General features: G+C 45.0%; 2 protein-coding genes, 1 long non-coding RNA gene and 1 pseudogene across 4 annotated transcripts; 2 read left to right on the top strand and 2 right to left on the bottom strand.

Annotated features, from left to right (window-relative positions):
* Positions 1-29,835: 29,835 nt before the first annotated feature.
* LOC311108376 lies at positions 29,836-30,172 on the bottom strand. The gene is made up of 2 exons (XR_014610508.1): positions 30,090-30,172; positions 29,836-29,984 (listed from the first exon to the last, which is right to left on the bottom strand). It is a non-coding gene; the product is annotated as an uncharacterized lncRNA (long non-coding RNA).
* Positions 30,173-36,914: 6,742 nt separating this feature from the next.
* On the top strand, positions 36,915-65,326 carry LOC311108422 (nesprin-1-like; the record flags this gene model as incomplete). Its single annotated transcript, XM_084151045.1, has 17 exons — positions 36,915-36,980; positions 37,182-37,348; positions 41,139-41,301; positions 42,123-42,142; positions 42,923-43,073; positions 43,531-43,713; positions 43,864-44,001; positions 44,245-44,263; positions 50,032-50,165; positions 50,408-50,729; positions 59,366-59,502; positions 59,680-59,724; positions 59,997-60,257; positions 60,494-60,586; positions 62,861-62,919; positions 63,886-63,951; positions 64,984-65,326. The coding sequence occupies 17 exons, from the start codon at positions 36,915-36,917 to the stop codon at positions 65,324-65,326; spliced, it is 2,367 nt and encodes a 788-aa protein (XP_084007171.1).
* Positions 65,327-70,228: 4,902 nt separating this feature from the next.
* Positions 70,229-100,352, bottom strand: LOC311108362 (estrogen receptor-like; annotated as a pseudogene). The gene is made up of 10 exons (XR_014615900.1): positions 100,020-100,352; positions 97,682-98,441; positions 88,103-88,341; positions 85,126-85,242; positions 83,582-83,772; positions 83,204-83,357; positions 82,054-82,192; positions 77,021-77,154; positions 72,248-72,431; positions 70,229-71,922 (listed from the first exon to the last, which is right to left on the bottom strand). The product of XR_014615900.1 is annotated as an estrogen receptor-like (transcript).
* A 16,712-nt stretch (positions 100,353-117,064) lies between these two features.
* On the top strand, positions 117,065-137,507 carry LOC311108774 (zinc finger and BTB domain-containing protein 2-like). Its single transcript, XM_084151518.1, has 3 exons — positions 117,065-117,775; positions 132,963-133,143; positions 133,469-137,507. The coding sequence occupies exons 2-3, from the start codon at positions 132,971-132,973 to the stop codon at positions 134,880-134,882; spliced, it is 1,587 nt and encodes a 528-aa protein (XP_084007644.1). The 5' UTR covers positions 117,065-117,775; positions 132,963-132,970; the 3' UTR covers positions 134,883-137,507.
* Positions 137,508-144,179: the final 6,672 nt, after the last annotated feature.

Below are 144,179 nucleotides of genomic sequence, written 5' to 3'. Positions count from 1 at the left end.
CTAGGTGGAGCTATCAGCATATTGATTTGACGATCCAATCTATTCAGATACGCTAAGGTGGTCAGACGAAAAGGAGCAAGCTTTCTAATTGGAATGCAGCCCTTAGTATAGCAAGGAGCCTCGTGGCCCGTCCTGGCCCTGTGGGTCTTTCTCCCTGCCCTCCCTCGGCCTCCACTGACAGAGAGAGGGCTGGGTCTCGGCAGGGACTTCCTCTCATTGTTACCCTGTGTCTCAAACGTGTCCAAAATAACAAGCAAACACCCATTACACTCTGTCAGATGGTATGCAGAGGCATTGTGTCCTGTATAGGGAGTGACGTGCCTCTACACTCTCCTTCCCTCTAATGACCAATGGCCCCCGTAACTTGGTGGCCTTCTCTCCTAGGCCACAATCTCGCCCTGTAGCTGCCTCCAGCAGCCCCCTCGTCCATGCCGTGTGCCCCCCCCCCAAAAAAAATGTATTGGGGTTGCCTCTCGCCTGTCCGACGACGGCCCGGTTGGCGCCGCTTCTCCTCTCCTGCCTGGGTCTCCCCCTTCATCGCCCTCCGGTAACGGACGGCCTCCTCCTCCGTTATCCTCCCACAACCGGGGAGGACATCTACCAACGTTACCTCCGGCGTTTGCTCCTGGAAACGCTGCTTGGTCCTGTTTTGGTGGGATCTTCTGTCACGATCGTCGTAATGAGTGGACCAAGGCGCAGCGTGAAATGCGTACATCTTTTATTGAGTACTATTAACAATAACAAAACAACAAAACGAAACGTGAAGTCCTCGGTCATAAACACAAACCTACACGGAACAAGATCCCACAAAAGACAAGTGCACAACAGGCTGCCTAAGTATGGTTCCCAATCAGAGACAACGAGCCACAGCTGTCTCTAATTGGGAACCACCCCGGCCAACATAGAAACACATAAACTAGAACAAGAACATAGAAAACGAAACATAGAACCTAACACCCAGAAATTAACACATAGAAACTAACACCCTGGCTCAACATGTAAAAGTCCCCAGAGCCAGGGCGTGACAATTTCTCAAAAGTTGTGCTCTTCTGTATTGCTCTTAGCAGAACTTCTAGAGAGTATCGGTCTAAGATTTGATCGTTATTGAACCCTTTGTTACCCTTGTGCTCTGACACTTTTTGTGGGTTGGGTGCAGGAACGTAGCGATTGGGTTGATTGTAGCGGTAGTCGTTTCGCTGGCAACGTACTTTACAGTTATTTATACCACGGTGGATATTGGTATTGTGGTTTCATGGTAGAAACCATTGTTTTGCGTCATCTCTCAACGCTCCAATACTTGATAACGCACCCCCTAACTGGAGTGAGTGCTCCTGTTCAATCTTCAAACCCGAGATTACAGGGCTCTTAGCGTCACGCACTTTTGATGCCTCAAAAGCTGTGCTCGCTAGCTCTCTGAGGTCTGAGATTGGCAAACCAATGTGGGCTGTAGGACCCAAGTAGGTAGTGAAGGTGGGATACGTTTGACAGAAACATTTGTTTGAATGGTAATAGTTCTTCCATTCCTGTTTCAGTGAGTAAGCCTAAGTAAGCAGAATGAAGCCTATGATAGTAAGTAAGCTTGTGGGTGTTCATTCCGAGCTTGTTTGACAGTGTTAGCCAGCGAGCTGTCGTGTTTACGAGTCGCAGAACCACTGAATTCTATTTTGAAAGCCGTGGCAAGTTTAGCGTAATCGTTTTGCCCGTGTTGCTGACGAATGAACGTTGTCACTTGTCTATTCAACGTTCGCTTCAACAGGTAAAGCCTGTCAGTATCCGTAGCGTTCGGGTAGACATCCAAGGCGTCCTCTATGTCTGCTAAGAACGTCTCAGTGTCGTTTGGCTTCCCTGGAACGGGGTCAAAGGTGCGGACGTTTTTGACGATTTTGTCAAGACGTTCCATGCCAAGTGCACGGAGAGGTTTTGCTTCATCCTGTGGGGAAAATTTGGTTCAATTTCAAAATCATGTTATCAAGTTGTGCACCCCTGTTTGTAGATAACTTGTCAGATTTATCAAGATTTGCGTGGACTTCATCGTATTTAGTTTTTGTAAATTGAGTTGTTCCTGTAGAAGACGATTTTGTTGAAGAGATTGTGCTCATTTTTGTCATTACTTTTAATTGTTCCATTTTCAAACGCAGGTCCACGGCTAGCAGTATTTTCCACCTGTCCCTTCATGTCAACCGTTTCTTACTCATGCTTCAGCTGAGCACTGCGGTACTGGAGAGATGCCAATCTCTGCTGGCGACCATACATCAGGGCTAAACTGGAGAGAACCTTTACAAGGCCTGCGACTGACGGTTTATTTTGGAGGGCGTTTGTCGCAATTTCTGCTGTTTTTCCGCTAATGGCATAGTTAGGGTTTATATTGCTGCTGAGGTCAGAGATTAATCATTTTATGGGTGAGGGTTCACTAATTAGCGGGGGAGTGGGGACCACCCCCTCTGATAGCTTGCACATAATTAAACATTTTATTTACAAAAACGACCATCAATAATGGATAAGTAATGTGGGAGTTGGACTTTAATGAATTTGCAAAACCACATTTAATTGATTAATCAATGTTAAAGATTAATCATACCTGTATAGGCTATCTGGGAATTAAACTTTAATTAACCTGAAAGCGTCACTGTATCTAGGTTAATGTGGAAAAGTTTAAAATGTCTCATTGGTTGGAACAATTTAATGATCCTTATCCAAATGATCAACCTGAAAAAGGTTTGTTTGGCAATTTAACTTCCTTGTTAAATCGAATGAAACAATGATATCCAAATCAGTTGAGGTTGGTCAGCTATCATACAGTGTAACCCGTTGTTACAAAATATAAGAACATGTTTTGCCCTCACATAGATTTTTTTTTCTCCCCCCAAAAATATACTTTCACTGATCGCAGAAAGCTGAAATCAAACAGGAGTCTAGAGGAGGCGGAACTTTCGTAGCCCAAAACGCAGGATTTCGCCGTGAACAAAGCAAAATGACTGCTCTCCCTTTGTTAGCTTAGCATCTAATGCAAGCTAGCCTGTCACTTCCAAGCACTCAGGGTCCCCTTCTGATAGGGAACAGGTTTACTAATGACGTCTCATGTTCAAACCCTGTCACGTTTGTTGTGTAAAGGATCGGACCAAGGTGCAGCGTGGTATGCGTACATAGTCGTTTATTTTAATAAACACCAACAAAATAACAAAATCCAACAGAACGTGAAGTTCAAGAGGCTAAACATCAAACAAGCCAAACAGAAACAAGATCCCACAACTAAGGTAGGCAACATGGCTGCCGAAGTATGATCCCCAATCAGAGACAACGACTGACAGCTGCCTCTGATTGGGAACCACACCCGGCCAACCTAGAAATATATAAACTAGATTTCACACCCTGACCGTGACAGTACCCCCCCCCCCCAAAGGTGTGGACTCCGGCCGCAAAAACCTGACTCATTAGGGGAGGGTCCGGGTGGGCATCTAGCCTCGGTGGTGGCTCCGGCTCCGGCTCCGGCTGTGACGTAGGCAGTAAACTCTTCTCCCATCCTGCCTCCCCTTTGCACGCCCGGTCCGGACTGGACCCCGGCACGATGCTCCCCCTCTCAGTCCTCCCACAATGCACCTAGCCCTGTCTGGACCCTGGTGTGGGAGACCCCGACCCTGGAGAGGGGTTGACGTCTGGCTCCGGCTTGGACCCCGGTGGAGCGGATGGCTCCGGCATGGGGGAAGAGTAGACGACCGGACCTGGACTAGGCACCGGTGAAGCGGACTGCCCCGGCTCTGGTAGGGAGCAGATAACCGGAGCTGGACTAGGCACCGGTGGAGCGGACTGCTCTGGCATGGTCCCAAATGACCATTCTGAACATTCGGATGATAGAAATAAATGTTCCAATGTTCACCTTTTAGACAAAAAGGTTTTGGTGTCAAAACTCTCTCTCTAGACAAAGACATTCCGATCTCAATACTAGAGAGCCAGAGAGAGAGTTCTCTCCTGCTTAAATTTACAACCCAGCCCAGACCCCCCTCCCCTCTTCTGTGAGTGAGATCTGTTTGTTGTCAGCCATTTGCCTATCTGATCTGAGTCCTTTGATCCACTGTCAGGAGAGTCATGACAGGTCATAGTACACGCATACACACACAATAACATACGCACTATATACACGCATACACATATATTTTTTGTTGTAGATATGGGGTAGTAGAGTAGTGTCCTGAGGGCAGGCACACACTTAATGTGTTGTGAAATCTGTTGTGAAATGTATTGTAATGTTTTTACAATTGTATATAACTGCCTTAATTTTGATGGACCTCAGGAAGAGTAGATGCTGCCTTGGCAGCAGCTAATGGAGATATATAATAATTACAAATATTAGTGTGCAGCCCAAACTGTTCGGACGCTACAAACAGAAGTTGGCAGATCGGCTGTACTGACTTCAGATAACTCCCGTGACGCTTGTGGGCGTCGTAGACCAAAATGGAGAACACCATCTTGTTTTTGAGATTATTTTCTTTCAATAAAGGGGTAATAATAGTTTGGAGGCCGATTTTTGGTCTGACAAACACTGCTGTATCTCTGCCACCTTCCACCGCAGATGCGGAAGGCCGACATCGGCGGATGTGATGGATTGAGACGCAGCCCATGCAAAGAAGCATATCTTTAGCTCAAAGGTGCTATATGGTTGCCAAAATTCGAATAGTTCACCTAATTTCAGTTTATATGACAAAACAAGCAATATATAGTGTAGAGAATCATTGTACCATCCTAACTGCTGTAAAATATATTTTTAATAACCAAAACTATTGTATTTTCAGCTGTTTGAAGTTGGTGTACAACACCGAAAGTAAAAGACGCAAAAACGAAACTTAAGAACGTTCGTTGTCCCCGGAGTACTAGCTACTACCGCTTGATGTTTTCGATGTTTGTTTGGTTATGTCTAGTTGGTGCACCTGTCTCGTATTCTGTCTTGATTATGTCTCCTATAAGTTCCCCTGTATTAGGTTTGCATTTTGTGTGTTATTGTCCGCCTGTCTTGTATGATTAGGTTCTGTGTCTTTGGCATTTGTGGGATTTACGCACTCATGTATTTGTTACACCTCTTGTGTTTTGGAGGCTGTTATTTTGTGTGTACCTTAAGAGGTATTGAGTAAAGTCGTCTTGACTATTCCTCTGTGTCCTGCGCTTGACTCCACCACCGCATCCACATCAGAACCTTGACAGAATAACACACCACCTATGGAGTCAGCAGGAGCAGCAGCGGCGGTGACCGAGTCACTGGAGGAGCGGGTCAGCAGCCAGGACGCCATGATCCAGCAACTCGGCGCCGCCATGCAAGAAGTCATGAACACCCTGCGCCAATTGGAGAGAGGAGGCTTGCCCACACCTCCTCCTACCGTACCACCACCATCGGCCAGCCCCATCATACCAGCTCCGGAGTCCAGTGGGATTCGGCTCTCGCTCCCGAGGGCATATGATGGCACCGCAGCCGGGTGTCAGGGGTTCCTCCCTCAGGTGGAGCTCTACCTGGCAACCATACACCCGGCGCCCTCGGGATACGAGAGCGTTTCCGCCCTCATCTCCTGTGTCTCCGGCAAGGCTTTGGAGTGGGCCAATGCCGAATGGAGGGGAATAGACGCCGCCACAATCAGCTACGCAGAGTTCTCCCGCCGCTTCAGGGCTGTTTTCGATCATCCCTCAGAGGGTAAAGCGGTGGGGGAGCGTCTGTTCCACCTCCGACAGGGGAAGAGGAGCGCACAGGAGTTCGCCCTGGACTTCCGGACTCTAGCGGCGGATGCGGGGTGGAATGAGAGGGCCCTCATCGACCACTATCGGTGCAGCCTGCGAGAGTACGTTCGACGAGAGTTGGCCTGCATGGACACCAATTTAACCTTCGACCAGTTGGTGGACATGTCAATCCGTCTGGATACCCTGCTGGCCACCCACGGACGTTCGGAGTTGGGGCCGTCCATTCCATCCCCCAGCACCTCCGAGCCGAGCCCTATGGAGCTCGGGGGTGCTGGCGCTAGAGAGAGGAGGAGAGAGATCTGGAGGGAGGCCGTCCCCTGCACCAACTGTGGCCGTAGAGGACACACTGCGGTTCGGTGCTGGGGAGGGTCTCCAGGGGATCGAGGCAACAGGTCACGCACTGGGGAGTCATTTCAGGTGAGTAGGCGCCCAACTCACCCAGAGCTCTCTGTTGGTCACATGTGTATACCTGTAGTATTCCCCCAGGTTGCATCTCATTCCCAGCATAAGGTGCTAGTCGATTCAGGCGCAGCTGGGAATTTTATTGATCGTAATTTTTGTGTTAAGTTAGGGATTCCCCTCCGACCAGTAGATGTGCCTTTCCAGATTCATGCCTTAGATAGCCGTCTGTTGGGATCTGGGTTGATTAGGGAGGTCACAGCGCCACTAAAGATGAAGGCGCAGGGGGGTCATGAGGAGTTCATTCAGTTATATCTGATCGACTCTCCTGCGTATCCCGTGGTGCTGAGGCTTCCTTGGTTAATCGCCCATGACCCCACCATTTCGTGGCAACAGAGGGCTCTCAAGGAGTGGTCTGCCCAGTGTGTTGGGCGATGTCTAGGTGTTTCCGTAGGGGTGACCACGGTGGAGAGTCCGAACCAATTGCCCGCACTGCACATTCCTCCTGAGTATGATGATTTGGCACTAGTGTTCAGCAAGACTAGGGCGACGCGATTGCCACCTCATAGACAGGGGGATTGTGCGATAGACCTCCAGGCAGGTGCTGCACTTCCACGTAGTCATGTGTATCCTCTGTCTCAACAGGAGAAGGTGGCTATGGAGACATACATAGCCGAGTCACTGAGACAGGGATACATACGGCCCTCCACTTCCGCTGCGTCCTCAAGTTTCTTTTTTGTGAAGAAGAAGGATGGAGGGTTGCGCCCATGTATTGATTACCGTAGTCTCAATCAGATCACTGTGAAATACAGTTATCCACTCCCTCTGATTGCGAGTATGACGGAATCATTACACGGAGGAAGTTTCTTCACAAAACTGGATCTCAGGAGCGCATACAGCTTGGTGCGTATTAGGGAGGGAGATGAATGGAAGACAGCATTTAGTACCAGCTCCGGTCACTACGAGTATCTCGTCATGCCATACGGGTTAATGAATGCTCCTTCAGTCTTCCAATCCTTTGTGGACGAGATCTTCCGGGATTTGCATGGGCAGGGTGTAGTAGTGTATATTGACGACATACTAGTTTACTCTTCTACACGAGCCGAGCATGTAGCCCTGGTGCATCGAGTGTTGGGTAGGCTGTTGGAGCATGACTTGTATGTCAAGGCAGAGAAATGTCTGTTTTTCCAGGAGTCCATCTCCTTCCTGGGCCATCGATTGTCCGCATGGAGATTGACCGCATTTCAGCCGTGCGTAATTGGCAGACTCCAACCACGGTTAAGGAAGTGCAGCGGTTTTTGGGTTTTGCCAATTACTACCGGAGTTTTATCCGGGGTTTTGGACAGGTGGCAGCTCCCATGACCTCGCTGCTGAAGGGGGGCCCGGTGCGTTTGCAGTGGTCAGTTGAGGCGGACAGGGCGTTTAGTAAACTGAAGGACCTGTTCACCTCTGCTCCGGTGCTGGCGCATCCGGATCCCGCTTTAGCGTTCCAGGTGGAGGTGGACGTGTCAGAGGCCGGTATTGGGGCTGTACTGTCTCAATGCTCAGGCACCCCCCCTAAACTCTGGCCCTGCGCTTTTTACTCTAAGAAGCTCAGCCCGGCGGAACGTAATTATGACGTGGGGGACAGGGAGCTGCTCGCCGTGGTTCAAGCCCTAAAGGTGTGGAGGCATTGGCTTGAGGGGGCTCAACACCCTTTTCTCATTCTGACTGACCATCGTAACCTGGAGTACATCCGGGCAGCTAGGAGACTGAACCCTCGTCAGGCTAGGTGGACCATGTTTCTGGCCCGGTTTGTGTTTAAGCTCACGTACATCCCAGGGTCCCAGAACGGTAAGGCAGACGCCCTGTCCCGGCGATATGATGCAGAGGAGAGGTCCATTGAGCCCACGCCCATACTGCCGGAGTCTTGTCTGGTGGCACCGGTGGTGTGGGAGGTCGATGCGGAGATCGAGCGGGCGTTACGCACCGACCCTACTCCTCCAGAGTGTCCGGTGGGGTGGACGTACGTTCCGTTCGAGATTTGTGATCGCCTCATATATTGGGCTCATACGTCACCCTCCTCTGGACATCCTGGTATCGGCCGGACAGTGCACTGCCTTAGTGACAAGTACTGGTGTCATACATTGGCTAGGGACGTGAGGGTTTATGTCTCCTCCTGCTCAGTGTGCGCTCAGTGTAAGGCGCCTAGACACCTGCCCAGGGGGAAGTTACAACCCGTACCCGTTCCACAACGGCCGTGGTCTCACCTCTCGGTAGACTTTGTCACGGACCTTCCCCCCTCCCAGGGGAATACCACCATTCTGGTCGTTGTGGATGGGTTCTCTAAAGCCTGTCGTCTCATCCCAATGCCGGGTCTCCCTACTGCCCTACAGACTGCTGAGGCTTTGTTTACCCACGTCTTCCAGCACTACGGGGTACCCGAGGATATAGTGTCTGATCGGGGTCCCCAATTCACCTCTAGAGTCTGGAGGGCGTTCATGGAACGCTTGGGGGTCTCAGTTAGCCTTACCTCGGGTTTCCACCCTGAGAGTAATGGGCAGGTGGAGAGAGTGAACCAGGATGTGGGTAGGTTTCTGAGATCATATTGCCAGGACCGGCAGGGGGAGTGGTCGGGATATATTCCCTGGGCAGAGATAGCCCAGAAATCCCTCCGTCATTCATCTACTAACCTGACACCTTTCCAGTGTGTGTTAGGTTACCAGCCGGTTCTGGCACCTTGGCATCAGAGCCAGATCGAGGCCCCTGCGGTGGACGAGTGGTTTCGGCGCTCGGAGGAGACGTGGAATGCTGCGCACGTTCATTTGCAGCGTGCCATCAGGCGGCAAAAGGCGAGCACCGATCGCCACCGCAGTGAGGCTCCGGTGTATGCACCAGGAGACCGGGTCTGGCTCTCGACTCGAAACCTGCCCCTTCGCCTGCCCTGCCGGAAGCTGGGTCGGCGGTTTGTGGGGCCATTTAAAGTCCTGAGGAGATTGAACGAGGTTTGTTACAGGTTACAACTGCCTAATGATTATCGCATTAACCCCTCGTTCCATGTGTCTCTCCTCAGGCCGGTGGTAGCTGGTCCACTCCAGGACAGTGAGATACGGGAGACTCCTCCGCCCCCACTGGACATCGAGGGGGCTCCGGCGTACTCAGTCCGGTCCATCGTAGATTCGAGACGTCGGATCGGGGGTCTGCAGTATCTCGTGGAGTGGGAGGGGTACGGACCGGAGGAACGGTGCTGGGTGCCTAGGAGGGACATTTTAGATCCCTCCCTCCTGACGGAGTTCCACCGGAGTCATCCTACGCGCCCTGCTCCGCGTCCTCCTGGCCGTCCCCGAGGCCGGGGTCGGCGCACGGCTGGAGCCGCACGTCAAGGGGGGGGTACTGTCACGGAGACCGCCGAGGCTGCTCCTCCTCCTTGCTCGGGCAGGCTTCGGCGTTCGTCGTCCCCGGAGTACTAGCTACTACCGCTTAATGTTTTCGATGTTTGTTTGGTTATGTCTAGTTGGTGCACCTGTCTCGTATTCTGTCTTGATTATGTCTCCTATAAGTTCCCCTGTATTAGGTTTGCATTTTGTGTGTTATTGTCCGCTTGTCTTGTATGTTTAGGTTCTGTGTCTTTGGCATTTGTGGGATTTACGCACTCGTGTATTTGTTACACCTCTTGTGTTTTGGAGGCTGTTATTTTTTGTGTACCTTAAGAGGTATTGAGTAAAGTCGTCTTGACTATTCCTCTGTGTCCTGCGCTTGACTCCACCACCACATCCACATCAGAACCTTGACAAATAGTGCACATAGAACAGATCTACCGCTTCTTAGACTTGCTTTCAATTACAAAATCTATAACGCTCTATAACTCATTTTTCTATGTCAATTTGGTCGGGTCACCCAAAAAGTGACATATTGCCGATTTAAACAGACTGATGTGAAAAATTTTTTCTAGCTAGCTATGTAACATAATTGACAAGGGTTGACATTGGTTATGATTATGACAGTGGATGCATTTAAATCTCACAAAATTAAAGGCATGACACAAGATAGGATTCCAAACAGATGTAAATAACATGTATTTGCTATCCAGCAAGCTAGCTAGCCAAGTTTACTAACAGCGAGGAGAAACAATAATGCAATAATTTACTGTTCTAAATCTCTAAAACTAATAAAGTGGTTTTACAATAAAACAATAGTCACTGTGCAAAAGTTGTATTATGCCATATTTCTTTATATTAGACTAGATATTGTTCTAAATGTAATCTCTGTGCCTGTGCTTGTGCCTGTGCCTGTGCCTGTGCACAAAAATAATTACTCTGCCTGCGTCTCATTAGAGCGGAACTGTATCCCTTGAACTGTATCCCTCAACGATGGATTGGACATTATGCTGATTTCAAGCAGTAGATGACTCAAGTGGAGCTGGATGGCAGTTTGATCATGACATCACTCCTCTCATCATTTACTGATCAACAGATGTCTGCACTTTACACCTCAGACACTCACACACAATGCAGCAGCTGCTGCTAAGTCACACAGCTGTACAAGTATTCCCTGAACTTTACTACACTGACCATACTGTATTTTTTTTACTGTATTTTCTTACTGCTCCACTGCTCCCTGCAGCCTTCGTCTGAATTGCCAAGCAACGATTATCCGCTCTGGCTTGCTCGCAGCTCACTCTGACTAGAGAGAGCCATTAGTTGAGGTAAGAAAGCTACATTCTAACTCTATAAACTCACTGTACATTACTATTTTCTGCAAAATAATAATTCCGGTCGACCAAGACACTGTTCCTGTTTTATGACTGACGAGATTTGTAAAATTCTGACACCAATTTAATTCCACAAAATAACCTATAAGCATGACCAGTCAAATGTATTTTCAGCGGCTAACCGACAAACGGTTAACATCCCTACCTGAGACATACTGAATTGTACTATATGGTTTATACAATTATTTTGTATGTTAATTTTACCATATAACATTCTTGTTGAATACCCAGTTCTCTTTTTGAGTTAGCATTAAATAGTGTACACTCCACTGTATTTTGGGATATACTGTATATAAATGTCAACATCTATTTGATGCTACAGCTCCCTGTGCAGCTTACACTAAGTGTACAAAATATTAAGGACACCTGCTCTTTCCATTACATAGTAAACAGGTGAATCCAGGTGAAAGCTATAATCTCTTATTGATGTCATTTGTTAAATCCACTTCAATCAGTGTAGATGAAGGGGAGGAGAGGTTAAATAAGGATTTTTAAGCAATTGAGACATGGATTGTGTATGTGTGCAAAAATATTTAAGTGCCTTTGAATGGGGTATGGTAGTAGGTGCCAGGCTCTCTGATTTGTGTGAAGAACTGCAACACTGCTGGGTTTTTCAAGTCTTAACAGTTTCCCATGTGTATCAAGAATGTCCTTTGGGAGGTGGACCATCCAGCCAACTTGACACAACTGTGGGAACCATTGGAGTTAATATGGGCCAGCATCCCTGTGGAATGCTTTCAACACCTTGTAGAGTCCAATATCTCTCCGGGAAGCAGAAGGGCAGAGGTGTGTGTTTCATGATGTCATGCTCTGGCTCGGGGACTCTGTATATTGAGCCAGGGTGTGTTCATTATTTGGGTGTATTTCTATGTTTGTATTTCTGTTGGGTTCATTTCTATGTTTGGTCAATGACTCCCAATCGGAGGTAACGAGTGTCAGCTGTCGGCTCGTTATCTCTGATTGGGAGCCATATTTAATCTGTATGTTTTCCTGTGGGTGTTGTGGGTTTTTGTTCGTGTTTGGTTGTGTATTGACCGTCGACTCTCACGTCGTTGTTTTGTTGTTTTGATCGGGTGATCATTCAAATAAATAATATGTTCACATTCAACGCTGCGCCTTGGTCCTCCTCCTCTATGTATGACGATCGTGACAGAAAAACCCACCAAGATGGGACCAAGCAGCGTGTCCAGGAGCCATCGCCGGGGAGATCCCTCACAGATCTCCTTCGCCTCCTGGACTGGGTCAAGCCGAGTGAGGAAGAGAGGGGCTTGAATTTATGGCAGAAGGGCGAGAAGCTGGCGAGGGACATGGAGACCTGGGCCACGGGTAGGAGAGACGCCCCGAAAATTTTTAGGGGGGGGGCTCACGACGGCGGACCAGCAGGAGGCTGCGATAGAGCGGCCCAGTGGGTTGCCGGAGAAGGCCGCCGGGTTACGGGGGCCACTGGTCGAAGAGGGGATGGAAGAAGTAGAGGCACGGCGAGAGGTACTGGCGTGTGTTGCCAGTCCGGTCCGGCCCGTTCCAGATCCCGGTGTAGGGCCAGTGGTGTGTGTCCCCAGTACAGTCCGGCCCATCCAAGCTTCCCGCACCAAGCCAGTGGTGTGCGTCGTCAGTCCAGTCCGGCCCATTCCTGCTCCCCGCATCAAGTCTGTGGTACGTCTCGTCAGCCCGGCTCTGCCCGTTCCTGCTCTCCGCACCAGGTCTGTGGTGCGCGTCGCCAGCCCAGTCCGGCCCATTCCTGCTCCCCGCATCAAGTCTGTGGTGCGTCTCGTCAGCCCGGCTCTGCCCGTTCCTGCTCTCCGCACCAGGTCTGTGGTGCGCGTCGCCAGTCCGGCACGGCCCGTGCCTGTTCTCCGCACCAAGTCTGAGGTGCGTTTCGTCAGCCCTGTCCGGCCCGTTCCTGCTCTCCGCACCAAGTCTGTGGTGCGCGTCGCCAGCCCAGTTCGGCCCATCCAAGCTCCCCGCACCAGGTCAGTGGTGCGCGTCGTCAGCCCGGTCCGGCCCGTTCCTCCTCCACGCATCAGGCCAGGGGCGCGTGTCGTCAGTCCGGCTCCGGCCAACGGGGCTAGACAGGACCAGGGGTACTTTGGGGGGTTGGAGAGGAGGTGGGGATCAAGGACGGAGCCAGAGCTACCGCCGAGGAGGTATGCCCACCCAGCCCTCCCTTGTTTAGCCCGTATTGAGGCGCGGTCGCAGTCCGCGCCTTTAGGGGGGGGTACTGTCACGCTCTGGCTCCGGGACTCTGTATATTGAGCCAGGGTGTGTTCATTATTTGGGTGTATTTCTATGTTTGTATTTCTGTTGGGTTCATTTCTATGTTTGGTCAATGACTCCCAATCGGAGGTAACGAGTGTCAGCTGTCGGCTCGTTATCTCTGATTGGGAGCCATATTTAATCTGTATGTTTTCCTGTGGGTGTTGTGGGTTTTTGTTCGTGTTTGGTTGTGTATTGACCGTCGACTCTCACGTCGTTGTTTTGTTGTTTTGATCGGGTGATCATTCAAATAAATAATATGTTCACATTCCACGCTGCGCCTTGGTCCTCCTCCTCTATGTATGACGATCGTGACACATGATTAACAACTTTTGTTCACCCGACCTAGAATACCTCACAATCAAATGCCGGCCGTATTATCTCCCAAGACAATTTTCTTCGGTTATAGTCACGGCCGTGTATAACCCCCCTCAAGCCGATACCACAACGGCCCTCAAAGAACTTCACTGGACTTTATGCAAACTGGAAACCACATATCCTGAGGCTGCATTTATTGTAGCCGGGGATTTTAACAAAGCAAATTTGAGGACTAGGCTGCCGAAGTTCTATCAACGTATCGACTGTTGTACTCGCGCAGCTAAAATCCTCGACCAATGCTATTCGAACTTCCGGAATGGTTATTTCCCCCTCCCTCCTTTCGGCAAATCTGACCACGACTCCATTTTGCTCCTCCCTTCCTATAGGCAGAAACTCAAACAGGAAGTATCCGTGCTAAGGACTATTCAACGCTGTTCTGACCAATTGGAATCCACGCTTCAAGATTGTTTTGATCACGCTGACTGGGATATGTTCCGGGTAGCTTGCGAAAATAATTTAGACAAATACACTGAAACAGTGACTGAGTTTATCAGGAAGTGTATAGGTGATGTTGTGCCCCATTGTGACTATTAAAACCTACCCTAACCAGAAACCGTGGATAGATGGCAGCATTCGTGCAAAACTGAAAGCGTGAACCACCACATTTAACCATGGCAAGGTGACTGGGAATATGGCAGAATACAAACAGTGTAGCTACTCACTCCGCAATGCAATTAAACTGGCAAAACATCAGTATAGAAACAAAGTGGAGTTGCAATTAAACGGCTCAGACACGAGACGTACAGTCGAAGTCGGAAGTTTACATACACTTATGTTGGAGTCATTAAAACTTGTTTTTCAACCACTCCACAAATTTATTTTTAACAAACTATAGTTTTGGCTACTTTGTGCATGACACAAGTAATTTTTCCAACAATTGTTTACAGACAGATTATTTCACTTATAATTCACTATATCACAATTCCAGTGGGTCAGATGTTTACATACACTAAGTTGACTGTGCCTTTAAACAGCTTGGAAGATTCCAGAAAATTATGTCATGGCTTTAGAAGCTTCTGATAGGCTAATTGACATAATTTGAGTCAATTGGAGGTGTACCTGTGGATGTATTTCAAGGCTTACCTTCAAACTCAGTGCCTCTTTGCTTGACATCATGGGAAAATCAAAAGAAATTAGCCCAGACCTCAGGAAAAAACTTGTAGACCTCCACAAGTCTGATTCATCCTTGGGAGCAATTTCCAAATGCCTGAAGGTACCACGTTCATCTGTACAAATAATAGTACGCAAGTATAAACACCATGGGACCACGCAGCTGTCATACCACTCAGGAAGGAGACGCGTTCTGTCTCCTAGAGATGAACGTACTTTGGTGCGAAAAGTGCAAATCAATCCCAGAACAACAGCCAAGGACCTTGTGAAGATGCTGGAGGAAACAGGTACAAAAGTATCTATATCCACAGTAAAACGAGTCCTAAATCGACATAACCTGAAAGGGCACTCAGCAAGGAAGAAGCCACTGCTCCAAAACCGCCATAAAAAAAGTCAGACTACGGTTTGCAACTGCACATGGGGACAAAGATTGTACCTTTTGGAGAAATGTCCTCTGGTCTGATGAAACAAAAATATAACTGTTTGGCCATAATGACCATTGTTATGTTTTGAGGAAAAAGGGGGTTACTTGCAAGCCGAAGAAACCCATCCCAACTGTGAAGGATGGGGGTGGCAGCAACATGCTGTGGGGGTGCTTTGCTACAGGAGGGACTGGTGCACATCACAAAATAGATGGTATCATGAGGAAGGAAAATTATGTGGATATATTGAAGCAACATCTCAAGACATCAGTCAGGAAGTTAAAGCTTGGTAGCAAATTTGTCATCCAAATGGACAATAACCCCACGCATACTTCCAAAGTTGTGGCAAAATGGCTTAAGGACAACAAAGTCAATGTATTGATGCCTACCACTTTGAAGATGCAAAATATGTTTTATTGTGAAACAAACAAGAAATAAGACAGAAAAACATAACTTGAGCGTGCATAACTATTCACCCCCCCCCCAAAGTAAATAGTTTTTAGAGCCACCTTTTGCAGCAATTACAGCTGCAAGTCTCTTGGGGTATGTCTCTATAAGCTTGGCACATCTAGCCACTGGGATTTTTGCCCATTCTTCAAGGCAAAACTGCTCCAGCTCCTTCAAGTTGGATGGGTTCCGCTGGTGTACAGCAATCTTTAAGTCATACCACAGATTCTCAATTGATTGAGGTCTGGGCTTTGATTAGGCCATTCCAATACATTTAAATGTTTCCCCTTAAACCACTCGAGTGTTGCTTTAGCAGTATGCTTAGGGTCATTGTCGTGCTGGAAGGTGAACCTCCATCCCAGTCTCAAATCTCTGGAAGACAGAAACAGGTTTCCCTCAAGAATTTCCCTGTATTTAGCGCCATCCATCATTCCTTCAATTCTGACTAGTTTCCCAGTCCCTGCCAATGGAAAAACATCACCAGAGCATGATGCTGCCACCACCATTCTTCATTGTGGGGATGGTGTTCTCGGGTGATGAGAGGTGTTGGTTTTGCTCCAAACATAGCGTTTTCCTTGATGGCCAAAAAGCCAGAGTACCTTCTTCCATATGTTTGGGGAGTCTCCCACATGCCTTTTGGCGAGCACCAAATGTGTTTTCTTATTTTTTCTTTAAGCAATGGCTTTCTTCTGGCCACTCTTCCGTAAAGCCCAGCACAGTGGACTGTACGGCTTAAAGTGGTCCTATGGACAGATACTCTGTGATTAATGCCCTCCTTGCCTGGTCCATTAGTTTTGGTGGGTGGCCCTCTCTTGACACGTTTGTTGTGGTGCCATATTCTTTCAGTTTTTTAATAATGGATTTAATGGTGCTCCGTCGGATGTTCAAAGTTTCAGATATTTATTTTAACCCAACCCTGATCTGTACTTCTCCACAACTTTGTCCCTGACCTGTTTGGAGAGCTCCTTGGTCTTCATGGTGCCGCTTGCTTGGTGATGACCCTTGCTTAGTGGTGTTGCGGACTCTGGGGCCTTCAGAACAGGTGTATATATACTGAGATTATGTGACAGATCATGTGACACTTAAATAAAGTCCATCTGTGTGCAATCTAACTAATAATATGACTTCTGAAGGTAATTGGTTGCAGCAGATCTTATTTAGGGGCTTCATATCAAAGGGGGTGAATACATATGCACGCACCACTTTTCCGTAATTTATTTTTTTGAAATATTTGAAACAAGTGATTTTTTTCATTCCACTTCACCAATTTTGACTATTTTGTGTATGTCCATTACATGAAATCCAAATAAAAATCCATTTAAATTACAGGTTGTAATGCAACAAAATAGGAAAAAACGCCAAGGGGGCTGAATACTTTTGCAAGTCACTGTAGATGCCTCTGGAGAGCCCTGCGGTTGCGGACGGTGCAATTGCCATACCAGGCGGTGATACAGCCCGACAAGATGCTCTCAATGGTTCATGTAGAGGTGCTTGAGGGTCTTAAGGGCCATGCTGAATTTCTTCAGCCTCCTGAGGTTGAAGAGATGCTGTTGCGCCTTATTCATCACACTGTCTGTGTGGACGGACAATTTCATGTTGTTAGTGATGTGTATGCCGGGGAACTTTTCACTTTCACTGCGGCCCCGTCGATGTGCGTGCGCTCTGCTGTCTATTTAGGTCCACAAACAGCTCCTTTGTTTTGTTGATGTTGAGGGAGAAGTTATTTTCATGGCACCACTTCGCCAGGGCCCTCACCTCCTCTCTGTAGGCTGTCTCGTCATTGTTGGTAATCAGGCCTACCACTCTTGTGTCATCAGTAAACTTGTATGACTGAGTTGGAGACGTGCATGGCCACGCAGTCATGGGTGAAGAGTGAGTACAGGAGGGGGCTGAACACGCACCCTTGTGGGGACCCTGTGTTGAGGATCAGCGTGGCAGAGGTGTTGTTGCTTACCTTCACCACCTGGGGTCGGCCCGTCAGGAAGTCCAGGACCCAGTTGCACAGAGCGGGGTTCAGACCCAGGGCTCCGAACTTAGTGATGAGCTTGGAGGGGCACTATGGGGTTGAAGGCTGAGCTGTAGTCGTTGAACAGCATTCTTGCATAGCTATTCCTCTTGTCCTGATGGGATAGGGCAGTGTGCAGTGCGATGGCGATTGCGTCATCTGTGGATCTGTTCTGGCCATATGCAAATTGTAGTAGGTCTAGGGCGTTGGGTAAGTTGGAGGTGATATGTTCCTTAAGTAGCCTCTCAAAGCATTTCATGATGACAGAAGTGAGTGCTATGGGGTGATAGTCATTTAGTTCAGTTACCTTTGCTTTCTTGGGTACAGGAACAATGGTGAACATCTTGAAGCAACTGGGGACAACAGATTGGGATAGGGAGAGATTGAATATGTGCATAAACACTCCAGCCAGCTGGTCTGCACATGCTCGGAGGACACATCTTGGGATGCCGTCTGGGCCGGCAGCCTTGAGAGAGTGAAAGTCCCCAGCTACAATAAATGCAGCCTCAGGATATGCTGTTTCCAGTTTGCACAAAGTCCAGTGTAGTTTCTTGAGAACTGAAGAAACTGCTGTGGAATATATTTTCCGTAACCAAGAATATTGTGTTTTCAACTGTTTGAAGCTGGTGTACAAAACCAAAAGCAAAGATGCAAAAAACTAAACGTAAGAACGGGAAGCATATAACACACATAGAACAGATCTACTGCTTTGCTTTCAATGAGAATGACAGATCTATAACACATTTCTATGTGATTTGGTCGGGTCGCCCCAAAAATGACATATTTCATCTGTAAGTGCGAGGTGGACTCACTGCATGTTAACCGGCGCGAAATAACAGACTCTGCACCTGCATTCTTTGTCAATGTCCTAATGACTGAAACATGAGCTGCTGCTGTCCTAAATGGTCTATGAGAAGTGTGACAGCGGCTGGTAATTTGAATATGGGGGCAGCAGATATTGGGGCAGCTGAGCTCTCCACAGTCGCCTGAAAATCCAACACCACTATCAGTGTCAGTAACGTCACCAGTACCTAATGGTCAGCCTCAAAGCAGAGCTGTGGGCACGGTGCTCCAGTGTCTTGACACTCTTTTTCTAGCACTTTACATTGCTACTTTGTCTGGCAGCGAAACAGTTCATTCAGCCTCATTTACTACCTTTTTAAAAACCATAGCTGATATGGCTGACTTGCTTGTGGATTTGTGTAAGTTGATAAGAACGACATTCACCTTCTATAATAACGAACACCGACATGAGTTTTGCCTTTTGAACCATACACAAACATTATTATACTGACATCATGTAAAGTGTTGGTCCAATGTTTCTTGAGCCGAAATAAAAGATCCCAGAAATGTTCCATATGCACAAAAAGCTTATTTCTCTCAAATTGTGTGCACAAATTTGTTTAAATCCTTGTTTGTGAGCATTTCTCCTTTGCCAAAATAATCCATCCACCTGACAGGTGTGGGACATCAAGAAGCTGATTTAAACAGCATGATCATTACACAGGTAGACCTTTTGCTGGGGGTAATAAAAGGCCACTCTAAAATGTGCAGTTTTGTCACACAATGCCACAGATCTCTCAAGTTTTGAGGGAGCGTGCAATTGGCATGCTGACTGCAGGAATGTCCACCAGAGTTGTTGCCAGAGAAATGAATGTTAATTTCACTCCAACGTCCAGCCCAGGACCTCCACATCGGGCTTCTTCACCTGCGGGATCATCTGAGACCAGCCACCCGGACAGCTGATGAAACAGAGTATTTATGTCTGTAATAAAGTCCTTTTTTGTGGAAAACTTCATTCTGATTGGCTGGGCCTGGCTCCCCAGTGGGTGGACCTATGCCCTCCCAGGCACACCCATGCCCAGTCATGTGAAATCCATTAATTAGGGCCTAATTGACTGATTTCCTTGTATGAACTGTAGCTCAGTAAAATCGTTGAAATTGTTGCATGTTGCGTTTATTTTTTGGCTCAGTATACATTTATGTTGAGTAAATTCATAATGTTTGTTCTTACATCATTAATACTTAGCTCTAAGTATAAATAAGTGCAAGCAAACGAACTGCGACGAGGTAGGCCTATTTGTTCAGCACTTTCAAAATGGACACGATAGAATTCAGATCAATTGTAAAAAGGAAAGAAAATACAATCACGAGGATCCACTTTTATAGACAATATACTGACGCACAGATAGCACATTGCGCAAACAAAACAACCCTTGTAATGTCAACCTGTCACGATCGTTGAGAGACGGGTCAGACCAAGGTGCAGCGTGGTATGCGTACATGTTTATTAAGACGAATAAAAACTTGACAAGATAACAAAACAACGAAAACGTGACGTCCTATGGGCTATACACACAACAAGCCTAACAGGAACACAAACAAGATCCCACAACTAAGGTAGGCAACCAGGCTGCCTAAGTATGATCCCCAGTCAGATACAACGAGCGACAGCTTCCTCTGATTGGGAATCACACCCGGCCAAACCTAGACATACACATACTAGATCTCCAACATAGAAATACAATGACATAGATCTCAACTGAAACTCACACCCTGACCCAACCAACAAGAGTTATCTAGATCAGGGCGTGACACAACCGGAATTACATGGGTCTGTTACTGAACTTTTTGTCCCCCACATTTTTTTTGAATGGGAAGAGACTGTCACTGGCAAACATGGTTACAGACCCAACAACATTATACAGTATCCCCTCCTCGTCAAGAAAAGCAAATGAGCTAATAATAATAATACACAGAGTAAGCAAAACAATAAAATCAAACTATGATGCAATTAAATACACATGTAAGCCCCTGCAAACAAAATCCTATCCAAAAACATCCACTCTAAAGGCTGGTCAACCCATTGGACCCAAAAGTGGAACTCTCCCTGCCTAAATTCCCTGTCCCTAAACATTCACCGAAATAAACAAAAACATCTAAGATCCTCACATGTATTCAATAACATCAAACATCATTCTACAAAAATTAATACCTAAAAATATGACACAATTATGTATTACACATGTCTATATTTCATTGCAGACACTGGAATGTAGTCCACTACACTTCATCTCCCCGTAGTCTCCTCTTCCAATGGATTGTTGATGATGGAATCAGAATCTTTCCACACCCTCTCCTTCTTTCATCTCCTCCAGTCATATTGTCCCTTCATATTGTCCTTGTTTGAGTATTTCAATCTCCACATGTTCTCCCAAATGCTTCTGGAAGAAAAGAAAAGAAACGACCAAACAGTATCTTTTGCAAAACAACATTTTCAAATTAAACCTCAATTTCACCTAAGAATTTAAAAATGATATATAAATGATGTATGAATCACATAAACCTATTCCCCCCTTTGATTCATAAATCATACCAACATCACCCCAATATTGAAAAAAATAAATAATAATAATCAAAATGATATTTATCCATCAGTTCCACTTGTCCATCCTTATCCAGATCAGGAACAGTCAACACCGGCATCTGAGTGTTGTCTCCAGGCATCACTCCAACCTATCTTAATATCATAGCTTTCTCAAAGATCAGTAACAAATTACAAACATCACACAGTGTTATCAAAGCTGCCATTAAAATGTAACCCATCACTGCCCCTACTGGCCTAACTGATCTTGCAACCAAGTCTTCCAAATGCATCCCTTATTTCCTTCAATGCATCTATAACCCCAGTGATATTATCTGAACTATCTGGACTCAAAGTATAACTAATATTTATCAATATGATCTTCCCAAATGTTACACCATACCATGAATAAAGTCCCCCCTTCTCCCTTAGACTTATCCTTCAATGATAGGCTTGAAGCCTATGACATGTCCCTTTTCATCCTATTTTGAACTCTAGTTTCAGATTGATCTGTGTTCGGTGCTACTCCTCTTTTAATAGTAAAAACCTCATATGGAAGCTTCAACGTTGACATTAACAACATCCTATCCATCCATAGGGTAAGAATATATACGTTTTATCATCACAAACCCACCAAATATCTCTAAAATTCCCAATAGTCACATTGTCAGTCAAAAGCTAATCTTTTAACCATCAAAGTCCTGCTGTTCCTACTAACTGGTACATAAAAAGTAACATATTTCTAATTACCCTTAAGGTCATGCTTATCCAAAGTCATCATATAATCATCACAATCTGATATTCCCATAAACATACCCTTTACCTCATATGTTTTATTAGAACAAAAACAACTTTTAGCCCTCAATGATTCACCTGAATACTTCAGGGTTCCGTTGTTACCTGATTTTCCTTTCCCATTTAACAATTCCCATAGGGTAATTCATTTAACCAAGAACACTTAAACCTAGGCTTAAACCACTGTTCTGACAACGACATTATTTTATCTGTCAATGACTGTTGCTGATACCACAGTCATGACAAAGCATAAGACTGACCCATACCTGATAGAGGCCGCGCGACCGTCTAACATGTTTGGTGCTGGAATTCTCAACAGACATGGACCCTCAAGATTCCTCACTGATCTTACAGAATGAGTTAATCTATCTCTAATTTCCACAACAGAAGAACGAGCGGTACTGATCAGATACCTCTCCTCGTCTGTCATTAAAATCAAAGACCTCATCCTGTCCTCCATGATGAATCTATATTCTCTCTACTACTATCTGCTCTCCTATTTTAACCCTATTCGTACTATAATTGACAGCACCCTCCATCCGTAACATAACCCCTTAATTTCAGAAAAGTTGTTGTCGATGTCATACTCCCTACATTTGCTATTGCCAACGTATCATTAATCCCTTCCAAAGTTACCATTAAAGTAGTTGACTTAATTGCTGTATCAACCCTAATTACTTCTAGTGCAAAAGTTCCCATTATCCTCTGTGTATTATTCACTGTTGGAGTGACTACTGTAACATATTCTTCCTGAACTCCCTTGGTGACTGTGAAACTTCAACAGATTTGAAATCTTCCATCATAAGCGTCACTTTACGAATTACATAGCCTTTTAACCAATAATTCTTAACCGGAACAACTTCTAATGCTTGCCCTAGATAAGTATACATATATTCTCCCTGACCTTTCTTCTGTAACATTACGCAACATAAGTGAACAGTCACTCCTAACCTCTTCCACTTCATATCGTTGTACAAACTATCCCTCCTTTGACTAGGTGCAACAGCTTCTACTCCTGGTCCTGATAACAATACTTATTCTCCATAATTATCTCTCCATATGGGAGGAACGTCCCCATCCTAAACCTAATAAGTATTCTTTCCCCTAAAATTGGTGCTGTATTGGTTCCCTTATAATCAAATGCGATATATGTATGGCTTTAATAACTATCAATGTTGAAAGAGTTAAATTGCTTCTCACTGTTGTTATAATAGACTGAAGTGTTAATGTCCTTATTTACTCCTAATTTTTCCCCAAAGAAAAAAGTTGTCTTTGCTTGTACTTCCATCTATCACCACTAGTGTCACTTTTTCCTACTCTCAGTCCTATCTCTAATTCCTGACTTTCAAACTTCTGATTACACAAAATACACCTATAATTACCTTGATCTCCCTGCTGGGAACTGTAACTATAGATACTCAATCACCCTCAATCTTCTCTTATCAATGCATCGGCTCCTAACAGATCTAAACTCCTACCATATCTTCCCACTAAACTTTAAAATGTCCTTCACTACTGTTCTCTCTCTCTCTCTCACTACTAACTTTGAAACTTAGCTTACTGTCTTAGAGTTCCTTCAACCTAGTCCTCCTAACTTATTTTAATCTAATGTTTTCTCTCATAACATTTAAAACTTTTTCCCCTGATTTATTCACAAAATCCCTTACCACCACATTTTTTGAATATGTGATTGGGCAAGTTCCCCACCTGCTTCTGACTCATTACACACAGACTTGGCAAACGACTAAAGACCTTTTAGCCTAGCCTGAAATCTCTTAGTGTAAGAATGTAACCCAGAATAAACAGTCCCCCCTTTTAACTTTTCAGACAGATTGTCTAATAGACAGTCGTCTAGTGTACATCTTATTGTACAATTCAATTTAAACAATGCATCTCTTCCCAACACTGCAATAACAGTATTTTCTAATATTAGTACCTTAAGAGTAATTAACTGTTTTACTACCTCAAATCCCTATCCTAATTAGTTATCAATTAGTGAGATGTTTAACCTCTTTAGGCTGAACCCAGATAAGTTTTTCCACTATTCACCATCACTTCTAATGGTCGGTTGTTTTTACTTCAATTGTTAGCTATTTTCTCTTCTTCTCTAATCGATGCTCTCAGCTGATACCCCCCTTCCGGATCTTCTAGGCACTAACAGGTGATCTTCACTTGCTCCTTTATCTTCCTCTGTTGTTTCCTCCTGACGCATTTTCATCACAGGTAAAGTACCCAATCTGTCCACAATTATAACAGTCTTCTGAAAGTTGCTGGAAGTGTAGCTGAAATCTTCCTCCTTCTTCTAAGTCTTCTCGTCCTCTTCAATTCTGTGTCTGTCCAAAAACTGGCTTTGGATATGGAACATTTGGTACCCCCCTTGGCTACAATTGCATTTGATATTGTTCAGTTGAAGCTGTAACAGTGATTGTTGATTTGGTTCACTCTGATTCTTCATAACCAAAACTTATCTTCTCCTTCTTCTTCTCCAATTCTTGGGATCCTCTCAGCAGTTTCTCCTCTTCTGTATCTTCAGCTGTGTTACTTCTAAACTATTTGCTTTATCCAGGCATGATAAACATCGGTCTATATCTCTATTTCTTCTTTGCTAGTCATTGTAGGATAAAATCCTCTTGAACATAAAGCACCTTTAATCTCCAAATCTTCATCGCTTTCTTCATCTTTGCTTTCATCAGAGATCAAATCTCGTGTATCCTTCTTCCTTCAACTTCCTTCTGATCACAGAGTCATATCCACCCATGCATGACCTCTTCATCATCACTCTCATCTTCATCATCCCCGTCTTCTTTAACCTCACTCTTCTCTTCCAGACATCTCATTTTCTTCCTTCTGGAGTTTTGGATTCATCTTCATCGTCGTTTCTGCTTGCCCTCTATCTATTATTCATCTTCATCTCTGATGTAACAATCACCCTGCTGGATGATCACTGAAAGCTGAGGATAAACATCCCTAAGCTGTACTTTTTGCTGAATCCGTATGTGAGAAAGGTGTACTAACTTCTGCCATTAGTTTTTCTAACACTACTTTCTAACACTACTTTAGTTAAAGGATTACTATTTTTCCCCTATATCAATCGGTGTAATCACCTTCCTCTAGCCTTGCTGTCCTTTCTCCCCATTGTAACTACTCTTTTATATTCCTTTATTATGAATTATCTTATTTTAGACTGTATAGCCTATGGCTTCCCCCCCTCTAATTATTAATATAAAACTAACAACTCCAAAAAAAATCTATTAAAAATCCTGAATAATTAAAACTAATTTTTATTCCTATATCCTATGCCACCAATTTATCCATTAGTGGTGGCTATATTACCACAACCCATCAAATGCAAGTAAATGAAGTTAGTCATCTTCAAAGCAATCCCCCAAAAACAAAGCCTTCTAACCTTACAACCCTTTGATTTTTATAAATTCCATTGTTTAATATGCACCCAAGTAACTTAATTGCCGAATAATGTCAGTACCTGATTCCCAACCCAATTCCAATCAAACCCCAGTGATACACAGAGCCTGCAAAATGCAATTTTTAATGAATCATTTGCCAAGCCTATGTGAAATTGTCATCAAATATTTTGTAAGGGATGATTTTTGTGAACTAGCCTGATATCTGATCCTCTGCCTCGTCACACCTTGTCACGTGACGCACGTCAGTCACACGTTAGCCCCTCCTCTCTCCTGTCTCTCATGACAATGGAACAAAGACACAGAAAAAGCTTTTAGTAGTTAATGCAATCACTGAGTATTTCCAACCATTCAATATTCGTTCGTTCTACATTATTCACTCTAAGACTAACCTCAGAACTAAATAGATCGCTCAAAAACATTTTTATTTAATTTTAATCGTCTTTTAATTATTTAATTCAATTCATTATACTTCGCCAACATATATTTAATGTATAAATTCAATAGGTCACAAAACAAGTTTCATCTTTAAGCAGCCGCCGTTGAAACTAGAATACTCGTGTTAAAATCTCTCCTCTTTGTCTGTGTCCATTTCCCCCTTGCAGGGTAACGCCAAATGGGACCTATGACCTTAACCCACCATTTTGTTTTGTAGTTTTACAATACCCTTGTGTTGTAGTTTAGTGCCGTAAACCAAAACGTGTCCTAATCTCGTGCCATAAACTCCCCCTTTCTGTAGTGTAGTGTCGCAAAATTAAACGCATGCGCACAGCCATTCAAAAATACCTTTTCACCGTGGAAGAAAGATGTTCTACTCCCTCCCCAAACAGACAGAATCACAGTCCAGCTGTAACTCCCGTTTCCCCCTTATAGTCAAACAACATTTAACAGCGCTCACAAAACATATAACCTGACTTAAACACAGAGACAAATTTAAGAGACTTTAATCCATCGCAATGGAGTCTCTAAGGATACATTAGCATGTAGCACACAACACAATTAGCATTAGCCTTAGCCACGATGTACCATGTAGCATGAAACACACTCCCATTTAGCATTAACATTAGCTTTAGCCTCTAGCTAACTGCGGCCTACCCAGCCCTAAGTAACCTGCACCGTGGCCAAATCATTGTCCATCATTATCCATATCTCCGCCTAACTTTATGCTGCCGTAAGTTCTGGATAATCATAGAGAGGTTATCCCACACATATACTTCGTCAACTATACGATGAGCATAACATGCATATAATCCGTCCAGCTTATAATTCCCAGAATCAACCTTACCACACCGAACGCGTTGCAAGGATTTCATGGCCCATTCCTAAAGAATCGCCTCGCTTCGAGGTCTTTACCAGATTCACGGTGCCCTAAAGAATGCGCATATCTGCCTTAATCGTACACTTCAATACTTAAATCCTACCGTTTAATGCTCTAAAAACTTCCAATTATCTGCCGTTTCCAATGGAATAAATTTTAGCAGACTCTAGTCGACCGCAATAACGCCACCCGAGGCAAGGTCGTATGGTACATCTCTCCAGTGTACACAAGTCGTATCCAATCTAACAAACTCCGAAGCGGTAAGAAAAACTCACCCTCTTTTGGCCATGCTTCAAAGCGAGTTAGCCTGGCGGTTGACTGAAACAAAGAGGAGACGCAAACCCAGCCCCACGTTGGGCGCCATTATGTCGTATCGGGTGAATGGTGGCCATTATTGCTGTCAACAAAGAGTCCGTCTATGCTGCATCGTGTTAGAGGCTTTTATTAAAATCACGAGGTTACAGCATAAATGACAGGTGACATGACACCCGGAGAGCGACGCCTCCGAATGGCTGCTCGTTCTCCCTTTCTTCTTCGTTTAACCCCCCTATTTATAAACAATGAAGCTCCCTCTTCTGGCCAATCCCCAGTCTCCCCTGTCTACAACACACTTCCGGTCTGTTGTATTTGACGTCACACCCAAAACATTCCCTCTTGATACTAACACAAACAACATTCCATTTCTTCATGAAAAACATTTAACAAAGGCATAATCTTCAGATACGATATTAGCTACAGTATACTGTACATATCTCCATGGCATATTACATCCTTTATGCAGCAGCATACAAGACATATTTTTGGACTCACTGTTGTTGTGCTAACTTCAACAGGAAGGTGACGCGGCGGTCCTTCTTGTGGGCACATTTTGTCATCAAAGTCTGGCATTCTCTGGATTTATGGTGCTTTCAAGACAACTGGGAACTCGGAAATAACAAGGTTGAATCATGACACCAGTGATCTTCAGGACGGAGCTCTAGAAAGAGGCCAGAGTTCCCGACTTTGAATTCCGAGTTGGATGACCGTTCAAAACTTATTTTCCCAGTTGTCTTGAACGCGGCAGAAGTCATGCTGGATTGACAGCATGGCCAATGTGTTCAACCTTTACTAGCCCATGGTGTTGCATGTAAATGTTTATCCTTTTAAGCTTGGAATTGAGACCCTTTCAGACAGATGTTTAGACTTAGACAACACACCCTCTCCACAGAATAGCAGGCAGGGGAAGCAAAATAGCGATGCTGGCAGTTAGCCAGTGATTCCTTCCAAACCACTCATTGTTGAGTTAGCAATTTCCGACTTGTTGTGTGATGTACATATCTAATGGCTAATGAGCACCGATACGTTTTATCTATAATTCCTCTTCATATGACAAGTGTTAAAAAGGATTTGCCAGTAGATTGTCGACGTGATTAATGACGATGACTGCTTGTCTAGCTTGCTAGCTAACATTTTGAAAGTATGATGTTGACATTTTCAGTTCAAACAAAGCTACTGTAGAGATAACGTGATTTGACGTCATTTTATCTGTGGCCAATGACCTTGAGCCTTCTTGGACAGGCGCTTCTAATGTAAATCTATGGCAGCACCCAAATGGGCTTGAACTGCCCATCTCTCCCTGTAGATTCTGCGGAGACGTAGTGTCCCCATGAGTGACAGAATACTGAGCCAATCACAGTGCAACTATAGAAGATTGCCAACGCCTACGCTCTATATTTTCGCTGGTTGCCCATCCACCAAAGAAAGCACTGAGCTAGGCTGAAACACCTGCATTTTGGAGCTGCCTTACTCAAAAAAAGAGACCATGTTTGTATGCAGCTTTATAAACTAAAGGATTGTATTAATTTTTTTACATTGTTTGCAAACTGATATGTGACTTGAATTAATACAAAAATATAATGCAAAACAGGCAACAAAATGCTAAACAGGTGGTGCTCAAAACAGGTGGGGCTCTGCCCTGAATGAACAAATGAATCAATGAATCAATCAAATATTTAATCACTTGTCTAATTAATATTAAGCCCATTCTTATCTTTCTTCATCAGCTTTTGAGCCAAATCATGAATATGAGATGATTCCCATAACTGAAAAATATTGGTTGTTTGTATTTTCGCGTCATGTAGGCTACTGTGACGAGGTGTGAAAGAAGTAGTCAGGCGCAGGAGGTAAAATACCAAAGTCCAGAGTTTAATCCGTTTGCATAAATCAAACGCCCCAAGCGTCAAACGAAACTGTACAAGGGAAAACATCCACCTTGGCAATAACACAGTGAAATGTAGCTCAACCGAGCTACACGCTCTCACAAAAAACAATCACTCACAAAGACAAGGGGATCAGAGGGAACACTTATACTAATTAGGGGAATGAGCACCAGGTGTGTGTGATTGACAAGACATGACAAGTGGAGTGATGAGAATGGGATCGGCAGTAGCTAGTACTCCGGTGACGACGAACGCCGAAGCCTGCCTGAACCAGGAGGAGGGGCAGCCTCGGCGGAAGTTGTGACAGTAGCCCCCCCTGACGCGCGGCTCCAGCAGTGCGTCGACCCCGGCCTCAGGGACGGCCAGGAGGACGCGGAGCAGGGGCCCCCTCAATGTCCAGAGGAGGTGGAGGAACCTCCCGTACCTCAGACTCCTGGAGCGGACCAGCTACCACCGGCCTGAGGAGAGACACATGAAACGAGGGGTTAATACGATAATCAGGGTGGCGTAACAACCTGTATGTCACCTCGTTTATTCTCCTCAGGACTTTAAACGGCCCCACAAACCGCAGGGTCAGCTTCCGGCAGGGCAGGCAGAGGGGCAGATTCCGGGTCGAGAGCCAGACCCGATCCCCCGGTATGAACACCAGGGCCTCCCTGCGGTGGCGGTCAGCGTTGAACTTCTGATGACGCACGGCGCGCTGGAGGCGAACATGGGCAGCGTCCCAAGTCTCCTCCGCGCGCCGAAACCAGTCATCTACCGCGGGAGCCTCGGTCTGGCCCTGGTGCCACGACCGGTTGGTAACCCAAAACACATAGGAAGGGTGTTAGGTTAGTGGAGGAGTGGCGGAGAGAGTTCTGAGCATATTCTGCCCATGGCAGGAACACCGACCACTCCCCCGGCCGGTCCTGACAGTAGGTCCGCAGGAACCTACCCACATCTTGATTCACCCTTTCCACCTGCCCATTGCTCTCGGGGTGAAAACCAGAGGTCAGCCCGGCCCGAGACCCCCAGACGTTCCATGAACACCTTCCAGACTCTAGACGAGAACTGGGGACCTCGGTCGGACACTATATACTATAAGTAATCCTTGTTTTTGGACACAGGTCAAGGAATGGCTAAAGGATTGCAATATTTACCTGGAGCTAACCCTGCAGATAGCATTACTGGGTGATCTGAAAAGTCATAGTCAATCGATCAATAATATGTCACGGTTCTCTAAGACCGAACCCAGAAGCAGACCAGGACAAGGTGAGTTGAACGAAGGTGAGTGTTTATTTACAGATTCAAAAGGATGCAGAATAATCCAGGAGACGGAGCGGGTGGCGGAGATGAGTAGGTGGAGGTGAAGTGGCAGATTAAATGATGTCATGGCAGGGGTTGGGTGAAGGTTCCGGGAGAATGACTGTAGACAGAAAAAAACGGAGGTAAGTACAAGGCAGGTCAACAAGGTGCAAAAACAACAAAACTAACGCTAGTACTCAGAGGCTGATACGCTGGCAAAACATACTGTTAATGGCTAACGATCCGGCAGGGAATAGATGTCAGGTCAGAGTTTAAGAAGGGGTGATGATCAGGACCAGGTGTGCCGAGGCTGATGAGAAGCAGGTGCGGGTAATCAAGAGATCACCCGCCTAGCAACGTTGCCCGGCTACCGGACAGTGTGCGTTCAGGAACCTTTGGGAAAACAGGAGGTACCGAGCAGAAAAATGGCAACCCAGGCAGGAACAGACTCAGGACGCAGGGTTCATGACATAATATAATAATAGTTTTAGCCAAATTGTTTATTTTTAATGTACAATCTGTAGAAACAATGAGAATAGAAAGGTTCAGAACTTTTGCAAAACATCACAGTACAGTTGAAAAATATATGGCAAATAGAAATCCAATATGGATGGTGTTAAGAGATAGATGGGAGGTGTTGAATGGAGTTGAAGGATGGGACTAATAACAACTAACAACAACTAATAACAACAAGATAACTAATAATGTAAGCATACTGTTTCCATAATAAGTATACAGGTTATAGGTTGAGAGCTTTTGTGAAAGAGCACAGTTAGAAAGATATGGCATATAGAAGCAAACCGGATGGACATCATGAAAATGATCGGAGAGGTTGAGGGTAGAGGAAATTCAGGAGTAAAAACAAACAAAATAGAATTATTGTAAAATTGACTGTGTCCATAAAATGTATATAGTATGTATAAGCTGGAAGTAGAGGCCTAAGCATTGTTGTTCACTAATGTACTCCAATTAGGGAAGGGGTGGTGGGATTGGAAAGTAATAAAGGGAAAAAATATATTATTTATTTTTTAAAGGAAAACAAATGAAAATCCTCCTGCAAAACAAGCCTTTTAGAAAATACAGTAGCTTACACACTGACAAGGTGAGGTTAGTTGCTAATATTTGTATTGTGTAATGTTTTGGTTTTGGCTTTAGATTGCAGACAGTTCCTGTTGATTGTGATGTTGCAATGCATTTTGGTCTAGATGTTTTGTGTTCAACCTTAGCAATTAAGGTTTGATACGATGTTAGATTTCCATGTTTTAAGCATAAGATTTAGCATTGTAAGATAATGTTGTTGGTTATGTTTCCTTCTAAGAGCAAATGCTAGCCCTTAAGCTGGTGTGTTTCCTATATGTCACGTCTACTCCCACTCCCCCGTTCCGGCGCTCAACATTGCCGGTTTACTAACCACCGGTCATGGCAACCCCATCATTACGCACACCTGGCAACCCTCATTACGCACATCTGCGCCCCATCATAAGGCACACCTGGACTCCATCACTACCCTGATTACTCCCCCTTTATCTAGCACTCCCTAGCATCACTCTACAGGCAGTATTGGTTCTGTTTTCATGTCCAGACGCTTCTCTTGTTTTTGTATCGCTCTATGTTCTTTATTAGTATTAATCTCACCGCCTGCTTCCTGACTCCCAGCGTCATCGTTACAGTATAATACATCATTTTTGGGGATTTATTTTGCCTTTGTCATGTTTTAAGACACGTCCTCCTAGTGTTTTCTGTAGCTTGTATGACTTATCACCTCCAGCACCATCTGGAGATGCAGTGATGCTGGAACAACAGATTACAGTGCCATCAGAAAGTATTCACACCCCTTGACTTTTTCCAAATTTTGTTGTGTTACAACCTGAAATTAAAATGGATTAAATTGACATTTTGTGTCACTGTCCTACACACAATGCCCCATAATGTCAAAGTGGAATTATATTTATAGACATTTTTACAAATTCATAAAAACGTAGTCAATAAGTATTTAATCTCTTTGTTATGGCAAGCCTAAATACGTTCAGGAGTAAACATTTGCTTAATAAGTTGCATGGATTCACTCTGTGTGTAATAATAGTGTTTAACATGATTTTTGAATGACTACCTCATCTCTGTAATGTCTCTCAGTCGAACAGTGAATTTCAACCACAAAGTCCAGGGAGGTTTTCCAATGCCTCTGTCACGACTTCCGTCAAACCTGCCTCCCCTCCTTGTTCGGGCAGGTTTCGGCGTTCGGCGTCACCGGCTTACTACCTACTGCCGATCCATTTATCATCACTCCATTTGTCTTGTCTTCAATCACACACACCTGGTCTTTATTCCCTCATTAGTCATGGTATAAGTGTTCCCTCTGCTTTCTTGTCTGTGTGGGTGATTGTTTATTGTGGAGGTTAATGAAGCTCGGTGGAGCTCGTGTATTGTGTATCAACGGGAGTATTTCCCGTGTGTGCCTTGTATTTTCCAGTGCACCTGTTTGGTGCCCTGGAGTGTGTTTGACGCATTTCTGCGTAAACCTTTATTTTGCGGATTAAAGCCTGTTATTCTGTGATTTACCCTCCTGCGCCTGACTCCTTCAATACCACCTCATCGGGCGGGGGATTGCGTGATAGACCTCCGGGTAGACGCTGTACCTCCCAGGAGTCATATATACCCCCTGTCACAGGCTGAAACGGTGCCTATGGAAACATATGTCACCGAGTCCCTGCACTAGGGGTATATACGTCCCTCCACTTCACCCGCCTCCTCGAGTTTCTTCTTTGTGAAGGACGGAGGTCTGCGCCCGTGCATTGATTATCGACCACTGAACAGGGAGACGATAAGATTTTGTTATCTTCTCCCCCTCATTCCTTCAGTGATTGAATCAATGCATGGGGCGCGTTTCTTCACCAAATTAGATCTCAGGAGTGCGTACAACCTGGTACGTATCCGAGAGGGAGATGAGTGGAAGACAGCATTGAGCACAACCACAGGGCATTATGAATACCTGGTGATGCCCTATGGTTTGATGAATGCACCCTCAGTTTTCCAGTGCTTTGTGAACGAGGTGTTTCGGGACAAGCTTGGTCGCGGTGTAGTGGTCTACATCGATGACATCCTGGTGTATTCCGCTACGCACACCGAGCATGTGTCCCTGGTTCGCAAGGTGCTGGCCCGACTGTTGGAAAATGACCTTTATGCTAAGGCAGAGAAGTGTATGTTTTTCCAGCAGTCCGTCTCCTTCTTTGGATACCACATTTCCACCTCAGGTGTGGAGATGAAGGGAGATCGCATTTCAGCCGTGTGTAATTGGCTGACTCCAACCACGGTTATGGAGATGCAGCGCTTCCTTGGCTTTGCCAACTGCTATCGGAGGTTTATCTGGGGATTTGGCAAGGTCGCAGCTCCCATTACCTCCCTGTTGAAGGGTGGGTCGTCCCGGCTCCGCTGGTCTGCTGAGGCTGACCTGGCCTTCAGCAAACTGCGGGGTCTGTTCACCTCAGCCCCAGTACTGGCCCACCCCGATGCATCACTACTGTTCGTAGTGGAGGTGGATGCGTCCGAGGTAGGGATAGGAGCTGTCCTGTCTCAACGCTCGGGTATGCCACCCAAGCTCCGCCCCTGTGTGTTTTTCTCGAAGAAGCTCAGCCCGGCGGAGCAGAACTACGGCGTTGGTGATCGGGAGCTGTTGGCTGTTGTCCGAGCCTTGACCGTGAGGAGGCATTTGCTCGAGTGGGCAAAACACCCTTTCCTCGTCTGGACGGACCACCATAACCTGGAGTACATCTGGGCAGTGAGGAGGCTGAATCCTCGCCAGGTCAGGTGGGCCCTACTCTTCACCCGGTTTGATTTCACTCTATCATACATCCCGGGTACGAAGAACGTGAAGGCAGACGCGCTGTCCCAGCTGTATGACACAGAGGAGAGGCCCAGCGACAACACTCCCATTCTGCCGGCCTCCTGCATTGTGGCGCCGGTAGTATGGGCGATGGACGCGGATATAGAGCAGGCATTACGCACGGATCCCTCTCCACCTCAGTGTCCAGATAGCCTACAGTACGTGCCTGCTCTTATCCGTGATCGTCTGATCTACTGGGCATACACGTCACCCTCCTCTGGTCACCCAGGTATCGGCCGTACAGTGCGCTGCCTGACCGGAAAATACTGGTGGCCTACCTTGGCTAAGGACATGAGGGTGTATATCTCCTCCTGCTCAGTGTGCGCCCAGAGTAAGGCACCTAGGCACCTCCCAGCTGGTAAGTTACAACCTTTACCAGTTTCATAATGACCATGGTCTCACCTAAGTGTTGATTTTCTAGCTGATCTTCCCCTCTCCCAAGGTAACACCACCATCCTGTTCGTTGTGGACCGCATTTCTAAAGCCTGCCGCCTCCTTCCTCTGCCCGGTCTCCCCACAGCTCTACAAACTGCGGAGGCCCTGTTTACACACGTCTTACGGCACTATGAGGTACCAGAGGATATAGTGTCTGACCGAGGTCCCCAGTTCACGTCCAAGGTCTGGAAGGCATTCATGGAACATCTGAGGGTCTCGGTCAGCCTGACCTCTGGGTTCCACCCCGAGAGTAATGGGCAGGTGGAACGGGTAAATCAGGACATGGGTAGGTTCCTGCGGTCCTACTGCCAGGACCGGCCGGGGGAGTGGTCGGTGTTCTTGTCATGGGCAGAATATGCCCAGAACTCTCTCTACCACTCCTCCACTAAACTAACCCCTTTCCAGTGTATTCTAGGTTACCAACCAGTTCTGGCACCGTGGCACCAGAGCCAGACCGAGGCTCCTGCGGTGGATGACTGGTTTCGGCACACGGAGGAGACGTGGGATGCTGCCCACATTCACCTCCAATGCGCCATGCGTCATCAGAAGGGCAACGCTGACTGCCACCGCAGTGAGGCCCCCGTCTTTGTACCGGGGGATCGGGTCTGGCTCTCGACACGGAATCTGCCCCTCCGCCTGCCCTGCCGGAAGCTGAGCCCGCGGTTTGTGGGGCCGTTCAAAGTCCTGAGGAGAGTCAACGAGGTCACTTATAGGTTATTACTTCCCCCTGATTATGGTATTAAGACGTCGTTTCATGTGTCTCTCCTCAGGCCGGTGGTAGCTGGTCCGCTCCAGGAGGCTGAGGTGCGGGAGTTCCCTCCACCTCCTCTGGACATCAAGGGGGCCCCGGCGTACTCTTTCCGTTCCATCCTGGATTCGAGGCGTCGGGTGGGGTCCTTCAGTACCTCGTGGAGTGGGAGGGGTACAGTACGGAGGAACAGTGCTGGGTCCCGGTGAGGGATATCCTCGATCCCTCCATGTTACGGGATTTCCACCGTCGCCATCCGGCTCGCCCTGCTCCGCGTCCTCCTGGCCGTCCCCGAGGCCGGGGTCGGCGCGCTGCTGGAGCCGCGCGTCAAGGGGGGGTACTGTCACGACTTCCGCCGAGGCTGCCTCCCCTCCTTGTTCGGGCAGGTTTCTGCATTCGGCGTCACCGGCTTACTAGCTACTGCCGATCCATTTATCATCACTCCATTTGTCTTGTCTTCAATCACACACACCTGGTCCTTATTCCCTCATTAGTCATGGTATAAGTGTTCCCTCTGCTTTCTTGTCTGTGCGGGTGATTGTTTATTGTGGAGGTTAATGAAGCTCGGTGGAGCTCGTGTATTGTGTATCAACGGGAGTATTTCCCGTGTGTGCCTTGTATTTTCCAGTGCGCCTGTTTGGTGCCCTGGAGTGTGTTTGACGCATTTCTGCGTAAACCTGTATTTTGCGGATTAAAGCCTGTTATTCTGTGATTTACCCTCCTGCGCCTGACTCCTTCAACACCACCTCATCACAGCCTCGCAAAGGGCAACTATTGGTAGATGGGTAAAACATTTTAAAAAGCAGACATTGAATATCCCTTTGAGTATGGTGAAGTTATTAATTACACTTTGGATGGTGTATCAATACTCCCAGTCACTACAAAGATTCCTAACTCAGTTTCCGGAGAGGAAGGAAACCGCTCAGGGATTTCACCATGAGGCCAATGGTGACTTTAAAACAGTTAGAATTTAATGGCTGTGAAAGGAGAAAACTGAGGATGGATCAACAACATTGTAGTTATGTGCTGAATACAAAGTGTTATGTTTGGGGCTAATCCAACGCAACCCATCACTGAGCAGCACTCTTCAAGGATGGTGGTGGCTGCATCATATTATGGGTATGCTTGTCATCAGCAAGGAAAATTACTGCAACAACAAGATGATCAAATTAAGATACGGCATCCGACTGTCTCTCTCCCTCTCTAGGAGCAGTGTGGAGGGCTGGACTGAGGACCTCACCTCTCTGTTCCTGCTGAGGGATTCTCTGGAGGGTGTGGTCAGTGTTGATGACCTCACAGTCCTGCAGGACCGCCTCCAGCTGCTGCAGCGCCAGTGGGAGGAGATTTGTCACCAGGTAGACACAGTTGATGTTTTACCACCCACTCTAGATTTGTATCTCAGATACAAAGTACCTCTAATAAACATGTCTTTGTCCAGATCATTACACACTGTTCTGAGCAGTGGCCTATTATATCTATGTTACACACTGTTAGCTTAGCCTTAGTGTGCATGGCCCACAGAGCAGTGCTGTCTTAACTGTGATGAAGTCCATACGCTGTGTGTTTAGTAAGCATACCTATCGCTAACGTTTCGGATGTCCCTCACATATAGTGTCATTATGCCTTAGAGTGAATTTAAGGTAGGGGTTAGTTTGGTTCAGGGAGAGAGGATATGTAGTTAACTGCACATGGCTGGGACACATTGTAGTTGCTGTTTCAGTGAGTATTTATTGACTTCAGATATTTTCTGTTTTTCTTCTGTGCCCTCCTCCTCTGACCCACTCTCTCTGTCAACCCCATCACTCCTCCCTCTCTCTTTCTCTGACCCTTTCTCCTCCCATCCCCTTTCCTCCCTCTCCCCTTCTCACTCTACCTCCTTCTTCCCCCCTCCATAGCTGTCCCTGCGCAGGCAGCAGGTGAGTGAGAAGCTGAATGAGTGGGCAGTGTTTAGCGAGAAGAACAAGGAGTTGTGTGAATGGCTCACCCAGATGGAGAGCAAGGTCTCTCAAAATGGAGACATCAGCATCGAGGAGATGATCAACAAGCTGTGCAAGGTGATTACACACATTAAACACACACTCACAAAGACATCAACCCGACGAATAAACACACTCTCATTCATGCATCAGCAGATCAAGATGATGATCAAGACATGCAATGATACACACACACATACACACACACACACACACTATCTCTCTCAATCTTGATCTCAGACCTTCTCACAAAATGCCTTCACAATCCCCTTTTCCCAGGACTACCAGGAGGAGATAGTTGTGGTCCAGGAGAACAAGCAGCAGTTGCAGGTGATCGGGGAGCGATTGGCCAGGGCCAGCCACGAGAGCAAGGCTGCAGAGATACAACACAAACTCAGCAAGGTCAGTGAGCGCTGGCAACACCTGTTGGACCTCATCACTGCCAGGTGAGCATGGAGGGTGGTCTGCATGCAGTGTAGGTAGGGTTAAAGTGAAAGGATCATTTACTAAAACATGTATTATTTATTTAGTCCACTGTTGATATCGTCCCAAATAATAGTGCATGTCAGCAGTAAAGATAGAGCACTTTCAGTGAATATCAAAAAGTGTGATAATGATGCAGTTTGCATCTATGGTTCATGTGGATGTATTGTGCCTGTGCAGGTTGGGTGGGAAGTGAAATGATCTTCTTTAAATTCTAGGCACTTCTGTACCTCCTAGTGGAGAAGCCTTGAGTGAGAGGAAGCCTGTGAGTTACACATCTAGACTTGGTGTTAGTAGGACAGGGAAATAAAAAGATTGCATGCCTTCCTCTTCTCTCCCATCTGCCTTTCCCCTTTCCCCTTTCTCTTGCCGAGCCAACTGTCCCTTTCTCTCTCTCCCTCCCTCTATCCAACTCCAGCTGCTGCCCTCTGAGAATGGAATGGAGAGAGGAGGGAGAGAAGAGGAGGGGGAGGAGAGGAGGGGGGACAGTGAGTGACCTCAGAGACAGCTGCCGACTCTTGTTCTCTTCTGTCTGTCCCCTTTTCCACAATGAAAACTGAAAGCAGGGTCAGTTTCTCACAAGTAGTTTCTCAGAAGTATAGGAAAAAACCTCAAAACCGACTTTTATTTTGTCTCATCTTGTGGAGTCGTTCACCAGTTGGAGAATATTTTTAGTAGTTCTTGGAGTGTTTGAAAAGGGAAGGAACTCTTTCCAATTACAGGGGGTGTCACAGAAACACTTGTATTGGAAATATTTGTCCTTGTAGTGCCCTCTTCCTTTGTGCACACTCACACTGGAACTTTTAGCTCCATACACACTCGCTCTGTGCACGCTCGCTGTGTGACATTCCATTCGTGGGCCAGCTCTGCCTCTGACTGTACATCCTCTTTTAGCAGCAGCAGCACTTGTCACTCTCAGGTGCCACACATACAGTGCTATGAAAAAGTATTTGCCCCCTTTCTAATTTTCTCTACTTTTGCATATTTGTGATACTGAATGTTATCAGATCTTCAACCAAAACATAATATTAGATAAAGGGAACATAAGTGAACAAATAACACAACAATTACATATTTATTTCATAAACAAAGTTACGCAACACCCAATTCCCCTGTGTGAAAAAGTAATTGCCCCCTTACACTCAATAACTGGTTGTGCAACCTTTAGCTGCAATGACTCCAAACAAATGCTTCCTGTAGTTGATCAGTCTCTCACGTCGCTGTGGAGGAATTTAGGCCCACTCTTCCATGCAGAACTGCTTTAACTCAGTGACATGTGGGTTTTCAAGCATGAACTGCTCGTTTCAAGTCCTGCCACAACATCTCAATTGGGATTAGGTCTGGACTTTGACTAGGCCATTCCAAAACTTCCAATTTGTTGCTTTTTAGCAATTTTCATGTAGACTTGATTGTGCGTTTTGGATCATTGTCTTGCTGCATGACCCAGCTGCGCTTCAGCTTTAGCTCACAGACGGATGGTCTGACATTCTCCTGTAGAATTCTCTGATACAGAGCAGAATTCATGGTTCCTTCTATTAAGGCAAGTCGTCCAGGTCCTGAGGCAGCAAAGCATCCCCAAACCATCACACCACCACCATCATGCTTGACCTTTGGTATGATGTTCTTACTGTGGAATGCACAGTTTGGTTTGGCTAACTGTTGTTGACCATTATAGACTTTGAGACATTTCTGTTGCACAGTGGCTATGAATGGACTGTGTTGTCTTCCTGCTCTCTACAAGGTCACAGAGGGGACCACTATCTCTTTCATCAATGGGTAACAGCAAGAGAGAAGCATGAGATAGTTTACTGACTTTTACTCAGTTCAAAACCTGGCTGCTTAGGGTGTTAAGCATAAACAGTACATCAGTGCTATATTATTTTCAGCATGTGCAAATAGTTGGTGAGTTAGAATATTAGTGATATTGATTGTCATTTTTGAAATATACAGACCATGTATCAATGTTGGAAGCCACTAAACAGCACTAAACTATGTCAGTAAGTGAGTACCCCTAGCCATGGCATGATGGCATTCTGATGAGGCAGTCCATTTATTGATCAGAGTACTTATGGGCTATACACAGCTACAGTAACGACACCACTGGGGTTGTGCAATGTCTTCCCCTATAGACTGCACTATAATACAGCCTCCTGTACAGTTACAGTCAAAGTGGTATAGGGTGTCTAAACTGGCACAGACCTGATAAATGCGTCCCACGGGTAACAACTAATATACTTTAATTAATGCATCCAGTACAGAATTGCTTCTCCCTGCATTCTTTACAAGTCTTTCTGGTGTGATAGGCAGAGACAGTGTGAGAGAGCTGCATTGCTTTGAAGGGTGTAGTGGGTGATTCCACACCAGCGGAAACAGAAAATATTTTTGGTATCTCAGATATGTAATTCTTATATAGGAACTTCATTTGGAGGAAGGATGTTTAACATGCGTTTTACATTTGTATCACAAACCATTTCTTTGAAAATCATGATGAAATTGGCAATTTTAGGCCCTTTTTAAACCTGTACATGTCTCCTGTAAGACCTTATGGTCCGTGAACCGTACATGATACAGACAACATCTTGGTGTCATTATACTCCTTATAGTGTGCTCTAACATATGGAGTAAGTCTAGATTCCAAAATACAAATTTTCACATGAATCTATTCAACATAAAAAAATATTAATATGAATATCTCAAAACAACCCTTTTTGATTTTGTTAATTGTTTGGACATTGTTTGGAACAATACACTTTGCACGTACATCACATTTCCAGAGTGGGCTCTCTGCTAATTCTGAAGTTATGATACATTTTATGAGCACCACTAACACAGTGAATGGGAAAATGGATTCAAAGGGAACTCCCTCAGCTGGTGATTTTCTGAATGTGAAATCCTAAAGGAGGGCTGTGATTCGTTAATGACCTATAATGTCAATTTATATGTATAAAATGGCTTACATCATTAAAAGTACCAGAGAACTCACTCTGGAAATTTGACATGTTTGAAGAATATATTGTTCCAATTTGTCAAAAAATAAGATAAATCAAAAAGGGTAGTTTTGAGATATTCATATTATTATTTGTAATGTTGAAAAAATGAAAGTGAAACATTTTATTTCAGAATCTAGAAATACTCCATATTTGAGAGGACACTCTAAGGAGTATAATGACAGCAAGATGTCTTTATCTGAGATACCAAAAATATTTTCAGCTGGAGTGGAATCGCCTTAGTGTGAATGTGAATACATGACTCTGCTCCATTAGACATCTATAATGGGTGTAGTTCAAATCAGAGGACATTCATTCCATTTCTCACAACCTTGATAAACATTTAACATATTTAGATTGTATTGACAGATCTTAACATCAAGGCATGTCCAAAATGGATCCCAGACATGTGTGGTTCAGACAGGAGTTTAATATTCTCACAAATCTGCCCTATAACCAAATCCCTAAACTCTTATCGAAAAATCCAGCATCTTAAATTACCCTCCTGCAGCCCTCTCTACCTCGCCTTCATACTGTGTGACTAGTGATGATGGGGGAGCTCAGCTGAGTGATATTGTGTTGTTGCGTTTTGGTTGTTGAGATGTTGTTGTGGTTTGTCAGTGGTTATGGTCGATATCTTTAGTGATTTTATGGCTAAATAGTAGAGTTTATGAGAATGATGTAGCTGAATGAATTTTTTTTTTTTGTAAGGAGGGTATAACAGTTAGACTGACTCTCTCTCTCTCTCTCTCTCTCTCTCGCTCAGGGTAAAGAAGTTGAGTGAGACACTGGTTGTGGTGCAGCAGCTGGATAAGAACATGAGCAGTCTGCGCTCCTGGCTCGCCCACATCGAGACAGAGCTGTCCAGACCCATCGTCTACGATACCTGTGACACACAGGAGATACAGAGGAAACTCAACCAGCAGCAGGTAGGAGGAACACACACACCTTGGCTAGTAAAAGTGTTGATAATATGAGCTGAATAAAATATCCCCAGTCCTCTCTGCTGCTAAGCCAGGGGTCTAAATCAGGAGCGATGTGGGACTCAGACCCCTCTGACCTACTTAATGTTACCCTCCAGTCCACAACCATTATAACTATGTAGTTCAGTTGGTAGAGCATGGCGCTTGCAATGCCAGAGTTGTGGGTTTGTTTCCCACGGGGGGCCAGTATGTAAATGTATGCACTCACTAACTGTAAGTCACTCTGGATAAGAGCGTCTACTAAATGACTAAAATGTAAATGTAAACTACAGCCTCATTCTGATGGCCAGGACACAATATCCACTGAGCTGCACTAACACACACTCTGTTTGTCTGGGAAAGAGACAGACAGCCAGGCTAGCCAACACAATCATATTATGTGGGTTTATTTATTTCCCCAAGGACGTGGTAAACAACTGAACAACTGATGATGCAACAGGGTAGAAAGACGTCGCCCAAGTGATGTCTATTTGGTGTTTCAACCACTCTTTCTGTTTGCTCTGTCCCTGTCCTCTCCCCTACAATTCTACCCACTATTATTATTATTATTATTATTATTATTATTATATACACTCAGTGGCCAGTTTATTAGGTACACCACCCCGTACACGAAAATGGTTAGCTCCTACAGACAGTGAGTCACGTGGCCGTGGCTTGCTATATAAAGCAGGGAGACATGCATCGAGGCATTCAGTTACTGTTCGATTGAACGTTAGAATGGGCAAAATGAGTGACCTAAGCGACTTTGAGCGTGGTATTATCGTCAGTGCCAGGCGCGCTGGTTCCAGTATCTCTGAAAATGCCGGCCTCCTGGGCTTTTCACGCACGACATTGTCTAGGGTTTGTCGAGAAAGGTGCAACAAACAAAAAACATCCAGTCAGCGGCAGTCCTGTGGCCGAAAACAGCTCGTTGATTAGAGAGGTCGAAGGAGAATGGCAAGAACCGTGCAAGTTAACAGGCGGGTCACAAACAGGCTAATAACGGAGCAGTACAACAGTGATGTGCGGACGGCATCTCGGAATGCACAACTCGTCGTTCCTTGTCACGGATGGGCTATTGCAGCAGACGACTACAACGGGTTCCACTGCTATCAGCTAAGATCAAGAAGAAGCGGCTCCAGTGGGCAACACTGGACAATTGAGGGGTGGAAAAACATTGCCTGTTGCATCATGCTGATGGCAGAGTTGAGTAACGTTTGAACGCCACACTTTGTAGAATCCATGCCCTGAAGAATTCTGGTTATTCTGGAGGCAAAGGGGGGTCCGACCCGGTGGTAGATGGGTGTACCTCATAAACTGGCCACTGAGGGTACATACTGTAAAGTACTCGCACACACGCACACACACACTTACACACACACACACACACACACACACAATCCTATCTATGCATTGTACATGAGTTGGCATGCACTTACTCACGCACACGCACACACACACACACACACACACACTCACAAACACACACCGTGCATATGTGTCATGTAGAATCTCTATTTTCTACTCTTGCATAACCTCCACTGTGTTCCATACCTCATTCTCTCCTCTTATCTTCGGGTTTGTGCAGGATTGAGGAGATGTGGAGGCTGTGGCAGAAGTTTCTGGATGACTTCTCTCGGTTCGAGGAGTGGCTGAAGAACTCAGAGAGGACAGCTGCTCTTCCCAACTCTTCTGGAGTTCTATACACCATTGCCAAGGAGGAGCTCAAGAAGTTTGAGGTACAGATTAGAGAGCAGTTGTGGTCAGAGAAATAGGGAGGGATATTTTAAAGAGTCACAAAGACAGAGGGTAGGAAGAGATGAACTAAAGAGTGCGAGAAACTGAGTGTGTATAGTGCAAATTGAGAGGGGGGGCATATGGGGTAGATGGAGAAAGAGAGGGATAGAGAAAGAGTGTGTATACTGAACACTGTAGAATAAGAGAGAGGGGGAAATCAGATTACTGGAACCTTCTTTGCTGGTCATATCCACTTGCTGTAGTCCACGTAGTGCATATTCCTCCTACACTAGCTGGCCAGGGCCAATGGGGTCAGCCCTGCATGTGCCTGGGTCGTCCCAGGATATCACAGGATTGCTAACAGATAACTTGAAACAGTTGTTGGGTCAAAATAATCAAGGAAATATATCAATCAAGTATCTGTATATAATTCTCATTCTGATTGTGTGTGTGTCGCAGTTATTCCAGAGCCAGGTGCAGGAGTGTCTGACCCAGCTGGAGCTGATAAATAAGCAGTATCGTCGTCTGGCCAGAGAGAACCGCACAGATTCCACCTGTCGCCTCCGAGAAATGGTGCATGATGGGAACCGTCGCTGGGACAACCTACAAAAGAGGGTGGCCTCCATCCTGCGCAGGCTCAAGGTATGCTGGGACTATCATGAACAACAGTTTCACAGACTTTACTGTGTGAACACAATGACTTATGCAGTTTATTTGTCAACACATAACAGTAGAAATTCTAGTTATTGAACAAACCTATAACACTGTTGCCCTCTCTCTGGGTTCTCTCAGCACTTTATTGGTCAGAGGGAGGAGTTTGAGACAGCTAGAGACAGCATCTTGGTGTGGCTCACTGAGATGGACCTGCAGCTCACCAACATAGAACACTTCTCAGAGTGTGACGTCCAGGCCAAGATCAAACAGCTAAGGGTGTGTTTGTGTGACTTTGAATACTAGCTATCTATTAAATGGTTTTAGGATTTGAATGCATGAACTTTGTATGACGGCTCATTCCGTGCTATATGTATTAGTATCCTCCCTTGACCGATTTAACTGCCATCACAAATGAGGCTAACAGCATTTCCCCTGACATTACTTGATTGCGGTGCCCACCTTAGAAACACATACTGAAATATCTAACCCCTGACCTTTACCCTATGTGTGTGTGTTCAGGCATTCCAGCAGGAGATCTGTGACACTCTGGCTCTAGGACTTGGTATTGTGAGCTAGAGTGTATGTTGTTTTGTTGGGGATTTGGGTGTTTTTCTATGTTGGTAGTCTGTTGGGTGTATTTCTATGTCTGCAGGTCTGGTGGTTGTATTTCTATGTTGTATGTTGTCGTCGATGACTCCCAATCGGAGGTAACGAGTGTCAGCTGTCGGCTCGTTATCTCTGATTGGGAGCCATATTTAAACTGTCAGTTTTCACCTTGTGGTTTGTGGGTTTTTGTTTCCTGTTTCCAGTGTTTTCGTGTCAGTCATTGTTTGTTTGGACTTCACGATTCGTCTTTTGTTTTGTAGTTACGTGCTTCTTTATTAAAATCATGTTCACTCGCAACGCTGCGCATTGGTCCGCTCCTTTAGACGATCGTGACAGAAAAACCCACCATCAAAGGACCAAGCAGCGCGTCCAGGAGCAAAGGGTCTGGACATGGGAGGAACTGTTGGACGGTAAAGGGTCCTGGACTTGGGAGGAGATCCTAGATGGTATGGATCGCCGACCATGGAACGAGACGGTGGAGAGGCGACGGCGAGAGTAGCAACGGCATCAGCAGGGCCATCATCGTCGGAAGGACGAGAGGCAACCCCAAGAAATTTTTTGGGGGGGGCACATGGCTTGGGCGACGGAGCAGCAGGAGGCTGCCACAAGGCAGAGTCAGAGGGCTGCCAGGTTAAGGGGGCTGACGGAGGCAGAGAAGGGACGGATTCAGTGGGCTACCAGGTCAAGGGGGCTACTGGGTAAAGCAGGGAAGGAAAGTGTTGAGGCACGGCGTGAGGTACTGGGGTGTGTAACCAGTTCGGTCCGGCCCGTTCCTAGTCCCGAGGTGCAGCCAGTAGTGTGTGTTCCCCGTACGGTACGGCCTGTTCCGGTCCCTCGCACTAAGTGTACGGTGCGCGTCGCCAGCCCGGTTCGACCTGATCCTGCCACCCGCACCAAGTGTACGGTGCGCGTCGCCAGCCCAGCCCGGCCTGTTCCGGCCCCTCGCACTAAGTGTACGGTGCGCGTCGCCAGCCCGGTTCGGCCTGTCCCTGCCATACGCACCAAGTGTACGGTGCGCGTCGCCAGCCCAGCCCGGCCTGTCCCTGCGCCACGTAGGATGCCTACGGTGTGCGTCGTCAGCCCAGCCCGGCCTGTCCCTGCGCCACGTAGGATGCCTACGGTGTGCGTCGCCAGCCCAGCCCGGCCTGTTCCTGTGCCACGTAGGAAGCCTACGGTGTGCGTCGTCAGCCCAGCCCGGCCTGTCCCTGCGCCACGTACTAAGCCTCCTGTGTGTCCCCAGAGTCCTGTGCGTCCTGTTGTTTCTCCCCGCACTAGCCCTGAGATGCGTGTCCTCAGCCCGGTACCTCCAGTTCCGGTACCACGCATCAGGCCTATGGTGCGCCTCAGATGGCCAGAGTCTGCCATCTGCCCAACGGCGCCTGAACTGGCCGTCTGCCCAACGGCGCCTGAACTGCCCGTCTGCCCAACGGCGCCTGAACTTCCTGTCTGCCCAACGCCGTCTGAACTGTCCGTCTGCCAAGCGCTGCATAAGCCGCCCGTCTGCCATGAGCCTTCAGAGCCGTCCGCCAGACCGGAGCCGCTAGAGCCTTCCGCCAGACAGGATCAGCCAGAGCCTTCCGCCAGACAGGATCAGCCAGAGCCTTCCGCCAGACAGGATCAGCCAGAGCCTTCTGCCAGACAGGATCAGCCAGAGCCTTCTGCCAGACAGGATCAGCCAGAGCCTTCCGCCAGACAGGATCAGCCAGAGCCTTCAGCCAGCCATGAGCAGCCAGATCCGTCAGCCAGCCATGAGCAGCCAGATCCGTCAGCCAGCCATGAGCAGCCAGATCCGTCAGCCAGCCATGAGCAGCCAGATCCGTCAGCCAGCCATGAGCAGCCAGATCCGTCAGCCAGCCATGAGCAGCCAGATCCGTCAGCCAGCCATGAGCAGCCAGATCCGTCAGCCAGCCATGAGCAGCCAGATCCGTCAGCCAGCCATGAGCCGTCCAGCCAGGATCCGCCAGAGCCGTCCATCCGGGATCCGCCAGAGCCGTCCAGCCGGGATCCGCCAGAGCCGTCCAGCCGGGATCCGCCAGAGCCGTCCAGCCGGGATCCGCCAGAGCCGTCCAGCCGGGATCCGCCAGAGCCGTCCAGCCGGGATCCGCCAGAGCCGTCCAGCCGGGATCCGCCAGAGCCGTCCAGCCGGGATCCGCCAGAGCCGTCCAGCCGGGATCCGCCAGCCAGCCAGGATCCGCCAGAGCCAGCCAGCCAGGATCCGCCATTTAGTCCGGTGCTGCCCCTTAGCTCGGTGTTGCTCCGTATCCTGGTGCTGTCCCTTATCCTGGTGCTGTCCCTTATCCTGGTGCTGCCCCTTAGTCCGGTGCTGCCCCTTAGTCCGGTGCTGCCCCTTAGCCTGGTACTGCCCCTTAGTCCGGTACTGCCCCTTAGTCCGGTACTGCCCCTTAGTCCGGTGCTGCCCCTTAGTCCGGTGCCGCCCCTTAACCCAGTGGGGTTTAGTTGGGGGGGGGTAATGTGGAGGAGGCTAGGGAAGCTGGTGACTAAGGTGGGGTGGGAACCACGACCAGGGGCAGAACCGCCACCGTGGACAGACGCCCACCCAGACCCTCCCCTAGACTGTGGGTTGGTGCGCCCCGGAGTTCGCACCTTTAGGTGGGGGTACTGTGACACTCTGGCTCTAGGACTTGGTATTGTGAGCTAGAGTGTATGTTGTTTTGTTGGGGATTTGGGTGTTTTTCTATGTTGGTAGTCTGTTGGGTGTATTTCTATGTCTGCAGGTCTGGTGGTTGTATTTCTATGTTGTATGTTGTCGTCGATGACTCCCAATCGGAGGTAACGAGTGTCAGCTGTCGGCTCGTTATCTCTGATTGGGAGCCATATTTAAACTGTCAGTTTTCACCTTGTGGTTTGTGGGTTTTTGTTTCCTGTTTCCAGTGTTTTCGTGTCAGTCATTGTTTGTTTGGACTTCACGATTCGTCTTTTGTTTTGTAGTTACGTGCTTCTTTATTAAAATCATGTTCACTCGCAACGCTGCGCATTGGTCCGCTCCTTTAGACGATCGTGACAGAAAAACCCACCATCAAAGGACCAAGCAGCGCGTCCAGGAGCAAAGGGTCTGGACATGGGAGGAACTGTTGGACGGTAAAGGGTCCTGGACTTGGGAGGAGATCCTAGATGGTATGGATCGCCGACCATGGAACGAGACGGTGGAGAGGCGACGGCGAGAGTAGCAACGGCATCAGCAGGGCCATCATCGTCGGAAGGACGAGAGGCAACCCCAAGAAATTTTTTGGGGGGGGCACATGGCTTGGGCGACGGAGCAGCAGGAGGCTGCCACAAGGCAGAGTCAGAGGGCTGCCAGGTTAAGGGGGCTGACGGAGGCAGAGAAGGGACGGATTCAGTGGGCTACCAGGTCAAGGGGGCTACTGGGTAAAGCAGGGAAGGAAAGTGTTGAGGCACGGCGTGAGGTACTGGGGTGTGTAACCAGTTCGGTCCGGCCCGTTCCTAGTCCCGAGGTGCAGCCAGTAGTGTGTGTTCCCCGTACGGTACGGCCTGTTCCGGTCCCTCGCACTAAGTGTACGGTGCGCGTCGCCAGCCCGGTTCGACCTGATCCTGCCACCCGCACCAAGTGTACGGTGCGCGTCGCCAGCCCAGCCCGGCCTGTTCCGGCCCCTCGCACTAAGTGTACGGTGCGCGTCGCCAGCCCGGTTCGGCCTGTCCCTGCCATACGCACCAAGTGTACGGTGCGCGTCGCCAGCCCAGCCCGGCCTGTCCCTGCGCCACGTAGGATGCCTACGGTGTGCGTCGTCAGCCCAGCCCGGCCTGTCCCTGCGCCACGTAGGATGCCTACGGTGTGCGTCGCCAGCCCAGCCCGGCCTGTTCCTGTGCCACGTAGGAAGCCTACGGTGTGCGTCGTCAGCCCAGCCCGGCCTGTCCCTGCGCCACGTACTAAGCCTCCTGTGTGTCCCCAGAGTCCTGTGCGTCCTGTTGTTTCTCCCCGCACTAGCCCTGAGATGCGTGTCCTCAGCCCGGTACCTCCAGTTCCGGTACCACGCATCAGGCCTATGGTGCGCCTCAGATGGCCAGAGTCTGCCATCTGCCCAACGGCGCCTGAACTGGCCGTCTGCCCAACGGCGCCTGAACTGCCCGTCTGCCCAACGGCGCCTGAACTTCCTGTCTGCCCAACGCCGTCTGAACTGTCCGTCTGCCAAGCGCTGCATAAGCCGCCCGTCTGCCATGAGCCTTCAGAGCCGTCCGCCAGACCGGAGCCGCTAGAGCCTTCCGCCAGACAGGATCAGCCAGAGCCTTCCGCCAGACAGGATCAGCCAGAGCCTTCCGCCAGACAGGATCAGCCAGAGCCTTCTGCCAGACAGGATCAGCCAGAGCCTTCTGCCAGACAGGATCAGCCAGAGCCTTCCGCCAGACAGGATCAGCCAGAGCCTTCAGCCAGCCATGAGCAGCCAGATCCGTCAGCCAGCCATGAGCAGCCAGATCCGTCAGCCAGCCATGAGCAGCCAGATCCGTCAGCCAGCCATGAGCAGCCAGATCCGTCAGCCAGCCATGAGCAGCCAGATCCGTCAGCCAGCCATGAGCAGCCAGATCCGTCAGCCAGCCATGAGCAGCCAGATCCGTCAGCCAGCCATGAGCAGCCAGATCCGTCAGCCAGCCATGAGCCGTCCAGCCAGGATCCGCCAGAGCCGTCCATCCGGGATCCGCCAGAGCCGTCCAGCCGGGATCCGCCAGAGCCGTCCAGCCGGGATCCGCCAGAGCCGTCCAGCCGGGATCCGCCAGAGCCGTCCAGCCGGGATCCGCCAGAGCCGTCCAGCCGGGATCCGCCAGAGCCGTCCAGCCGGGATCCGCCAGAGCCGTCCAGCCGGGATCCGCCAGAGCCGTCCAGCCGGGATCCGCCAGCCAGCCAGGATCCGCCAGAGCCAGCCAGCCAGGATCCGCCATTTAGTCCGGTGCTGCCCCTTAGCTCGGTGTTGCTCCGTATCCTGGTGCTGTCCCTTATCCTGGTGCTGTCCCTTATCCTGGTGCTGCCCCTTAGTCCGGTGCTGCCCCTTAGTCCGGTGCTGCCCCTTAGCCTGGTACTGCCCCTTAGTCCGGTACTGCCCCTTAGTCCGGTACTGCCCCTTAGTCCGGTGCTGCCCCTTAGTCCGGTGCCGCCCCTTAACCCAGTGGGGTTTAGTTGGGGGGGGTAATGTGGAGGAGGCTAGGGAAGCTGGTGACTAAGGTGGGGTGGGAACCACGACCAGGGGCAGAACCGCCACCGTGGACAGACGCCCACCCAGACCCTCCCCTAGACTGTGGGTTGGTGCGCCCCGGAGTTCGCACCTTTAGGTGGGGGTACTGTGACACTCTGGCTCTAGGACTTGGTATTGTGAGCTAGAGTGTATGTTGTTTTGTTGGGGATTTGGGTGTTTTTCTATGTTGGTAGTCTGTTGGGTGTATTTCTATGTCTGCAGGTCTGGTGGTTGTATTTCTATGTTGTATGTTGTCGTCGATGACTCCCAATCGGAGGTAACGAGTGTCAGCTGTCGGCTCGTTATCTCTGATTGGGAGCCATATTTAAACTGTCAGTTTTCACCTTGTGGTTTGTGGGTTTTTGTTTCCTGTTTCCAGTGTTTTCGTGTCAGTCATTGTTTGTTTGGACTTCACGATTCGTCTTTTGTTTTGTAGTTACGTGCTTCTTTATTAAAATCATGTTCACTCGCAACGCTGCGCATTGGTCCGCTCCTTTAGACGATCGTGACAAGATCTTTCTGAACACAGGGAAGATTGAGCTGGTGTTCAGGCAGGGGGAGGCACTGATAGAGAAGGGTGAGCCGCTGGATGCTGCTGTCGACAGATACTACAAGAAGCTCACACGCCTGCCTGTGAGTAATGCCTTTTGTGTACAGAATACACACACACACACCAACTGCCAGTTGGTGTGTGTCCGACAGGGTAGAACCAGGTGTCAGGTGGTATTGGGTTGCATGGAGTACCGCATCTGTCTGTGACTTAAACGATATGGGCCATTTGCCAATATGACATAACTGGCATAACCTTGTACACACACCTAGCACATACCATACAAACACACACACTCACTCCCCCTCCCTCTCCCTCCCTTCAGCTTGCCGAAGACGAGCTAGACTACTCTGACCGAGAACTGGACATGGATGAGTCGTCTGACCTCTCTGACTTGCAGTGGGGTGACTCCTCTCTTCCACACCCCTTCAGCTGCCCCACCTTGGGCTCTGTACTCCCCCTACGGGTGGACCGTTCGGGCCGGGACACCCCAGCCAGCATGGACTCTATCCCCCTGGAGTGGGACCACGACTACGACCTGAGCCGAGGGCTGGAGAGTGCTGGGGGGCGAAGTCTGGGGCCAGAGAGGGGTCGAGGACAGAAGCTGGAGGAGGAGTACCTCAGGACGGCTGCTGCTGTGTTGTCAGGTTAGTAAACTACTACTACAGACTGCTGCTGGAGATGGAGAGATTAATACTTTATGGATTAGTATTTTTTTATCCCCAAGGGGAATTCACTGTCATACAAACTCACAGACAAGACAAAAATAATACAAGGATACACTGCAAGAAGTTCTCCCCCCCAAGTGTTTTGTTTACTTAGGGTTTTTATAGCATTTAAATCAAATCAAATTGTATTTGTCACATGCACCGAATACAACAGGTGTAGACTTTACTGTGAAATGCAGAGTTAAAAGTAATACAAAAAATAGTAATAACACAAGAGGCCTAAAATACACAAGAATGAGGCTATATACAGGAATTACCAGTACCATATCAATGTGCAGGGGTACAAGGTATTTGAGGTAGATATGTACACATGAGTAGGGATAAAGTGACTAGGGTGAGTAAGTGCATGCCAACTCATGAACAATGCGTAGATAGGACTATGTGTGTGTGTGGCGTTGGTATGCATGTGTGTGTGTTATGTGTGCGTGTCTGTGTGTATGTGTGAGTGATTGGGTATAGTCTTGTGAGTGGGCATAGGGTCAGTGCAAGATAGGGTCAATGCAGCTAGTCCGGGTAATCATTTGATTAACTTTTTAGCATGGCTTGGGGGTAGATGCTGTCTCGGAGCCTTTTGGTCCGAGAGCCGATGCTCCTGTACCATTTGCCGGACAGTAGCAAAGTGAACAGTTTGGGGCTGAAGTCTTTGACAATTTTTCGGGCCTTCCTCTGACACCGCCTCATATAGAGGTCCTGGATGGCAGGGAGCTCGGCCCCAGTGATGTACTGGGCCGTCCGTCCGCACCACCCTCTGTAACGCTATGCGGTCGAGGGCCGTGCAGTTACCATACCAAGCGGTGATGCAGCCAATCAGGATGCCCTCGATGGTGTAGCTGTAGAACATTTTGAGGATCTGAGGGCCCATGCCAAATCTTTTCAGCCTCCTGAGGGGGAAGAGGTGCAGTCGTGCCATCTTCACGACTGTGCGGATATGTGTGGACCATTTTAAGTCCTTAGTGATGTGGACAACAAGGAACTTGAAGCTCTCGACCCGCTCCACTACATCCCCCCCATTTCCTGTAGTCCACTATAAGCTCCTTGGTCTGACTGACGTTGAGGGAAAGGTTGTTGTCCTGGCACCACACTGCCCTCCTGTAGGCTGTCTCATCGCTGTCGGTGATCAGGCCTGTCATCGTCGTGTCATCAGCAAACTTGATGATGGTGTTGGAGTCCTGCGTGTCCACGCAGTCATGGCTGAACAGGAAGTACAGAAGGGGACTAACCACATACCCCTGAGGCGCCCCCGTGTTGAGGGTCAGCGTGGCGGAGGTGTTGTTGCCTACACTCACGACCTGGGGCCGGCCCATCAGGAAGTCCAGGATCCAGATGCAGAGGGAGGTGTTTAGTCCCATGGTCCCGAGCTTGGTGACGAGCTTGGAGGGGACTATGGTGTTGGCTGTAGTCTATGAACAGCATTCTCACATAGTGATTTCCCCTCTTGTCCAGGTGGAAGAGAGCAGTGTGAAATGCATTTAAGATTGTGTCATCTATTGGTTCTGTTGGGGTGGTATGTAAATTGGAGTGGGTCCAGGGTGTCTAGGATGATGGTGTTGATGTGTATGATTACAGATGTGAGTGCTACGGGACGATAGTCATTTAGGCAGTTTACCTTCTTACAGGGACAATAGTGGTCATCTTGAAACATGTTGGGATTACAGACTGGGACGATTGAAAATTGCCACATCCAACGAGCGTCGGAACAATAGGATTACACCTTCGTCCTATAGTGTCCTTTTTCATGTTTGATGGCTCCTTGGAGGTCGTAGCAGGATTTCTTGTCGGTGTCCCGTTTCTTGTAAGCGTTAGCTATAGCCTTTAGCCCAGTGCCGATACTGCCTGTCATCCATGATTTTTGGTTTGGATGGTTTTTGGTGTGAGCAGGATACGTTTGTATGGTCACTGTGAGGACGACGAAGGCGATGCACTTATTGATGAAGCCCGTGACTGACGTGGTAAACTCCTCAATGTTATTGGATGAATCACAGAAAAACATAAAAATATAAAATTATAAAAATATATCAAAAATATCCCAGTCTGTACCAGCAAAACAGTCTTGTAGCCTTGCGTCTGCTTCATCGGACCACTTCCATTATGAGTGTGTCACTGGTACTTTCTGTTTGAGGTTTTGTTTGTAAACAGGAAGCAGTAGGATAGAGTCGTAATCTGATTTGCCTAAAGGAGGGCTAGGGAGGGCCTTGTATGCATTTCTTTTATTTTTATCTATATATACAGTACCATTCAAAAGTTTGGACACACCAACTCATTCAAGGGTTTTTCTTTATTTTTACTATTTTCTACATTGTAGAATAATAGTGAAGACATCAAAACTATGAAATAACACATATGGAATCATGTAGTAACCCAAAAGGTTATATAAAAATATATTTGATATTAGAGAATCTTCAAAGTAGCCACCCTTTGCCTTGATGACAGCTTCGCACATTCTTGGCATTCTCTCAACCAGCTTCACCTGGAATGCTTTTCCAACGCTCTTAAAGGAGTTCCCACATATGCTGAGCACTTGTTGGCTGTTTTTTCTTCACTCTGCTGTCCGACTCATCCCAGACCATCTCAATTGGGTTGAGATCAGGGGATTGTGGAGGCCAGGTCATCTGATGCAGTACTCCATCACCCTCCTTCCCAGTCAAATTGCCCTTACACAGCCTGGAGGTGTGTTGGATCATCGTCCTGTTGAAAAACAAATGATAGTCCCTCTAAGCCCAAACCAGATGGGATGGGGTATCGCTGCAGAATGCTGTGGTAGCCATGCTGGTTAAGTGTGCCTTGAATTCTAAATAAATCAAAGACAGTTTCACCAGCAAAACACCCCCACACCATATCACCTCCTCCTCCATCCTTTACGGTGGGAACTACACATGCAGTGATCATCCATTCACCTACACCGTGTCTCACAAAGACACGGTGGTTGGAACCAAAAATCTCAAATTTGGACTCCAGACCAAAGGACACATTTCCACAGGTCTAATGTCCATTGCTCGTGTTTCTTGGCCCAAGCAAGTCACTTCTTCTTATTGGTGTCATTTAGTAGTGGTTTCTTTGCAGCTAAATTGACCATGAAGGCCTGATTCACACAGTCCCCTCTGAACAGTTGATGTTGAGATGTGTCTGTTACTTGAACTCTGTGAAGCATTTATTTGGGCTGCAATTTCTGAGGCTGGTAACTCTAATGAACTTATCCTCTGCAGCAGAGGTAACTCTGGGTCTTCCATTCCTGTGGCGGTCCTCATGAGAGCCAGTTTCATCGTAGCGCTTGATGGTTTTTGCGACTGCACTTGAAGAAACGTTCAAAGTTTTTGAAATGTTCTGTATTGACTGACCTTCATGTCTTAAAGTAATAATGGACTGTCATTTCTCTTTGCTTATTTGAGCTGTTCTTGCCATAATATGGACTTGGTCTTTTACCAAATAGGGCAATCTTCTGTATACTCCCCCCCTACCTTGTCACAACACAACTGATTGTCTCAAACGTATTAAGATGGAAATATATTTCACAAATTAATTTTTTAGAAGGCACACCTGTTAATTGAAATGCATTCCAGGTGACTACCTCATGAAGCTGGTTGAGAGAATGCCAAGAGCGTGCAAAGCTGTCATCAAGGCAAAGGGTGGCTATTTGAGGAATCTCAAATATAAAATATAATTTCATTTGTTTAACACTTTTTTGGATACTACATGATTCCATGTGTGTTATTTCATAGTTTTGATGTCTTCAATATTATTCTAAAATGCAAAAAAGTGTACAAATAAAGAATAACCCTTGAATGAGTAGGTGTGTCCTAACGTTTGACTGGTAGTGTGTTTTTCTCCCCAATTTCATGATATCCAATTGGTATTTACAGTTACATCACTGCAACTCCCGTACACACTCGGGAGAGGTGAAGGTCGAGAGCCATGCGTCCTCTGAAACACGACCCTGCCAAGCCGCACTGCTTCTTGACACACTGCTCGCTTAACCCGGAAGCCAGCCACACCAATGTGTCGGAGGGCACACCGTACAACTGGCGACTGAAGTCACTAGAGCGCGATGGGACAAGAACATCCCGGCCGGCCAAACCCTCCTCTAACCTGGACGATGCTTGGCCAATTGTGCACCGCCTCATGGGTCTCCCGGTCGCGGCCAGCTGTGACACAGCCTGGGATCGAATCCGGGTCTGTAGTGATGCCTCTAGTGACGCCTCTATCATGGACACTCTTACTGATATTTGTGGCTGCTTGGCGTGATGTATTGTTATCTTTACCTTCTTGCCTTTGTGCTGTTGTCTGTGCCCAATAATGTTTATACCATGTTTTGTGCTGCTACCATGTTGTGCTGTTGCCATGTTGTGTTGCTACCATGTTGTTGTCATGTGGTGTTGCTGCCATGCGTTGTTGTCATATGTTGCTGCCATGCTATGTTGTTGTCTTAGGTCTCTTTTTATGTAGTGTTGTGGTGTCTCTCTTGTCGTGATGTGTGTTTTGTCCTATGTTTTTATTTTAATCCCAGCCCCCGTCCCCGCAGGAGGCCTTTTGCCTTTTTGTATGCCGTCTTTGTAAATAAGTATTTGTTCTTAACTGACTTGCCTCGTTAAATAAAAAAATAAAAGCACTGCGATGCTGTGCCTTAGACATCTGCGCCACTCGGGAGGGCCCTTGTATGCATTTCTATGGGTAGAATAAAAGTGGTCCAGAGTTTTAGCGATCCTTGTTTATAAATTAGATTAGATTAGTTACTTAGTTACAGTTGAAGTCAGAAGTTTACATACACTTAGGTTGGAGTAATTAAAATTCGTTTTTCAACCACTCCACAAATTTCTTGTTAACAAACTATAGTTTTTGGCAAGTCGGTTAGGACATCTACTTTGTGCATGACACAAGTACTGCCATCTGGGCCGGCATCCTTGCGAAGGTTAACACGCTTGAATGACTTACATATGTCCTCAGTGGAGACCATAAGTATGTAGACCTTGTTGTCCTCAAGGGGTCTCCTCCTACAGTTGTTATGCTCAAAGCATGAGAAAAAGTTGTTTAGCTCATCCAGTAGGGCGGTGTTGGTGTCTGCGACGTGACTGGCTTTCTTTTTGTAATATGTGATCGTTAGAAGCCCCTGCCACATACGCCTCGTGTCTGACCCGCTGAATTGCTCCACCATTTTGTCCCTATACTTGTGTCTCGCCATCTTGATCGATCTGTGTAGGTCATATTTGTACTGTTTAATCATACAATTGTCCCCGGTCACCTTGCCATGTTTATAAGCAGCATCTCTATCCTCCAGTTTCCCGACAAGGCTGTCATCAATCCATGTTTTTGATTTGGGTAGGTTTTGAAAGACACCATCGGTATCACATCATCTATGCATTTTTTTATGAATCCGGTGACTGAGTCGGCGTGTTCGTTGATGTTATCCTCAGAGGCGTCCCGGAGCATGGATTCTAATTGGTCGGACCAGCGTTGTACAGACCTGACCACTGGAACTTCCCTCTTGAGTCTTTGTAGGTAGTGAGGAGCAAAAAGGAGTTGTGGTCAGACTTGCCGAAAGGAGGACTGGAGAGGGCCTTATACCCTTGTCAAAAAGCCATGTCCAGTGGTCAAGAGTGGAATTTCCCCGAGTTGGACAGTCAATGTGTTGATAATAATTTGGGAGCACGGACCTCAAATTACTTTTGTTAAAGTTCCCCGCGACTATGAATGCTGCCTCTGGGTATGCTGTCTCCAGTTTGTTCAGGGTCCAATGAAGATCTTTGAGAGCATTTTTGGTGTCGGCTTGGGGTGGGATGTAATCCTGAAAACTCTCTCAGAAGGTAAAAGGGTGACATTTCATGAGCAAATATTCCAAGTCGGAAGAGAGCAGAAGCTCGCAAGTTCCTGTACGTTTCCTCCATCGCACCACTTGTTATTGGTCATGAAGCAGACACCACTGCCTTTGTTCTTGCCAGAGAGTCCCTGCTTCCTATCTGCTCGATGAACTGTAAAACCCGCTGGTTGTATATAATCCGTTTGGATGTCGAAGGAAAGTCACAGAAAAACAGAAAATGTTACAGAATCTGATGTCCCTCTGAAGGAGATCTTCGCTCTGAGTTTTTCAAGTTTATTCACTATTAATTGAACATTGGCGAGTAATATGCACGTTAATGGAGGATGGGTCGCCCAGCGTCTCAATTAGTTTCCTTCTCTCCAGTAGGACTCCCAGGCTACCTTGTGCTGCAGGAGGCGTGTTGGTAGAAATCAGGTAGAATGGATTTTAGTCTCCATGCGTTAAAGTCTCCGCCCACAAGAAACGACGCATCTGGGTGTGCGGTTTCTTGTTTGTTTACGGCCCCATACAATTAGTTGAGTGCCAAAGTGGTGTTGGCTTCTGATGGGATTTAGATGGTAGGGATGTGACAAATATAAACATTTTCTTATTATTTAAACTATTAAACGATAAGGTAAATTCATAAAATGGTGTGAATTCACAATTCAGATATGGTCCTGCATATGACCGCTAGGGGGCAATGCAGTTCAATCTACCGAAGTCCTGAATACCTACCAGACAGCGCTTACATTTACTGCTGTCCCCCACCCACTCAGCAACGATGTTAGTTAATGCTGTTTTAGGTTCTCTGCTGTGTGCCTCTCCTCCATGTTCTCAGTTGTCAGTACATGGGACTTCATATCCCACTTTTCATCAATGTGATGGCTCGTTGTAGTGATGTATGACAACGTGTTCATAGATGTCCAACAATCTGTTGTTAACACCACGTATGGTATTTTAGAGCTCACGCTTTTGTACTTCAATCATTGTACAATTTCTCGATCTGGGCCGTCACGGTTTTTCGACATTACATCTTGTAGTCTGGTTCTAGATATGCCAGTAGGGCATTGAAGCCGACAGCATCTACCATTGACAATGGCTGCATATCAACTGCAATCATTTCTGTAATCAACGCTGTGATTTTCTCACTACTTCCCTTATCCACACTGCTGCAAGGAACGGGTTGGGTCTCACGGTTTCTCACTTTCAGCATTGCACCTGTACTGCCACTGTAGCTCAATTCTACCTCGTAAAGTTTTAATTTCACTACCTCCTTATTTAACTTCTCAAAGTATTGCCATACAGGACTTCGCTGCTGTCACTTCAACTTTATATCCATGGCAAATAATTAGAAAGATGCATATCTCCTCCTACTAACATTACAGCATTGTTGCGTTAGGTATTTGTTTAATTTTAATTTGTCCCTTTATGATGATGTTCGGTACCTGTTAGTGGTAGTTTTGTGATAACTGCACTGTAATTTAAATGTAGTTTTTCCGGTTAGGTGATTTTTTCTAAACGTTATCGATCCAATTTTTGTTTAAACGTTTAAACGTCACACCCTTAGTAGACAGCAGTGATAATTACAGATTAGAACTTTCTTGGCAGATAAAAATGTCTGCAGCTTACCATGAGGTATTCTATGTCAAGTGAGCAAAAGCTAGAGATTTCCACCACTCCCCCTTTGGACTTGCCCGAAGCCACCGTCCAATCGAAGCGCTGCATGGAGAACCCACTGAGTTGTATATCCATAGATTCAGTCAGCCAAGTTTCTGGAAAGCATTGAATATTGCAGCTTTTCAAGTCTCTTTGATAGGAGACTCTCAAACAAGAGCTCAACCATCTTATGCCCAAACAAAGGAGTAGCCAGTGGTGGAAAAAGTACCCAATTGTCATACTTGAGTAAAAGTAAAGATACCTTAATAGAAAATTACTCAAGTAAAAGTGAATGTCACCCAGTAAAATACTACTTCAGTAAAAGTCTAAAAGTATTTGGTTTTAAATATACTTAAGTATCAAAAGTAAAAGTATAAATCATTTTACATTCCTTAGATTAAGCAAACCAGACTGCACAATCTTCTTGATTTTTTTATTTAGGGACAGCCAGGGGCACACTCCAACACTCAGACATAATTTACAAACGAAAGCATTTGTGTTTAGTGAGTCTGCCAGATAAAGGCAGTAGGGATGACCAGGGATGTTCTCTTGATGTGTGTGAATTCAACAATTTTCCTGTCCTGCTAAGCATTCAAAATATAATGACTACTTTTGGGTGTCAGGGAAATTGTATGGAGTAGAAAGTACATTATTTTCTTCAGGAATGTAGTGGAGTAAAAGTAAAAGTAGTCAAAAATATAAATAGTACTTTAAAGTATTTTTACTTAAGTACTTTACACCACTGGGAGTAGGGTCTGGTGTAAACAAGGGAACAGCTGAGTCGGAGTTGAAGTCAGATTTGAAGTTGAAATCGAGGTTAGTAGCTGTCGATCTGATGTCCAAAAGTGCTTGCCGGTCATATGAACTTTCTGTACAAAAGAAGAAAATATAAACACAAAAAAAGTAACTAAATAGCAAAGTCGGGTTGGAGCTCGTAAGATGTCGACCTTCTCAGTTGGCGGCATCTTTTCAAAAAAATGTAATAGCCCATGAATCTACACCAGCATTAAATAGATTACCGGTACTATTTTGTGTTGCAGAAAGGCCATGGACTGTTGCAAGTCCCAGGTCCTGTCAATTAACCTCAGAAGCGCTGACTTCCTCCAATCAGAGCCCAACTCAGCTGACTCAGAGGAGGCGTGTGAGCTGAGGGGCGGGCTGAAGGAGATTAACTCACGCTGGGATTGGCTGGCCTCATCACAAGAGGACTGGAGGGCAGAGCTACAGAGGGCCCTGGTGCAGTGTCAGGTACAACAAGCATGTAAACGTTTACAGTCATACACACATTGTGGACATTCATCCAATAAAATGAACCTGTGTAATTCTGTCTGTATGTGTACACCACACGCATAATGTGTTTGTTACATCTATGTTAGAGAAAAACATAACATTTGTCATTTCACCTCCCTTTCTCTCTCTCTCCAGGAGTTCTATGAGCTGAGCCACAGTCTGCCCCCCCCAGGCTCGACTGTGATACACTACGTGCTCACAACAGAACACTCACGTTACTTTCCACTTCAAAACATAGAGAATCATAGAACTGTGATGTATGAAAGGGACATCATGATGTAAAGGGACATGATTTGATTGAACTTCATATCTAAATAGCACTCAAAATGTAGGCAACACTCCAAATATGTTTATCCTCGCAAAATACCAATATCCTAAAGGGTTATAGCCTAGCCCAAAATAAATTTAATTAAAAGCTACCCCTCTCACCTCCTCCCCCCATTCACCTCCAGCAAATCAAGTGTGAGCTGCTGGACTCCCAGAAGAAGGCTGCTTCCCTCCATGAGCTCTCAGCCCAGCTGCTGGTGCACACCCAGACCCAAATCCTGCCCCAGGCTTCAGAGCAGACCCAGAACCAGACCCATGCCAGCAATTGTCTGGAGGCCCAGGAGAAGGTGCATGTGATCGGGAACAGGCTGTGGCTGCTCCTCTGGGAGGTCAGTGCTGACCTGGAGGGCCTGGAGAGGAGACTGGGCACCATGGACACACAACAGGTCAGAGAAAAATACACATAAGGCCTGCAGACATATCACATACAGTACATTTATGATGTGGGCTTTTTAGTGCAACAATTATGACAATCACTTGAGGATCTCCAGGTTACTAGTTAGAAGCAGGTAATGAAACAGGGAAATGCACCCTGTGTGTCCGTCCGAGTGAGCATCAAGAGAAAGAGAGAAACTATTCTTCAGACTGACTATTTCTCTTTGTCCACATTACCTCTTAGTAGGACTCCCTGCCTTTGTCTCCTGTGGACAAATCTGACACCTCTGGATCCACCAGCCCCGTCTCCGAGGAAACTGTGACGAGTCGCCGGCGATCGGTAATGTCTCTCCCTGTTTACTTATCTAGGACCTATTATTCACTGTAGATTTATGTAATGGGGGCTGTGTTTGTATAGAACGTCATTGGTGTGGGGTTTACTGGTTATAGAAATAGCAAGTCACCCTGACCAAATTATAGAGTGATCTCCCAAATGTTATCCTTCATCCAAAATGTCACCCTCTTTCTCTCTCCCAACGCATGCTGATCCCACAGAACAACTCTCAGTTCCAGCCTTTACACCGCAGCTACCCACCAGCCCTTTCTGTTTTAGTTCAGGCAATTAAGTAAATTCATTGAAGTTATACCCTTTGTTTGTAGATTGCTTTATAGCTGCCCTGCTAACACATCCACCACTAAGAAATATACATCGTTTTAGAACACCATCATGGGTTTTTCTTTATTTTTACTAGTTTCTACATTGTAGAATAATAGTGAAGACATCAAAACTATGAAATAACACATATGGAATCACGTAGTAACCATTTTTTTTGGACAAATCTAAATATATTTTATATTTCAGATTCTTCAAATAGCTACCCTTTGCCTTGATGACAGCTTTACACATTCTTGGCATTCTCTCAACCAGCTTCATGAGGTAGCAACCTGGAATGGGGGGGGGGGGGGGTTACAGAATATAGCCCTATTTGGTAAAAGACCAATTCCATATTATGGCAAGAACAGCTCAAATAAGCAAAGAGAAACGACAGTCCATCATCACTTCAAGACATGAAGGTCAGTCAATACGGAACATTTCAAGAAATTTGAAAGTTTCTTCAAGTGAAGTCGCAAAAACTTTCTTCAAGTGTGTGAATCAGGCCTTCATGGTCGAATTGCTGCATATGAACCACTACTAAAGGACAACAATAAGAAGAAGAGACTTGCTTGGGCCAAGAAACACGAGCAATGGACATTAGACCGGTGGAAATATGTCCTTTGGTCTGGAGTCCAAATTTGAGATTTTTGGTTCCAACCGCCGTGTCTTTGTGAGACGCGGTGTGGGTGAACAGATGATCTCCGCATGTGTATTTCCCACCGTAAAGCATGGAGGAGGAGGTGTTATGATGTGGGGGTGCTTTGCTAGTGACACTGTCTGTGAATTATTTAGAATTCAAGGAACACTTAACCAGCATGGCTACCACAGCATTCTACAGCGATACGCCATCCCATCTGGGTTGGGCTTAGTGGGACTATCATTTGTTTTTCAACAGAACAATGACCCAACACACCTCCAGGCTGTGTAAGGGCTATTTTACCAAGAAGGAGAGTGATGGAGTGCTGCATCAGATGACCTGGCCTCCACAATCCCCCGACCTCAACCAAATTGAGATGGTTTGGGATGAGTCAGACCGCAGAGTGAAGAAAAAGCAGCCAACAAGTGCTCAGCATATTTGGGAACTCCTTCAAGACTGTTGGAAAAGCATTCCAGGTGAAGCTGGTTGAGAGAATGCCAAGAGTGTGCAAAGCTGTCATCAAGGCAAAGGGTGGCTATTTGAAGAATCTCAAATATAAAATATATTTTGATTTGTTTAACACTTTTTGGGTTACTACATGATTCCATATGTGTTATTTCATAGATTTGATATCTTCACTATTATTCTACAATGTAGAAAATAGTAAAAATAAAGAAATACCCTTGAATGAGCATGTGTTCCAAAACCTTTGACCGGTAGAGTATGTTGCCCCTTCAAGCTGTTGTTCTTTGAGATGGTTTTTGCTACCTACACTATGGAGACCTGCATAGCCAACAATTCACAAGAAATGCTGGCTTTTCACTAACTGCTGTTTTATAGAGAACAATTGCAGTGTCAGCAAGTAGTGTAATTGCAAATAATTATAAACGTTAATGCTTCTAGTCATTACAGGCCACCATAACAGCACTATAACCTCATCATAATTTATTAATACATTCATGAAGCATTACTAATCGTTGGCAACAATTAAACATTTCAAACTAATAGGATGGTAACATTTAATGTATTTTCTACCCACCTATAGATGGAAATGAATGTTTGATGAACATATCAATAAATTGTGTAATATTGTAATTCCTTATGAAATCCAATGTGAAAATACAGATTTCTTGGTTCTGAGACTTCTATCACTGTCACAGATTTTGCTGCTCTTTAGTTGTTAAAGTTCTATTGATGTTACTGCCTTTTCTGTTATTTGTTGGTTTGTTTTTATCTCTCATCTGAAGATTGGTTTTTATTTGTTCCGGACTGAACAATTCTTTTTTTCTTTTACCCCACGTCCTGCTCATTGTGTGGTTCAGCCCCTGGGCAAAAGTAATCATGCCCACCCAGGACCCCCTGATAGTTGCCCGCATCACAGGTACCTCTCTCCTGGACTCTAGAACTATGGGAGGATGATGGAACCATGACCGCATACCTTTGACCTCTACAAATTCTTAAACCAATCAGTCAATCAATCAAATAAATTATACTCTATGCCCCTAGTTACTGGTCCAATGCCTTTTAGTTGTCTAACTCATAATGACACAGTTAAGAAACTGGATAGGAAACCGAACCTAAACCAGATCCTTATGGCCTCTTCTGCCTCTCTCATCTGTTGAGAAATGATGCGTCCTCTTTACCCCTCCAAACTTCCCCAACATTGGCCCATATGAGTTCCATGATCCTCCTTCCTTCTAGAAGCGACGTAGCCAAAACTGATTTGGGAATCAACTAGTTCAGGGGATTCCTTTCTTCCTTTAAATGAAAGTGGAACATTTTCTGTTGTTTTATTGCTCTCTGCTACTATGCACTGCTGTCTGATCGATGCTGCCAGGTGCTGCTCACCTATCTAAGGAACCACTAATCCCTGTAGTTTATTTCTCATCCACTAGATGGAATGATCCTAATGTTTCTGTTTCATCACCCTCTGCTGACTCACTTTGCCTTCTTTTTTTTTCTTTTTTTACTTACTATCCCTCTATTCCTCTCCCTTTCTCTTCATGGCAAACTAGCTATCTCCTGTAATACATTTTCTCAATCTCTTCCTCCCGCTTACTCTAATTTCTCTCTGTCTTTTTTCCCTCATCCTTCTCTAATTTCCTTACTAATAACCCACCCACCTCTGTCCCGTTCTCTCTTTTATTTTGAGTCTTCTCTCCGTGGTTTTTGATCCATTTAATGACATTTAGGCTGGGTTGAACCCTGGCCCTAATTAGTTTACGGATAAGTGGTCGAGCAAAGGTAATGAGGCTCTGCTGGGGCTGGTAGGCTCCATTGTATGAGCATGCCCTGGCTCCACTAGCTCCCTCTTACTCACTAATTGGCTCCGTAAATTGAAATCTAGCAATGTATACAAGGTTGCCATGGAGTTCAGGGGTTCTCTGCTGCCCCAAACTGTGGACCTCCTGAGGTACGCCTGCTGAGGTAGAACACGCGGGCAAGGATATACACACACACACACCACATTTAATACATCACAATATTCTCACCATTAATTTTAACAATTTAATGAGAGATAGAGACGTGTGAAAGGCTAGGGAGTGAAGGCGTGGAGGGGCTGCAGACAGACTGCTTGCAGCTTCCTCCCCCAGACCACCAGGGAGCTTTGTGAGGATGACGATGGGTGGAGGAACACTGAGTTCCACCTCTCCTCTTGGCTCCCTCTCTGGGAGTCTCTGGAGGGGTTTTTGGCACAGCGAGCTCTGCTCAGAATGAGACTTGACATTGAACTCTCACACAGTCAGCTCTAAGAGCAGGGTTTTCTCTTTCAGTGAGAATGGTCCCTGTGTATAGGAGAGCTGTCAGAATAATGTGGGTAGCACAGGAGGTTAGTGGCACTTTAATTGGGGAGGACGGGCTCGTGGTAATGGCTGGAGCGGAATTAGTGGAATGGTATCAAATACATCAAACACATTGTTTCCATGTACTCCTGAGTGGCGCAGTGGTCTAAGGCACTGCATCGCAGTGCTAACTGTGCCACTAGAGATCCTGGTTCGTCGTCCAGGGTAGGGGAGGGAATGGCCGGCAGGGATGTTGATAGTTGTGGGTTCGATTCCCACGGGGGGCCAGTATATATAAAAAAATAGGTATTCACTAACTGTAAGTTGCTCTGGATAAGAGCGTCTGCTAAATGACTAAAATGTAAATGTAAAATTCCATTCGCTCAGTTCCAGCCATTATTATGAGCCATCCTCCCCTCATCAGCCTTCACTGGTGGGTACAAATTGCTGCTGTGAGTGTGTGTAACCTTTTCACTGTAGTGTGTGAGTAACCTTGTGTGTGTGATTGGTGTGTTTACTCGGGTGTGTTGTATCTTACGATATTAACCCTTTTGTCTGTATCTTACCTCTTTACTGGTGTGTGCGTGTTTATGTCCCTGTGTTTAAAACCCTATCCTCTGTTATTTCTGGTTTGTCTAACCCCGTTCTCTTTCTCCCTGCAGTCTGACCAGGTCTCTGGGTAGCGGTGGCTGTGCTTCCTCCCGTTCTGACTCCCCCCTGGCCCGCTCTTCCTCGTCCTCCTCCTCGTGCCCTCCGAGGGCACAGTCCTTTATCTTGAAGGTCCTGAGAGCAGCCCTGCCCCTCCAGCTCCTCCTTCTGCTCCTGTTTGGCTTAGCCTGCCTGGTGCCCACGACAGAGGAGGACAACAGCTGTCACCATGCCAACAACTTTTCCCGCTCCTTCCACCCCATGCTGCGCTACACTAATGGACCAGAAATACTTTTTCATGTGTATGAATGTTCGCTACTCCTCTCAGGACTTTCTTCCTCTGCTACACAAAGATGACATTCACTCATTTTAGAGTCTCTAACCCCTACCAAACCCATTGAATAACAAAAGCATCCCTGGGCTACATGGCCTAAACAACCTCTATATGAAAATTGTTCCTCAACACCCATCTACAAGATAAATGGACCTATACCTTGTGAATCCCCTAAATCACAAAATAATGTAAACTATTTATTTGTAATTCTTTATAGTAATCTGTATGTTATTTTAAGTTTGAGGAAACGTCTGAAGTTGGAAAAAACATATCACTATTTACAGTATGTGCAGGTAGCCTAGCGGTTATATCATTGGGTCAGTAACCGAAATGTCACTAGTTCGAATCCCCGAAGGTAGAAAAAGTGTCAATGTGCCCTTAAACAAGGCACTTAACCCTAATTGCTCCAGGGTCGCCGTTGATAATGGCTGAGTTGGGATATGCAAAAACCTAATTTCCAATATACACTTGTACATGTGGACATTTGTACATGAAACAGGACAAATATATGCGCCCAACAAATTATTATGTTTGGAGCTGTGGACTGTGCTGTGTGTGTGTGCAGTTCAGAGAGTTCAGTGCTGCTGCTACTTAGTTGTTACTCAATCAGCATTTGGTAGATGTTAGAATCTATTAAGCTAGGGTGCCTCCTAGCAAGTGAGATGTCCAACTGTTAGTGCATAGACTAGGCTGCCAGTGAAGTTTGAATACCGAACATTCCCATTACTCCTAGAGATTCTATAGAGCTAAAAGCTGAACCCAGAGCACTGACATGGAGGAAAACTAAAGGGACATGACTGACCTGCAAACACATGTTGAACTACATAATTGGTTATAGTTAGGTTAAGTTTAGAAGTTTGGTTAAGATTAGGGTTAATGTTAGGATTAGAGTTATGGGTTGGCATGCCAGTAACATCCCTTTTGTGGAACCCCACTGACATGAGCACTGTTGAATGAAGGTACTGCACTGAGACATCCTCCTCCTAGAGCCAAGACAAGTATTTAACGTAGATTTTATTTCGGTGTTTTAAAACAAAACAATCAAGGCAACAAGACGAATCATGTAAACTCACTTGTAAGATTCAGGTGATTTGTATATTGATGTTTGAAATGCCCATAGCTGTGGGAAGTAGTTTGGGAGTGGGGGTGCTGTGATTTTCTTCAATATCGGTCCGCTAATACAGGACTATTAAAGGCCCAGTGCACTACTTTTGTGAAAGAATGTGTTTTTGTATTCCTTTGAGTTTGCATTACTTAATTAACAAAATGCCAGACAGTAACTTAAATATAATAATGCAAAAAATATCTAGAGCATTTATTAAAGTCTTTGTAAAATAATTACAATGGTTTTATCCTTGATGTCTATTCACAGCAATACATGTTACATGACAGTCAGTTGAAAGGTGGACTGTGAGTGTGAACTTGATGATGGACCGTAGCATCCAAGTAAACATATACATTTACTGTACATGTGGTAGGTGTAGAGCAGACTGAGTAATCAGCAGTGGCTCTCATAAGGCAGAACAAAGAATGATCTATGTATTTAATCATCTTCAGAAACAAGCAAGTCATTTCTCTGCATTTTTCTCTATCTCGCTCTCTCATACACACAAACGTTACACAATTAGATTAAATTAACGCAACAATCTGTTAGAGTAAGCAAATAAATATTCACAGAACAGCTGCAAAAAAGGCTAAATAGAGTACCACGTTATGAGTCGTAATACCCATAAAACCTAGCGGTCAAACAGGGAAATGGTTTAAATCAGACAGAGTAGTTATTTGCTCTGATTCATGTGCAGTGTTAATGAGACTCCAGTCCTTTAGCTCACGTAGCAGACAATACCTGCTTTATGAGGTGCTACAAACCCATGGCAGGATTAGACAGATGGGTATACAGATAAGATTTACTTGGGTACCAGCCCATGTTGGGGTGGAGGGGAACGAGGCAGTAGATGAACTGGCTAAATAAGCACTTAGTAGTGGGGATGTTGATGTTGTAGTTTCAATGAGCAAGGCAGAGTGAAAAAGCCTGATATATACAGTGATGGTGCAGAGATGGAAAGAGTAGTGGAATAAAGATAATAAGGGAAGGCATTTATTTCAAGTACAGAGGAAAGTTGGGAAGGGAAGGACAGCAGGAAAGGACAGAAGAGAGGAGGCTATTTTTACAAGATTAAGGGTGGGACACAGCCAGTTGAATGAGACATTAAATGTGATAGAAAATTATCCAACAGGAAAGTTTGATTATTGCCAGGAAACATAGACCATGTAGCATGTTTTGCTACAGTGAGGGCAGTATCAGAGGGAAAGAGAGAGAATGAGATCTAGTATGAGGGAGAAGGGGATACAGGAAATTAGTTTAAAGAGTATATTGAGTAGAACATCATTAGATATAGTCTCAAATACTTTGTTATCTTTTTTAAGAGCAACGGGGCTGGCAGGTAGGATTTAGTTTCCCCCTGTCTCTGGCCCACACTCCAGTACAGTAGGTGGCAGTAATGCATCATAACGTTGGATGCCAACCGCCGATAAACCCCACCAAAGAAGAAGAAGAAGAAGCAGGGAAATGGTTCAAATTGTTTTTCCACCATTAATTTTTCTCATATGGGATTTTAGAAACACTTAAAATAAGGGCTCTGTTCCGTGTAGGCTTACCCTGGCATGACGTTTTGATAACCTTGTAACTCTCTCTAAGACAAGGTGACTTTTATCAATATATTCGTCTGTATTTACCCCCCAAAAATACAATGCTAATTAGCTGCTTATGTGGCTATCATAAAGAACTACAAATACCGTGATGATCTGGACGAGACTGCCGAATCGAGGCAAAGGTAAGAATCTCTGGATTAACTATCTAATGTTAGCTAAATGTAGAAATGAATAAGTTGGCTACATTTCTTTAAATGGACAATTCTGTGAACTGTCTTTATTTTAACCTCTACTGGATGGGTGTCCCGAAATCGGGATAGCTGTTGCTCAATATGGATAATGTGACTACAATGATGTTGTAAACAAAAGCTAATTTTCACGGACATATACATGTCTTATATGGGCAGAAAGCTTAAATTATTGTTCATCTAACTGCAGTGTCCAATTTACAGTAGGTATTACAGTGAAAGAATACCATGCTATTGTTTGAAGATAGTTTGCTCTGATTTGTCATCCTGAGGGACCTAAAGATAAAATGTAGAGTTGTTTTGTTTGATAAAATAATGTTTTATATCCTAACACGATCCATGTTGTATCAAATCAAATCAATCAAATTGTATTTGTCATATGCTTACTTACAAGCTCTTAACCAACAATGCAGTTTTAAGAAAGAATACATAAAAAAAGAAAAAAAAAGTAACAAATAATTAAAGAGCAGCAGGAATCAGGAGGATATAATTATGGTCAGATTTGCCAAATGGAGGGCGAGGGAGAGCTTTGTACGCGTCTCTATGTGTGGAGTAAAGGTGGTCTAGAGTTTTTTTCCCTCTGGTTGCACATTTAACAAGCTGGTAGAAATGAGGTAAAACTGATTTTAGTTTCCCTGCATTAAAGTCCTCGGCCACTAGGAGCACCACCTCTGGATGAGCGTTTTTTTTGTTTGCTTATGGCCGTATACAGTTCATTGAGTGCGTTCTTAGTGCCAGCATCGGTTTGTGGTGGTAAATAGACAGCTACGAAGAATATAGATGAAAACTGTCTTGGTAGATAGTGTGGCCTACAACTTATCATGAGATACTCTAACTCAGGAGAGAAAAGCCTTGAGACTTCCTTAGATATCGTGCACCAGCTATTGTTTACAAATATACATAGACCGCCACCCCTTGTCTTGCCAGAGGCTGCTGTTCTATCCTGCCGATACAGTGTATAACCAGCCAGCTGTATGTTATTCATGTCGTCGTTCAGCCACGACTCGGTGAAACATAAGATATTACGGTTTTGAATGTCCTGTTCGTAGGATATACGCGCTTGTAGTTTGTCCATTATATTTTCAAGCGATTGTACGGTTGCCTGAATTCTGACTCGTTCAACTTGCAACAAAACATTTCGACATAATATATACGCTACATCTTGTTTCACCCAGTCAAGTTCAGTTTTTCTGCGATCCTCAGATACTCAAGAAGGCAACCACACTTTTTTTCATCATTCTGCATGACTTATAGGCTACACAAAAGCTATTTGAGCCCACCAAGAACTGACATGATTACTCACCAATGAGGCGGGTGGTGTTCACTTAATTGACTGTATCTTGGACCAATGACCACCTATCGTTTTGAAACATAGCTAGCTAGATAGCCAATGAGCTGGAATTTACAGGAGTATGAGACGGTCCATTGTCTGAGGAAAAGCCTGTGTATTCATTACGAGCAAACGCGGTTTAGTGTCCACTGTAAATCTAAAGAAGGAAGTGGCGCATCGCGTTAAGCACAGCTCGATTTAGTAAACAGTTTTCTGCACATTTTGAAAGTACAACATGGCTACTAATACTGGAAAAGCTAAATCAAAGTCCAGGTATACAGATTTGGACGAGATTATAGCAGAAATCGACCGGGAAAATGTCACAGAACCAGTAGATGAGGACTTAGTGAATACAGTTTAGACGCAACAGCTGAAGATATGTTTTTGGAAGGAGAAGACGCCACTTTAGAATGGTAAGTTAAATATGTTTTTTCTACTCATACTAATGAAGTTGTTTGAATGGTTGCATATTATTAATTTGAGATTTTTTATAGGATTGCTATATATATATATATATGTGTATATATATATACTGTGTGTATATATATATATATATATATATATATATATATATATATATATATATATATATATATATATATATATATATATATATATATATATATATATACACACAGTACCAGTCAAAAGTTGGACACATACTCTTTTTCAAGGGTTTATCTTTTTTTTTACAATTTTCTACATTGTAGAATAATAATGAAGACAACAAAACTATGAAATAACACATATAGGATCATATGGTAAACAAAAAATTGTTAAACAAATCAAAATACATTTTATATTTGAGATTTTTCGAATTGCCTTGAAGACAGCTTTGCACACTCTTGGCATTCTCTCAACCAGCTTCACCTGGAATGCTTTTCCAACAGTCTTGAAGGAGTTCCCACATATGCTGAGCACCTGTTGGCTGCTTTTCCTTCACTCTGCGGTCCGGCTCATCCCAAACCATCTCAATTGGGTTGAGGTCGGGGGATTGTGGAGGCCAGGTCATCTGATGCAGCACTCCTTCCCTCTCCTTCCTGGTAAAATAGCCCTTGCACAGCCTGGAGGTGTGTTTGGTCATTGTCCTGTTGAAAAACAAATGATAGTCCCACTAAGCCCAAACCAGATGGGATTGGAAATCCAATTGAGAATCTGTGGTATGACTTAAAGATTGCTGTACACCAGCAGAACCCATCCAACTTGAAGGAGCTGGAGCAGTTTTGCCTTGAAGAATGGGCAAAAATCCCAGTGGCTAGATGTGCCAAGCTTATAGAGACATACCCCAAGAGGCTTGCAGATGTAATTGCTGCAAAAGGTGGCTCTACAAAGTAATGACTTTGGTGGGGTGAATACTTATGCACGCTCAAGTTTTCTGTTTTTTTGTCTTATTTCTTGTTTGTTTCACCCCAAAACATTTTTGCATCTTCAAAGTGGTAGGCATGTTGTGTAAATCAAATTATACAAACCCCCCCAAAATCCATTTTTATTCCAGGTTGTAAGGCAACAAAATAGGAAAAATGCCAAGGGGGTAAATACTTTCGCAAGCCATAGTATTATAAGTGATCATTAATTTTAAACTACAAAAGGTATACAATGCCCAAATTTCCCTCAACTTGAGACGTGCACTTTGGTCAAGGCACGCAAAACTGGTGTCCACAGGGTATAATGCACTGATCAACATTGACTAGCTCCTCTCTATCAAGAGTCTCTGCTGCTAACAGTGCGCTTCACTATATATACTTGGTACGAAGCTGCACAATGGTGAAACTGCTGCTAAAGCCACAGAAAACAATTTACTCAAAAGTTTCTAAATGTTGTGAAAGGCAACATCTGGTGTGACGGAGTACATTTCAGTCCGTAGTGTGCCAGTACAAAATGTGAACATGTCTAAACATTCAACGGATATCTGCTAAATAATTTAAACTGTCTATTACATTATTTGCATAAATTATAAACAAATATCACAAATAACAAGTGCATTCATGTATCTTTTTTTATCTATTGTGACCTCCACAAATGTCAAAATATTCCTCTACATATACTGTATCTAATGGAAGGACTTTTACAGCTTCCATATCTACAAATACCAATTTCTGTATGTCATCATGGAATGGGGCTCCTGTCAGAGGGGGGAGTGCCATACTGGAGTACCCCAGGACTGACGCTTCTGAGCTGGGTATCCTGGTTGCCTCGCTTGGGTCCTATGCTGGAGTCTTTGGAGGTGGTAGTGGTGGTAGAGAGGGGCTCCCCCTTGGCCTGTCCCCAGGCTTGGGCCACCTTGCCTGGGGAGTGGATCCGGTGAGCATCCAGCATCTCCAGGAGCAGGTCGTACAGAGGCACTTTGTTCTTACACTTCATGCTGTACAGGTGCTGCATGCCTTTGTTGCTACAGAGAGGAGAGAAGAGGAGGAGTGAGAGGGGATATTAATAACCACAGAAATATAATCTATGGGTATAACCAAATAAGTGATGATCATACTGTATATAACTGGCAGATAATATGAACATTCCCTTTGCCTAGGTCTAACCTGCTTCTTCACTTTCAGAATCTGAATTTACACCATCAGGAGTGTGTGCCCCCTCGTGTGTAGTTTGAACTCCTCATATAATGTGTCTGACGTGTGAGAAAAACAGCAGTCTCCTAACCACATTCCCCTTATCCTCTTCCCCCCTCCTTTGTGCTCCTCCCCTACGTAGAGTGCCCTCCTCACCTCATATGTCTGATGTGTGAGAGCAGGAGCAGGAGCTGGGCCTGCCGTCTGGACTGCTGCTGCACCGAGGCTCCTGATTGGCTGATGTGGTGGATGAGGGCGTCAGTGATGTTGTCCAGCATGCTTTGCACCGCCTGGCTGTTGTGGAGGGACTCCACAGAGTAAGAACAGAAGGAGAAGGCACCTAGAGGGGATGAGGAGAGAGACAGAGAAGTGGTTATTGTACCTAAAATTGATTTTGTAAGGGTTTTAGTAAAGAAAAAAAGAGACAGACAGGGAAAGGGGAAGAGCCTGATGTTCTCAATGCAGCAACTGCTAACTCAGCAATCAGTAAGAACATCAGGAAGCCATACACAGAAACGTGCAACAGCACCCATTGCTCAGGTATTTATGTCTCTTACAGATTAGTCAGTATCAAAACAAACATAGGAGTTTCGCTCAGTCAACACACATAGAACAGCAGGCCCAGTTGTCATGGTAACAATTATGGGGTACATTGAGAAAGAAGGACTTGGGATCATTCTGTTCACACCTAACGCTCTTGAGTGGCATAAAAACAGAGTTCACCCTTCAACATTTACTAATGGGCAACAGAATGCATTAGTTACTACTCTATGTTCATAAAGTGGCCGATTCAGACTTAGGAAACTACTTCTTTCTAACTCACGCCATTCCTACGCACTTATCAGTAGTTGCTATTCAGACTTACATTTAAACGGGCTTTGCAGGCGTGGTTCCCTTGCGCGTGCTGAATAAATGTAATTCACCTACTGAAAACCCTCCCACTTGCTGGCCAACAGACGTTATAGTTTAGTTTTCATTCAACATGGTTTTCAGTACATTTATCTAAAGCCATCCCTTTAAATTTGGTGTACCTTTTAATTAGAATTTTCTCGACAGACTCAGAATATATGGAGAGAACGGTTCAGAATATTAGGGATCAATGAAAGAAAGCCATGTAGGCATAAATACACACATATTCATCTCCTTTTCAGCACCAATTGGTGGATTTAAAAATACTCTGACCTTGTATATAATTTAGGGTTATGAAAGTATTTATGAATAATGAATCAAAAAATGGTTTGAAGAGCCTTTACGCACAAAATATATTGGTGAATCAAAATTATAGTGGCATGATTCATCCTGAAAGTTTCCATATTCAATTGTTCAAGCCATTAAATATTGGAAGATGACAAAAGTGTACAATAGGGGTTGAACAGTAGTCCTATAAATCTACCCTAATAATCTGCACTAATCATGGAACTGTGATAACAACATTCTAGTCGCCGTGTGCCAGGCTCCAGGTTTAAACTGCTACCTATGGTCTGCGTTCCATAATGATTCAAATAGGCTACATGTCCCAAATTAATGCACAAATTATAATATGTTAGCTTAAGAACAGATATAGCCCCTGGTTCTCCTCAGAGTTGACTGCCCTTGACCAGCACAAAAACATCCTGTGGCGTACTGCATTAACATTGAATAGCCCCCGCGATATGCAACTCTACAGGGAAGTTAGGAACCAATAAACACAAGCAGTTAGGAAAGCAAAGGCTAGCTTTTTCAAACAGAAATTTGCATCCTGTAGCACTAACTCCAAAACGTTTTGGGACACTGTAAAGTCCATGGAGAATAAGAGCACCTCCTCCCAGCTGCCCACTGCACTGAGGCTAGGAAACACTATCACCACCGATAAATCTACAATAATCGAGAATTTCAACAAGCATTTTGCTACGGCTGGCCATGCTTTCCACCTGGCTACCACTACCCCGGCCACCAGCTCTGCACCCTCCGCTGCAACTTGCCCATGACCCCCCGCTTCTCCTTCACACAAATTCAGACAGCTGATGTTCTGAAAGAGCTGCAAAATCTGGACCCCTACAAATCATCTGGGCTAGACAATCTGGACCCTTACTTTCTAAAATGAGCCGCCGAAATTGTCGCAACCCCTATTACTAGCCTGTTCAACCTCTCTTTCGTAACGTCTGAGATCACCAGAGATTGGAAAGCTGCCGCGGTCATCCCCCTCTTCAAAGGGGGTGACACTCTAGATCCAAACTGTTACAGACCTATATCCATCCTGCCCTGCCTTTCGAAAGTTTTTGAAAGCCAAGTTAACAAACAGATCACCGACCATTTAGAATCACACCGTACATTCTCCGCTATGCAATCCGGTTTCCGAGCTGGTCATGGGTGCACATCAGCCACACTCAAGGTCCTAAACAATAATATAACCGCGATCGATAATAGACAGTACTGTGCAGCCGTCTTCATCGACCTGGCCAAGGCTTTCGACTCTGTCAACCACCGCATTCTTATTGGCAGACTAAATAGCCTTGGTTTCTCAAATGACTGCCTCGCCTGGTTCACCAACTACTTATCAGATAGAGTTCAATGTATCAAATCGGAGGGCCTGTTGTCTGGACCTATGGCAGTCTCTATAGGGGTGCCACAGGGTTCAATTCTTGGGCCGACTATTTTCTTCGTGTATATCAATGATGTCGCTCTTGCTGCTGGTGACTCTGAGATCCACCTCTACGCAGACGACACCATTTTGTATACATCTGGCCCTTCATTGGACACTGTGTCAACAAACCTCCAAACGAGCTTCAATGCCATACAACACTCCTTCCGTAGCCTCAAACTGCTCTTAAACACTAGTAAAACTAAATCCATGCTCTTCAATCGAACGCTGCTGGCACCCGCCCACCCGACTAGAATCACTACTCTCGACGGGACTGACCTAGAGTATGTGGACAACTATAAATACCTAGGTGTCTGGTTAGACTGTAAACTCTCCTTCTAGACTCACATTAAGCATCTCCAATCCAAAGTTAAATCTAGAATCGGCTTCCTATTTCTCAACAAAGCCAAACATGCCCTCGTAAAACGGACTATTCTACCGATACTTGACTTCGGCGATGTCATTTACAAAATAGCCTCCAACACTCTACTCAGCAAATTGAATGTAGTCTATCACAGTCCCATCCATTTTGTCACCAAAGCCCCATATACTACCCACCACTGTGACCTGTACGCTCTTGTTGGCTGGTCCTCACTACATATTCGTCGCCAAACCCACTGGCTCCAGGCCATCTATAATTCACTGCTAGGCAAATCCCTGTCTTATCTTAGCTCATTGGTCAACATAGCAACACCCACCCGTAGTATGCGCTCCAGCAGGTATATCTCACTGGTCATCCCCAAAGCCAACACCTCCTTTGGCCGCCATTCCTTCCAGTTCTCTGCTGCCAATGACTGGAACGAACTGCAAAAATCTCTGAAGCTGGAGACTCTTATCTCCCTCACTAACTTTAAGCATCAGTTGTCAGAGCACCTTACCGATCACTGCACCTGTACACAGCCCATCTGAAATTAGCCCACCCAACTACTTCATCGCCATATTGTTATTTATTTTGCTCATTTGCACCCAATATCTCTATTTGCAAATCATCTTTTGCACATCTATCATTCCAGTGTTAATACTAATTGTAATTATTTTGCACTATGGCCTATTTATTGCCTTACCTCCATAACTTGCTACATTTGCACACACTGTATATATAGTTTCTGTTGTATTCTTTACTTTATGTTTTGTTTTACCCCATATGTAACTCTGTGTTGTTGTTTTTATCGCACTGCTTTGCTTTATCTTGGCCAGGTCGCAGTTGTAAATGAGAACTGGTTCTCAACTGGTTTACCTGGTTAAATAAAGGTTAAATAAAAAATAAAAATAAAATAAATATGATCCACTATTGCTAGCGATCCTCAGGAACAACCACATGAATGTGACAGAGGAAGGAAAGGTAAACTATGGAATGGAATGATGCAAAATGTAAGGAAACTAACACTAAAGTGACAGTTATAAATGAAGGCCTATGTGGGTATAACTGAAGGTTGCTAGCGATAGTGGCTAATATTTAACAAGATACAAATTGTAAAAAATTGAGTGAAATCACATATCAACTCGGTAGGTTTGGCGTTATACTGTCATTTGCGCATGGCTACAGAAGCCTATAGGTTGGGTCTCCAAATGTCATCCTGCAAGGCCAGCATTTCATAAACGTCACTGTAAAAAATTTTTAAGGTGATATGTTGATATGCTTCAGTTTGCTGCCACATGACTGGCTTCACATTTGTCTCCAGTGACCGTACAGTAAAATAGATCTAAAAATAACATTTATATTTACAATCCCCTTATCCAAACTTACTCATTTACCTAGCTCTTATCAATAGCTCTTCTCAATTTGTACAGTGCATGTAGAATGGTGTTATTTCTATAGGAAAAAGGAAAGTAGATGTTGTTCCACTTGGAACCGACAGGTTACTCGACCTTATTCATTGTTTCGTCACCAGTAAAGTTGGTGGAATTATGAGGGAATTAAGTCAAGGTCAGAATACAGCATATCTATACACACCAACACAACCTCATTTCTTTCATCTCCACCCAAAACGAACAGCGGGTGAATGGCATGCTATTCTCATGCTTAAATTCAAGGTCAGAATACGCGAAGAGAGAAATGTGCATGAAATGGGAATTTTGTTCCATTTATGCACACTTAACTCGGGTCGGAATCTGCCCCAAACAGAAAAAACATATTTGTGAGTGGACAACAAAATCTTAATGGAGATGTTTTTGTATCACACACACTTGTAAGATTCTCAATCCCAGCCAAGGCTAACCCAGGATTGAACTCATGTCACACTCACAACCACAAAACATACTAAGCAAAGCATCTTTAACAGCTTATAATAACACACAAACACACTCACCAGAGTTAAGCAAGATGATGGCTTTGAGACACACAAACTCCTCAGGCTTTAGTTTGAGCATGCGGAAGCGAGACACAGTGGCCAGGAGCATGTCAAAGATCTCAGCCATGCCCTCCACACAGTCCCCTTCACTCCTGGAGGTCAAAGATCCCCATATGGAAAAGATAGAGAAGAATTTAACAAATTCCTGTATGTTTTACCTGGAACTTGTATGTAATACATATGGCAGCAAATACACATACAAGATTCATATTAGATTCTTGTAATATCTGACTTATATGGGTGGGTAACATGTAGACATAACATAAATGCTGCATGTATTGTATAAAAACATACAAGAGACATGTAAGCTAAGCCTGCTAAGGTCTCACATACATGGGACATACACATTTCAAAGCACTTGCATAGCACTGTCTGATGTCAGAGATGCACGCAACGTCACACTTATTGAAGAAAGCAGCTAAGTCTGCCACGAGGAGGAGCAGGAGGAAAGAGGAAAGCAGAAGGAGAGGAGGAGGAGGAGGAGGAGGAGGAGGAGGAAGAAGAGGGGGAGAAGAGGGGGAGGAGAGGAGGAGGGGGAGAAAGATGGGGAGGAGAGGAGGTGGAGAGAAGGGGGAAAAGAGGGGGATGCGAAGTAGGAGGGGGAGGAGAGGAATGACTTCGATAGCAGCAGTGAATCTATTTCATTATTATGTGGAGATCCCTCAACAATTAATCTCACGATAGCACATTGCTAAAAGTAAGTGACAAATATCAAAGCTAAGCAGGGCTTGGTTAAAACCCTGGATGGGAGACCAAAGGCATAGCTGTAGATAAATCAACTGTCCAGTAGGAGATGCCTTAACAATGGAAACTCATACCTGAAAATGTATATACAAATATAGTAATTGTCATGTTTTTTTTATATGTTGACTTATAAAAACAATGTGAAACCTATAAGAAAAGCATTTATTTTGTAGAAGTTACATTGTCAGAACATACACTTTTCTTATGCACGGAACAAAAATATAAACGCAACATGTAAAGTGTTGGTCCCATGATTCATGAGCTGAAATAAAAGATCCCAGAAATGTTCCATACGCACAAAAAGCTTATTTCTCTCAAATGATGTGCACAAATTTGTTTACATCCCTGTTAGTGAGCATTTCACTTTTGCCAAGATAATCCATCCACCTGACAGGTGTGGCATATTAAGAAGCTGATTAAACAGCATGATCAATACACAGGTGCACCTTGTGCTAGGGACAATAAAAGGCCACTCTAAAATGTGCAGTTTTCTCACACAACACAATACCACAGATGTCTCAAGTTTTGAGGGACCGTGCAATTGGCATTCTGACTGCAGGAATGTCCACCAGAGCTGTTGCCAGAGAATTGAGCCGTCATAAGCCGCCTCCAACGTTGTTTTAGAAAATTTGGCAGACCACGTGTATGTGGTCGTGTGGGCGAGCGGTTTGCTGATGTCAACGTTGTGAACAAAGTGCCCCATGGTGGGGTTATGGTATGGGTAAGCATAAGCTACAGACAACGAACACAATTTAATTTTACCGATGGCAATTTCAATACACAGAGATACCGTGACGAGGTCCTGAGGCCCATTGTTGTGCCATTCATCCGCCGCCATCACCTCATGTTTCAGCATGATAATGCAAGGCCCCAAGTCACAAGGATCTGTACACAATTCCTGGAAGCTGAAAATCATGTAGCGAATTGTGTATGTCATATAAGGCATATACAGTCGTGGTCAAAAGTTTTGAGAATGACATAAATATGAATTTTCACAAAGTCTGCCGCCTCAGGTTTTATGATGCCAATTTGCATATACTCCAGAATGTTTTAGAAGAGTGATCAGATGAATTGCAATTAATTGCAAAGTCCCTCTTTGCCATGAAAATGAACTTAATCCCCAAAAAACATTTCCACTGCATTTCAGCCCTGCCACAAAAGGACCAGCTGACATCATGTCAGTGATTCTCTCGTTAGCACAGGTGAGATTGTTGACGAGGACAAGGCTGGAGATCACTCTGTCATGCTGATTGAGTTAGAATAACAGACTGGAAGCTTTAAAAGGAAGGTGGTGCTTGAAATCATTGTTCTTCCTCTGTTAACCATGGTTACCTGCAAGGAAACATGTGCCGTCATCATTGCTTTGCACAAAAAGGGCTTCACAGGCATGGATATTACTGCTAGTAAGATTGCACCTAAATCAACCATTTATCGGATCATCAAGCACTTCAAGGAGAGAGGTTCAATTGTTGTGAAGAAGGCGTCAGGGCGCCCAAGAAAGTCCAGCAAGCGCCAGGACCATCTCCTAAAGTTGATTCAGCTGCGGGATCGGGGCACCACCAGTGCAGAGCTTGCTCAGGAATGGCAGCAGGCAGGTGTGAGTGCATCTGCATGCACAGTGAGGCGAAGACTTTTGGAGGATGGCCTGGTGTCAAGAAGGGCAGCGAGGAAGCCACTTCTCTCCAGGAAAAACATCAGGGACAGACTGATATTCTGCAAAAGGTACAGGGATTGGACTGCTGAGGACTGGGGTAAAGTCATTTTCTCTGATGAATCCCCTTTCCGATTGTTTGGGGCATCCGGAAAAAAGCTTGTCCGGAGAAGACAAGGTGAGCGCTACCATCAGTCCTGTGTCATGCCAACAGTAAAGCATCCTTTGACCATTCATGTGTGGGGTTGCTTCTAAGCCAAGGGAGTGGGCTCACTCACAATTTTGCCTAAGAACACAGCCATGAATAAAGAAGGGTACCAAACCAACACATCCTCCAAGAGCAACTTCTCCCAACCATCCAAGAACAGTTTGGTGACGAACAATGCCTTTTCCACCATGATGGAGCACCTTGCCATAATGCAAAAGTGATAACTAAGTGGCTCGGGGAACAAAACAAATTTTGGGTCAATGGCCAGGAAACTCCCCAGACCTTAATCCCATTGAGAATTTGTGGTCAATCCTCAAGAGGCAGGTGGACAAACAAAAACCCACAAATTCGGAGAAACTCCAAGCATTGATTATGCAAGAATGGGCTGCTATCAGTCAGGATGTGGCCCAGAACTTAATTGACAGCATGCCAGGGTGAATTGCAGAGGTCTTGAAAAAGAAGGGTCAACACTGCAAATATTGACTCTTTGCATAAACTTAATGTAATTGTCAATAAAAGCCTTTGACACTTATGGAATGCTTGTAATTATACTTCAGTATACCATAGTAACATCTGACAAAAATATCTAAAAACACTGAAGCAGCAAACTTTGTGAAGACCAATACTAGTGTCATTCTCAAAACTTTTGACCACGACTGTACACAGAGTATACCAAACATTAGGATCACCTTCCTAATATTGAGTTTCCTCGTCCCCACTCAGAACAGCCTCAATTCATCGGGGCATGGACTCTACAAGTTGTTGAAAGCGTTCCAATGCTTCCCACAGTTGTGTCAAGTTGGCTAGATGTCCTTTTGGTGGTGGACAATTCTTGAAACACACAGGAAACTGTTGAGCGTGAAAAACCCAGCAGTGTTGCAGTTCTTGACAAAAACCAGTGCGCCCTGTTTAAAAGCACTTAAATGTTTTGTCTTCAATGGCACACATACACAATCCATGTCTCAACTGTCTCGAGGCTTAAAATCCTTATTTTGGCCTCCCGAGTGGCGCAGCGGTCTAAGTCACTGTATCGCAGTGCTTGAGGCATCACTACAGACCCGGGTTTGATCTGCTGTGTCGCAGGCAGCTGCAACCGGGAGACCCATGAGGCGGCGCACAATTGGCCCATCGTCGTGTGGGTTAGGAGATGGTTTGGCTGGCCGGGATGTCCTAGTCCCATCGCGCTCTAGCGACTCCTGTGGCAGGGCGCATGCACTCTGACACGGTCGCCAGTTGTACAGTGTTTCCTCTGACACATTTGTGCGGCTGGCTTCCGGGTTAAGCGAACAGTGTGTCAAGAAGCAGTGCGGCTTGGCAGGGTTGTGTTTTGGAGGACGCATGGCTCTCGACCTTGGCCTCTCCCGAGTCCATACCGGAGTTGCAGCGATGGGACAAGACTGTAACTACCAATCATCTACACTGTTTGAAGTGGATTTAACAAGTGAAATCAATAAGGGATCATAGCTTTCACCTGGTCAGTCTATCATGGAAAGAGCAGGTGTTCTTAATGTTTTGTATACTCAGTGTAAGTTAACACATATACAAATACACTACTGACATATAAGGTAAAACATACAAAATCTTACCAGATAGGCTACAAATTAGATTTTTGTACAAATAATCTTCTTCTGCCATTCAACATCCTTATATGTTTTTAATGATTATTTTCCATATGGCTCAGAATGAGACATAAGTAAAGTACAGTGAAACTCTGAGTGACTGCAGCACTGGACCAGAGATGGTGGTCAGGGGAAGAGCAATAATCATACAGTATTTCTGAAGAGCAGCCATTTAGAATAAGTTTGATAGTTGCCCCCTAACTCCAACAGCCTTCCCACCTCTCCTGCACCATTTTACTCCTCATGTCAAAGTGTCTAGTAGCTATAGACCTGGTTTCAGAAGTAATGCTCTAGAAAACAACTCAGATCAAATGGGAACATCACAGACATCAAAGAGAGAGAGAGTAACAGCCCATCTTCCTCTCTCCTTCTTTCATTTAATCCTCTCCCTCTTTCGCCTTAGGAAGGGTCTGCAGCTCTGTGCAACTTGTTTACTTTGAACATGGTGGGTGGAAATGGAAGGAACAGGCTGTGCGTGCAAAATACGCCCTCTCTTTCCCCCCTTCCTCTCATGCTGTCTCGCATGCTTTTTCCATCTTTCCCAAGAGTCACCATTTTGATTACATTTCACTCCTCTCTGCCAACGTTAATGTGTAATGACGGTGACTTGTGCAGGTGAGACAGTGTGTTTCTTTCTCCATGGGGAACATCATAATTAGACTCATTGTGACATGGCCTTTAGTAGAGGTACACAGACAAGATGCAAAGTGGACATCTACAATGTTGATTTTTGTCTCATACAATATATTTTATGTGTGTATGTACCCACCTGTCCAGTATGAGGTCCTGGGCGAAGATTAGTTTCCCAGGGCAGTGGATGGACCTCCAAATGAGTCCGATCATCAGCACCTCCAGCCAGGAACTCTCAAGCAACTGCACCTGGTCATGGAGAGACAGCTCCTGGAAACCTACCAGTACCAAAGACACGGTCACACTGTGGTCAAACCATATATAAACCCACTATCGACCATACATTAACCACTAGTCCATTCAACCACTTTAAGATGGCCACATCACATATTAATAGTAATAGTAAAATTGTCATTCAAAGGAAAGAAGCTCCCGCACACACTGCAATTGCAAAGTAATGAAAGTGATAATTTCCTTTAATCTGTGATTGACTGGACCACTGGTTGAAGCTTCTGGTTGAAACATTTCAATATGTATGTTATCATGTGATAGTTGTATCTTTCCAGCATAACGTTTTTCTTTGATCTGAATTCTTAGGTAAAGATAAATGCTATGCTTCAAACTTCTTACAACCTTGCCACACAACAGCCATTGTGAATTGGCCAATCTGCAATCCCTTTGCTGGAGTGGGTCCTTATCAGCACAACTCAGCTGTCCTAATTCATATCCAATTACATCCCATTCCCTTCCATTTTTCCTCTCTGTACCCGGCTAAAGACTCCTAAAACTGTGTGCTTTCGTGCTCATAGTGACGCACACTGGGACAGTGTCGGGGGGAGGTGTGTGTGTGTGTGTGTGTGTGTGTGTGTGTGTATTTGTACTACGGTTAGGTTCCATGGGGTGGCAGTGGATTTGCCCAAATAACCCTTTCTGAGGTGGTGACTGTAATCATCAACATAATGCCTGTAATGTCCCAGTGTGTGTGTGCGTGTGTACAACCTCAGCACCCGGTCACTGTCACTACCAAGGCCTGCCACCATAGGAGGAGAGTGGTTGCGTAAGCAGCCGTGTGAAGGCTGTAGTCTTGGAGTGCGTAAGGGTCTACTCTGTGTGTGTGTGTATTTTGTGTGTGTGTCTGTCTGTGTGTGTGTGAGAGAGAAAATTAGTACTATTGAAGCCTTGTTGGAGTGATTTTACTTCTCTGCCTAGTAACATCTAGATGGTGTAATGACAATGTTACATTACGACATCGTATACAGTATAATTTCTGTGCCGTGTTAGGTTCTTGCCTGGTACTTTCTTAGCCCAGGCGATCATGTGCACCAGCTCCTTGTCAGCCATGCTGGTGAGCAGGGTCATCATGGTGATCTCTGTGTAGGGGCGGGCCAACTTCTGACTAGAACACAGGGCTGGAGGCTCCGCACCCTGCAGCAGGAACAGCACCTGGGGGAGGAGAGCAGGAAGTATGGCACCACGCATTCACTGCCAATTTTACCCGTGGTTATGATTGCCTGCGAGTAAGATAATGATCCTGGTACTTTGTGTGTTACTTTGTGTTTCCACTTACGTGTTAATTTATATTAACTGACTTGTTTAGGACTGTTGCTTTGTGAAAGTGGCTACATTGGAGATATATGAAATGGAGGAAGCCAATGACATTTTCAGACCTGTTCAGGAGGCATGGTGATCCTGGGCCCGCCCCCTCCTCCTCCTCCTCCACCACCGAGGCTGCTGCTGCTGTTCCTGCTACTATCCTGAGGGGGCGCTGTGCTGTGCTCCAGGACACTGTTGTCACCAGCAGGGTCACAACGCCGCTTATCCCTCCGGAGAACCCGCCCACCGCGGTCCTTCCGCAAGCCTGGGGTTTAGAGTAGAGTTAGTAAAGACCACACACGCATGCACACACACACATACAGTACCAGTCAAAAGTTTTGACACACCTACTCATTCAAGGGTTTTTCTTTATTTTTTATATTTTCTACATTGTAGAATAATAGTGAATACATCAAAACTATGAAATCACACATATGGAATCATGTAGTAACCAAAAAAGTGTAAAACAAATCAAAATATATTTTAGATTCTTCAAAGTAGCCACCCTTTGCCTTGATGACAGCTTTGCACACTCTTAGCATTTTCTCAACCAGCTTCATGAGGAATGCTTTTCCAACAGTCTTGAAGGAGTTCCCACATTTGCTGAGCACTTGTTGGCTGCTTTTCCTTCACTCTGCGGTCCAACTCATCCCAAACCATCTCAATTGGGTTGAGGTCGGTTGATTGTGAAGGCCAGGTCATCTGATAAACACTCCATCACTCTCCTTGGTCAAATAGCCCTTACATAGCCTGGAGTTGTGTTGGGTCATTGTCCTGATGAATAACAAATTATAGTCCCACTGAGCGCAAACCAGATGTGATACGCTGCAGAATGCTGTGGCAGCCATGCTGGTTAAGTGTGCCTTGAATTCTAAATAAATCACTGACAGTGTCACCAGCAAAGCACCCCCACACCATCACACCTCCTCTTCCATGCTTCACGGTGGGAACCACACATGCGTAGATCATCCGTTCACCTACTCTGCGTCTCACAAAGACACAGCGGTTGGATCAGACCAAAGGACATATTTCCACCGGTATAATGTCCATAGCTCGTGTTTCTCGGCCCAAGCAAGTCTCTTCTTATTATTGGTGTCCTTTAGTAGTGGTTTCTTTGCAGCATTTCGACCCTGAAGGCCTGATTCACGCTGTCTCCTCTGAATAGTTGATGTTGAGATGTGTTTGTTACTTGAACTTTGTGAAACGTTTATTTGGGCTGCAATCTGAGGTGCAGTTGACTCTAATGAACGTATCCTCTGCAGCAGAGGTAACTCTGCGGCTTCCATTCCTGTGGCGGTCCTCATGAGAGCCAGTTTCATCATAGCGCATGATGGTTTTTGCGACTGCATGAAGAAACTACTAATCAACCCTCTACCTCCATCAGAGAAAAGTGGTTCAAGGCCATGGTAAAATCAGTCTCTATTTTATCTGCACACACAATGCTTAGCCACACACCGCCTGTCCTTTCAGCATCAAGCAGTCTTAACTGATACTACCCTTTCCACACTACTGAGGCAAGCCAAACCAAACTGTAAGCTGTGTGTGTGTGTGTGTGTGTGTGTGTGTGTGTGTGTGTGTGTGTGTGTGTGTGTGTGCACCATTGTGTTCCCTTACTCACCTCCTTTCATCATGCCCACTTCGTAACACTTTCTGAGGCGGCATGCCTGGCAGCTCTTCCTACGGTTCCTGTCGATGGTACACTGATTGGTCGCAGGGCACATGTAGTCATTGTGACCTGGAAGAAAACATTATTGTGATCCAGTCACTGGGACTGGCACACAGGTTGATGTTATATGACAGAGAGGAACACCAGTTTTTTCATATCTCTCTGGCATAGAGGGAATTCAAATGTAGTATCTACGATGTTCTGATTATGTGTATTTTGTTGTGTGATGTCCACCCTCTCGAAACATCCTGAAATGTAATTTAAGATTCCTCTGCCTTACAAGGTAAAATGAACTCCGCTACCTAGGACAGCCTATTCAACTTTGAAAGAACATTAGAATATGGTTTTACAATGTTTTCTATTTCAATATTGATGAAAACTGTCTACATCTATGGCATAAGACCTCCTACACAAGACACTTGCAAAAAAAGCTATAGACCCTCATTCTCATTCAGATAAGAAAGGAATGTTATGACATCTTTTCCCTTAATTCAGTCTTTCTGTTCTCTTTGTTTAGTTCCTTCTATACACCCAGTGTACCTTCAGCAATAGCACTAAAGTGGTCCTGGTAAATGACAGTTACACTTCGATGGTCTTCTCTCTAAGAGGTCTGAAGCTGGCTGGGAATCAGGAACAACTAACAGCCAACGTCAAGGTTGGTTTCGCAATAATACTAATGTGCCCTCACCTTCTGAACAGCTTATAATAAGAGCTGAAAATGAGCAGGTTGGCGTTTTTGGTCATGAATCTTATTCTTGAGGCAGCTCTACAGAGTGGTCACTAGCTGGCACAGCCACAAAGTCATAAAATAGAATTGTGAAAATTCTGTGCAACTTCCAGAGCGTGTTTACTGTGAAACACTGAGGCTGTACCCCCTTTGAGATACAGTTTTAACAGTGGCCATGTGTGCTACTGTGGCTATTTGATCATAATGTGTGCCTACCAGAGTGGCCTACCAGCAAAAACAATGGAGAAAACGCATCCCATAACATTTTAACATGGAAATAGCTGTTCTATCATTCAGCCTACAGTAGCAGGCAATGTGTGATGTTCTATGTAGGCCTACATTCCATGAGAATTTTGAAAAAAACATGCAGGGCTTGACATTAACCTGTTTATCCACTTGTCCTTCAGACAAGGAGGTGACTGAAAATGCTGTTGTGTTTTTTGATGCAAGAAACCAATTTACAAAATAAAATGCATTATTATTCTCATACCATTATTACAGAGAATCAGACAAATTATGCTACCCTCTGCCTATTGGCTAATTAGCTTATTCAAGCCTGTCTCAAAATACAACACTGCCCCTTTAAGACAAAAAAAAAAGCTCTTTACCTGACTCGCTTTTCAAAGATGTCTAGAAATGTACACGTTTTGTGCTCTTGTAGGAAGCAATCACTCCCCTATTGCTGACTACAAATGATCTATAACTGGGCTAATAACTCACTAACTAGCAAAGGATATGAACTAAATGTGCACACGTGGCTACAAGCAGCTCTCGCTTTGATCTCAAAACAAGCACATCTACTCACGACCGCTCATGCTGTAAACACAATCCAGTTCAAAGTAAATGGCACAGATCCATATATGTTAATGGTCTATTTGCATAAAGGCCTACTGCAGCTCTGATTGTTTATGCCGCACTGGTCTGTGTAGAGTACGGGCTGAGCAGTGCATGTCCCTTTCCTCCACTGACAATAACCAAAAAGGGACACCGTCTTCCAGCTGATGGCGAAACTCGAGTCACACCACATTCTTTTTGCCTCTTGCAAAAATTCATGTTGTTACTCCTATGAGAAAAATGTTATATGCCTCGATATTAAAAAAAGACCCAAGCCGCTAATAATAACAATGCAAGCCCAAAGATACACTTTCCTACTCATTCATTATTGCTGCAGTGCTTGTTGTAGCGCTGAGTGGATATAGAAAGAACATGCATTTTTTGGCTTTTAAAAGTGTTGAATACAAAGTGTTGACAGTGCTGAGTAAGAACTTAAACATAAACTCACCACAGGAGGTTGGTGGCACCTTAATTGGGGAGGACGGGCTTATTTTAATGGATGGAGCGGAATTCATGGAATGGTATCAAATACATCAAACACATAGTTTCCATGTGTTTGATGCCATTCCATTAACTCTGTCCAGCCATTATTTTGAGCTGTCCTCCCCTCAGCAGCCTCCACTGGAACTCACTCATAAAAACAGCAGCTCTTTGCTGTATTTGTTGATAGTCTCTCTCTAGTCATGGTTTTAAACGTTTTGAAATCTCACAGTATCAATTTTGCTGTTATGCCTGTTATGTTACTGCAGACACAATAATCTGAGCCATCCGGTTGGCAAGTGGTAGCCCTATAGTGCACTTGATTTGCTCTCTGGGCCTGCCAGGATGGCAGAGTTTGTACCTTCGGATACATCAAATGGTTCAAAATGGCAACAGTTCGCCTACCCAGCGCACAGGGCAGCTGATTCGGGTACACCTACTGGCAACAGGAAAAAATAGGAACACAAGGCTTTATCGTTCGTTTTTTTCACTAAAATGTTTGGCGATTGACTAGGAATGCCTTGGAGATCGACGTGACCACTGCTCTAGAAAGTTGAGTGAAGTTCAATCTCGTGCTTCTCTCTGTGGGCTGATATTTCTGCACGGCAGTGCTGGGGGAGCTTCGCGGGGCTACTGCTAGCGCGCAGCTTAGAGGGAACGTTGGGTGGCAGTCAGATGAGTTACACGCTCATCAATTTTACAAACTTTTAATAGAGTACAGTGATGAATGGGGAATTCTGTGCTATATTTGTGGCACCCTTATTGCTAAGAGGGCTTAGATATTCATTTTAAATGTTAGGATGCACTCAGGACCACTGATACAGTGAATAGAAGGAGATAAATGTTTGGAAGTGACGTGGAATATAGTAGTAGGGATGAGAGGCTTACCTTGGATGCTCCTTTTGAAGAAGGCTTTGCAGCCCTCGCAGGACCAAACTCCGTAGTGGTACCCGGAGGCATAGTCGCTGCAGACCACACAGTACCTAGTCTCCTTGGCCATCTCAAACACTCCGACCCCTGGCCCTGAACCTGAGCCTGACTCCGCCACAGTGTAAGGCTCCTGCCTGTCGGAGGCGCTGCAGAGCTCCTCCTGGGACACTGACTGCTGATTGGCTACCACACTCGACCTGCAACACAGGGTTGGTAAGGATGGTCAGATGGTTGGCTTTGCTGGGATGAATCAACCTGGAGTTGTTCTTTGTGAAATTCTTTTCGAGATGACATCACTAAAAACTTTTGCAAAATCATTGATTCAAAATGTGACTTTTGGGCAACAAAAATGTGCTGGTTCTCTTTTAAGACATACTCCTCTAATGACCTCTGCCTCTGTTTCAATATAAGTGCTTTCAAAACATGAAATGACCAACATCAGTTGGGGGGGGGGGGGGGGGGGGGGATAAGAGATGTCTTATTTAAGATACTCTTTGAAGAGGTGGGGTTTCAGACATTTTCAGAAGATGGGCAGAGTCTCCAGACCCCAGTCAAACGTCTTCTCTGTCCTGGCACCCCAATGGTGGAACTGCCCCTCCCTTCCACCATTGGGGTGCCAGGACAGTGAAGACGTTTGACTGGGCTAAAAGGGAGCTGACCCCCTGTAGTGGTGGGACGGCCAGGAGACCAGAGGTGGCAGAACGGAGTGCTCAGGGTTTGGGTGTAGGGTTTGACAATAGCCTGAAGGTACGGAGGGGCAGTTCCATGGTCTTGTAGTGGATGCAAGCTTTGACTGGAAGCCAGTGGAGTGTGCAGAGGAGAGGGGTGACATGACAGAACTTGGGAAGGTTGAATATCAAGTGGGCTGTGGCGTTCTGGATAAGTTCCAGGGGTTTGATGGCACAAGCGGGGAGCCCAGTCAACAGAGTTGCAGTAGTCCAGACGGGAGATGACAAGTGCCTCTTCCTGCGTGAGGAAAGGTCGTACTCTATGGATGTTGTAGAGCATGAACTTGCATGAGCGAGTCACTGCTTTGATGTTTGCAGAGAACGACAGGGTGTTGTCCAGGGTCACTCCAAAGTTCTTTGCACTCTGGGAAGGGGACAGCGTAGAGTTGTCAACTGTGATTGAGAGGACTTGGATAGGGCTGTTGCGGTGACCGTTCTACCGCCACACCGGCGGTCACGAGTCATGAAGGCAGTCAAATTCCACATCACCGTTTAGTCACGGTAATTGGGCTTCTCCAAGCTCTGATGCTGCTGGTCATTAGTAGCCTACCAAACTTGCTAACTGCCTGGTACTCAGCACTCTATTGTCACTCTAATCACTCTGATATCAATGTACAGTGAGGGAAACAAGTATTTGATCCCCTGCTGATTTTGTATGTTTGCCCACTGACAAAGAATGATCAGTCTATAATTTTAATGGTAGGTTTATTTGAACAGTGAGAGACAGAATAACAACAAATAAATCCAGAAAAACGCATGTCAAAAATGTTATAAATTGATTTGCATTATAATGAGGGAAGTAAGTATTTGACCCCCACTCAATCAGAAAGATTTCTGTTTCCCAGGTGTCTTTTATACAGGTAACGAGCTGAGATTAGGAGCACACTCTTAAAGGGAGTGCTCCTAATCTCAGTTTGTTACCTGTATAAAAGACACCTGTCCACAGAAGCAATCAATCAATCAGATTCCAAACTCTCCACCATGGCCAACACCAAAGAGCTCTCCAAAGATGTCAGGGACAAGATTGTAGACCTACACAAGGCTGGAATGGGCTACAAGACCATCGCCAAGCAGCTTGGTGAGAAAGTGACAACAGTTGGTGCGATTATTTGCAAATGGAAGAAACACAAAATAACTGTCAATCTCCCTCGGCCTGGGGCTCCATGCAAGATCTCACCTCGTGGAGTTGCAATGATCATGAGAACGGTGAGGAATCAGCCAAGAACTACACGGGAGGATCTCAAGGCAGCTGGGACCATAGTCACCAAGAAAACATTTGGTAACACACTACGCCGTGAAGGACTGAAATCCTGCAGCGCCCGCAAGGTCCCCCTGCTCAAGAAAGCACATATACAGGGCCGTCTTAAGTTTGCCAATGAACATCTGAATGATTCAGAGGAGAACTGGGTGAAAGTGTTGTGGTCAGATGAGACCAAAATTGAGCTCTTTGGCATCAACTCAACTCTCCGTGTTTGGAGGAGGAGGAATGCTGCCTATGACCCCAAGAACACCATCCCCACCATCAAACATGGAGGTGGAAACATTATGCTTTGGGGGTGTTTTTCTGCTAAGGGGACAGGACAACTTCACCGCATCAAAGGGACGATGGACGGGGCCATGTACCGTCAAATCTTGGGTGATAACCTCCTTCCCTCAGCCAGGGCATTGAAAATGGGTCGTGGATGGGTATTCCAGCATGACAATGACCCAAAACACACGGCCAAGGCAACAAAGGAGTGGCTCAAGAAGAAGCACATTAAGGTCCTGGAGTGGACAGGCCAGTCTCCAGACCTTAATCCCATAGAAAATCTGTGGAGGGAGCTGAAGGTTTGAGTTGCCAAACGTCAGCCTCGAAACCTTAATGACTTGGAGAAGATCTGCAAAATCCCTCCTGAGATGTGTGCAAACCTGGTGGCCAACTACAAGAAACGTCTGACCTCTGTGATTGCCAACAAGGGTTTTGCCACCAAGTACTAAGTCATGTTTTGCAGAGGGGTCAAATACTTATTTCCCTCATTAAAATGCTAATCAATTTATAACATTTTTAACATGCGTTTTTATGGATTTTTGTTGTTGTTATTCTGTTTCTCACTGTTCAAATAAACCTACCATTAAAATTATAGACTGATCATGTCTTTGTCAGTGGGCAAACGTACAAAATCAGCAGGGGATCAAATACTTTTTTCCCTCACTGTAAATGTATTCAAAAATCTAATCAAACACTTCATGACAGCCCATGAACTGATGTTGCGCAACATTTCTATAGGCTATGCAATTGCGGGAGAAAACAGAGTGATGGCCGCTATTAAAAAGAGGAGGATCCCATCAGCTTTCTATAGGCTAGGCCTACTATATTTATTTCTCAACTTTCCTAATATTAAGCACATTGCTTATGTTTACAAAAGGAGTATAACATACCTGGCTGGCATGAAAATAAACCACGGGGAAAAGCGTCCTCCATTCGCTATTTAAGTACATAGATGACTGTCACGACTTCCGCCGAGGCTGCCTCCCCTCCTTGTTCTGGCAGGCTTTGGCGTTCGTCGTCACCGGCTTACTAGCCACTGCCGCTCCATATATCATCATTCCATTTGTCTTGTCTTGTGTCAATTACACACACCTGGTTCATATCCCCTCATTAGTCCGTGTATAAGTGTTCCCTCTGCCCCCTTGTCCTTGTGGGTAATTGTTTTATGTGAGTTGAGTGTAGCTCAGTGGAGCTACTCATACCTTGTATTGCCGGGGTAGATATTTCCCCCGTGCCTGTATTTTGTTGGAGCTACCCGTACCTTGTATTGCCAGGGTAGATTGTTCCCATGTGCCTGTATTTTGTGGTCGCTATCCAGCGCAACTATTTACGACGGAATAAACTCTGTATTCGGTGATTTACCCTCCTGTGCCTCTCCTTCTAATCACACTCATCACAGAATCACCCACCTCTCGCTATAGAGTCAGCGGGAGAGGAGCACATGCCTGGAGTCGTGGCACGGGTCCAGGAGCATTCCACGATGCTGGCCAGCTTGGGGGAAGCGATGGATCGGGTTCTTCAGGTCGTCCAACACCTGGAGAGGAAAGGACCCAATCTGTCGAGACCAGCTGGCCAACCGGATCCAGCCACCCATACCCCAGCACCCGGAGGGATCCAGATATGCCGACCACGGGAGTTTGACGGGATGGCGGCGCTCTGAAAAGGATTCCTCCTCCAACTGGAGCTCTACTTCTCCAGCATCAGGCCGGCCCCATCGGAGCAGGAGAAGGTGTAAGTCCTTGTTTCCTGCCTCTCGGGGAAAGCCCTGGAGTGGGCCAATACGGTTTGGAACGAAGGAGGAGCCGCGTTGGAGAACTAGGGGGAGTTCACTCGCCTCTTTCGGGCGGTCTTTGATCACCCGCCCGAGGGTCGAGAGGCGGGCGAGTGGCTGGTCCACCTGAGGCAGGGGACGAGGACCGCGCAGGACTTTGCGTTGGAGTTTCGGACTCTTGCAGCGGGGTCCGGGTGGAACGAGCGGGCCCTGATCGACCATTTCCGGTGCCATCTGCGGGAGGACGTCCGACGGGAGCTAGCCTGCCGGGACACCATGTTGTCCTTCACGCAACTGGTGACATGGCCATCCGTTTGGACAACCTGCTGGCAGCCAGAGGACGTCCTGGAAGGGGTCTGCCCGTTCCCACCCCGGCCGACTTGGAGCCTGAGCTGATGGAGCTGGGTGGAGCCGCCGTCCGAGAGAGTGGAGGACGACAGCGACAGTGCCACTCTGGTGGCACTAAGGGACAGTACACCACACGTTGTCGTCAACGCTCTTTTGGGTCTGGAGGCGGCAGGCAGGGCACTCTCGCATCACCCCAGGTATCGAAGACCCACACTTGTTCAGAGCCCTCTGCTGCGCACTGTACCCTACCTATCTACTTTCCCGATCACATGGTAGTTCCCCAGTGTAAGACGCTAGTCGATTCAGGCTCAGCTGGGAACTTTATGGGCATTCTCACGCCATCTAGGCATTTCATTGGTTCCCCTATCCATTCCACTCCCCATCAGAGCACTTGACAGTCAACCATTAGGGTCCGGGTTTGTTCAGGAAGTTACTGCACCAGTCACCATGATTACCCAGAAGACTGAACAGATCATTTTTTAAAATTATTGAGTCCCCTGCTTTCCCTGTGATATTAGGTATCCCTTGGTTAGCACTCCACAACCCCACCTTCTCATGGCCGCAGAGGGTTCTCACGGGGTGGTCGCGAGAGTGTCAGGGTAGGTGTCTAGGTGTTTCCATTGGTGCAACCACGGTGGAAAGTCCAGACAGTACATCCACCGTGCACATTCTCCCCGAATACCTCGATTTGGCACACGCGTTTTCAAAAACGCAGGCTACCCAGTTACCACCTCATCGGGCGGGGGATTGCGCAATAAACCTCCGGGTAGACGCTGTACCTCCCAGGAGTCATGTATACCCCCTGTCGCAGGCTGAAACGGCGGCTATGGAAACATATGTCACAGAGTCCCTGCGCCAGGGGTATATACGTCCCTCCACTTCACCCGCCTCCTCGAGTTTCTTCTTTGTGAAGAAGAAAGACGGCGGTCTGCGCCCGTGCATTGATTATCGACCACTGAACAAGGAGACGATCAGATTTAGTTATCCTCTCCCCCTCATTCCGTCAGTGATCGAGTCAATGCATGGGGCACGCTTCTTCACCAAATTAGATCTCAGGAGTGCGTACAACCTGGTGCATATCCGAGAGGGGGATTAGTGGAAGAAAGCATTCAGCACAACCATGGGGCATTATGAATACCTGGTGATGCCCTACCGTTTGATGAATGCTCCATCCGTCTTCCAGTCCTTTGTGAACGAGGTGTTTCGGGACATGCTTGGTCGCCGTGTAGTGGTCTACATCGATGACATTCTGGTGTATTCCACTACGCGTGCCGAGCATGTGTCCCTGGTTCGCAAAGTGCTGGCCCGACTGTTGGAAAATGACCTTCATGCCAAGGCAGAGAAGTGTATGTTTTTCCAGCAGTCCGTCTCCTTCCTCAGATACCGCATTACCACCTCAGGTGTAGAGATGGAGGGAGATCGCATTTCAGCCGTGGTAATTGGCAGACTCCAACCACGGTTAAGGAGGTGCAGCGCTTCCTTGGCTTTGCCAAATGCTACCGGAGGTTTATCTGGGGCCTTGGCAAGGTCGCAGCTCCGATTACATCCCTGTTGAAGGGTGGGCCGTACCGGTTCCGCTGGTCTGCTGAGGCTGACCTGGCCTTCAGCAAACTGCGGGGTCTGTTCACCTCAGCCCCAGTACTGGCCCACCCCGATCCATCACTACCGTTCGTAGTGGAGGTGGATGCGTCTGAGGTAGGGATAGGTGCTGTCCTGTCTCAACACTCGGGCACGCCACCCAAGCTCTGCCCCTGTGCCTTCTTCTCTAAGAAGCTCAGCCCGGCGGAGCAGAACTACGACGTTGGTGATCGGGAGCTGTTGGCTGTTGTCCGAGCCTTGACCGTGTGGAGGCATTGGCTCGAAGGGGCGAAACACCCTTTCCTCGTCTGGACGGACCACCGTAACCTGGAGTACATCCGGGCAGCGAGGAGGTTGAATCCTCGCCAGGCCAGGTGGAACCTATTCTTCACCTGGTTCGATTTTACACTGTCATACATCCCAGGTACGAAGAACGTGAAGGCAGACGCATTGTCATGGCTGTATGACACAGAGGAGAGGCCCAGAGACAACACCCCCATACTCCCGGCCTCCTGCATTGTTGCGCCGGTAGTATGGCCAATGGACACGGATATAGAGCAGGCATTACGCACAGATCCATCTCCACTTCAGTGTCCAGCTGGGCTGCGGTACGTGCCTGCTCTTGTCCATGATCGGCTGATCTACTGGGCACATTCGTCACCCTCCTCTGGTCACCAAGGTATCGGTCGTACAGTGCGCTGCCTGACCCAAAAGTACTGGTGGCCTACCTTGGCTAAGGATGTGAGGGTGTATGTCTCCTCCTGCTCGGTGTGCGCCCAGAGTAAGGCACCTAGGCACCTCCCAGTGGGTAAGTTACAACCTTTATCAGTTCCAGAACGACCATGGTCTCACCTAAGTGTTGATTTCCTGACTGATCTTCCCCTCTCCCAAGATAACACCACCATCCTGGTCGTTGTGGACCGCTTTTCCAAGGCCTGCCACCTCCTTCCTCTGCCCGGTCTCTCCACAGCTCTGCAAACTGATATAGTGTCTGACCGAGGTCCCCAGTTCACATCCAAGGTCTAGAAGGCATTTATGGAACGTCTGGGGGTCTCGGTCAGCCTGACCTCTGGGTCCCACCCCGAGTCTAATGGGCAGGTGGAACGGGTAAATCAGGATGTGGGTAGGTTCCTGCGGTCCTACTGCCAGGACAGGCCGGGGTAGTGGTCGGTGTTCTTGCCATGGGCAGAATATGCCCAGAACTCTCTCCGCCACTCCTCTACTAACCTAACGCGATTCCAATGTGTTTTAGGTTACCAACCGGTTCTGGCACCGTGGCACCAGAGCCAGACCGAGGCTCGTGCGGTGGATGACTGGTTTCGGTGCGTGGAGGAGACGTGGGATGCTGCCCACGTTCACCTCCAACGCGCCGTGCATCGTCAGAAGGCCAACGCTGACCACCACCGCAGTGAGGCCCTGGTCTTCATACCGGGGGAGCGGATTTGGCTCTCGTCCCGGAATCTGCCCCTCTGCCTGCCCTGCCGAAAGCTGAGCCTACGGTTTGTGGGGCCGTTCAAAGTCCTGAGGAGAATCAACGAGGTCACCTATAGGTTATTTCTTCCCCCTGATTTACCGTATTAACCCCTTGTTTCATGTGTCTCTCCTCAGGCCGGTAGTGGCTGGTCTGCTCCAGGAGTCTGAGGTGCGGGGGCCGGGGTCGGCGCGCTGCTGTAGTACAACGGAATAAACTCTTTATTCTGTGATTTACCCTCCTGCGCCTGACTCCTTCTAATCACACTCATCACTATGACATGTATTTTTTCCCACTGCCTGTTTCGATACAGGTGCGTGAAAATGGTGCATTCTAAATCAAAACAAATTTCACACATATTTTATTTAGTATATGTTAAGACAAGACTAAATCAAGAATAGTCTGATGGGTGACAATATTAGCCTATCATTTGTGAATGACATATTATCACTTGTGAATGATGCTCACCATAAGAAACAATGCCTTTTTTTGTGACTTGTTCGAATCATAGTCACACACCTCATGTAGCCTAGCTCATAGGCCTACATTTTTAAATAAGGTTTGTATCAAAACTAAAGTGGCCAAATAACTTCTTAAAATTAAGCACATTAATCCGCTTTACAAGGGGTGTAGAGTCTAACTGGCATATATAAGCAGCGCGTGAGTTTCAATTTTGGGGAATGATAATTGTATAAAATAATATAAAATAATGCCACAGAATTATAAGCAAATCTTGTCTGCTAAATGAACTAGTGTAGCCCACAGCCATTTGGCATAGCCATATCAGGACCTAAAATAAGGACAACTCAGAGTATGCTATTCTTTTCTTCTGAAATAGACTACATTTTCTTCATATCATGCTTCTTTAGACCTGTCTAAAATAAATAATGGATTTATTGTGAATGTGTAGGCTATATTACATGGATTTATTATACTTTTTTAAATGGCTTGAAGTCTATGTGTGGAAGCCAGGAGATGCTAAATGTTAATTGCAGGTGAATTACCGTGAGACCGACAGTTATTTGCTTGACAATCACTGGCTGATGAAATTTCGTGACCACCACAGCCCTAGTCTTGGAGCGGGCAGGCCTTCCCCAGGAGGAATAGCAGCTCCGTCTTGTTGAGGTTGACAACACCATTGAGCCCCTCACCCTCAAGCCAATTATAGCTAACAGCAGCAGCTTGGATTAATCTACTATCCCCCCAGGAACTAGATCTGTCTCCACCTCATTCAGGAAATGAACTGTACGTGAGTACCTTTGTTGTTCTTACATATTGTTCTTTTCTGAAGGTCTCCAGCAAAGTCGTTCATCTGAGGAATTAGAGCTCCGTAGCTAAGGCTTTATAAACGGTCTCAACAGCCTAAATATTTCCCTTCTGATAATGAATGTTTTACATTTACTGAAGATAACCTAGTACAGTACAGTACTGTCACATATAATGATATAATGAGCATAATACCCCACTTTGAGGACTAAACTTTGTTGAAAAGGTGTTATGAAACTAAGTCCTGAGTATATGTTTAGTTTTACAGTATTTATTTTGTCTGACTGTCATTCTTTGTTGGTCCGACTACTAAAAAGAGGATGCTAGAGAAACAAAAGTACACTGAGCCAAATAACAAAATGTGATCACAGGAAGACTGAAATACATGTTACTGTTAATGTGTAATAAGGACAGTCAAATAAATGAAGCGAACAATAAGAAAAAGCCAAAAACTAAACTCAATCTATGTCACTCAATGTAGGCTATCATTATATTTCTCTCCAAGCAACCATATCATATGGGACAGAAAATGACATGTCTTTATTGAAATGCTCTGTGACAATTACATAATCAGTGGTCTGGTGAAAAAAACTCACAGGGACACAGCAGCTGTTGAACGATGCTAAATAGTCAGTGACACACTGTCCAAATAACACTGAGCAAACTAACATCACAAGAGTTAACACTAACTAACGAACATTCAGATCAAATGGAGTGGAATGGGGTCACTGATCTCACTCTCTCCCACACATCACCTACATACAGTAAAGATATCAGAGCCACACACATTTAGGCAGATATTGAACTCTTGCCCCCCATAAGGGTCAAAGACAGTTATATCACTCACCTGTATACGGGTGTGGGGGAGGTCTCCAGGTAGAAGGACTGGCTGGAGAGGCTGGTGTGGCTGGGGGGGTGGAGGAAGGTGCTGAGCTGGGGAGTGGAGGGCACAAACACAAGGGGGCTGGTGGGGCTGCTGCCCAGGGACTGCAGGCTGCCGTCCGAGGTGGGTCCATGGGCGGTGGAGGAGCTGTAGAAGGGGGCCGGGCCTGGGGCAGGGGCAGTGTAGTCATACACTCCCTCCAGGTAGTCGATGGCGGCTGCCCCTCCACCTCCACGGGTCTCCTCAGGGTACATGTCACTGCGGGAGGTGCGCGGTGGCTGCAGTGAGAGTTTCTGGGGGGAGATGGCTAGGCTCTCCAGGGTACTCAGGGTCTGAGAGGAGATGCGCAAGGTTTGGAGGTCTGCGCCTGGGTCTGTCTGACCAGCATCACACTCACAGAACAACAGCACTGATAAGCAACAAATGATTTAGACTGGCTCACTAAAGGGTGGGAAGGGTGAGGGGCTCTGTTCTGTCCTCTCTTTTTTTCCCTCTTCTATTCTCTCTCCGTCTCTTGCCCTGTTCTTTCTTTAACACCCTGTGCTAAACAACTCAGCTGTTGCTCTGAAGAGGACTGGGAGTGGCGGTCACTGTGTTCTCTCTCTCTCTCTCGCTTTCCCTCCCTGCTTCCGGCTAGACACACAGCCAAAAAACAATCCTCCCTCGCTCCTTCCATTATTGAGAGGCAGAGCTTTTCTCTCTTTTCCCTTGACTATCTTCACTGCTGTGTATGGGAGAGAGGGATAGAGTAAAGGAGAAAAAAAGAATGACAGCGAGAGAGAAAGAGGGAGAGAGTATGAGAAGGAAAGAAACAGGCAGCCATTCCAAGAACTCCCCTGTCCTCTCTTTAATTTTTCTAAAAACGCCAGCTTCTTTTCCTTTTCCCTGAAAAGCTTTAAGCAGACACAGCTATGCTCCATGGAGTTTCACCCTGGTGTGATTTCCTCTCTGAATGCTTAGCAGTCAGTTAGCTTATACACCACATTACCAAAAGTATGTGGACACCTGCACGTCGAATACCTCATTTCAAAATCATGGTCATTAATGTGGAGTTGGTCCCCCCTTTGCTGCTATAACAGCCTCCACTCTTCTGGGAAGGCTTTCCACTAGATGTTGGAACATTGCTGCGGGGACTTGCTTCCATTCAGCCAGAAGAGCATTAGTGAGGTCTGGCACTGATGTTGGGCAATTAGGCCTGGCTCGCAGTCAGGGTTCCAATTCATCCCAAAGTTGTTCGATGGGGTTGTGATGCTGAAGCAGGAAAGGGCCTTCCCCAAACTGTTGCCACAAAGTTGGAAGCACAGAATCATCTAGAATGTCATTGTATGCTGTAGTGTTAAGATTTCCCTTCATTGGAACTAAGGGGCCTAGCCCAAACCCTGAAAAACAGCCCCAGACCATTATTCTTCCTCCACCAAACTTTACAGTTGGCACTATGCAGTTGGGCAGGTACCGTTCTCCTGGCATCCGCCAAACCCAGATTCGTCCGTCGGGCTGCCAGATGGTGAAGCGTGATTCATCACTCCAGAGATCGTGTTTCCACTGCTCCAGAGTCCAATAGCGGCGAGCTTTACACCACTCTGGCCGACGCTTGCCATTGCGCATGGTGATCTTAGGCTTGTGTGCAGCTGCTCGGCCATGGAAACCCATTTCATGAAGCTCCCGATGAACAGTTATTGTGCTGACGTTGCTTCCAGAGGCAGTTTGGAACTCGGTAGTGTGTGTTGCAACCGAGGTCAGACAATTTTTACGCGCTACGCGCTTCAGCACTCGGCGGTCCCGTTCTGTGAGCTTGTGTGGCCTACCACTTCGCGGCTGAGCCGTTGTTGCTCCTAGAGGTTTCCACTTCACAATAACAGCACTTACAGTTGACTGGGACATCTGTAGCAGGGCAGAAATTAGACGAACTGACTTGTTGGAAAGGTGGCATCCTATGACGGTGCCACATTGAAAGTCACTGAGCTCTTCTGTAAGGCCATTCTCCTGACAATGTTTGTCTATGAATATTGCATGTCTGTGTGCTCGATTTTATACACCTGTCAACAACGGGTGTGGCTGAAATAGCCAAATTCACATACTTTTGTATATATAGTGTATGTAGGTACTGCAGTCGCCCACAATACCACTCCTTTCTGACACCAACTTCAAGTCAAATCATTATTGAATGTGTCTATCAGGGGACTGACTTACGTGCAAATCTGAGCAATATACTCAAGGCAAAATGATACAAAACAAATCCACAAGTAGGAAGCTATAAAATAGGAACCAATTACACTTATACAAAGATATCATATATACTTACCTTAATGTCGTTATGGATCAATCTTCAGCTCTTCCTTTGGGTCTAATCATGAGCATTGTTGTGTAGGGACTGTTCCTTCTCTTTCTCTCTTTCTCCCTGTCCTCTCTATCTCATCTCGCTTTCTCCTGTCTTTCTGAGATCTGGCTTCACTTCACAATGAGAACAAGAGATAGGTAGGTAAAAAAAAAAAGAGATAAACAAATTAAAGATGCAGCCAGATCGACATTGATGGTGTGTCTCTAGAGCAGGTCACAATAACACAGCAAACAGAATGGGAGGTCAACACTCTCTTCTGATGCCAACAAAAAAACTCTCAGTGGGGAAATTATGAGTGGATTCAGACAATCAGGCAACGTATTTTCCATATTTTTAAAGCTTTTTTTTAATTACAGAAATTCAGTAAGATTACACCAAACTACACTAAGACATACTCAAGAAAATGATATACATTTTAAGTATTTTTTTTTGCTATCATAGGGATACCTTATCAATGATAGCTACTGAACAAATACAAACGATCAACCAGTCAAAGCAGCAAACAGAGGGGTTTTACGCACATGCTGCATCACAGGGATAATCACCCAACCTTGCACGTTGAAATTAAACCAATGTTTAAAAAGTTATGGTTTTTCAATGACTCTTCCATTCCCTTAGGCAAATTTCAGGGCATACAAGGACAACACCTAACCTTCAACCTATACTGGAAGATAACCCTGTGGACCTCGCACTACACAGTTATTGCTAACTTAAGACTACTAGTATTTCCAGTCCTCAATTAGTAAAATAATTATCAGTACATAAAAAGGGACAGATCAGCTCTCCATATCCCAGTCTGAAGAAGACAAGCTTCTCCATTTCGACAAACACAACTAAGTGAGGTCATACTGGGGGATTCAACATTTTCCAAACTTTCTTGACAAATTGACACCTGTTTTCATGTTTGTATCATGTATTATGGATATTTGGTGGGGGAAAGTAATATTTTTGCTTGTCAAAATGGTGGTTCATTGACCTCTAGCTCTGCAAACTGGGAGAAAATAGACTCCTGTTTTGCCTGCTGGCAAGAGGAGCTCTCCTCTCTGTACAATGTCTCTTCACTCAGTAAACAACCCAGATTCAGATGTCATGTCAAGTACTAAACAAGTAGTCTTGATCACGATAACACCATTTTCTATACACATTCCCAGGCTAAAATTAGCAACATAATAAAATGGGGAGAATGAGTGAGAGAGAGGGAGACAAGAGAGAGAAATGACAATCATCTTTCTAGGTCAAGCATCGGTTCCTCTTTTCTTACTATAATTCTGGCTTCATTTTCATGAAAGTATGAGAGAAGACCAGTCATTGAAGTTCTTGATTAAACCAAGTCCGTTTTTATAATAAATGAGACCTCATTTTCTTTCCAGGTTTTTTTGCAAAGAGAAAAATCCAGTCATTTAGGATCACAACGGCACCAGCACTGGTTACAGAGGGATTCTGATGACATGAGTAAACAACATATTTTTTACTATCAAACAGAAAGAACAATTCTTATCTACTGAATAAGACAGGTGTTGGTGCTAGTCTTTAAACTACGGATGTAACATTCATCTATAGGCATCGCCACCGGTCCCAGGTTCAAATGTTTAAGATATGAGTGCATCGGTCCGCGGGACCACAAACCTATCCAAATCTAGCATGCATTATCAGAAAAATCGATTCAAACTTTACGAATCGGCGGTTCACAATTTGTTTTTGCTCATATTACTTTATTTTTACCTTCTGAAAATAACGCCCATCTTTTGTGACAACTGATGCATCCTGTCCTTCGGTGTCAAACTAAGCATGTTACTTCGTTGACAGTCATTGATCTACAAGCCATTTTCCATGCCGAATAACCCTAGACAACATCAATAGCCTAGTCAAACAGCACACTGTACGCAGCGCGCACTGACCAAAGAGGTTTATTCCTGATCTTGCACACTGTATCTGTGCAGCACATTCAGTATTCAAATGCTTGTAAAAAAAAAAAATACTTGCACAATACTGGGCTTTATTAGTTGAGTGTCAACCAATCTAATTTGCTAGGTTATTGTTATCAAATGTGCAGTTGAAAATTGTGATTTATGGAATAAAAGTAAGCTACCACCTACCGGAGACAACTCTCATCTGGTTATACCTGCTGATCGGGTTTACATTCTATTTTATTTCGATTGTTCAGGTTCACTATCAGCAATAGTTTGGTTAGTTTTGCTTTAAACGATCAGTTTATATGGAAATTTTTAGATATACAGGGTCAAGTGAGCAATAATTTTTGCGCGCTGCACTGCATGGCCAAAGCGAAAGGAGAAGAGATGCTCCATAAAAACTTCCAAACGGTCAAAATCACTCGATTTTGAGACTGGGATAAAATGAAAAGTTGTGCTATATAGTGATTTACTATTTCATAGCTCAGAAGTGGGGGGACAAAAAGCATTCATGCATTGCCACCTCAAATCTGATAGTGGGGTGGTAGATGCCCAGTCTCCCTTATGGCTCAGTTTAGGTGCCTACATACATGATAGACATATACACTACCGGTCAAAAGTTTTAGCACACCTACTCATTCAAGGGTTTTTCTTTATTTGTACTATTTTCTACATTGTAGAATAATAGTGAAGACATCAAAACTATGAAATAACACATATGGAATCATGTAGAAACAAAAAAATGGTTAAACAACTCTAAATATATTTTATATTTGAGATTCTTCAAATGGCCACCCTTTGCCTTGATGACAGCTTTGCACACTCTTTGCATTCTCTCAACCAGCTTCAGGAGGTAGTCACCTGGAAACTTGATGATTGAGTTGGAGGCGTGCGTGGCCATGCAGTCACGGGTGAACATGGAGTACAGATGGGGGCTGAGCATGCACCCTTGTGGGGCCTCTGTGTTGAGGATCAGCAAAGTGGAGGTGTTGTTTCCTACCTTCATCACCTGGGGACGGCCTGTCAGAAAGTCCAGGACCCAGTTGCATGATGACCTTGGAGAGTACTATGGTGTTGAAGGCATTCTTACATACAGTTGAAGTTGGAAGTTCACATACACCATAGCCAAATATATTTATACTCAGTTTTTCACAATTCCTGACATTTAGTCCTAGTAAAAATGCCTTGTCTTAGGTCAGTTAGGATCACCACTTTATTTTAAGTATGTGAAATGTCAGAATAATAGTAGAGAGAATGATTTATTTCAGCTTTTATTTCTTTCATCACATTCCCAGTGGGTCATAAGTTTACATACACTCAATTAGTATTTGGTAGCATTGCCTTTAAATTGTTTAGCTTGGGTCAAACGTTTCGGGTAGCCTTCCACAAGCTTCCCACAATAAGTTGGGTGAATTTTGGCCCATTCCTCCTGACAGAGCTGGTGTAACTGAGTCAGGTTTGTAGGCCTCCTTGCTCGCACACGCTTTTTCAGTTCTGCCCACAAATGTTCTATAGGATTGAGGTCAGGGCTTTGTGATGGCCACTCCAATACCTTGACTTTGTTGTCCTGAAGCCATTTTGCCACAACTTTGGAAGTATCTTTGGGGTCATTGTCCATGTGCAAGACCCATTTGCGACCAAGCTTTAACTTCCAGACTGATGTCTTGAGATGTTGCTTCAATATATCCACATAATTTTCCTTCCTCATGATGCCATCTATTTTGTGAAGTGCACCAGTCCCTCCTTCAGCAAAGCACCCGCACAGCATGATGCTGCCACCCCCGTGCTTCGCGGTTGGGATGGTGTTCTTCGGCTTGCAAGCAGCCCCCTTTTTCCTCCAAACATAACAATGGTCATTATGGGCAAATAGTTATATTTTTGTTTGATCAGACCAGAGGATATTTCTCCAAATAGTACGATCTTTGTCCCCATGTGCAGTTGCAAACCGTAGTCTGGCTTTTTTATGGCGGTTTTGGAGAAGTGTCTTTTTCCTTGCTGAGCGGCCTTTCAGGTTATGTCGATATAGGACTTGTTTTACTGTGGATATAGATACTTTTGTACCTGTTTCTTCCAGCATCTTCACAAGGTCCTTTGCTGTTGTTCTCTGATTGATTTGCACCAAAGTACGTTCATCTCTAGGAGACAGAACGAGCCTCCTTCCTGAGCGGTATGACGGCTGCGTGGTCCCATGGTGTTTATACTTGCGTACTATTGTTTGTACATATGAACGTGGTACCTTCAGGCGTTTGGAAATTGCTCCCAAGGATGAACCAGATTTGTGAAGGTCTACAATTGTTTTTCTGAGGTCTTGGCTGGTTTCTTTTGATTTTTCCATGATGTCAAGCAAAGAGGCACTGAGTTTGAAGGTAGGCCTTGAAATACATCCACAGGTACACCTCCAATTGACTCAAATTATGTCAATTAGCCTATCAGAAGCTTCTAAAGCCATGACATTATTTCCTGGATTTTTCCAAGCTGTTTAAAGGCACAGTCAACTTAGTGTATGTAAACTTCTGACCCACTGGAATTGTGATACAGTGAATTATAAGTGAAATAATCTGTCGGTAAACAATTGTTGGAAAAATTACTTGTGTCATGCACAAAGTAGATGTCCTAACCGACATGCCAAAACTAAAGTTTGTTAACAAGAAATTTGTGGAGTGGTTGAAAAAATGAGTTTTAATGACTCCAACCTAAGTGTATGTAAACTTCCGACTTCAACTGTAGGTATTCCTCTTGTCCAGATGAGATAGGTCAGTGTGCAGTGCAATGGCGATTGCATCGTCTGTGGATCTATTGGGGCGGTATGCAAATTGAAGTGGGTCTAGGGTGTCAGGTAAGGTAGAAGTAATATGATCCTTAACTAGCCTCTCAAAGCACATTCATTTAGTTCAGTTACCTTTGCTTTCTTGGGTACAGGAACAATGGTGGACATCTTGAAGTAAGTGGGGACAGCAGACTGGGATAGGGAGAGATTGAATATGTCAATAAACACTCCAGCCAGCTGGTCTGCGCATGCTCTGAGGACCCGGCTAGGGATGCTGTCTGGGCCGGCAGCCTTGTGAGGGTTAACACGCTTAAATGTCTTACTCACACCGGCCATGGAGAACGAGAGCCCACAGTCCTTTGGGAGCGTGCCGTGTTGGTGGCACTGTGTTATCCTCAAAGCGGGCGAAGAAGGTGTTTAGCTTGTCTGGGAGAAAGACGTCGGTGTCCCCGACGTGGCTGGTTTTCCCTTTGTGTAATCCGTGATTGTCTGTAGGCCCTGCCACACACGTCTCGTGTCTGAGCTGTTGAATTGCGACTCCACTTTGTCTCTGTACTGACGTTTTGCCTGTTTGATTGCCTTACGGAGGGAATAACTACACTGTTTGTATTCAACCATATTCCCAGTCACCTTGCCATGGTTAAATGCGGTTGTTCGTGCTTTCAGTTCTGCGCGAATGCTGCCATCTATCCACGGTTTTTGGTTTGGGTAGGTTTTAATAATCACAGTAGGAACAACATCCCCTATACACTTCCTGATGAACTCAGTCACCGTGTCCGTGTATATGTCAATGTTATTCTCAGAGGCTACCCGGAACATATCCCAGTCCGCATGATCAAAACAATCTTGAATCATGCATTCCGATTGGTCAGACCAGCATTGAATAGACGTTAGCACTGGTACTTCCTGTTCGAGTTTCTGCCTATAGGATGGGAGGAGCAAAATGGAGTCGTGATCTGATTTGCCGAAGGGAGGGGTGGGGAGGGCCTTGTAGCCATCCCGGAAGGGGGAGTAACAAAGGTCGAGCATTTTTTTTGTAGCGCGAGTACTACAGGCAATGTGTTCATACAACTTCGGTAACGTTTTCCTCAAATGTTCTTTGTTAAAATCCACAGCTACAGTAAATGCGGCCTCAGGACATGTGGTTTCCAGTTTGCACAAAGTCCAGTGTAGTTCCTTGAGGGCCGTCGTGGTATCGGCTTGAGGGGGAATATACACTGCTGTGACTATAACTGAAGAGAATTCTCTTCGGAGGTAATACAGTCAGCATTTGATTGTGAGGTATTCTAGGTCGGGTGAACAAAAGGACTTGAGTTTCTGTACGTTATCACAATCGCAATGAGTAGTTAATAATGAAACATACAGTATATCGTTAGAGAGCCACGATTCCGTGAAACAGAGTATGGTGTACATCTCTTGTACACCAAGGACCCGGGGAAAAGTTGCAAGGTAGAGTAGAAAGGAATGTGCCTATTTGAAAGCTATAAAAATGAATTGTAGCTCTCATGCTAGAAAAGGTTGGAGACCCCTGACTTACCTTCTCAAGTCTTAGCTAATGCTAACATTTAGCAGCACTGGTCCTCACTTGAACCAGATGGCCTCCTGTATCCTGCGGTACATGTATCACTCTACATAGAGCCAGGGGACTTCAACCAGCTGACAGGGTCCTGCTCCCCCAGTAGGCTCTGCTATCTCTGGAGGTACTGGTTCCAGCTGTCTGTGTCCTCCAGGTCATCACACAGAGACAGGACAGGCTTGTCTGTCTGCAGCTCATTCCTCAGCTTAGACAGGGAGCCAATGGTCATCTTCTCTGCCTGGACTCCCTCCTATGGGAACATAGAGAAGAGGAGTAGGATTAAGTTGAACCATAGACTCTGATCTAAGGTCAGTTTGGTGTGTTTCACAAAAGTGTTTATTGTAAGTATTTTGGGGAGGATAAGCTGATCCAAGATCAGAATGTCAGGAAATTCTTAATTTCCAACATTTGGATGATTATAGCACAGTGGTTTAGGATGGACCAGTGATGATGATTATCCTTACCTCTCCAAACACCTCAAAGAACGTATCTTTGTTGCGATGGATGGTGTCAATGACTCTTGTCAGTATGGTCGGGAGCCTGTCTCTCACTGTTAGATATGCAAATGAGCTGTGAGGAAGAAACAAATTAGACCAATTAGAAATGTTTCTATTTACAATGAAGGAAGGGTGCAGATCACGCTAATTGCCCTAAGGGGATGTCTGTCTCGGCTCATGCATTTTCTTGACATGTTGCTGACCACAACCAAGTTATGAATCCTCACAGTTTAGCACCTGAGGCAACTAAGGAGAACGGGAATGGTTAGACCTAGCCCCCTAGGTGATCTAAGGTAGGCACACCTGTTCATCTGACCAAACCATCTCTCACATCATGATCAATTGGTCCCTTACTTTCTCATTCTTGTAGTTCCTAGCACATTCCTCATTTCTTTAAGCCAAAACATGTTTTTAAAGCTTAAATGGTTGGAAATTAGCTATCAAGGCTAAACCACAATTTTAAATGTTTGATGGAATGGCATCAGAGATATACATTTATTGACACCACTTCATTCAGAACTGGTCTAATTAGCATTGAAAACCAAACACATTGTTGGTAGTTACTCTCGAGAACCCAAGGCATTAAAGGAAAGATTCACCCATGTATAATGTTATCTCGTTTTTTGGGCATCTCTGAGCAATGTTCTATCGATTCCCTGGGTCATTTTATGTTTTCATGTGTATCTGAGCTCTTGCCGTTCACACACGCAGAAATACAGCCGGTCTGACACCATGCCGGCTGTATGTCAGAGAATTTGTCCCATCCCCATTGCAGTGTTTTATATATAGATGATTGATAGGGGGCACTGTGTTGAAGCCATCTTGACTCCATCTTGGCACCTCCCCACCATTGTAAAAAATATTTAGGAAGCTATAGAAATGCATTTATTAATGCCTACATTCCATTTTGCCACGTTTATTCTATTACAGACACCTTAATGCATACTTTTAAATTATATTATGTGAGCTAAACATAAAAATCAAATGAGCATTTTTAGAGATTACTAATGTTACTGTCCCCACTACAAAAAAGATTACTTAAATACAAGTAATTTTGTCCTTTACATGAAAGACTGTAGAATTCCATTCATTCCTATGGAGGACTGCTCCTACTGGGGAGTGACAATATGGCCGACCAGTGGCTTCAAAGCCTATCAATGGACAATACATAGATAGCATCAGCATTCCAGGGTTTATATACATAATTGGATATAAGCAGAGCTCACCAGCTAGTAGTCCTATAAAACAGAAATGATTTACCTCTGATTCGTTCAGCCAATCCTATGGGCTAAATTAATGGGGAAAGAATAGGGTTTTGGAATAAACGCTGAAAATACGTTCTGAGGTTAACACAGGCTTATGAGATCTTATATGTTTGGTTCTATTAGATAATATCAGTCAGTTAACATTACCTTATGAATTATGAAGCCTTTCAGTGCATTATGTGTTTTTTTAATTACATAAATGCTTCAAAAAAAGTGGCGTTAGCTGATGAAGATTATCTCATACAACAAAACGTATAAGATCTCCTAAGCCTGTGTTTACCACATACCTTAATTTGGGCATTTATCCAAAAACCCTACGAAAACTCCCATAGGCTTTGTTCAACCGTGCCTACAGAAAGACGCCATTACTATTACTCTCTATAAATTATGCCATGTGTTATGACATTTTTATAAAGGTAGTGGCTCCTAATCCGTGACTGGATCTTTTATTTCTGAGGCTCTGTCTCAGAAATAAGCGTGCACATTCTCACAGTATCTCGCAGGAATTTGGGACTTCAGTCATTTTCTCATTCTGAAACTGGATTAGATACATAGGGTGTTTTTGGAGCCTTTGTTCATGTTTTTTCAGGGTCCCCGTACTGCACAATGAGGATGAGGAAGTGATTCACTGTTTGGGGTATCCTACATTTCTCAAACCCAAGTGAAATCACAAAAAAGTTGTCTGGACCCTTCTATAACATGCCATTTACATACAAAATTGTGAGGTTGTAAAAAAGAACTTCCCCTTAAAAAAATGTCCAGTCTATGAGACCATCCTGTTTACTCAAGTATGACAATTGGTACTTTTCCCACCACTGATAATAAGATTGGTTATCCCTGGGTTATCCCCTTTTATTAGGGGTTATTACCACTTCGGTAACACTTTACTTGACACCCAGCGTCATAACACATTATGACACGGTCATAACCATGTCATAACAGCTGACATAACTTGTCATAACCTGTCATAACACTGTCATGACCCATATATATACACCCGTTGTGACATATATTGCATTATTTCATGGCTCCTTATGACACCTACATAAGAGTGTCAAAACCCACATTTATTCAAATGTGTTTTTTCCCTGCCAAGAAGTTTCCTCTCGTTTGAAAGTTTGTTTCTTAAGTCCTTTATTGTTGTTGTAATGAATTCTTTAGTCATGTTTCTTGAATGTCATTGTCATTAAGCTTTATGACCATCCTGTGTCACTTTACTTGGATTAAGAAAATACACTTTATGACACTGTCAAGAATCATTATGACCATCATAATCATATAAGCCAGATAGGCCTATCACGTACATGCCCTTATGTCAGACATCATAACAGAGGGTGTCTTGTCCTGCTCCTGAAATCTACTCCTGCATTCATCCCAGTCATCAGCAACAGAGCATTGGGGTAGGTGCATGTCTGACATCAATGTGTGCATAATTGCAATGATAATTTAATACAGTCAATTTCAGAAAAGGTTATATAAAATAAACATGTTGTTGACAAGTATGCTATGGTGTAATGGAATGTTTTGCCTCGTGTGGTAGGTTTTGTTGGTCTTGACACTCTTATGTAGGTGTCATAACCACCCATAAAATAATGCAATATATGTCACAACAGGTCTCAATATATGTAATGACAGTGTTATGAACATATTATGACAAGTTATGTCAGCCATTATGACATGGTTATGACCGTGTCCTAACGTGTTATGACGCTGGGTGTCAAGTAAAGTGTTACCTCAAATTCTGTCACTGCATTTATGATAACTTGGTATTCTACTGTACCTCTCCACATCTACTAGTTTATATTACACGATGCCATCATCTAGTGGTGACTGATCAGATGTTACTCGTCTGAACCGATTCCTTAGACTATATTTAAAAAAAAAACAGCTGTAAAAGTATAGAAAGCATTTATTGGCATAAGTCATTTTGTTGGCTATGCTGACATTCTAAAACCGTAGTGTACTACAGAATGTAATGTAAGAATGCTGCATCTCTGTGTAAAGGTCTTCACCTTAAATTATGGCACTGGAGCGTCTCGTGTGCCTGCCCTATATCCACACCTTCCGCAGGGCTGTTGGCTGAACTCCTCCCAAGCTGTTCCCCTTAAAACCGTAGTAGTCTACTGGTTGCACTTGTAGGCCATGGTGACTATTTGAATATAATTAATGTAGACTTATAGAGTGTCAAGCTTAGGCTGGTCTCAGTTGCAGTAGAATTTGTTACTGCTTGCCTTGTCTGGTCAGGATTGCTTTGGTGTGCTCACTGTGCTGTGGGTTTTTTAAGATCAGAGAGCAGTAAGTGAGATTGACTCCCACCTGGGGGCTTCTGCAATAGACCTCTTATCTGACGGCTGAGTGTGAACTTCGCTTCGTCCCAGGGGGTACTCAAATGTGACGGCATCCTCAGTAGTTCAGGGCGATGGTTGCCATGGAGACAATAAGCCACTCTATCGTGAAACCGCAGAACCCCAAAGGCCCTCAGAAGGGTTAGGGGGAGAGAAAGGGTGTATGTGAGTGAGGGGGAAGGAATTTGGATAAGAGTCCTGTAACTAGGGCCCTCCCTCTGAAGCCTACTGTTAAGGAATCTGAGCAAATAGGAGAGTCTGTCTTTTGGTTTTAGCATGGATTTGTGTAGGAATATGTGTATTGAAATTGTAATTGTGTAATGTAGTTATGGGGCTTTTGCAAAGATCGCTGGTGCTGAACTAGTTTTTTCAGGTTGTATGTGAATCAGCAACCCTACTCCTTCAGTCCTCACTGGTCTCTACCTAACACCTCAGAATCTATGCAATAGGCTCCCGAGTGGCGCAGTGGTCTAAGGCACTGCATCGCAGTGCTAACTGTGCCACTAGAGATCATGGTTAGAATCCAGGCTCTGTCGTAGCCGGCCGCGACCGGGAGACCCATGGGGCGGTGCACAATTCGTCCAGGGTAGGGGAGAGAATGGCCGGCAGGGATATAGCTCAGTTGGTAGAGCATGGCGTTTGCAACGCCAGGGTTGTGGGTTCGAATCTCACGGGGAGCCAGTATGAAAAAAAAAAAAAAAACATGTATGCACTCACTAACTGTAAATCGCTCTGGATAACAGTGTCTGCTAAATGACGTAAATATACAGTGAGGGAAAAAAGTATTTGATCCCCTGCTGATTTTGTACGTTTGCCCACTGCCAAAGAAATGATCAGTCTATAATTTTAATGGTAGGTTTATTTGAACAGTGAGAGACAGAATAACAACAACAAAATCCAGAAAAACGCATGTCAAAAATGTTATAAATTGATTTGCATTTTAATGAGGGAAATAAGTATTTGACCCCCTTCTCAATCAGAAAGATTTCTGGCTCCCAGGTTTTTTTATACAGGTAACAAACTGAGATTAGGAGCACACTCTTAAAGGGAATGCTCCTAATCTCAGTTTGTTACCTGTATAAAAGACACCTGTCCACAGAAGCAATCAATCAATCAGATTCCAAACTCTCCACCATGGCCAAGGCAAAAGAGCTCTCCAAGGATGTCAGGGACAAGACTGTAGACCTACACAATGCTGGAATGGGCTACAAGACCATCGCCAAGCAGCTTGGTGAGAAGGTGACAACAGTTGGTGTGATAATTCGCAAATGGAAGAAACACAAAATACCTGTCAATCTCCTGAATGATTCAGAGGAGAACTGGGTGAAAGTGTTGTGGTCAGATGAGACCAAAATCAAGCTCTTTGGCATCAACTCAACTCGCCGTGTTTGGATGAGGAGGAATGCTGCCTATGACCCTAAGAACATCATCCCCACCATCAAACATGGAAGTGGAAACATTATGCTTTGGGGGTGTTTTTCTGCTAAGGGGACAGGACAACTTCACCGCATCAAAGGGACGATGGACGGGGCCATGTACCGTCAAATCTTGGGTGAGAACCTCTTTCCCTCAGCCAGGGCATTGAAAATGGGTCGTGGATGGGTATTCCAGCATGACAATGACCCAAAACACACGGCCAAGGCAACAAAGGAGTGGCTCAAGAAGAAGCACATTAAGGTCCTGGAGTGGCCTAGCCAGTCTCCAGACCTTAATCCCATAGAAAATCTGTGGAGGGAGCTGAAGGTTCGAGTTGCCAAACGTCAGCCTCGAAACCTTAATGACTTGGAGAAGATCTGCAAAGAGGAGTGGAACAAAATCCCTCCTGAGACGTGTGCAAACCTGGTGGCCAACTACAATAAACGTCTGACCTCTGTGATTGCCAACAAGGGTTTTGCCACCAAGTACTAAGTCATGTTTTGCAGAGGGGTCAAATACACTGCTCAAAAAAATAAAGGGAACACTTAAACAACACAATGTAACTCCAAGTCAATCACACTTCTGTGAAATCAAACTGTCCACTTAGGAAGCAACACTGATTGACAATAAATGTCACATGCTGTTGTGCAAATGGAATAGACAACAGGTGGAAATTATAGGCAATTAGCAAGACACCCCCAATAAAGGACTGGTTTTGCAGGTGGTGACCACAGACCACTTCTCAGTTCCTATGCTTCCTGGCTGATGTTTTGGTCACTTTTGAATGCTGGCGGTGCTTTCACTCTAGTGGTAGCATGAGACGGAGTCTACAACCCACACACGTGGCTCAGGTAGTGCAGCTCATCCAGGATGGCACATCAATGCGAGCTGTGGCAAGAAGGTTTGCTGTGTCTGTCAGCGTAGTGTCCAGAGCATGGAGGCGCTACCAGGAGACCGTCCAGTACATCAGGAGACGTGGAGGAGGCCGTAGGAGGGCAACAACCCAGCAGCAGGACTGCTACCTCCGCCTTCGTGCAAGGAGGAGCAGGAGGAGCAGTGCCAGAGCCCTACAAAATGACCTCCAGCAGGCCACAAATGTGCATGTGTCTGCTCAAACGGTCAGAAACAGACTCCATGAGGGTGGTATGAGGGCCCGACATCCACAGGTGGGGGTTGTGCTTACAGCCCAACACCGTGCAGGACGTTTGGCATTTGCCAGAGAACACCAAGATTGGCAAATTCGCCACTGGCGCCCTGTGCTCTTCACAGATGAAAGCAGGTTCACACTGAGCACATGTGACAGACATGACAGAGTCTGGAGACGCCGTGGAGAACGTTCTGCTGCCTGCAACGTCCTCCAGCATGACCGGTTTGGCGGTGGGTCAGTCATGGTGTGGGGTGGCATTTCTTTGGGGGGCCGCACAGCCCATGTGCTCGCCAGAGGTAGCCTGACTGCCATTAGGTACCGAGATGAGATCCTCAGACCCCTTGTGAGACCATATGCTAGTGCGGTTGGCCCTGGGTTCCTCCTAATGCAAGACAATGCTAGACCTCATGTGGCTGGAGTGTGTCAGCAGTTCCTGCAAGAGGAAGGCATTGATGCTATGGACTGGCCCGCCCGTTCCCCAGACCTGAATCCAATTGAGCACATCTGGGACATCATGTCTCGCTCCATCCACCAACGCCACGTTGCACCTCAGACTGTCCAGAAGTTGGCGGATGCTTTAGTCCAGGTCTGGGAGGAGATCCCTCAGGAGACCATCCGCCACCTCATCAGGAGCATGCCCAGGTGTTGTAGGGAGGTCATACAGGCACGTGGAGGCCACACACACTACTGAGCCTCATTTTGACTTGTTTTAAGGACATTACATCAAAGTTGGATCAGCCTGTAGTGTGGTTTTCCACTTTAATTTTGAGGGTGACTCCAAATCCAGACCTCCATGGGTTGATACATTTGATTCCATTGATAATTTTTGTGTGATTTTGTTGTCAGCACATTCAACTATGTAAAGAAAAAAGTATTTAATAAGATTATTTCATTCATTCAGATCTAGGATGTGTTATTTTAGTGTTCCCTTAATTTTTTTTAGCAGTGTACTTATTTCCCTCATTAAAATGCAAATCAATTTATAACATTTTTGTCATGCGTTTTTCTGGATTTTTTTGTTGTTATTCTGTCTCTCACTGTTCAAATAAACCTACCATTAAAATTATAGACTGATCATGTCTTTGTCAGTGGGCAAACGTACAAAATCAGCAGGGGATCAAATACTTTTTTCCCTCACTGTAGTTGTTGTATGTTCTGCACCCCATAGTCAAGTGACTGCACTTCACAGAGCACATAGGCTAACTGTGTATCAGATTGCATTAGTAGAGAATCAACGCATTGTGTTTTATTGAATCTGCCCCCTGCACAGCAACTTATCTCCCTGGAGAGCTGTATTGATCTGAATCAGATATAACACAAAGTATGGATCAGATACAAAACATAGAGTCAGAGTGGAATGAGAGATGAGTACTATTTTCCCATATCAGTTTCTGTAATATAGTATAATAGTTCACCAATCACCATGGGAACATGGGAGCAGGCATCCCATTGGCAGGATGTGGAATCCCACATGTGGTTCCATGGAGTGGGTGTCTCCAGCTGTATCAATGTCCAGTGTTCCAGGGCCCCCAACCAACCCCCCCGGTCCGGATCTGTGGAGTGACTCAGAGACACTGATTTCAAAACAGACCACGGCCAGAGGGGTTCACATCAAGGCTGTTTTTGAACAGGTGGTTCTGCTCCCCCATACTTCCAATAAATTGTATTTCTAATTAGGAATAGGTTACATTAATGTATAGTTTTTTCTCAAGTGGATGTTTTAGTGCAACCTGGTCTAAGCACATTTCCTATTATTCTGTAAGTAAATCCGAGACACCCCATTTACTATGATATGTTACATTTCGTATGGTATGTATTAATTTGTGGATGTCCATCATCCATTTCGTATTATATGTTACGAATTACAATTCGTATGATATGTTACGAATTCGCAAAACCTATAATATGTTACGAATTTGCCAATGTATGAAATGTCATGAATTCCAATGTGTTGTGGCTAACGTTAGCTAGGTGGCTAATGTTAGCTAGCTGGCTAACATTAGCTAGGCTAGGGGTTAAGGTTAGGAGTTAGGTTAAAGGGTTAAGGTTAGGGTTAGCTAAAAGGGTTAAGGTTAGGGGAAGGGTTAGCTAACATGCTAAGTAGTTGCAAAGTAGCTAAAAAGTAGTAAGTATTTGCTTTTGCTAATTAACTAAAATGCTAAAGTTGTCGTGATGAGATTCGAACACGCAACCTTTTGTTTTTGCCTTAATTAACCTTGTCTTCTGTAACCATACAAAACATAACATATCATACTAACTTCAATGTCCTCAGATTTACATTTACTATGTTACATCTAGTCTATGAGACCAGGCTGCGTAGTGAGCGCGTTAACATTAGTAGGTTGTGTGCGTTCAATATTTATAGTATTTATATTTATAGTGTAAGTTTTATTTACCCTTCAGAGTGGAGCTCTGAACATAGCATTTATTTAGCTTGCCTCTCTCAATCAACCCCCTGTGGCGCTATCTAAACACTTTAAACATGCTTTAGTTCTGCTTTAGTTCTGCTCTCACTATCTCCGCTGCAAAACCCTTTTTCTAATCTCTCGTGGACAGATCTACGTAAACATAACTGGTACTGTAGAATCTGTCAGGAAGGAATGGGATGCGTGAGATAACGAGCAGCAATAGTTCCGGTGTTTGGGTTTTTCGTCACTGGTTATTTGTACAAATCATGATTTCGCAGGTGTTTAGAATTTCAGAAGGGGAGGGGACATTCAACCAATAGACTTGCTCGTAACTTGCAAAGATGGTGGAGCTCCTCGTTCCAGTTCCACTCCTCGTTCTAGCATCTCTTAATCGCTTCTCTTAACATGTTTGGACCCAGAACTTAATTGAGCACCTGACCAATTACGCTAGACTTTAGTTTTGGGTTAACCGCGATGACAGTTTTTCTGGCCTCAGTTTTGCTTATTGTTCAACCTCTTTTATCTCCCTATAGAAATCCCTTCTATTAATGGTGCTGAGAGGGAGAGTCATATTAACACCTCACACAGTAGGAGCATCTAGTAGGGCCAGGTGGCACCAGTTCTAAGAGCTCATTGATCAGATGGGTCCTGTTAGGGGTGGCAGGTAGCCTACCAGTTAAGAGTGTTGGGCCAATAACCCAAAGGTTCTTGGTTTGAATCCCTAGGTGAAAAATCTGTTGATGTGCCCTTGAGAAAGGCACTTAACCCTAGTTCCTCCTGTAAGTCGATCTGGACAAAGACATTTAGGAGCACAATGCAAATTATTTGAGGTAATAAAGTTGGAATCCTTAACTTTTCTAGGCACACTGGTGCTCCTAAATACAAATTCCAGGTTGCACAGCAAAATATTTAGACCCATATGTGAGTAAAATGGTTGCACTGTGGAGCCATGAGGGATGTGTACGCCTGTGTGTGTCCATATGCCTATTTGTTAATCTGTGTTTGTGTGTGTGTGTGTGTGTAGTTCCTCCCACTCTTCCTGAGTTTCCTGGCAAGCGATGCATGTGTACGCTTTTCCTTTTCCTGGTCATGCTAGCTTACATCCTGTTGAGGATGCCACAGAAGTCAGGGGATATGGCCAGAATTCTGACCATGAGGAATATGGGTAGCAGACAGTAGCACTTTTATTGAACCTTTTAACAAAGCCTCCTACAGTCATAAGCAGCGTTACAACCACGTAATAACCATCCATAAGAGGAGTGTTGTGCAGTGCTGTGTTTCTTGAATGTTTTATCAGGGTTAAAGGGGCTGCTGGTGGTTAATTTATACCCCTGGATCAATATCCTCTTGTATTTAACTCCACCTTTTGAAAATATTAAATGATCCTGTTAATCAACTGTAGCACAGCAAACACCTCAGCTGACTGACTGGTAGAGAGAGGTCATTTTGAAGGCTGCTTGAAATAGACTGAAGTATTTACCACTGACAAACAGAGAAAAAGCACACCCATAATCATACATAAATGGCTAAAAGTAATTTCTCCCCAAGTCAGATATGTTCTGCACCATGAAACATGGAATGCAATTCATCCTATAATGAGTTGATAGTCTGGTGATAAAGTGTGTTTGTAAATATTTTATTCAGGGTAGCCACGCAGGTCTAATAAATTACAATCCGATTTTTTTTTTACATTTAGGCTACCAACATAGCCTAAACAAAATATCGAAAATTACATTAAAAAGTTAAGTCATTCGTTGCCCTCCCGCCCTTTGAGAAACAACATAATTCTAATTTACCAATTGAATCAAAAGTAACTAGCCAACCATTAATTCCACCAAATATTGAAATCTGGACACGAACAACTGCTTCGCCACTGTTGCCAGAGATTCACCGCGGTAAATCCATTTGTTTACAGGAAGCTCTTTCTTGTTCGCTCCCAACGGAAAATGCAAATGCCATTGCAGTCACGATTGTAGGCTACGTTATCTGTTTGTGTGGGGGTGGGGAGGACGACCTATGGCTATTTAACCCCTAAATCGGTTTATGTTTAACGTGCCCTAACCAGAGATTGAATAAATAATGACAGTGCTCGCCCTAACATTACAGTCGATGTCGCATTAATGTAACGTACTAAGTGGATACAATTCTCTATTCAGAGGGACACACGCCGGTTACCGTTCCCCACGAGAATTTGTCAGGCGCCCTGTCCGTTCAACGAATTGCTGTTTTTAAGTGCTTTTACATTGTCATGTGATTGTAACGTAACCCGACCGGAAAACACCGACGACCATCGCCGCCAATGCTGCTTAAGAGGAACAGAGCAGCTGCGAGCCTAACTGACAAGTCCCCGGGTAACAAACAACAACACGGATTCAAGCAGAGTAAAAGGGTAAGGCTCCCCGCACTTCGTTTCATTTTGTATACCGACATACGCTGCTATAATTTATATACGTTTTCAAATCGGTAATTTTTAAGTTTAAGAAATGTATTCGGTGACCACCCCGGCGGGGTCCTAAATGAGACCGATTAAAATCATTATGTTACTTGCCTTGGCGTGGGTCTATGGCTAAAGTAGACATACCAGCATAAGCTTTCACGTTCGGTTTGGAAGGGTTACTTTCTGTTTAGGACGAGAACGTACTGTGGAAGTGGTTTCAGTCTGCGAGATATCGGTCCGTTCGGTCATGATTAACTTCAAAAGTATACTTTTTTTTGCATTTTAGCTAACCCTAACACTTTTGTTAGAATCTTAACATAATTTCCCTAACCTGCTAAGTCAATTCTCCTAACCTGCAGTGTAACCTCTCCTAACCGGCTATGAAAACTAAAATCTGACGTTAATTTGACAAAAGCTGGATCTCTTCTAGCCTTAACCGTCTGTTCCACGTGTCTACATTAGGGGCGGCGCTTTCTTACAAACACATAGTTGGGCTACTATGAACACATGGTTCTTTTTTGTTGCCAGATTCCTAGTTGTTGAATGAATGCCCAAAGGTTTACTATTGCCAAATGACTCATTCATAATTATTTAGTAACACAGGTCTTACAAGTTGACTGCTGGATGTCTGAACCTACACAAAATATCAGGATGGTATTTTCTGATAATGATAATAATAGGCAGGCTACTGTATTTGCAAGAATGCATATTTGTCAATACTGCTGCAACATTTGCCTGCAGTGTTTTCATTCAATTAACGGCCGAAGATGTAACATGCGTTTCCCAAAACACCACACAGAAAGAACGTTCGCTAAGTGCATAGTTGGAGCATGTGTCAATACTGATAGGATCGAAAGAAAGGCAGCGCTGCTCCATTCAAATCTTACCAATACTGATGACGGATCAGCCCCTATAGAGATGTTATCACCATATGGCTCCAAATATTGAGGCAGCCTATTAGGGGTTCCCTTGACATGGTCAAATAACTCAAGCATAGATTGGTATGTTTTTTAAATAATTTGGCACACAGAAACTAGAGGACATGAGTAACTTGGTCAAAGATAATGTTACCGATTGGTCTATATGTGGCACTGTTATAAGCTCTTTCTGTGACATAGACTGACCAGGTGAATCCAGGTGAAAGCTATGATCCCTTACTGATGTCACTTGTTAAGTCCACTTCAATCGGTGTAGATGAAGGGGAGTAGACAGGTTAAAGAAGACAATTGAGACATGGATTGTGTATGTGTGCCTTTCAGAGGTTGAATGGGCAAGACAAAATATTGAAGTGCCTTTGAACGGGGTATGGTAGTAGGTGCCAGGCGCACCGGTTTGTATCAAGAACTGCAATCCTGCTGGGTTTTTCAGGCTCAACAGTTTCCCGGGTGTATCAAGAATGGTCCACCATCCAAAGGACATCCAGCCAACTTGACACAGCTGTGGGAAGCATTGGAGTCAACATGGGCCAGCATCCCTGTGGAACGCTTTCGACACCTTGTAGAGTCCATGCTCTGACGAATTGAGGTTGTTCTGAGGGCAAAAGGGGGGGGGGCAACTCAATATTAGGAAAGTGTTCCTAATGTTTGGTATATACTCAGTGTATATAAACATGTATAGTTAGATAGCTTGCTTTGAAGTAGCCTACCTTTTTCCATTTGATCCCTGATTCATTGAATGAAATAATAATTGTATGAAGACAAAAGTATTTGGTTGTAATGTTGCAATATGTTATATCAAGGGTGGCAACCATCCTCCAGGATAGCTACTGGATGTGAATGATTTTGTTCAAGCCCTGGGGCCTGTTGCACAAAACTAGGATAAGGGATTAAGCCAGGATATCTTGGTGATCCTGGCTCAATTGATCCGTAATCCGGTTGCACTAAAGATGGATAGGGGGCAGGAGGATATGTTATGGTATAAATTACCATGGAGATTTATTCTGTGGAGCTAGCCTGCTCCAGACCAGGCTAAATTCCAGGATCTATTTAATCTCATCCCTAATGTCAGTCAGCAGTCACCACAAATGGAAACCAATAGTTATTTCACTGCTCACTATACATTGTTATCACATATAACTAGACCCACTGTCATTATTTAAACGTTTGTGATCATTAATTTCAATGATTTTGGATAAAAAATGATTTTTAGATGATGTTGCTATTATTAGATAATTTACAGTTTCCCATAGACTATAAGGCTATATATAAAATGATAGAATATTAGGGCCACAGAGGGGAAAAAAACACAAGTCATAATATTGTAACCAGTTGTTTTAAAGGAGGACAGTTGTTAAAATGACAGATGTGGGGCATTTCGTGAAATTGTACTTCAGTATGGTTTCATAAACAAAGACATGCTGATGTGCCAGAATATTAAGTATCACATTGTCATAAGTATCAAAACTGTAAAAACAATATGTAGCTTTTCTGCAGAAAGAACCAGCCTCATAAATTTATGACTTTATCCTTTTTCTTCAGTGTGGCCCTAGTACTCTGTCATATAAACAAATACACATTCCATATGAATATAAAAACACAATGTGTAACATTATGTTCCTTTATTGAATAAGGACAAAACAAAGCAGGTAAACCATCAGCTCCTTTCGAAACTGAAGTCACAGTGACTCTACAAGATGGAAAGCACAGAATCCAAGCATATTATACAAAATGATACATACACATTCAAAGGTCTGTATATAACACACCCTGCATGTCTGCACACTAAAATAAATGCAGGACAAATCCATACACATCAACTGAACAGACAAATGAATGGATGCAGTAGCCTCCCTGCAGCCTTGTATTACACACAGTATACCGCACAAACATCATAAGAGGCCAAATTCGTAAAAAAACGAACCCAAAAAAACCCAAATTCCTCTGCCACCGCAGGACATATTTAACCAAAATTGAAAGCACACATACTAACTAAAATAATTCAACACATATTGGTCCCTCAGCAGCCGACCACTGTCGTCATCAGGGAAGATTGCCGGATTGTCCCAGTCCATGGCTGGTGGCACTCTGGGGGCCCTCTCCTTCCTCAGGCAGGCCACATTGTGGAGGACAGCACAAGCCACAGTAATATCACATGCCCTAACAGGGCTGACCCTTAATTTGTGAAGGCAGTGAAAGCGTGCCTTCAGGAGGCCAAAGGTCATTTCAACTCTGGCCCTGGTCCTGGCATGGGCATGGTTGTAGGCCTGCTGTGCTTCCTGGGGGTCTGTGAAAGGTGTCAGGAGAAAAGGCTGGCAGCCATACCCCCTGTCTCCCAGCAACACACCAGAGAATTCACCTGTCAACACAAAATCTCATCATTACTACCTCATAAACACAGTGATATTCTTGACACAGCCATGATGGTTATAAATAGGGGTTGTGTGGCTTACCTTGTGATAGGCACTGATAGATTTCAGAGGCCCGAAAGATTCTGGAGTCATGGACTGAGCCAGGCCATTTTGCCACAACATTGCTGATCACACAGTCAGCATTGCAGACCATCTGAAATCATAAGATGAGGAATATTACACCAATCAATGCACATCACTGGCAATGCAGAGTGTTCGTCAATGGACAATATCAAAAAGTTATGTTCACCTGAACATTAATGCTGTGAAAGGATTTCCTATTCACAAAATCGGCCTCATGGGCACCTGAGGGGGCTTTTATCCTTATGTGTGTGCAGTCCACTGCACCAATGACATTGGGGAAACCTGTCACACAAAGTAATGAGTATCCTACTATGTGTTAACAGTTGTCCTGTAATTTGTAGATCCTCTTACCTGCAATCCTATAGAACTCCTCTGATGTCACAGAGTCTTCTGTGGCCAGGGAAGGAGATGAAGACATCTGCTAATGCTTTGATAGCCAGACACACACTCCTTATTGTGCGGCAAATTGTGGCCTTGTTCAGCTGTTCTGCATCCCCCACTGAGTACAGGAAGGCTCCACTAGCAAAAAAGCGCAAGGCCACACAAACCATTTGCTCCACACTCAGTGCATGGCTCCGTGCAGTGCGGTGCTTAATCCTGGGACCCAGTAGTCTGCATAGATACCTGATGCCATCTGCAGAAAACCTGTATCTTTCATATAGATGGTCATCAGGGAAGGCCAGTGGGTCCAACCGGTCCCTGAAGACCCTTTCTCGCCTGAAGGCTCTCCTCAGCACAAGTGCTTCTTCATCCACCACATCTCGCACGAATGGGCATGCCATTGTCAGAGCAGAAAGGAACACACAATTTTGGGCCTTCATATAGGCTAGTGGCCACACCTGGTGCTGGGGGGGTGGGCAAAAGAGGGCGATGCCTTATAACGATGACTTGGTTGTACTGATTGCTGGGAAAATAAAAAAAACCTTAGAAAGATGCCACCGTCCTGTGTGCTCACAATAAGAGCTCATATGTCATGGCTCACTTGACTTTACGAGAATATACCTAATTTTTATTTTGAGCTGTGTCATCTTCTTGGAGCTGGGGGAGGAAAGAAAAATAATGATTAATACATTTGTGTTACAGTTAGCATACAGTGTACATTGAAGGCATATCTCACCTCCCTCTCAAGTTTTTTTATTTCAAGGTCCAGTTTCCTAATTGTCCTCTTTTTTTATTTCGGACTCCAGTGCAAGATTTTCCATCTTTTTCTTCTTGTACTGAATGTCTATGTCTGCCAGTTCTATTTGGCGCCGGAGGTGGTTGCCATACAACTTTCTGATAGCTTGTGAGCTCTGTGAACACAATACAATTAGCGCAGCTGGAATTTGGCAGGATGTGGTGTCCTTTTATTAATACGCACTATGTTGCCAGGCTGGTTTTCCCACTGTATAGCATCTGGGTCCTGTAAAAGAAATTAGATTTTTTGATTTTGATGAGGACTCCTCACCATTGTAGAGTAAATAGTACTTTCACAGTCTTAACATGATACCTCATGCCTTCTGGAATCCAGAGAGATGGTCTCCTCCTCATCATCGTCTCCATCATGTGCTGTTGCTGCTGCACTGGGGCCTTCACCCTATCACATTTAATCGGATTCATATTGAAGCTAGTAGACAAGACATGCCAGGCCTACAGTATGCCTTTGATGGAGTACTCACTGGATCAGCATCGTCTGGTGCTTGTGCTGGTGGCTCTAACAGGAACACAGTGCTGCCAGACACTGCAAGGCAATAGGTAAACCAAAGTCAGACAGTCCAAATTGATTCAATATGAATGTGGTTGTATCCCATGTAGAGATGGAAGGACATACCTTGAATGAAGCGGGTGGCATCTTGGGAGGAACCTATGCTCGTCTCTTTCCCCCCAGGGATCCCCTCTAAGACGGGCCTGCCTTTATTTAGCTCCAAGGCCATGTCCTCTGCTGGGGTAAGGTCAGCCTTTGGTGACCCACCACCCGTGCCTTGTCTGTGGGTATTCTTTTTCACTGCTAAAACAGTACAGACAATGTGTGAGCAGGCACCTTCTGGGTACAATATATGCTTGTGCTTTGTTAAATATTAGTCAGGGACCATACCATTCTGCAGAATGTTCTTGTATTTGATTTTGACCTGCTGCCATGTCCGTTTTGGCCCGTTCATGTTTAATCTACACACACACACACACACACACACATTTAATGGAGTCACACTGCAAAAAATTACTTGGTATTTTTGTCTTGTTTTCAGTAAAAATATCAAAAAATTTATCATAGCTTTATACAGTGTGATGGAGTTACTTTACACAATTTCACTCATATCTGCAGTGCATTTCAATTAAAAATTTAACCGTTTCATAATTACAGTACAACTGCATTTTTGGAGATGTGAATTAAATATTTGAATTGTAATTGTGATGTTTCAGCGGAGCGGTGAGTGTGTAATTGTGCACTACTTACGCATTCAGGCGGTCTGCAATACTTTGCCACGCTTTTTCTCTTTGCTTTATCACTGTGGCGGTGTTGCCTTTCTTCTTAATTATATCTTTTACCTCCTCGTATGCCTCCATGAGGATTTGTGCTTCCGACGGGGAAAAGTACGCGGCTCTAGTTGCCATGGTAAATCAGTTAATCTGTGATCTGTGGCGGGGTCTATTTGAGTGAGCCGTGAGCGCGCACCTATCCAGGATTGGTTTCACCTGGCTTAATGAATCCGTGTCTGCTCATCCTGGCTTGGTCTTTGTGCAACCAATTAAGCCTGGACGCACATGTTTTGGCTTCATTGAGCTCAGCTGAGTCATTTATCCCGGATGTCTTAATTCTACTTTTGTGCAACAGGCCCCAGGTCTACCCATATCGTAGCCTAAACATCAGCTGCTCAACAGGACTTGATAAGCAGACTTGGGTGTTTCAGGGCTGGATCAAAAGCCAAGCCTGCATACCCAGGAGCTCTCCAGATGGAGAGTTGACCACATGTTGACAACGTGACTAAGTGCAGTTCTACTTTGTGACTTTGTGGGGGGTTAAGTGCCTTGATCAACGACACAATAGCAGGAGATGTTAGGCCTACATGAGATCAGACACAGCAGCCTTGCAGTGTCAATAATGCTTACTTTTCCAGTGTCAAATAACAAGCATTTTTAAGTGCAACTTTACTAACAATGTTTTTTGGGAAACAGCTCAAAGATTTAACAACGCTCCTACGAAGGTTCTAACGATGAACTTAGCCTTAAGATGCTTTTAGGAAACCGGGCCCAGATTGAGAGTTGCTCTCTTGATCTCTTCAGACAACTCCAGAGTAGGCAGCCCTCCTTATGTAGGCTTACATGTAAATAATATGCTCCTAAGTCAGCAGGTTGCAGCAGGGTTTTGCTAGCTGGGAGTGTGGCAGAAAGCAAATGGAATGTGTTTCCAGCTAAATAATAAGCATATTGGCAGGGCTAGCCTAGTGCCTGCTGCCCGGCCTGTCTTGATTTGTGTGAATGTTGTGGTGTTTCTGTGTGATATAGTGAGAGAATGTGTGTACCTGCAGGTTGTATGTGTGACTAAAGATTTGGACACATACAGTATATATACAAAAGTATGTGGACACCCCTTCAAATGAGTGGATTCGGCTAATTCAGCCAGACCCATTGCTGACAGGCTCAGCCGCAAAGTGGTAGGCCACACAAGCTCACAGAATGGAACCGGCGAGTGCTGAAGCGCGTAAAAATCATCTGTCCTCGGTTACAACACTCACTACCGAGTTCCCAACTGCCTCTGGAAGCAATGTCAGCACAAGAACTGCATGTTCGTCGGGAGCTTCATGAAATGGGTTTCCATGGCCAAGCGTTGGCTGGAGTGGTGGCTAAGATCACCATGCGCAATGCCAAGCGTCGGCTGGAGTGGTGTAAAGCTCGCCGCCATTGGACGCTGGAGTAGTGGAAACGCGTTCTCTGGAGTGATAATTCACGCTTCACCATCTGGCAGTCCGACAGACTAATCTGGGTTTGGCGGATGCCAGGAGAACGCTACCTGCCCGAAAGCAGGAGGAAATGTGTGTAGGAGGAAATTTGGTCTGGGGCTGTTTTTTATAGTTGGGCGTAGGCCCCTTAGTTCCAGTGAAGGGAAATCTTAACGCTACAGCATACAATGACATTCTAGACGATTCTCTGCTTCAAACTTTGTGGCAACAGTTTGGGGAAGGCCCTTTCCTGTTTCAGCATGACAATGCCCCAGTGCACAAACCGAGGTCCATGCAGAAATGGTTTGGCGAAATAGGTGTGGAAGAACTTGACTTGCCTGCACAGAGCCCTGACCTCAACCCCATTGATCACCTTTGGGATGAATTGGAACGCCGACTGCGAGCCCGGTTTAATTCGGCCAACATCAGTGCCCAACCTCACTAATGCTCTTGTGGCTGAATGCAAGCAAGTCCCTGCAGCAATGGTCCAACATCTAGTGGAAAGCCTTCCCAGAAGAGTGGAGGCTGTTATAGCAGCAAAGGGGGGACCAACTCCATATTAATGCCCCTGATTTTGGAATGAGATGTTCGACAAGCATGTGTCCACATACTTTTGGTAATGTAGTGTATGTTCTCCATTCCCATTGGTAGAGGGGTGGAACCAGTCAGTCTTGCTTCAGGAATGTGTAGACGTACATAAACCTGATCATGTGATGCCCAAAAGCCTCCAGTCCCTTGGTGCTCTTTAGGGATCTCTTTCTACACTAATTTTTTCCACTGGTGGCACTGGTGCAACCAACCTTTCAGTTGGTGGCACCAGCACATGATTGGTCGTACCAATTTCTTTATAATTCATAATAACCTGGCCTGTGTCCCATAATGTGCCTGCATTCCATACAGAACCAGGCTAATATTAACTAGCCATCTTTTAAATTGATTTAAAATAAAGTCCAAAATGTATTTATTGCAGATTTTAAAGTGCCATGTGTTCTTTTCTGCGAAATCCTCTAGAGGGCAGAATTTGAACAACTATATACTTGATACCAAAACGATACCACTGGGGAAAAAAGAAAGCTGGGAATAGGACTGTGATTTCCCTCTATTTTTCAGGTTTTTGCTCAAAATCACACTTTTTAAATAGGAAAAACAACAAAAATAGATGTTCTAAGTCCACAACAATGCTTTAAACAATATCTAGGGACCATTTTTGACATCCGCGAAAAACGGAATACATTTTGTGTAGCTACCGTTTGATTCAAGTGTGCAGCAGCCAGACAGTTGTTGGCTGGTGGTGCTTCTGTAGCGCACTTGTGATGCGTTTTCAAAACAATGGGCACTGGATTGATGCAAATGGTCATGATTCTGCCAGGTAGGCATAGGCTACTTTGTAGTTACCTTTTTAATTGCCTTTCCATCTACCCGAAGATGGTTAGGCTATCATTAGCATCGCTAACGACTACACAAAGTGGTAGACATAGCACTACGCGCTAGAGGTCTTCACGGGTCCAAAAAGTTGGAACCGTTCCGTAAATGGACCTGGGGCTTTCCCACCCGGACTCGATATGCATACATTTTATGTTTCTATATTTTATTTTAAAATATAGAAACCCGTTCCAAACAGACCCGAGGACAACTAGACCCGTTTATTATAGACCTGGTAGGATCCAGACAAGGTCCGATCCGAGTGAGGGAAGCAGCAGAAAAGTACTTTTTTACGCTACTTTATTAACCGGAGCTGTTAAAGTGCGAGAGGATGGAGAGGGGCTGTACTCTGAGCAAGTGACGCAGCGCGGGAGAGACAAGAAACGGCAACCAACCAAGCCAACTCGTGCTTATCCCAGTTACTAATAAGCATGCACCCATTAAGAAAATGACTGTAAAAACTGTTAAGTCCCCGTGGATTGATGAGGAATTGAAAAATTGTATGGTTGAGAGGGATGAGGCAAAAGGAATGGCAAATAAGTCTTGCTGCACAACCGATAGGCAAACGTACTGCAAATTGAGAAATCATGTGACTAAACTAAATTAAAAAGAAGAAGAAACTATACTATGAAACAAAGATAAATGACAAAGAATGATAGTAAAAAGCTTTGGAGCACCTTCAATGACATTTTGGGGAAAAAAGGTACACTCCGCTCCATCATTCATTGAATCAGATGGCTCATTCATCACAAAACCGACTGACATTGCCAACTAGTTTAATAATTTTTTAATTGGCAAGATTAGCTAACTTAAGCATGACATGCCAGCAACAATTGCTGACACTACACATCCAAGTAGATCTGACCAAATTATGAAAGACAAAAATTGTAATTTTGAATTCCGTAAAGTGAGTGTGGAAGAGGTGAAAAAACTATTTTTGTCTGTCAACAATGACAAGCTGCCGGGGTCTGACAACTTGGATGGAAAATACTGAGGATAATAGCGGACGATATTGACACTCCTATTTACCATATCTTCAATTTAAGCCTACTAGAAAGTGTGTGCCCTCAGGCCTAGAGGGAAGCAAAAGTCATTCCGCTACCTAAGAATAGTAAAGCCCCCTTTAGTGGCTCAAATAGCCGACCAATCAGCCTGTTACCAACACTTGGTAACGTTTTGAAAAAATTAGTTTTTGACCAGATACAATGCTATTTTACAGTAAACAAATTGACAACAGACTTTCATCACCCTTATAGGAAAGGACATTCAACAAGCACAGCGCTTACACAAATGATGATAAAAAGATTGTGGGGGCTGTTTTGTTAGACTTCAGTGCAGCTTTTGACATTTATTGATCATAGTCTGCTGCTGGAAAAACGTATGGGTTATGGCTTTACTACACCTACTATATTGAGGATAAAGAGTTACCTGTCTAACAGAACACAGAGGGTGTTCTTTAATGGAAGCCTCCAACAAAATCCAGGTAGAATCAGGAATTCCCCAGGGCAGCTGCCTAGGCCCCTTACTTTTTTCTATCTTTACTAACGTCATGCCACTGGCTTTGAGTAAAGCCAGTGTGTCTATGTACAGTGAGGGGGAAAAAGTATTTGATCCCCTGCTGATTTTGTACGTTTGCCCACTGACAAAGAAATGATCAGTCTATAATTTTAATGGTAGGTTTATTTGAACAGTGAGAGACAGAATAACAACAAAAAAATCCAGAAAAACGCATGTCAAAAATGTTATGAATTTATTTTGCATTTTAATGAGGGAAATAAGTATTTGACCCCCTCTCAGAAAGATTTCTGGCTCCCAGGTGTCTTTTTATACAGGTAACGAGCTGAGATTAGGAGCACACTCTTAAAGGGAGTGCTCCTAATCTCAGCTTGTTACCTGTATAAAAGACACCTGTCCACAGAAGCAATCAATCAATCAGATTCCAAACTCTCCACCATGGCCAAGACCAAAGAGCTCTCCAAAGATGTCAGGGACAAGATTGTAGACCTACACAAGGCTGGAATGGGCTACAAGACCATCGCCAAGCAGCTTGGTGAGAAAGTGACAACAGTTGGTGCGATTATTTGCAAATGGAAGAAACACAAAAGAACTGTCAATCTCCCTCGGCCTGGGGCTCCATGCAAGATCTCACCTCGTGGAGTTGCAATGATCATGAGAACGGTGAGGAATCAGCCCAGAACTACACGGGAGGATCTTGTCAATGATCTCAAGGCAGCTGGGACCATAGTCACCAAGAAAACAATTGGTAACACACCACGCCGTGAAGGACTGAAATCCTGCAGCGCCCGCAAGGTCCTCTTGCTCAAGAAAGCACATATACAGGCCCGTCTGGAGTTTGCCAATGAACATCTGAATGATTCAGAGGAGAACTGGGTGAAAGTGTTGTGGTCAGATGAGACCAAAATCAAGCTCTTTGGCATCAACTCAACTCGCCGTGTTTGGAGGAGGAGGAATGCTGCCTACAGGAACACCATCCCCACCGTCAAACATGGAGGTGGAAACATTATGCTTTGGGGTGTTTTTCTGCTAAGGGGACAGGACAACTTCACCGCATCAAAGGGACAATGGACGGGGCCATGTACCGTCAAATCTTGGGTGAGAACCTCCTTCCCTCAGCCAGGGCATTGAAAATGGGTCGTGGATGGGTATTCCAGCATGACAATGACCCAAAACACACGGCCAAGGCAACAAAGGAGTGGCTCAAGAAGAAGCACATTAAGGTCCTGGAGTGGCCTAGCCAGTCTCCAGACCTTAATCCCATAGAAAATCTGTGGAGGGGGCTGAAGGTTCGAGTTGCCAAACGTCAGCCTTGAAACCTTAATGACTTGGAGAAGATCTGCAAAGAGGAGTGGGACAAAATCCCTCCTGAGATGTGTGCAAACCTGGTGGCCAACTACAAGAAACGTCTGACCTCTGTGATTGCCAACAAGGGTTTTGCCACCAAGTACTAAGTCATGTTTTGCAGAGGGGTCAAATACTTATTTCCCTCATTAAAATGTCAAAAATGTTATAAATTGTGTTTTTCTGGATTTTTGTTGTTGTTATTCTGTCTCTCACTGTTCAAATAAACCTACCATAAAAATTATAGACTGATCATCGTGGGCAAACGTACAAAATCACCAGGGGATCAAATACCTCACTGTATGTGGATGACTGAACACTATACACGTCAGCTACTACAGCGACTGAAATGACTGCAACACTTAACAAAGAGCTACAGGAATAAGTTAGTCTTAAATATTTCTAAAACTGAAATCATTGTATTTGGGACAAATCATTCACTAAACCCTAAACCTACAACCTCAACTAAATCTTGTAATAAATCATGTGGAAATTGAGCAAGTTGAGGTGACTAAACTGCTTGGGAGTTACCCTGGAATATAAACTGTCATGGTGAAAACATATTGATACAACAGTAGCTAAGATGGGGAGAAGTCTGTCCATAATAAAGCTCAGCTATAACTTCTTAACAGCACCATCAACAAAGCAAGTCTTACAGGCTCTAGTTTTGTCACACCTGGACTACTGTTCAGTCGTGTGGTCAGGTGCCACAAAGAGGGACTTAGAAAAATTGCAATTGTCTCAGGACCAGAGGTCTCTCCACAGTCCCCAAGTCCAGAACAGACTATGGGAGCCCCATACACTACCCACCACTGTGACCTGTACGCTCTTGTTGGCTGGTCCTCACTACATGTTCGTCGTCAATCCCACTGGCTCCAGGCCATCTATAAATCACTGCTAGGCAAATCCCCGCCTTATCTTAGCTCATTGGTCACCATAGCAGCACCCACCCGTAGTCTGCGCTCCAGCAGGTATATCTCACTGGTCATTCCCAAAGCCAACACCTCCTTTGGCTGCCATTCCTTCCAGTTCTCTGCTGCCAATGACTGGAACGAATTGCAAAAATCTCTGAAGCTGGAGACTCTTATCTCCCTCACTAACTTTAAGCATCAGTTGTCAGAGCACCTTACCGATCACTGCACCTGTACACAGCCCATCTGAAATTAGCCCACCCAACTACCTCATCCCTATATTGTTAGTTATTTTGCTCTTTTGCACCCCAGTATCTCTATTTGCACATAATCTCTTGCACATCTAGCATTCCAGTGTTAATACTAATTGTAATTATTTTGCACTATAGCCTATTTATTGCCTTACCTCCATAACTTGCTACATCTGTTGTATTTTTTGACTTTTTTACCCCATATGTAACTCTGTGTTGTTGTTTTTATCGCACTACTATGCTTTATCTTGACCAGGTCGCAATTGTAAATGAGAACTTGTTCTCAACTGGCTTACCTGGTTAAATAAAGGTGAAATAAAATAAATAAAAAACAGTACTACATAGAGCTATGACTACATGGAACTCTATTCCACATCAGGTAACTGATGCAAGTAGAATCAGATTTAAAATACACCTTATGGAACAGCGGGCACTGTGAAGCAACACAAACATAGGCACAGACACGATAACATACGCACCGTACACACACATACACATGGATTTTGTGTTGTAGATATGTGGTAGTGGAGTAGGGGCCTGAGGGCACAAACTTTGTGTTGTGAAGTCTGTTGTGAATGTATTGTAATGTTTTTAATTTTGCCGAACCACAGGAAGAGTAGCTGCTGCCTTGGCAGCAGTTAATGGGGATCCATAATAAATACAAATAGTAAACTAATAGCTGTAAAAGCTAGGTTATTTATAATCAAATATGATTACGTAGTACCTGTCTTTACTGAATCAAACCGGGAGAAGCTAGCTAACGCTAGCTAGGGAGGCTAATTGAGGCTGCAGTGCATGAACTTTATCATCCTACACTAAAAAAAAATATTGAGGCTGAATATTATGTAGCAGCCTAACTGTTGGCTGGTCCTTGTAGCCTATCCTTCTCCTTTAACTTTGAATTCTGGCATTTTAATTCCATCTTCCTTTGATTCGATATCTCTCAACTTTTGCCACACACGGAGGCTCTATGCCTATTGCCGCTTTAATGACTTATGATTGGCCAACAACAAGCTACACGCACCACGCTCCACTCGTGAAAGCAACAGCAGCCGCATAAATTATACAAATGTCTCTCTCTCTTTTGACTGCTGCTGTCACGTTCAAATCTGTACAGGCCCTTCCGGACAAGTCAGTTAAAGTTACACATACCTGAGACCTGTGACAATCATATCAGATCCGACCCAGACCCGTGACATTATTTAGAATTCCGTGGATCCATGAAGACCTCTACTACGTGCACCACACACAGCAGGGCTCGACATTCAGGTAAATTTGCCAGTGGCACACCGGGCCAGTGCCAACTGAAAGCTACTGGCCCGAATAGAAAAGAAATACTGGCCCGGGTCAAGATCTGACAGGAAAGTGAATGATGCGCGCATCATTTCAATAGCAGGTGATTTTTATATTTCATTTGTGGGCTGAGCAAGTAGCCTATACAGGGTTCATACAGACATTGGCAAGTCAAATTCAAGGCCTTTCAAGGCCTTTTTCAAGCTCTTAATTATTTTCAAGGACCATTTAATTGTTGTAATAGCCTAAAGACAAAAAACTCCCCCCAAAAATGTATGCAAAAAAGTATGCATTACTGCAAGAAAATAAAGCATTTTTTCATAGGCTTACCCAATGTTATTATGCATTGACATTCTCATTTTGACATTCTAAAATATGTCAGAATAATGTGGGCATAGTGTGACTAAATAGACGGCATGCTCCCGACACAAACACACAAATGAAGTGTCCATGTGGTAGCTAGTCAGTCTCGCCATTTGAGATGTTGAAGGGTTATTGTTTCATGTTTTAAAACGAGAAAGCGACCAAAAACCCTTTGTTCCCTTTGCAATGGAATACTTTGTATGGAAAACCCAGTTGAAGACAACATTCGATTTAGTCTTGCTCATAATAACGGCACATGGTTTTTACCTCAACAAGTGCAACAGACTAGCGCAACACTTTTCAATTGAAACGGCTGGAAACAAACTAAAGTGGCTACATCATCAAAACTGATCAGAAATGAAATCACGGAATAATTAGGCCTACAGTGCATTCAGAAAGTTTTTGCTTTGTCGTTATGGGGTATTGTGTGTAGATTGATGAAAAATGTGTATTTAATCCATTTTAGAATAAGGCTGTAACGTAAAAAGGAAAAGTCAAGGGGTCTGAATACTTTCCGACTGCGCTGTATATTTGTAGTAGTTCTAAATCGGCTACCATAACCAATGATTTTTCAAGGACCAAATAGCCTAGAGGAAATGTCTCTTTGGTGGCATTGTGGTCCTCTTCCAGACAGGAAACTAACCAACCGACTGACTGACTGTTGTCTTAGTCTCTGTGCCTTTCTTTGTGCAGATTGAAGAATGGAGTTGGCCAAACATGGTCTTATGCTCCTGCAGCAGCTCAACGCTCAGAGGGAGTTTGGCTTCCTGTGCGACTGCACCGTCGTGATCGGCGATGTCTTCTTCAAAGCCCACAAGGCCGTGTTGGCCGCCTTCTCCAACTACTTCAGAATGCTCTTCATACACCAGGACAGGTATGGTAAGCACCACGGCAACGCCTCTACCTGTAGGCTACATTAAGCTAGGCTAACACCATGTTCACTCATGATTTATGTCTGTGAGAAAGGTCAGTTGAAACTCAACCCAGTCCTGCTTGGACGATTCAAACAAGTTCAGCTAAAGGTTGTAGTAAATAATGTGCAACTCAATAAGGACAGGACAATGTACATGTTTGGTGATCAATAAAAGCTATTGTTTGCGTCATCAGTGTTTTGAATTCCCAAGACGTTTTGAAGTGTCCAATTTTATATATATAGATGTTTTAATACCATAAATAAATATCTAACTATCTCTTTTCAGTGATTGTGTCCGCCTGAAGGCAGCCGACATCCAGCCAGACATCTTCAGCTACCTCCTCAACCTGATGTACACAGGGAAGCTGGCCCCTCAGCTCATCGACCCAGCCCGGCTGGAGCAGGGGGTCAAGTTCCTTCACGCCTACCCCCTCCTCCAGGAGGCAAGCCAGACAGCCTTCTCCCACCCCGAGCCAAGCATGCCCCTCTCTACGTCCCTCTTTGGCATTCAGATCTCTGACCAGCAGGTGGCGCTGTCCGGCAGGCTGCCTGCTCGACGCCAGCTCTCCTCGCCCTTTGACCTGGACAGCCTCCCTGATGGGAAGTATCCGTCCACGTCTGCTGTAGCAGCGGCGTTCGCCAACCATGCGTCCAAGCTGGACTCTTCATTTCAGGAAATGGTGGAGGCTTCAACCAGTGGCCACCCGGCCTCGTATGAGGACAAGCATAGAGGTGACACCCTGACAGGAGAGGCTCCCTACCCGGATAACTCCAACACCATTCTCCATGTGAAACCAAGCATCATGAAGAGGAGTGCCTCCTTCAGGAAGCACTACTCCTGCCACCTGTGTGCCAGCCGCTTCAACCAGAGGAACCTGTTGAGGGAGCATCTCCTGCAGCACAGCCAGGCCCAGCTCCCCCTGGTGGCCGAACCCAGCGATGCAGACTCCCCTGTCATCCCAGGAGGAGGAGCCACCACACCAGATGTAGAGGAGGTGCTGCTAAGGGGAGGTGGAGAACCGTCCACTGACATGACAGTTGAGATGCTGAGTGACAGCGAGCAAGCACCTCTCTCTGGTTCCAACATGGACTCTCCCAGAGCTGAGTTGTCGACGTCGGGGTGGGCGACGGAGTATCAGTCCCAGGCCAACACCCCACCCCCATCGGACATTGCGGATATCGACAACCTTGAGAGTGCTGACCTGGACCACGAGGTGAAGCGCAGAAAGTACGAGTGCTCCACCTGCGGTCGCAAGTTCATCCAGAAGAGCCACTGGCGAGAGCACATGTACATACACACGGGTAAGCCCTACAAGTGCAGCGCCTGTGGCAAGAGCTTCTGTCGTGCCAACCAGGCAGCACGCCACGTGTGTCTGAGCCAGGGCGCCGAAGCCTACACCATGGTGGACCGGCAGAGTATGGAGCTGTGTGCTGCAGGGGACGACACCAGCCAGATGGAGGTGCTGTACTTAGGCTCGGCCAGGCCCTACAAGTGTAATGTCTGTGAGACCACCTTCTCCAGCCCCAACGAGGTCATCAAGCACCTGTGCTTCAGCCAAGGGGCGGTAGCAGGCCTGCAGGGGCAGGCAGGGGTGGAGCTGCTGCAGGGGGAGGAGTTTCCCAAAGACGAGGGCTCTGATTCGTCCGGCGCAGGCCACCTCATTACGCCCATAAAAACTGAGCAGATCTTGGTGGAGTAGCACCACAACACAAGAACCAGTCTTATATTTTTGTTTTCTTATACATGTTTATTTTTTACATTGGTAAGTTATGGTCTGTAGTTAAGCTAAAGGTTTAGTTAAGTTCTGTATGTGTAGGGGATTTGTATCTACTAAAAAATGCTTCCTTAAGATTATTTAACAGCAAAAGCCAGAGACTGGGACGTTTTGTTGTTGAACATCACACCACCAGCCAGAGAAATGTTTATTAAGTGTCCATGTGAAAACCACACACTGTACAAACTGTCATATTTCTGACATGGTGTTGCATTAGTTTGTCCATTTGTCCTCTTATGCATAGGCATGTCACACTGACCAGTTGGCAAAGTAGTATGTCACTATATGTTACTCAACATATATGTGCTGCAGTAGAGTTCCTATTGTAAGTATGACTTGGCCCTTGTCATATTGTCAGTCTCTTTTTGGTGCTGCATTTTCATAGATAGGTCTGTCACATTGGTTTCTGTTACTTTTATTTAAAGTGGCCGTTGGCTGTGGTCGAGCCTCACTCAGCTTTTAGCTCCAGACAGGAACAGGAAGCTGAGATAGAGTTCCGGAGGAAGTAATGTTTGTCTACAGTCCAATGATGGAGTAGATGCCAGGGGAAGCAACAGGCAGGCAGGCACACAGACAGAATGGTGGTCTCAACACGAAGAGAAAGACTGGCTACTTTTCGTGAGTGTTATCTAGTGCTGTACACTGATGAAATAAGTATTTCAGTTCAAACTCAACCTCAAACCATGGCCTAGTAGGTTTGGTCCAGTAGGCTATGTCTTCCTTTGGTAGTCTTCAGTCACCTTGTATGCTGAACATGTACCATGCAATTGTATAATTTGACGGTATATACTGAGTGTACAAAACATTAGGAAAACTTGCTCTTTCCATGACCAGGTGAATCCAGGTAAAAGCTATGATTCCTTATTGATGTTACCTGTTAAATCCACTTCAATCAGTGTAGATGAAGGGGAGGAGACGGGTTAAAGAAGGATTTTTAAACCTTAAGACAATTGAGAAATGGATCGTGTATGTGTGCCATTCAGAGGGTGAATGGGCAAGACAAAAGATTTAAGTGCCTTTGAACGGGGTATGGGAGTAGGTGCCAGGCGCACCGGTTTGAGTGTGTCAAGAACTGCAACGCTACTGTGTTTTTCACGCTCAACAGTTTCCTGTGTGTATCAAGAATGGTCCACCACCCAAAGTACATCCAGCCAACTTGACACAACTGTGGAATCTTTGGAGTCAACATGGGCCAGCATCCCTGTGTAACGCTTTCGACACCTTGAAGTCCTCTGTAGCTCAGCTGGTAGAGCACGGCGCTTGTAACGCCAAGGTAGTGGGTTCGATCCCCGGGACCACCCATACACAAAAAATATATATATATGTATGCACGCATGACTGTAAGTCGCTTTGGATAAAAGCGTCTGCTAAATGACATTATATTATATTATTATATTATAAATCCATGCCCCAACGAATTGAGGCTGTTCTGAGGGCAAAAGGGGGTGCAACTCAATATTAGGAAGTTGTTCCTGATGTTTTGTACACTCAGTGTATAATTAGCTTCTGTGCATCGTTTTGAGCAGGCATTTTGTTACTTTCTATGTTACATGTGCCAACTGTGTGGGTATGAAACCTCCCTATTGAAGAAGCACAATTGCCATAGAAGTAACAGGGCAATGTAGGCCCGTCATTAGGGTGGCGTTGGTTACAACAACAGAGACCTCATAGCAGAAGCAAGCACTGTAGCTCTATATGTCATGTTTACAGTTGTGCCATTTTATATACCTTTTATTTTTAATAGCTACTGTCTGTGTATTTTAAACAAGTTGTTATTTCTGTTGAGGATATTATATTTTGATGTGTACATACATACCTTGAAGGGAGTTTTCAATCCAGTACAATATTGTACACCTAGACAATTGATGATAATTTGCTTGAATTTGTTCTTGGCTAAAGTCCTTATTTTTATATACAGTGCTTTATTTACAAATAATATTTTATATTGCAAAGTTTGTATATTACTAATTGCTTTCCATGTAGAAAGCTATTGATTTAGTATAGTGAAGGTGCATGTATATTTGTTGTCAATCTCTTTCCATTCAAGGCCTTGGTGTTACTGAACAAAATGCTAGTATGATATCTCTTCATCTGCTGTTGTTTAATTTGCAGTCACACCTTTTCCTCCATTTGTACAGTACAGATTGGTGACTAGGAGGGTCAGGCTCAGATCCATTTTGACCCCTAGCCCTGTCCGCTAGCTTCTTTCTACCCCTTTGGTGTCTACCGATTTATGGATGTAGCTTTGGACTCGGGACACATGCTGCTAACAGGTACAGTCATTGGACCATGACTTATCTCAGACGTTGTTGCTATGGAATGCCCTTAGACCTTGTCTCATTAATTATAGTGCCTTCAGAAAGTAATCACACACCTTAAGTTTTTCCACATTTAGTTGTGTTACAGCCTGAATTTTAAATGGATTAAAAATATGTTTTTGCCACTGACCTTCACACAATACCCCATAATGTCAAAGTGGGATAATGTTTTTTGTGTGACATTTTTACAAATGTATTACAAATTAAAAGCTGAAATGTCTTAAGTCAATAAGTATTCAACCCCTTTGTTATGGCAAGCCTAAATACATTCAGGAGTAAAAATGTACTTAAAAGTCACAATTGCATGCACTCATACTGTGTGCAATAATAGTGTTTAACATTTTTTTTTTTTAAGAATACCTCATCTCTGTACCCCCATATACAATTATCTTTAAGGTCCCTCAGAATTTCAAACACAGATTCAACCACAAAGCACAGGGAGGTTTTCCAATGCCTCGTAAAAAAGGGCACCTATTGGTAGATGAGTAAAAAAACTTAAGCAGACATTGAATATCCCTTTGAGCATGGTGAAGTTATTAATTACACTTTGGATGGTGTATCAATACACCCAGTCAGTACAAAGATACAGGCGTCCTTCCTAACTCAGTTGCCGGAGAGGAAGGAAACCGCTCAGTGATTTCACCATGATTTTAAATCAGTTACGAAGTTTAATGGCTGTGATAGGATAGATCAACAACATTGTAGTTACTCCACAATACTAACGTAATTGACAGAGTGAAAAGAAGGAAGCCTGTACAGAATAAAAATATTCCAAAACATGCATCCTGTTTGCAACAAGGCACTAAAGTAATACTGCAAAAAATGTGGCAAAGCAATTAACTTTTTGTCCTGAATACAAAGTGTTATGTTTGGGGCAAATCCAATACGTTACTGAGGACCACTCCTCATATTTTCAAGCATAGTGGTGGCTGCATCATGTTATGGGTATGCTTGTAATCGTAATCGTTAAGGACTGGGGAGAATTTAAGCTTAGCGCAGGCAAAATCCTAGAGGAAAACCTGGTTCAGTCTGTTTTCCACCAGACACTGGAAGATGAAGTCACATTTCAGCAGGACAATAACCTAAAACACAAGGCCAAATCTACACTGGAATTACTAAGAAGACAGTGAATGTTCCTGAGTGGCCGAGTGACAGTTTTGACTTAAATCTACGTGAAGATCTTTGGCAAGACCTGAAAAATGGCAAGAAAATAATGGGCAAATGTTGCACAATCCAGGGTGGAAAGCTCTTAGACTTACCCAGAAAAAATCCCGGCTATAATCGCTGTCACATGTCCTTCTACAAAGTATTGACTCAGGGGTGTGAATACTTACGTCAACGAGATATTTCTGTGTTTCATTTTCAATAAATGCACTCAAAATAATTATAACATGTTTTCACTTAGTCATTATCGGTTATTGTGTGTAGATGGGTGAGATTTTGTTTTTTATATTTAATCATGTTTTAATTCGGGCTGTAACAACAAAATGTGGAATAAGTCAAGGGGTATGAATACTTTCTGAAGGCACTGTAAATAATTAATCAGCGTTCTAATAATGGGCTTGGTTTATGCCCATCCTATCTACACCATATCCAGGATGGGGCAGGGCCAAATGGAACATTTCCTTAGGATGTTTCCTTAGTACTTTAGCACTGATGGAGTCTTCATGCTAACTGAGCAAATGAGACATAGTTCAGCCACATTTATTAGCTCAAAGACACAATATAAAGTGATCTTATGTGTGTTGTTGTTACACCGGGAAGGACTTATCTCACGACTCAAAAGCTGTTATATTCAGTCATTGTGAAATGAATACTACTGAAGTGTACTTTTCAGAGCTCATGTTTCTCCTTATCAGTCAAACTTAACGAGATACTTCGGATTTTGTAATTGAAGCCCTTTATCTACTTCCCCAGAGTCAGATTAACTAAATGTGTGTAATACCTTGCTAAAACCAAGTATAGAGTTTATTTGTTATAATTCATTGTTATTAGATTTTAAAAGGTGATCGAATAGCTCCTGATTTGTAATGTCATTAATGCATTTCTTTTGAAGCAATGTTTTTAATAAATTTACAAGTGAATAGGTTGGTTTACTTTTAAGTTTAAGTTTCCCACGTGTCTTTGGTCAAAACTTTAATGAGGTAACTTGTTAAGTTGTGGCCAATGGGAGAGTGGACTGGTTGCTGGGAAAGAAAAGAGAGGGAAAAGTTGAAAGAAGGGAGGAGAGACGTTAGTGGGGTTGGTGAAGGAAAAACGACCAAAGGAAACGATAAAGAGAGAACAAAACCATACCTACAGAGTTTTTTAAAGGGAAATCCTGATTTTATTTCTATAAGAGAGTGTTTATTATTTCGTTAAGAAAGACCTAGTAGAGACTGAAGCTGCCGTCGCATTGTGGAGACATTCGACATCCTAGAGGTTAGCCTCGTGCAAGACTTGGAGAGAATTGCTTGTGACGATCAACGAGTTTGGGTTTCCAACGGATGTCTGTTGCTGCTACCGAGTACTGGCTGCATTGATAGCTGTGTTCGCTGTGGATCTTGTGAGGACACCTGCACGGAACTAGTACATTTTGCTGAGGCATTATCTACAAGTAGTGAGTAACTACAAATGTGTGGTGGACTTCGGGACTTTATGTATGTTGTCATTTTTTTTATGAGCTCCAACGCGCGCCCAGGGTTTAAGCAAGCTTGCAAATAATTTGGACATGGGTTGTGGAAAAATCATTGGGGTTTATTATTTTTATTTCTTTTGATGTGATACATTGAACATTTGATTAATATAGATCTTGAACCTTATGTCTGTTGTATTGGTGGAGTAATTTACTGTTTCAGTTTCATTTAATGCATGGGAAAGCATATCCTTATAACAATAACCAAGTCTATAATCATTCTATCTGAAGTTAATACCCTATTTGTCATTCACCCTAGCAAGTTTACAATAGGGATTCTTATTGGAGATGTCCTTCTCACCTAATATCCCATGCTGTTCAGATATTCTAAATAAGGTAATATTGTGAGAGTCAAATTCGAGCCTGGTGAGAGGGTTACATGTGTGGATACCATTTTTATGTCCCTGCATCCAGTATGAAGGAAGTTAGAGGTAGTTTTGTGAGCCAATTCTAACGCTAGTTAGCAATTGTGCTAATGCTAGTTATTAACTTCCTTCTAACTGCACTCAGAGACAGATGGTATCCACGAGTTCATCTGGCTCTGTGGAAGTAGATAAAGCAAAATCCCGGAGTATCCCTTTAACTCAGTCTGAATTCTCCATGCTGAGCTCAAGTCTTATGATGTTCAACCACACTAGTCGTAGATGTAAACTAACAGCTTAACATGTCTTTCGCTGTGTCAATTATACAATTTGTGGGTGGGGAGATGGCGAGAGAGGGTTGAGGAGGACGCTTGAAGCGCTGGGCATCTTATGCCATGCATTATCTGAATTATACCTAGGAGGAGTGGCTTCTGTTGAGAAACGTTGAATGTCCTAGCTAGCTAACAAGCTTATGTATGCAGAGCGGCATCAGAATTAAAACACATCTTACCTTTTTGTAGTTAATAAATCCAACGTGAAACGTGATTACTAGGCCTATAGTATCCTTAAATAGCATTGAAAAAGTTAATCCATTCTTCTCTAACTTATGAAAAATGTCTCTCCCCATCTTCTGAATCAAGCTTGTAACGTCAGTACAGTAGCCTATGCTTTGGGAGGGGCAGGTAGCCTAAACACGCACAGGCAAGGGGGAGGCAGTGTTGCCAACTATTTTCAGTGAGAATAGCTATTGGCCCCTTGATTTGTCGCTAGATGACGTTTTGCCATTGTCGCGACAATGTCACAGCACCAATGTGCCTTGCTGCGGTATTTTCGCCCCCCCCCTCCCACCACACACCCTTGTGCTTGGTTTCGACAAGTTAGGGTAATGTCCAATTACTGGCACAAAAAAAGCAAAGTTTGGTCAAAATTAGGTATCCCCTAGCATGTGCCTTTGATCATGTTCGTCGTGGTCCTTTTTGAGCAAGGGAATGTAGTTGTAGACAGATTACAACACAGGCTGAACAATTGTGAGTGGTGCACTACACAACCTGGGTGTCGGTGGTGGACCAGGACAACTGACAGGCTCTTCATCACCATGCTTTGTGAAGAGCGAGACCTTTTTGGAGGTGGCCATGCTATCCCTAAAGGACGTACGGGCAGAAAGTTTGGAGCACCCTATAAACAGCAGGTACCGTAACGTTGCTAGGCATTGTTTACATTTTAGAAGAGCTAGCTAGCTAATTATAGATGATCCTGCATTGGCACTGCGCTGTTTGATTGTATTGATGTGTATTGGGTAAAAGTGGAGATTTTTCAATCATTCAATCATTTTTCAAGATGATTGACAAGAAAAGTGTAGTCCAACCCATCGGGTATCTCACTGCACCGTCATATGCCAGGTCTTGAAATATGCAGACAGACTGATTTTAAAAGTACATTTATCCTATAGGTTTTTGCTAAGTCTTGTGGTATTTTGTCACCCCAATCAGAATCCTATTAGTACCCATTAAATTATAGTTTGTTGTCATTAGTTCCAGTACAATAGAACAACATTAATTACAAAATGTTCGTTGATCGGAAACAACAGTTCTACGTTAATTTCTGTTTTATTCCAATCTTCATGCTTGTGTGATACATTTGAATGTGACAAAAGGGAAATAAAAGTATTATCTAGATTTATTTTGCCACCGCCTGTGTGTACCAGAGTCCTTTATGCTAGCTAGCGGGAGCGACACCGGTAGACAGTCCTTCGCTCTTGCCTGGCGAACACCTGCCCTCATCATCGTTAACTGAACTGAGGGAAAACAGTGTCCGACAGGCGGGGGTGAAGGACACTGTCTACCGTTTGCCCCCGCCTCCCACTAGTACAGCAGGTGGGAGGCTGGAGTGACACCGTGTGCTAACTAGCTAGATTGCTAGTTAGCGACACCGTGTGATTAGCTTGCTAGTTAGCTAGCACACCGTGTCACCCTCGTCTGCTGTGTACCTGAGAAGACCATGCCCGAACGGGTGGGGGTCAAGGACACTATCTACCGGTAGCCTCCGCCTCCTGCTAGCACAGCAGGCGGGAGCGACACTGTGTGCTAACTAGTTCGCTTGGTAGCTAGCACACAGTGTCCCCGCCTGCTGTATATCGGAGAAAACCATTCCCGACAGGCAGGGGTGAAGGACACTGTCTACCACTAGCTACTCCAGTTCATAGCAGGCGGAAGGCGGGGACAACACCATGTGTTAGCGACACCGTGTGCTAGCTAGCTTGCTAGTTAGATAGCTAGAATACTTTTTTGTCATTTTTGAGTCACTGTATTGTTATAGCAGATTATATGTATTTTCTTGTTTATTGCTAGATATACAGTGGGTAGAACAAGTATTTGATACACTGCCGATTTTGCAGGTTTTCCTACTTACAAAGCATGTAGAGGTCTGTCATTTTTATCATAATTACACTTCAACTGTGAGAGACGGAATCTAAAACAAAAATCCAGAAAATCACATTTTATGATTTTTAAGTAATTAATTTGCATTTTATTGCATGACATAAGTATTTGATCACCTACCAACCAGTAAGAATTCCGGCTCTCACAGACCTGTTAGTTTTTCTTTAAGAATCCCTCCTGTTCTCCACTCATTACCTGTATTAACTGCACCTGTTTGAACTCGTTACCTGTATAAAAGACACCTGTCCACACACTCAATAAAACAGACCCCAACCTCTCCACAATGGCCAAGACCAGAGAGCTGTGTAAGGACATCAGGGATAAAATTGTAGACCTGCACAAGGCTGGGATGGGCTACAGGACAATAGGCAAGCAGCTTGGTGAGAAGGCAACAACTGTTGGCGCAATTATTAGAAAATGGAAGAAGTTCAAGATGACGGTCAATCACCCTCGGTCTGGGGCTCCATGCAAGATCTCACCTCGTGGGGCATCAATGATCACGAGGAAGGTGAGGGATCAGCCCAGAACTACATGGCAGGACCTGGTCAATGACCTGAAGAGAGCTGGGACCACAGTCTCAAAGAGAACCATTAGTAACACACTCACCGGAGTACTAGCTACTGCCGATCCCATTCTCATTACTCCACTTCTCATGTCTTGTCAATCACACACACCTGGTGCTCACTCCCCTAATTAGTATGTGTATAAGTGTTCCCTCTGTTCCCCTTGTCTTTGTGAGTGATTGTTTGTTGTGAGAGCGTGTAGCTCGGTTGAGCTACTATTTCACTGTGTTTCTGCCAAGGTGTATGTTTTCCCTTGTAATAGTTTCGTTTTACGCTTGGGGCGTTTGATTTATGTCAACGGAATAAACTCTGGACTTCGGTATTTTACCTCCTGTGCCTGACTCCTTCATTCACACCTCGTCACAGAATCACTCACCCGATCTGATATGGAATCAGCAGGAGAAGACCGCATGCCTGGAGTTGTGGCAAGGGTCCAGGAGCATTCCTTGATGTTGGCCAGCTTGGGGGAAGCGATGGATCGGGTTCCTCAGGTGGTAGAACGCCTGGAGAGGAGAGGATCCGATCTATCAAGACCAGCTGGTCAACCGGATCCAGCCACCTACACCCCAGCCCCTAGAGGGATCCAGATATCCCGGCCACCGCCGTTTGATGGGACGGCAGCGCGATATAAGGGATTCCTACTTCAACTGGAGTTGTATTTCTCCAGCATCAGGCCGGTGCCTCGGGAGCGGGAGAAGGTATCCGTCCTTGTTTCCTGCCTTTGTGGGAGAGCCCTGGAGTGGGAGGGAGGACTATGGGGAGTTTGCTCGCCTCTTTCGGGCCGTTTTCGATCACCCGCCTGAGGGTCGAGAGGCGGGCGAACGACTGGTTCCTCTGAGGCAGGGGACGAGGGAGCGCAGGAGGACA

This window comes from Coregonus lavaretus (assembly GCF_964263955.1).
Source record: "Coregonus lavaretus genome assembly, chromosome: 33".
Taxonomy (NCBI): domain Eukaryota; kingdom Metazoa; phylum Chordata; class Actinopteri; order Salmoniformes; family Salmonidae; genus Coregonus; species Coregonus lavaretus.
This window is presented reverse-complemented; position numbering and strand designations above follow the sequence as displayed.

Coding starts and splice junctions, on each gene's coding strand:
- LOC311108774 (XM_084151518.1), top strand. CDS start 132,971: ATGGAGTTGGCCAAACATGGTCTTATGCTCCTGCAGCAGCTCAACGCT. Junction 133,144..133,468: donor CTCTTCATACACCAGGACAG/GTATGGTAAGCA, acceptor ATCTCTTTTCAG/TGATTGTGTCCGCCTGAAGG.